The sequence below is a fragment of the Aquila chrysaetos genome, chromosome 3, assembly GCF_900496995.4.
Source record: "Aquila chrysaetos chrysaetos chromosome 3, bAquChr1.4, whole genome shotgun sequence".
Lineage (NCBI taxonomy): Eukaryota > Metazoa > Chordata > Aves > Accipitriformes > Accipitridae > Aquila > Aquila chrysaetos.
In genome coordinates, this window is record NC_044006.1 from 58,928,538 (window position 1) to 59,072,716 (window position 144,179).

Consider the following 144,179-nt stretch of genomic DNA (forward strand, 5'->3'; position numbering starts at 1 on the left):
TGCAGGAGTAAACCACCGCTTCAGAAGTCAGGGCTGGCTTAAAACTTACATGTAGTATACTTACTGGAAAGTTGAATCTGAGCATGTCCAGAAGTCTTAGGATAAAAGAGAGGAAAGCCTAACTAAGTAACACTTCAGCTGTTGAACAGTTTGTTGAAGCAGGAGAACTGGAGCAGGTTTTTATATCTGGCACGTTGTGCTGGTTTTGTGTATTAGAAGCTTTCATTTTAAGCTGTGAGGGAGGTGGCACTGAGAAATTACCTACGAACAACCACGTACATCTGTATTATAAAAGCAGTGCAAGAATTTGGCAGCCTGTTCAGAGGGCTTGGTAGAAGGTTCGCGTGGCATGCACAGAGAACCAGCCAGGGAGCTTGCTGTCTACCGTGGCTAATGTGTCCATGTAACTTGAGCAGCATTCCTTGAGCACCATGTTCATACTAAACCCTAAACAGCTGGAGCAGCTGTGTGAAGTGCACGCTTAGATTAATACTAGAGACATCATTAAGTGAGTAATTAAGAAGCTGAATCTCTCCCCTCCCTATCACTTCACCTACCTGCAATAGAATAGCTCCTCCACCATCTTCCCTGTGGGGAATGTCTACTTTATCATTAATTCTGTCATCTGTATTTTACAGGTAAAAATATTGCTGAAAATATTGTCTTGCTACATCTGTGGAATAAACTGAAAGGAACTGAAAAGTATTGTGTATGTGAAAAACACATGTATTAAGAGAATTAAAAGTTAGTCACAATGAAGACAGAAAGACCCTTTTCTGCCATTTGCCCACGACGTGCGGCACAGGCTGTATCATGTGCTGAAAGCCCTGACAATCAGAGCCTTGAAATTCTAGAAGAAGAAAGCCCTCCTTCCTCCCCATGAATTATTTGGGCTTATTCCCAAGTACTTTTTAAATAACTGGTTTAGCGTAACATATTACACACATTAGCAAACTTCTGCCAATCCTTCTCTCAATTAACTATTGTGGACGATCTTCCTGGTTTTGTAGTGATATTAGGATTTAGTCCATAGAATCGTCAATTACAAACCTCCGTATTTGCTCTCAGAGCACAATCTAAGCCCCAAAACCCAAAGGCTAATGTTTCAAGCCACTTAAAGTAAGCATGGAAGAAGCAGGGTAAATCTAATGAAAAAGTTTTAAGTTTCTTCTTATTTTTTCCTTTGCGATATAGGCTCCATGTTCATTTTAACATCCAAAATTCATCTGTGAGTGATCAAAACCATAGTTGAAACACAAGAACAAAGGATTTACCTAGTGAGTCATCAAAGTGCTTTATTTTATAAAGCCTTGCTCATGTTTGGAGTGTAATCTAAGCACTAAAATATACAATAACGAGTCTTCCTTGCCTTGTCCAAATAAACAGTTTATCAACAGGAATGAGTGACAAAACTGCTACACAGACAAAAAGAACACTCTTCTGTAAATGTCTAAAACTGTCTAAAAATGTACACTCATTGGCCGCAATTAAATATGTACTCCAGATATGTGTACCTCATTTTTACTTCAGGGTCTCCCTGTGGCCTCATACTTTTAAGAAGCCACAGCATGCTTCAGAAAATGAAACTTGGCTGAGAATGCAGACAACTGGGGTATATAGGGAGAGGACAAAAAAAATATCAAGCCACAGTACCAACTTATTTAAATACATACAATACAAAAGTATACACATACATTACAGTGCTGCAGACATCACTAAGTCAAATGTAACAAAAAATCCTGTAGGAAAGGTTGGGGAAAGGAGAAAAAAATTAGTACACAGCAACAGGTATAGTATTGCCTTTGGCCGCTGAAGAGAGTGTAATGGGTTGCTATTGTATAGGCTCCTCTGAAGTAAACCACTACGTACATTATGCGCAGTTGCAGGCTTAACAGCACTGACATTAGTTATGGAGAAGGCATGCTGGCACTCCTGATTTGAGTTATAAATGATGATGGGGAGGGTTTGACTTCTCTTACGTTGCCTACAAAATCTAACAATTTCAATAAAGAAATTTTAAAGGCACAGCTTTAGCACAGTGTATAAGTAGATAAACTTTTAAGCATATGTAAATTTGTCTCTTTCAAGCATGGAGTCTTTCAGGAAAAATACAAGAAGAGAAGAAATACAATGTTGTTGTTTAAAAATTTTAAACAAGTTAAACATGATCAGCACAGTTTTAGGCAATGTACTATACAATCAAACTTGAGTAAACGGTAGGACAGGTCATTTTGATGCTAAAAGACGACCTTGGGAAAAATCCCTCTGAAATATCCTTTCTCATTTTATTGTAAAAGAGTCTATCACGGAGGTGAGCAAGACATTCACTTTAGTACACTACTGCACATTACACCTTGGAAGATGACAAACATTACTTCATTTGTACTGCAAAATAACTTTACATGTAAACTCAAAAGTCATATATTGTACACGGCTCTGAAATTCAGAAATATCCCTGCTTTCCTAATAATGTAAACAGTAAAATTCAGGGTTCATTTTTTGAGGGATAATCTATAATAAAATACCGCTCTTTCAACAGTACAACATAAGCATTTAAACTTCAAATTCCCAGTAAATTACAAGGGAATGGAATTTCTATCAGTGTGCACATCTTTCATGATGGGTGAAAGATGAGCTACTATTGCCCAAAACTATGCGCTTCTTCAGATAAGCTTTTTTTCCACTTGTAACATTATTAGTTCCTATATTGCAAGAATATAAAACAAATGAAAACTTCAGGTAACAAAGTGAAATAAGCAAAGTTTTCCCTTAACATAAGTTTACTGTAGCAAAAATGTACATATAGCATGAATTACGTTAGCTCTTTGTAAGATAAGAGACGCCGGCTCTCAGATGTCTGAGAGATTGAACTTCCTGATGCAATGTGCTGAAAAGAAGACAAAAATGGGAAAAAGAGAATAAAAAGGAAGAAACCCAACTGCTAGGAATGAAATGGGAAAAGCCTCCGGCACCAAGGGCTGTTGCAGCTGCTTTTTTAAGGAGTGCCAGTGTGCAGGGTGTAAGTGTAACATTCGCAGTAAGGTTTTTATTATTATCATCATCATCATGAAGAATACTGTCATGTATCTTTTTAGTTCAAAAAATAAACTGATCCACAGTTTACAATTTGATATCAATATTGTAGATTAACATGCATTTACTCTTCCCCACCCCCACCCCACACCTCTTTGCTCATTTATTCCGTTTCAGCTGGTAGCATCAGAGTATTACTGTCACAGTGCACTCTGAGTAAGCTGTTCTATTTATTTAATTTAACTTTTTTTTTTTTTTTTGCACACACAAAAGAGTCAGAAATAGCTAGAACTATGCTGGGAATATCAGGCAGCTGTTAAAGCGAGTACTCCACCCCACTTCAGTCATCTTTGCCAGCAGATGTAAACAAAGGGGTTGCTTTCTGCAAGATGAGCGCTTCTCTGAGTTCCTTTTTTTCCCTACACTTGTAGCCACTGCTGCTGTCCCCAGGTCTTGTGTCTGTCCTATGTAACATGATAGGTTACGTCAAGATGTTGGCAATAAAGTCCAAGAAGCGCTTTGAATACTGTTCAGGATTAACAGTTGAAATTTCTGCGCCAGCCTATACAGAGAGTTGGGAGGGGAGAGGAAAGAAGGAAGAACCAGTGTTTTATTTGATGCTTTGTCACCAAGAGTGTTACTTACTCAATGAATTTCATGTGCAGTCTCAACCAGACACTAGAAACACAAATTGTAATGGCCCTCAAGCAGAATCTTACTGATGCCTCTTTAGGCTTCACACAAGTACAGTGATACTCAGTACTCACCACCGTAATTGTAGGACACCCATCTTCCATTTCTGAAACACGTTCTCTTTACTTTCTGTACTTCTCTTTACTTTCATTGTACTGCAGTCTCCTATGTAATTTCTACTGCATACTTAACCATGCTACCCACTGATTCATCAACAGATTCTGGTCTGTTGAGCAGCAGTGCCTTCATATAGAGAAGGCTGAATTATCATATTCAGATCTGGCATGTCAACACTTCTGTAAGGTATATTGCTATCTGAATGCTAAATAACCTGGGTTGAAATATATGGTAACAATTAGTAACATTTTTTCAATATATATGCATTTAAATCTGGACTCACTGAATAAGCTGTACAACTGCTATTTCAATGAAGTCACAATTTCATTCATATTTTTATTCGAGGTTTTCAGAGCGTTAGCCACATTTTTCTCTATATTCTTCCTGTTTTACAAAAGGGGAAAATTGCATTCATGCAATTAGTGAACAAACTTCAGTGTCAGGTGGCTCAGGATGGAGACAGCGAAATAAAATGGTTGTACGAAATTAATGTGCTGTAATAAGTTCTAATCACAGTCAGCTTTAATAATCAGTTGTTATTCACAACATATTTTTATCCCTTATTTATGCCAGAAGTGTGAGTTTTTAAAGTGTGCTACATTCAAAGTTCATTAATAATTGCCAGATAATGGCTGCATGTGGTCTGCATCAACTTTCAGCTGCTCTGAGAGCACAGAGAGTAATGACAGCATTGTTTCAGAATGACAAAAAATACCTTCTACAGGCCTGTACAGGGCTTATTGCTAGGCATTCCACATCACTCTCTACTGTAAACTAAAAAGCCCTGAACCCAATGCCCTGATCCTTTAGATACTTAGACAGAGGAGGGATTTTAGCCTCATGAACAATTATGCTCTTTTAAAAATATTTATGAAATTTGAACCTTAAATCACCAGAGGAGTGATAATGGTAGGTATAAATCGTAATTCTGGAAGACTGGGCTGCTTCACCATGGCTCTGGTGTCTGCTGCTAAGCAGCAATTTCAGCCAAAATAAAGAAATTCATGGCAGTCAGACAGAAGCCTTCACTGAATGGTCTCTTGAGTATTTAATATGTACATTTTATGCTTAATTTTGCAAATTGTACTTTTTTTTTTTTTAAGAGGTCTTGTAAAGTGAGCCACATCATGTGCTGAAGAACTAACCTTCAACAGGCTGTACCAAATAACGAAACCATCACTAGGGCCCTGCATCTGAAGAAAGATTCACAACAGCTTTCACAGTGCTGTATACTAATACAAGTGTCTGGTTTGCAAAAGTAAGGTGCATCTCACAAATTTAGGACAAAGTCCTAAAAAGGCATCTCATAGAGTTCTTTATGGGTAAGAAACCTATGCGTACAGCTGAAAAGGGAGTTCCACTCTGAGTATGTAATATGTAGCAGTTACTCTGTACTTTTATATTACATATTAAACTAGAGAAAAAAATGAAAAAAATTCTGATCTATTTCACTTTTCCCTAGATTTCCTGAACTGTACTATATCAGTGCACTAAACAACAAAAATGCAGAAGTATAAATGGAATCAGAGGAAAAAACAACCCAGATACTTACCCCATGCTTTACTGTTTTTGCAGCATGGGCAGCTTTCTTTTTTGCATCATAATGAGTAAGAATGTCAATAATGGCCATAAAGTATACTTCCTTCCTAGGTGCATCTGCAAATGGCAAACACATGGCAGCAAGAATGACTTTTGAGACATCTTAATCACGAGTCCTCCTTCTAACAAAGGAGACTGTATAAGGCTCAATCAGCAGCTAAGACAGGTTAATGTCAGTCAGAGTCACAGATCTGTAAAGACCACAGGCTCAAGCTGTCCTTAATTGAGAGTTTAACTGCACTCATATATAATGCAAACCCCCCTAAATGAGTGTAAAATAAAACTCCAGCATGCAGAAATAGGAATTACTGCTCACTTAAAGTAATGTGGATTCCATCTTCCTTTATGGAAAAATTATGAAGTTTTCTATGGAAGGTAATGCTTCTGTGTCAACAAACAAGATCATATTTTCGTTATGCATAAAAACATGTATTTATCCATGTAAATCTTATGAAAAAAAAGGTAACTTTCCTCTCTTGAACAGCCACAGGTAACTAGTTATACTTAGTTTTACAAACATCAAACCCAGTTTCAGGCTTCTTACACACTCCTTATGACAAATTTTTTAGCTGGAACACAGAAATTGGGTATGAGTGCACAAATTTTCAAAAAGCAACCAAAAAAGTGAAATATAACTTGGAATGCTGCTTTTCTCATTCTTTCTAGACTGTTTTTAACAGTATTATCTTATCTTCCAGGAAAAGAACAATTACAGATAGATTTCCTGAAAGGGATGAAAAAACCCATGAATTAACTGCGAACTGCTGTATCTGAATAGCTAAGCCAGTATACAATTTGATTGTGTAACAGGTGAATTATTTGACTGACACATCGTGACACATCACGACATTTAAGAAATATGCTCATAACAATGCTGAGCATTGTAGGTGTCTTCTGCTTTCTGCTTCATCAAAGAGCAACTCGTTTCTTCTTCTGCAGAGTGAATTTATATTTTGCAGTTTAACTTTGCCTTTATGTGGTTGTGAAGACTTTAGGATTCTGGTGTAAGAATCAAAATATCTTAACACAAAAATATTTATTACTGCTTACTTTCATGGGATTTTATTCCATAAACATCAATAGCTGGATCAAATTCCCCTGGAGCCAAAGGCAGTGAGCTGTTCAGCGTGTTTCCTGGGCTGTCTGGCGGGGTTCCAATGGGGTGGGTCCCATCACTTTCACCTTCCTCTTCTCCATCATTCTCTTCACACTCTACTTCTTCCTGTTCAGCTCTTTCAACATCATGAATTCCAACAAGCAAGCTGTAGTCCATAAGTTTTAACTGAGCGAGGAACTAGAAAGTGATAATAAGCAATTTATCAATATCACTGAAAAATGTAAGCCCCACTAACAAACAGAAGTTACACAAAGATGTCATCAGTTGAGAAAAACAGGCACTTCTAAGAGAGAGCAAAAGGGAGGATTAAGTGATAAAGCTAGCAGAGAGATACTTGAATTTATTAAGATGCAGTAACAGCACACAGGTCACTTGGAACATATTATAAAAAAGCTGTAGCCCGCTCTCCCAAAATCCTCAGGGAAAAATCATTTTTCCTGTAGTGAAGACCAGTGCCTGTGCGAGCCCATGACTGTCACTCCTGTCTCGTGTTTCAATTAGGGCTATCCTGTCACCGCTCAATGTCCAGAGTAGCCTCTGTGCTATCAGGCATGTGGCGTGCTACGATCTGGTGCTAAATCCGTCCCCTCACTCCCTTTTAAGCCTTATTAAAAAATCGTGAAAAAGTGTTTAAATATTCTTGCAGTGGAAAGTAGTGAAGTGTTACACCATGAAGACATGAAATGATGCTATATTCTCTTCACAGTGACAGGCTCACAAATTAAATCACGTAAACAAAACATGAATGTGAATGGAAGGGTGGTTTTGAATAAAGACCGAGGATGGGAGTTTTTAGAAAACTGAAAGATGAATACACTTTATGTATAGACAAAGTGTTATTTTAGTTGAGGAGAACAGGATAAGGCAGAAAACTAAGAGAGGAGGATGGAAATAATGAAGGTATAAAAGCAGGAGGATGGGATAAACAGTTCAAGGGGGTGAGGGGTAGGCAGGGCAGACCTGTGCTGCAGCCTAAAAGCAATACTGTGATTTTGAACTTGTGGAGCCCTTGCTCATTGTATGCAGAGAAAGAGGCTGAAAATACAAATAGCTTCAGTTTTTAGAAACTAAAAATGGTTATAAAAATGAAGTTAGAGCAGACCAGAGAAGAAGGAATTTAAGCCAGACTTTGGAATAGTGATAGTGATGAGAGAGATGAGTATAAAATACCAGGAAATGAGAGACTACAGTTTGTCAAAATCCTGATTCTGAGAAGAGAGAGGAATCAGAGATAACAAACTGACTGTAAATTCAAGTGCTAGAAGAAATATTGTGAGATTGAGAAGAGGTTTTAAGAAGAAAGAAGAAATTGGCTTCTAATAGTTTCAATATAATAAAGCGACAGACTCTTCACAAGACTAGAAGAGATCTAAGTTTGAAGAGATGATGTACAATGATATACAAGAAGAACAGATGAGATTGGCCAAAGGCGATGGAGTGGAAGGACTCCAGGTATATCATTAGGTACTTGATAAATACCAAGACAGACAGGAGAAAAATCTACCAATAATCATATAAAAAAGCATGAAAGAGAACAGACTCTTGGGAGAAACAGTGAACTGTAAATTAGAAGAGAATGGCTCTTGGGAAGAAAGTGTGCTACTGCTGACAGCAGAAAGACTTAGGGAGATCAGCACAAGGAAAAGATCATCTGATTTTAAATGGAAAAAATATCCTTATGTGCTTTTTCTCAAGACATTTTCAATAGAATAAGGAGGCAGGAAAATAGACAAGAGGACACCAAACCAGAAGTAATAGATACTTGTCTGTTTGAACACAGGAAGGGGACATAAGACTTGATTATGAGAGAAATACAGAAATGAAACTTACTCAATGACAAACTAGAACAGGTATAAAGTCATGTAGTTTAGAATACTACTCCATAATATGTTTAACTATAAATACTGTATGATAAGATAATCATATGCTAAGTGTTGCACATTTCTTTAATTGTAGTGAAATGCGAGTGTTTACACATTGGGTATAAAGCACATACTATCAGTTAACTAACAAGGGCAGAAGAACCAATAAAAGAAAAACAAGGTTAAAGAACAGCTTGCTGTTGTTAAAATCAGGTGCCAAATCACTTCACACTAGTAGTTTACATGGATATTTAACAATGCTCTGCATAAATTTCAAAACCATAAAAAATAACCTCTCAAGACATGATCTGGAATCTGCCATTATATTCCCAATCTGGTAAATGATGTAGAAGATCACACACAATCCCCTTTCTGGGGTAAAGTATCTTCCACGTTCCTTGCACATACTTAACATACAGTCTCCAACCCACTGACTGTAAAAGCATTAGTCAGCAACAGCAGTACATGTTATAAGAGCACAAAACTTAAACCCAAATAAAATTATCTCTAGAGCTGTGACATCGGTAGAGCAGTTTTCCAGCACAATATTTTAAATATAAAATAAACACACATTGATATGTCACAACATATTTATGTTTTTATAATTATCATCACCATAAATTTCTCATCGTTACTATGATGAGAAATTAGATTTCTTCAAAAGAAAACCATTGGGTAAATTCTAAAGTTACAGTATTTTGTTTTGTGGAACTAATGAGATACAGATCTGAAGAACTAGACAAGTCAATTCACAGAGCCATTTTGTTATAAATAGCTGAAAGTCTTATTAAGTCACAGACAAATTTTGCTATCAGGTCTCTTCCAACAAGGAAAACAGATTTTAGGCTTTGAGTATAAGGGCTGCAAAATACTGTGTTTAGTGACAATATTTTCAATTATGGAAACTAAAGTCAAGCTGTGTGAACTACTTATGCCAATATTTATTTTCTTTTATTTGCTAAACTAAATCAGTTATAATAAAATATTACATTAAATTCACATATTAACACTTTTCTATTAAGTATTGACTATATTCAGCCAATTACAAATTTATATGAAAGCCTACATTAAGATAATGAGTCCAACTGCTGTATACAAATTACTGAAGCACCCTACTGTTGCAATACAAAGGATGATTTAAAACTGGATTACTAATATGAAACAAATAGAACATGCATGGCTGTGAGTGGGGATGCTACATCCTCTGTTATGGACCACAGTCTGTGTACGGCCTCAGCTCTGGTGTACCTCCACCTGTAAAATACAACTAACAATACTCACCTCTCTCTTGGGGGTATTTGGAAGTACTAGGCTTGTAAAGTGCTTAAGTACTAAGTAGTACCATCATTTTAACATCATCAGGGCAGGGACAATGTATGGCAACCAGCTATGGCAGCAAGCCATTTATCACATCAGCAAAAGCAGTGATCAACTCCTGAAAGTTTAAATTGTGTCTCATTTAAAACAGTCAGTGCTTACAGTCTTATAAACAAGAGTTTTAATTAATGAATTACAGGTACAATTTCCTGGGATATCTGTAATTTGCCACACATCTTATTCCCATATAACTGAACAGGCACATTCTTACCTCAACATCCTTTTTGAGTTTCTCAAGGAACATCTTTTTGTTATTCTCATCAATATGAATCTTTTGGCCATCGTTAATAAAATCATTGTCTTTGAACGTCGGCAGCTCTTTGGCCTAAAATAAACCAAAACTCCTGTAAGAGTGGGATCGCAAAGAGGAATGTGGTGAAGCTGCTGGCCCGGCGCGGCCCCCCTGCCGGCAGCGGCACCTCCGGAGCCCCCCTGTGCCCGAGAGGGCACTGCCGAGCCGCCCCTCCGGGGGAGGCAGAGGCACCTCCATCACATGCAGCTCTCTGTAACTGCACCCATGGAGCCGTTTCCTTAGTTTATCCCTCCTGTAGGTGGCCTAGAAGGTATGCGTTTATTGGGCGTGCGGCAAACGTAGCCGAGACAAAATCTCCGACTCGATATTTGATTTGCATCTAACCTTGATTTGCATCGAGCTTCTTCCAAGATGTCATTTGTCAAAGTGACTGGCAATAAGTGAAATCGAAACACAATCTATATATACTCATAACAGAGTGCTTGCATCAGATCTTACAGATGAAGTCAGATTGGATTGCATTTTACATAGCTACTGAGAATGTTTCTAAGTGCCTAATACCAAATAATTATTTGAAAGCATCAAGTGAACGTGAATCATGAAAAGCTGCTTAGAAGTGGCAAATGCCAGAGAAGACCACTGCCTTTTAAATACATAATTAAATATTCTTGATGTTGGAGCATTAGTTGATCATCTTTAACTCTCCTGTGAAGCGATTTGCAACAGCATTAAGGAAAGCCAGATACAGTAACCACTGGATTCAGTACTAAGACCCCTCAAACGGGCTCTGTTTTCAAAGGGCAGTGACTGGAAGTTCACTTAAAAAACCCCAGCAAGCCAACAAACAAAAGACCAGTTCCTTCAGGGTATTTGGTCAAGCAAACTGGAAGTAATAGTAGCTTCTGCAATCAGAGCCTTTAAAAAATTGGCGCATTAAGAGCAATGAAAAGCCTTTCTCCCCGCCCCCCCACCTTTAATCAACAGTAGGGAAGAACAGATTTTCTTTACAAAGAAAATGTTGCAGAACAACCGAGTACTGCAACCCTCAATGACCATGAACGAATGGGTACTTTGAATAAAATAATTTCCCCTTAATCTGAAAGTCCTTCCACTAGGAATAAAAGGCAGCTAACATCAGCCTACTGGAATGTCCTCCATAAGTTTAACTAGTCAGACATTACTTATAACCTTACTGGAGATGGTATTTTTCATAAAGTTTATTTTCTTCCTACGACACAGTAAGGAAAAGAATCTCAGAGGTTCTTTTCTCTGCTCCAAAATGTACAGATTGGAAAGCACATCATTAAAATGTGAGCATCACAGCAGACCCTGAAATGCCCTTATAGATCTTCACAATGGCCAAAAGTTCTTTTTGCTGTTGGGCTGCGCACAGAAGTGGCTGAAATACTCCATTCCCCAATTGTCCAAATTTATTTTTTGGACCTGGAATGTGTGAATTGCCCATGATCCCACAATGCTGCTTTTGTTTAGAAAAGTGACCCTTTTCTTCCAATAATTGCTTAAAACCACTTAAGCAATTAATAACATTTTATTAGTTTTAATAGCTTATTAACTATTTAATAGTTAATAAAAATTATTAACTTTTAATAGTTATGAATCCACGTTAAACCCATTGCATCCTGACACCTATGAACTCTGGAAACAAATAAGGTCCTAGTCTGGCTGCTCTGAATTATTACTGTATTGTATCTAGAACATTCTGATATATTAAAATAGCCTCTAATAGAGACCGTCTATTTTAATTTAAAATAAAATGAAAAAAACCCCAAGCAGCCGAGATGGAGCTATAACTATTCATCCGTCCCAGACTCCTTCTGTGGAGGAGTCATCCTGCAGTGCTCTGCTGCTTTACTTAAACACAAAGTCAGACAGTTCTTGAAACTCACAATGAATTGTTTACTACAATATGACGGCGCAGCATGCATTGATTTTCCTTCTGGCCTATTCTTAAGTGGTTTAGGATGAAAATGAGTAGGGGAAACATCAGATAAGCATTCCAGACTAACAGCTGTAGAGATTATCATATACAATCTAGCAAACCGTCCCATGGACCAGGGCTAATTCTGCAGAGGCAGGACTGCAGATTCAGGGATGTTGCCAACACTGGAGGATGGAATCCAGTGCGTGGGATGCTTAAGAATGGAGAGGAGATTTGGATGAATTAATTTAAGATGAAACAATAATGAAAAGAATGCAGAAAACCAAGCTCCCTTCATTTCTAGTGCAAAGTCACTAAAAAAAAAAATCCTCAGATTATCTTTCCACCTAGTATATCCGAGTTATTTATTAGACTAGGCAGAGGATAAAGTGAAGTAAACCCCTTAATACTGAAAAAACCACTATTAATGCTGTTTAAAGCTTAGGTGTGAGTAAAGAGGAAGGATGTGCTTGTGGTTAAGATGCTGAGATGCAGGTTCATCTCTAGGCTCTGCCACAGACTGCCTGCACAGCACAGCATCAGCCAGTCAGACCAGGCGGGAGGTGGGAGGACTCTTCTCCACTGAAGATGGTCCTATTTTCAGGAAAAATAAACTTAAATTACAAGCAATGTCTTTTTTGGAAGATGTTAGAGCTGGTAAGTCAGTCATGCAGGTGCCATATTGCACTTTAACCTTGTCTCTAATCTATTTTTAATAAAAGTGAGCTAGCAAAGCTGACAGCCACATTTTTTGCCTGCCATCACAAGACCCAAGGGGTACTCCCAAGGACATCCAGGGCAGTGAATCAGCTCTCCCAAAAAGCCAGACTCTTTACTGCCTTGTGTGCAGACTCCCCCAGTCCTCAGTAATCCTTCTGAGGATTTTTATCTGAGGTCATTTTTCTTCACCCAAATGCCCGTAGCTGTGAAGACTTGGCAAGTGCAGAACTGCATAAATTAAAAAACAGTACTGAGGCATGTGAAGAAAAAGGAAAACGTAAAAGCAGTGGGGCTAAAAAGCTATGTGCCAGTGGTTGCCCTCACCACATTATTTGTATGATGCCTCCCAGCTTATTGTCTTCCCTCTTTCTGGGTGTTATTAGACAAAGCTTTTTTTTGGTGTGCTAGGCAATATCATTCTCCCTATTTATTTAAAGCTGAATAGCCCTAGGATACTGTTGCAGTCACAAATATTACTAATGACAGCCAGCACTAGTAGTGATTCTAGTAGTACTTTAACTGAAATTCATGTCTTAAAATTGATTTGTGAATTTAGGAATTAAAACCTATGAAATATGCAACTAGAAGGGGCTCTCATAGTTATTTAAAATTAATAATATATGTGTTCATGTTGAAAAATCCTAATATGTACATTTTCTTCTTATGCACTGAAATAAATAAATACAAGGAAAACCACATTATGGCAGTTGAAAACATTATCTGAATGAAAAAATTGAGGCTTTGCTTTAATGAAATAATTGATTCAGTTAATTTTTAATGAAGTCTCAAATATTTCCAATGAACCAAAATCCTTGTTGGAAAAAGATTCTCCTAGAATGTAATTCATTATAATGAACATATTACTATCATTAAAGAACTAAATATTTTAAGAGCTGCACAGGAGATGAACATCTAACTACTTCCATTAAATTAATAATAGATTTTCTTTCTGAACCATCTCCATCGTTTTTAATTCCCTACTTATAGATGCAAGAAAGGCACAATAGATTTTACAAATATGAAGTATTTATTTATTAAAAAAGCATGTTATTTGCACACTTCAGGTTTGCATTCCAAAGTTTGCCATGGTCACAGAGAATTTTAATGGCAGGAAGATTTCACTGCCTTTGAAAAGGCTGAAAAGCAATAAAGATTTCTTTGACTAAGATGACAGAATGTGTAAAGCCTGATTCAAAAACTAAAATTATGGTGAAACAGCCCACTGACATTGTTTTTGGGAAAAAAAAAAAAAAAAATTCTTGAAAGGTAAGAACCAGGTGAAGTTTTATTTCTCTATGCATATGGAAATAGATTTTGCAGATTTCTTAACACATCTCAATTCATCATCCTATCCTAATGTGTTGAAATGAATATTAGCAATTTTTTTTTTCCAAAGGGATTTTTGTGCATCATGATCAAAAATCATGGCTAACATTAATGCTGACATTTTGGAAGAAGCTTGCTAAAACAGCTGTAGGACTGTTAAGTTTCAGAATAAGTCTTGGATTGAAAAAGGAAAAAGACTAATTGTCTTCACAATCTCACCTAACAAAGGCAAAGATTCGGTTGTAGGAGAAATGTTGCATAGCAGTCTTATTGTTTGTTTGGAACTAGCCATGAGTCATGTTATTCACACAGCTAACCATGGCAAAATTGGGCTTACAGTTTATAACTTTTGAAAATGGTATAAAACGTCTGCCAAGAGTGAAGTTCCACACCCTAGGCTTCTTTTCACAGTGAATGGCTCACATACACCTTATTTAATTTTTTTTTTTTTTTAAAGTTAGATTAACTTTAGACTGACTGGGCTCAGCAGTATATATAGAAGGCAGTATTTTTAAAAAAAGGATATAATGCTATAATATAGTTTGAAATAATTTTGCACAGGTGGTTTTGAACTGAATCAAAAGTCTTGAGTCACTAATCTACAAGATGGAAAAATAACTAGAGCTTTCTCTAGAAAGCTGAGGGTTGCAGCTTCTTTCCTCCAGTAGTTATGGGAGCTGGGTCCAAACTTCTGTTGTACAATTTGTCTTGTCCTAGACAGGGGTTTCTAACAGAACAAGGGTCTGCAGCTCCACTTGGCATCACAGGACTATAAATGGCAATGGATATAGAGCTGTGACCCCAAAATGGGGTTTGAGAGGGAACACTGGAATGGTTTCAGCCAGTGTAACAGGCATTTTTGTAGGACAAAAAAAAATTGTGCGGAACGTTGTAGATGGATTAGGAATTCGAACGTGTACCAAAATAGTAACTATATGTCTTTTCAATGCTCAGGGAAATGCATCCAGAATTATCCCTAGGGTTAATGTCTTCCTGCTGCAAAATGAACATGCAACATATAAAATGCAACACAAAGTTCCCCTTTTATTTTTTTTAAATTCTTTTAACATATGGAAAACAGACTTTTAAACAAACAAACAAAAAAAAACCCCAAAGGCAAACTAGTGATTTGTTTTGAAAAACAATAATGGGATTGGTGTCATGTGAAAGCTAAATGCTGAAATAGGAGACTGAACTCTGAATGACTGTTCCTATCTTTGTGATGTATTGCAGTGTAATGTTTTGAAAGTTATAATCTCTGTATATGCAACCTTGAGATTCATTTCACAGAGAAATCTAAGACATGCTTCACATATCTGTTGTGTGAGATCGGAATATGAAATCACTAAAAGAAACAAGTAAAAAAATGCCGTTCTGAAATTAGCAATTTTAAAATAGCAGGAAAAAATAGCTCAGATTTTGGGATAATCTAGCTTGAATGAAGTTTTACCTATTGGCATCAAAAGAAAAAAAATAATTCAAGACTGAGTAATCTTGTTGCTATGTTCCTATACTAAAATCCTTCTTCCTTTAGTTACAATTGTCCTCTCAGAAATCAGTTAATTATTATATGTTGTAATATATAATGTAAAAAGTAAAGCTAAGAAGTGATTTGTTGCATCTAGCAGCATCTTCCAATCTAATTATCAGAGCTATGTATTCTGCATACAATTTAACTAAAGATGTAATGAAGCTGTCAACTATGGCAACTTTTTTCCAAAAAGGAACTTGAATAGAAAATCCTTTGTTCAAATGTATTTACTGTAGTTTTTCTGCATTTAGGCTTATTTATGAAACAACACATACCACAAAGGGGGCAAGGCAACCAGTTTTAGATTCATTTAAACACATGTAATAATCTCTGAAATTGCTCAAGAAAGATGCAATATGATGGGCTTCTGTTTAGTTGGGTTTTATTTTTCTTCTTCTAATTTCCTTCTGAGTTGCTCACTCACAAGCAACATGCTATGTTCTTTATAAGAACAAGTAGACTCAGCTGTAACTGCTAATTTGATGTCGTACTGCAAGTATAGCATAATTGTGAGCAGGGGGACCACCAGGGGAGTTCTGCATTATCCTGGTTTCACTTAAGAGGGCAAAACTGTCCAAGGAATGAATAGAAAATGCCCACTATTAAAATAATAAAAATAAAAAAAATAAAGAAAACTAAAGCCTAAAAAAAATAAGGGAGCAGCTGTCAGAATTTGACAACTGTTGAAACATACTGTTCTTTTAAAATTCAAGACATCTGTAGGTGCACGTTATGATACTTGTTGCCAAGAAAGTGATGCCTTTGTTATTAAAAATATCAGTTATAATGCAAATGAGAGGAATTGTGTGTTAAGATGAAATCTAAGGGATGGAGCTTGTCTTCACACCGATTATCACAAAATATTGAAATGACAGTTTCAGAGCTTCTCATCAATATGTTAGGGTATAAAACAGTTGAAGACAGTCAAACAGGAGATAAACTGAAAACAGGACAGAAAAGTAACATTCTTAAAGTCATTCCAGCCAGCTTGTCTTCCTAAAAACTGATTTAAAAACCAAGTTTGAATACTAATACCTATTTTACACTACAAAACTAAAGTAGAAAAATTATTTTCCTGATTTCTTATTCTATAGTCCATTAAATCTTTCTGCATAATTACCTCTTCTTTATAAACTGAGTAAATAACAAATCTTTTTCCTATCAAACTAGTCTTTTAAGAACATAATTTTAGCCAAGTTTGCCATTTCGAAGTAATTTATCTAAAATTTAGAGTCTGCATTAGAATGTGACTGAAAGACTTGCTCTTCTGTTTTCTGGATTCTGCAGCTTTAAAAGAGGCTAACATACTATGCTCAATATTCTGAAAACAATTTGATTACTTTAATATTGGCATTTGAAATTAAATGTGAATTACTTAAAAGCCCATTTAAAAACTACAGCATTGCCAGACATTTTAGCCATACATTTTAGCACCAAAAGCTTCCTGTCTTTTATTACTTTTCTGTTTTTCAGATGTGAATAGCAGTGGATACCTTTACAATAAGTAATTAAATAACGCTGCCATTAATTGAAATTCTATTATTATTATTAATGTCATTTCAGGGCGATATTAATAAACTGATGATTTAACTTGTCTCTGGCTAAAAATTAGCTAATAAGTTACTACATCAGCCAAGTATTTGAGATTGTCTGGTTTTGTTTAATCATTCAGAGAAATTTCTTCTAATATAGGAGATGCCAAAATCTCTTCAGAACATTTGCTAAAATGCTTTTTTTTTTTTTTTTCCCCTCCTTTTCAAGCTAAAATTTTCCAGGCGTTTTAACATCTTTTAGATTGGCTTGAGATTCCCACAGAAGACAACAAACAAAAAGTGACATCTACTTAAGAGAAAGTGGAAGTGAAAAAACATGCTACAGGGCTCTCACTTGCCAGTTATGAATAATGGACCATTTCCATACTTATGTCAACACAGTTCTTAATGTGCTGAAATTAGTGCCACACGTGCAGAGATATATCTCATGATAGCAGGTCTTTAGCACTGCTCAGAGTTTCAAAGACAAACTTTCCTTGTCTATTTGTATAAATACATAACCCCCTTTTTATTTAAGCTTAAAAACTGTGCATTAGAAACACCTAAGTAGTTTAGATGAGTAAACCACTGCAGTTCTAGTGCTTGTTGCAGGAGATTCAGATCACAGTGTCGATGAATGTTCTGAGCATCTACAATACAGACACACAATAGTATATTCCTCTGACCCTTTCAAATCAAACAGCAGACTCCAAATCTTAGACAAAAACCATGTAATAAGCAAAATACTATTCTTCCCTTGCTTGAATCCCTAAAAGTGTTTGTAAAATGTTTTTCCCTCTATGAACTTAGAGGTTTACCCAGTTAACTCCCTTTCTTAGAAATGTTTGTTCCGAGTGCTAGCTTGTGGCTTCCCTGCTGCACTGCATTGGCGTTTGAGGGGAACAATGAGTAACAGAAGGCTGTTCTAACAGCCTTAGACCGTCTGCTTGCAACATCAATAAGCTTAGTGTAGTTCTGTCTCCAAGAAATCAAATTCTTTTGAAAAGAAAATGATGTGTGAGATTTAAAATAGCAGAAGAAGAATTTGGGGGACCAGTTTTTTTTATATTTCTTTCACAGAAGTACTCAGTGTAAAAGGGGAGGTTCTAGATGTGTTGAAGTTGATAGGAATTTTTTATTTGCCTTACTGAATTTATGATTTCACATCAAACATAGAGAACAGTTGCTGTATACAGTTATACAAAACCACACAAATTTGTTTCAACTTAGCTATAATCAAGTTCAATAGTAATTTTGCCATGAACTTACATGGGAACAAAATTAAGGTACTGTTTCTTCGAGGTTCTCACTCAACGTATTAACTGGCGTAGGTATGTACTATTATTAATCTATTTATTATTAGGAGACATATTCCTAAAACTGCTCAAAACCACCACACTAAATACCTGTATAGTATCGGCTCCTGTCTAGCTGAATATACGTAATTATTGTTAAATTTTACATTACTATTCCAAGCATTAATGTTGCAACCTGAAGTAGTCCCATCAAAATAATTTGCTCTCCTCATTTCTGTCAGATTATTTTAGTACTACCAGCAGAGGTTTTCAATGACACTAGGTATTGTTTGTAAGACACTGAAGGGTTAATCCCTCTGCTTCAAAAACACTAGAGTTGTGCTACTAAACAAGAACAAAAATAGACCACAAGAAAAGAATGGAGACCATTCAAGACAACATCTTGAGGGCTTGGTACAGCAAGAGAGAGCTAATGCTCACTAATGTAACTGCAGTTGGCATTTGGGACATGGTAGCTGCCTAATGCTGGAAGAATTCTAAGTGTTCGCTTGTACCTTAGGACCAAGTGGAAAAACTTTGCAGAGTTTTTCATGCAGCGAGAACCGTAGGACTGACAGCTACTGCATGTCCTTAGTGCAGTTGTGCAATCTGTAGAAGACTCAGAGAGGCAGATATGGTACAACTAATGCTTAGGAGAAAAACAAATGATCTGAATGGAATTTGGGGACAACATAAAATGAAGTCTTTTTAGTGAACTGCTGAATGATGTTATGTTAATTCAGAAGGAATGTGCTTGGAAAAATTAAGAAAACAAGGGTCATGGGTTCCTAGACTTCACCCAAATTTGGAAATCTAAGAAGTTTTAGATGATAGAAACTATGTTCCACCTTCAGTTATCTGTAGAATCTCTAGACAAACCTCTCCTGAAGTGCCATCAGGCTATTTCACTGAAACCTCAGAGAAATGTTGATTTTGAGAACATTAAGTTTTCCAAATGAATTGAAGTTGGAGATGGAGAAAACCAAAGTGATCAATTTCCTTTGAGCAAAGTTTCAGCCCAGAATTTGAGGGAGACTGTCTCTCATTATAGCTACATGTACATCTAAGTCTGTTGTTTGCTCTTTTGTATGAGCTTTACATACCCAAAGGTTCTCACAATTCAAGGTTTGGTTCATCTTTGCATTCACTTTAGAAGTGGTGCCACATCACATCATTCCATTAACTGACATGGAGTATCCATAAATCTCAATATTAAAGAGCAAGAGAAAGAAGATGAAGAAGCAGAAGGGAAGAGAAGAAAGTCCTGATGTTTTCCTACCACAGGGCAGGCCCTGAAGAAACTAAGAAGAGAAGAGAAGAGAAAAAAGGAAAAGGAGGAGGTAGAGGATTGGCTCACTTACCTCTGAAATCTCAACACCATTACAAACCAATATTCAGAGGTCTGCAGAAAATAGAGGAAAGATAAAGGAGGGAATAAGGTAGAACTGAAGAGGGGAGAATAATGACAGAAAACAAAGAAAAGGGGCAGAACAGCACTGGTTATGTTTGTCCTGAGACTAGCTAGCAGGTTAGATAACTGAAAAAGAAACAGAAATGCACCATACCTTTTCTTTGTCACTGGCTTCTCGAGCCACAGTAGAGCCCTGAAACAGAAAAAATGGATCTAAAAATGTGCATATGTCAGAAACTAATTTGAAAATGTTACGATAACAGGTCAAAAAGCGGATGAGCTGCATCCTTCTGAACTTGAGAGCTGTTTTAAAGAAAGGTGATACAGTAGGTAGAATGCCCAGGGCCACTGAACTGCTGCAATCACTTGAAGAAGATGTATCATGAGAGAAGAAAGATGGATTAAATCCTCAAATGCTCTACATCTATTGTCCTCCTGACTGCTGGAGCTTCTTCCTCATGTCTCATCCTCATTTTGAGACTATCATCCTGGAAGTTCAGTTTGCTTGGCAGACGTCTCATCTTTTTGTGCCAATTTAGCTGTATGGTTATGGAATAGCCTATTCTATATAACTATTTGGACATATGTAATACACATTTGAAAAGGATGTCACACAATATAAACACATAAAAATATTTAAAAGATCACAAAGTACAAACAAGAACAAAGCACCTCACAGCAACATGAAGTTTAAAGAAGAGATGAGACTGTGGATTCACAAGATTTACAGTGCTTGCTAAAGACATTTTGGATATATTTTTATTTTATTTATTTTTTAGCTGAAAGCTAGTAGGCAATATGGTGCTTTCTGAATAAGCTGTAGGTGACAAAAAAATGGCTGTGTGTATTTCCTCCCAAACTTCTTGGAGCAGGACCACACCTTTAAGTACCCAGCGCTTGTTTATCACATAATAGCACTGCAAGAAATAGTAACTACAAACGTGATAAATGGACATTGAAAGATGGGTAAATTAGCTCTATCGTTTGTTGGAAGGTAGACATCGTGTAAAGAAGTGCTGGAGTGGAATCATGTTAGTTTAAAGATGATGAGGATTCCCAACCACATCTTTTTATACCATGTTTTATTCTGTTTGCAGAGAGAAACTCAGAAAACTTAGAAAGGATGGAGAGAAAAGATAAATGGGACAGTATGTCTCAGTTATTATGTATGGCCCAGCAGGCAGGGATTTCATCGCATTATATCATTAACTGATAATAAAGCCTGGTCAAAGTCTGACATTTTAGTTTACTGATGATATACCTTTTATGTTGTATTCTGTGCTCCAACAGACTGCTCCAATAAGACTGCTGGGCTCAAAAAAAGATGAGCTGAAAACGAAACTGGAGGAAAAAAGTGGATTTACAATAGTAAAAATTAGGGAGATTGCCAAATTTGACACTGAAGTAATTTTAATAAAATGCCTCAGTGGCCAGAAAAATACCTTTGAAATCCTATGCTGATCTGTGGTCTCTTTTTCTTAGTATCTACACAGGTAGAAACTTGTGCTACTAGTGAGCTCTAAGACAGTGTCAAAAATATTCACACATGAAAAAGGACCCTGAACCTACAACCACAGATGCTGTAGCAATGAAAATCGGGAAAAAGTGATTTGTAATATATGCAGTGGCACTAAAAAATCTATTCAGTGAAGGAGTTTGTTTTGAAGAATAATATGATATTGATGTTAAATTTAAATTGCAAGAGAAGTTTATCTTTAAAGCAATTCTGTCCAGCTGGACAAACTGAATAGATTACAGAAGCATGCACAGAGGTAAATAACAGTAAAAGCTGTTGACACCAATGCTAAGAACATAATGTGTATCATTTATGTTTCTTTCTTTGTCCCTTTTTTAATGCATCTGGACATTACGATGCTCTAAAACACATACAGTTCTCAAATTAAAAAAAACATCTGTCTCGGGTAAGCTCTGTAGCCAGTAATACTAAATACCAAAAAGTCAATTGTTGACAATCTGGAAATCAGTTCTTAAAAGTCACATTCAGTCAACTATCTTACCAATTGATAGGTAGATACTTGACAGTAGGAAAGGATGGTGCAGTATGTAGCATTACAAATTTCTTAAGACAGAATGCTAAATAAACATCATAAAACAAGCTTGCAGATGCACTTAGCAGTTCAACACATAGAAATTAAATGTATTATAAAGAAGTAGGTTTCTAAGGGGAGACTTTACAGAGGAAATTAAAATACAATCCCTTAGGTAGAAAGACTAAGACTGCATTCGTTGTAAGCACTGTACATTAACTACTGGCAAAATTACGATGAACAGATAAACTTCCTGAAATAAAACTGAAACACACCTTATCATAAAAGCAACAGAAATTTTGTTTTTTAAGAACCTTCTCTTTTTCACTTGGGTTATTTTTAAAATAGAGTGAAATATGAAGCTTTTGTAGTAGTGATGTACTTTGTTAGTAGCATTTAATTGGTTTAAATGACGATGGTATTTAGTTATTTTATAAAAGTCCTCTGCAGAATCAGCTGTGGCTTTCCATAATGTTGATAAAAGCCTATAGGAAGCAGATGTATTATTGTACTTGTGTGAAGGGTTTTACCTTTAACCATTAGTTACAGTTAATAAACATACCTGGTTAAATTGCTGCATTTAAAAATGCACAATACAAATAAATTTGTACAACTTCTATAAAACCATCCTTCAGTTTTGCTAAACCTGGGTGCAGAAGTAAACCAGTTAATGCTGGCTCTTACATAACACAATCTTAAATTAATTAAAATTCTGAGCAATATTCAAGCATCAGCATAACCTAACATTTATAGTAAAGATTTTCAGCTACTTTGTCAGTTATTTAATCAGCAGTTATTTCTCACCTTTAAATCATATTTTCTATAAACAGATAAACGATGGCTGAACACGTTTCTTGTAACAATCATATATACTTCAACTCCATCAACAGTAAGCCGGTACATGCCCAAAAATTGGGGAAGAAGTGTATTCCCATGACACTCCACAATAAACTGCAGGAGCAACAGAAAAAAAACAGAAATAAGGAACGATACATAGAATATAAATATATATTTATACATTTTTAAAGATAAACCACCCAGAAACAGCACATTTATTTGCTGAATATATATTTGTGTGGAGACAAACCTTCAAAAAAATCATGCCAAACCAAACCCCTTCATCAGGAGATTATCCTGCTTTTAGGCCAGTGTTTAAAAATTAAATTCTTGAACTGCTTAACTTATAACTCTCTACTTCTATAGACAATCTCATAGAAAGAGTGGGCTCCATTTGACAGACCCTTCCACTTTTATGCTCCTAAAAGCACACCTAATGCAGATAACTTATTTGGTACTGACATCAAAAAACAGAAATACTTTTTCAAACATCACACTGCTGTATTTTGTACTCTGTTGTCCCAGATTAATCTGTATGTTTCTCCATTCTCAATATTTGTTTATTATGATGAACATTTATGGTGCTGTCACCAGCAAGGGGTATTATTTATTATCACCAACTTTTTGCTAGTTCCCACGTGATGGTTGCATTTCAGGGTCAATAGAGTTGAGCAGTGAAGTGCAAGATCCCTATACTTTTTATTTACAAATCATTACATTTCCTTAAGGTCACCATATTCCATTACAAACAGGCTATTAACCTTGAAAAGATTTGCCACCTGCACCTGAAACCTGTGGGTTTTTTTTTTTTTTTTTTTTTTTTTTTTTTTTAAATCACTTGCCTTACAACTAATAGTTCAAATTTCTGTTCGAAAGACTACTGGAGGAAGCAGAAAAAGTGCAGACTATATTGATGACAAGAACTATCGAAGAATGAATATTTATTCCCAGAATAAAAATGCCCATACTGTATTAATCCTAAAACCAACTCAAACACATCCACTCATATTTCGTGGAACTAAGGAAAAGTTAAGCCACAATGATGCAAACCAGAAAATGACTCACCGGCTGTCCTCTTTCTGTTATTACCAAGTCTCAACCAGAGGGACTTGGAGAAAGTTTAAAAATTCAAGCCCCAAATAGGAAACATGAAAACTAACCAACAGTCAGCTTTTAAAGCAGATCAGCTTTTAAATATTTGTTGAATACTGAAGCTGCTGTTTCTTTTGTGCCAGAGCAACCTGGTTATTAGAAACACATTATTCTAAAATACAGGATACTTTAGAACAAGTTAACTGAATAAGTCATTTGAATTGTTTAACAAAGGTAGTAAGCGTTTGGTAACAAATAATATAACAAAGCTCTTGGAACCCTGGAGATTTTGCCATTTTGGGCTCCTCTGCTAATTTTAAGGAATTCCTCTCACTAACTTTATACAGGAATCTGCACATACCACATACAGACTTTCCTTTTGTAAATGGCAAAATAAAAATAGAAAGATTTAAGAGTCCTGAAAACAATCATGTCCAGCAAGAAACAAAGGGAATGAACAACAAAGATGGAAATTGTTGACTGTGAATTGAACATAATTTTGACTAACAACTCTGACACACGAGCTCTGTTGAATCTTGCTGGCACAGTTTGGGCTGTAACACTCCTTTCTGTCTGCCGTATAGCTGTACTGGAGGTTACAAGCCCTGAAGCAGAGAACACATAGTCATGATGCAGTTGTGCTACTTCACAGCTAAGCATTTTTAAGCTCAAACTGCCGATGAATGAGCAAAACATCTTAAGCTGCTGCAGAGGCAGGAAATATGATTGTATGCCCCAAAATACAAAGAAGTTTGACAATAAAAGACCACAAAAACAACAGCAGTCCTGAGCAGTGCACAAAGATTGATCAGTTTGCACCTGAGATGACTTCTGTGTTTAACAGATACAGAATTTTTAAGCTGGAGTTCTTGAATTAGAGGACTTTCAATCATAGTGCCGTTATCAACCTCAGAAAGCAGTTATAATGTGTTACAGGATACATAGCTCACTTTGACCATCAGTAGTTTCTCTTAGAGATGCGATCATGAAGTGAAATTAGAACTATTAATGCTGAAGTTACAGAAAACTTGTTTAAAATACTAATTCCTATTAGTCAAACTACATTGATTATTTTGTTATAAACATCAAGTACTTGGCATATATCCTGCAGGTAAACACTTTTCTAATGCTTTACAGAAGGGTGGGAAGGGTTGTTCTTATAAAAACATTTACTGAGTGATTCCTTCTCTAAGATGATTAGGTTCTGCAAGGATGATAAAAATGAATCTAGCTTCCAAGAAGAGTTTAGTGCCACAGAATTTCAGGCCACTCAACTCTTTAATGGATCCAGCCATTCCTAATCTTATGGCTTTTAACTACAGAATTTGAGTTAAAGTAAATACTATTATTCCAATTTTCCATATGGGGATGTGAGACGCAGATATCATCTGAAATCATACAGAGAATTTGTACCATGCGAAAGAACAGCAGCTAGGCATCTTGAGTACCAGACTAATAAGCCCCTGCCCTCCCTCTCAGCTGCTAGGGTCAGTCTTGACAAACCATCTCTTCAACCTTAGATACTGCTAACTCCAATTTTAACCTTTCTGGTCCCGAATGTCCCCATTTGTAAAACAGCATCGTCATTAACATAGAACATGTGCAACATACCCACTGAAATAATATAAAATAAATCCTTTGGTTAGCAGTATACAACCCCCTCCCAAACTGTTCTGTATTACATAACTACAAAAGAAAGGCAATTAATGACAGTTGCTTAAGTCCTATTTGTAAGTTAGAGTTAGCCATTTGCTAAAGCTATTGTTTCATTTTAATATTTTGCAAACAAGCCTTCTGAAAGGGCACTGTTACTAGCACGCAACACAGGACATGAAAAGCTCTGCTAGTACTGCTCTCCACTTGATAAAAAGGGACTTGGCCGTGTTCTTGCAGACTTCTAAGAGACCTTCTCAAAGCAGACCATGTACTGCGACAGTTGTTTCCTACTCACTGCTGAAAGTGGACACTCATGCCATTGCAATTTAAAGAAAAGCCCCTAAAATGATTTCAGTGTTTCCCTTGACAGCATTTCTTATCCTGATGGGGAGACAAAGGAAAGAGGGAGGAATGCCACTTGCTTTCATCATCTACAAGGTCGGTCTAGAACTTCCTACCTTTGAAACTATCAATCCCCCATATCTGCATCACAGAGTAGGCAAAACGTGTCATCTGTTTGGGTGGGAGTCCAGCAGGACTTGCACTGGTGACTGTGGTTGGCAGATTTTCAATTTGTCCATCTTGATATAAATGAAGTAGCAATTTAGTCACCTCAAGGTGCTTTTTAGGAATGATTTCCTGAAGTTTCCCACTCACAGCTGGAATAAAAGTGAGCCTAGAAAATAAGCCAGTACATGCTTAACAGGACTGCTAAATTTCAGTGAAAGAAAAGACCTTCACTCCTTTAGGTTAACTCTTTCTAAAAAGAACATTAAAACAATTCTACCAAGCAGCCTTGCTAAATAAAACTGTAACACTTAGCCAGTACATTTACAAGTCCTTATATGCAGTAACAAGATCCATATCTTTTAAAAAGAGTGTTGTAATAAACACCCCATCATTTTTTGTTAATTCAGACAATTTTCATTTTTCTGCACGGCATGAGGACAGTATTACCATTAATAAAGTATCATCAGCATGTTGACACATTTTATCAGCTGTGCAGCATCGGTTTCAAATACATAAGTTTCTGAGCTCTCTTGAACCCCATGCTTAAAGGTGAAAATTAGTAAGAAATTCTTTATGACCCTATAATCCCATTAATTTTTGTATAAATACAGCTTCAAGTTTCCTTAATAAGAACAGAACTTTCCCTATCTCATTTTACATGAAAAATAAAGATTCTTAGCCTCTTGCTTCCCCATGGTAATGCTAGTAAGATATCAAGATGACTAAAAGATAACATAGTGCATATAATTTATTGGTAAAGAAGTTATACAATTTTTGGCTCTTTTTGGAAAAACACAGGGTAAAATTCCTGTTTCTGCTATTTCTCCTCCTCCCCTTGGAGATAATCTGTGGAATGATTTGACAACAGTGAAGACTAAATCCTGAGTTACATCTATCTTGGTTCTATGTGAAAACTCAACATTCCTATTTTTCCCAGGTAGCCCTATTTTGCAAACATTAATTCAGAAATACGCAACATGCTCATTCTCCATTACACCTTCATATATTATTTTCACGATTTTCTACATCATGATTAAGGCAATCATGCTTGAATTATCAAATGCTTACGTGACAAGCCTATAGATTCATTAGGATACTTTCATTAAAGAAATTGAATGGCAAGTGATACAATTATTTAAAAACATTTTGGACATTGTGAAGGACAAGATGTTGAAACTCCTTTTTTGGGCTCAACTTTCTCTTTCAAATCCTCTTGCCTGCAACCAGAAATACCCTCCACCAATGTGTTGTGTGCACATGCGTTGACATGTGGAATTACTCCCCAAAAAGGAGGTTGAGAAGTTGTCCAGAGTTGTATCAGGTGTCAGAATATTCCAATTATTGCCATTTTCTTGAACCCTAATAATTTCACAGAAAATTATCTATTAGGTACTTATGTGACACATCGAAAGGATTAATTAGTTGAACTACAGCACACAAAGTTATAGATTTTCAAGACATATGAAGCTGTTTTCTTCTAGTAAGTCATATAAGAAAGTAATTTCATTTAAAGAGGTGTTCAATAAATATACAGGTTTTCAGATACAAGCCCTGTGATTGATAGCCTTACATTTAACGTTGTTTCAGACTTGGGCCAGTGTTAATTTTACTTCAAAGTGCAATGTAATCTAAATGTTACTACCAGGTGTGATTATATAGGCTGCAGATCTGCTACCAGGAACATTATACTCGATACTGCTACAATCAAATGAGTCACTGGGCATGCTGATTTCTTCTGAAAGTGCTGTGCACAGCATCAATAACTTATATATATAAAATACAATAAATACATAGAAAATATCTGCTGGTGAAACCCAGGCCTCAACAGAGCCAGTGCTGTCAAGTCCATCTGCCATTTTGTGTAGTTAGATATTTACCTATGAAATTTCACATCTTTCAGTGAAGATTTTCGATATGTTTTTCAGTAACAGTTCTAGCCTGTGGTTGTATGGCCCTTTTGCATATTGCCCTTTTGCAATTCCATCTAATGGCCATGCTAATGAGTTTCCTTTTTTCAGGGTCACCTCTCCTATAGGAAACAGAGGGCCCACGGATGCAGGTGAAATGTAGACTGTTCGGATGAGAACACATATATTCTCATCTCTACTTTTTCTGCTTATCCTGGTTTTTCATATCAAAGCTGCTTTATCGGTTGGTTATCTTAGCACAGGGCAGAGGCCACGTCCTGTGGAGCCTCTTGATTCACATAAGGAACTGGCTGAAGGGCTTTCCTCAACTGTGTTTCTTCGCAAACCTCCCATAAATCTTCACCTCTTACTACATTAGGATGTACAGAGAGTCAAGGTCACTGTTACATGGTACACATCCTTCTTCATGCACATTTGTGTTTAAATAATAGTACATTATATTGCCTTGCTTTGCCTTTTAACCTACCCTTTCCCTTCTTTTTGTGATACATACAGATGCAACTCATGAAGAAAAATGGGAGAGCTGGGAGGAAGCAAGCCATTGATAACCTGGGCAAGTAATGACATGGAGGGAGGACGACACAAACTTCAATGTAACTCTGCTTTAGCAACCTATCGGCTTGATGTCAGCCCATCTCAGTGCAAATTCCTAGACACCTAGCCCCAGTTTCTTTTCTGGGGTATTCTCCAGCCTATGTTGTCACCAATTCTGTGACAAAATTGCTTTTAGTCTACACTAATGTTTTTCTGTCTACTTATGATTTTAATGTTTTCTCCTACCTTCCACTCAATAACCTTGTGCTATTCCTTGATTCCTGCGCAGTCCTGAACCCTGCTCTTGGTGCAATTTCCCCCTTTTTCACCTTATTGCCTACATTTTTTCCCCTTTTGTTTGCCTTCCTGTTTCTTTCATATTTTTTTCCTCTCCAGAAGCTAAGGTCATATTATTTTTTTTTCTGCTTTTGTTTTCTTCTTTATGCTGTTGTCTCCCCTTTTTAGCTCATTCTATTCTTTCCTTCCATTCTTTCTTCCCATTCACTTCCCCATCACTCCACTGTTTGCTGCCTCCGGTAAATGGGCAGTCTCTCTCCTTTGCCACTATTCACTATTTTTGCTGGTTGCCAGGGAGACAAACAGGCAATGCAGTAGGTGTCAGTTCTGCATACAATTACCTCTATAGGGAAGAGAATGTGCTGTCAACAGGGACTGCCACCTATAGAAAACCTAAAGGGTACCTGCACTCCTGAGTAGTTTTATATTGGAAGGCTTGTATGCTAACAATTCCCTCTTGTTCACCTGCTTTGAGATGGCTTCTCAATTTCTCTTCTTTACTGAAGTCACCTCAGTGTCAGCACTGAGGAATAATAAATCCCTTCTGAAGTCCATTTTAATGACAAAAAAAAAAAGGTGTTCAAAAGGTGTTGGTTTTTCTGAGACACTGAAGTTGCTTTCATTTATTTTTAAAAATTTCTACCCTGCCCGTCATCTATTCTCAAAGATCACAGGACTCCACTTTTACACCAATTTAAGATTTAAAGCAAGTTTATCTCACTGGGAAGGGCAGGGTATCTTGATTCAGACATTTCAGAAACTAGAACATCTGCCTACAGAATTTTACTCAACTGTCACTGATTCCTGCCCTTGAAAATCATATCTGTAGTTTAGAAAATATCTACATATATACTAATATCTACAATAGTATATTCTGTATTTTATGTAAATCAATAAACTTTTTGCACAGGACAATACATCCAAGAGAAATATATAAACAGAGCTTGAATATATGCTGAAATGAAAAGTTTTCCTTTAGGAGGAAGCAGTGTATTACCCGTTCCTTAAACAGAGGGTGAAATCCTGGCAACAGATTTATCATCACAGATGGCTTTGCTGAGCTCTCCTTTAGCAATGCCAAAGGGAGTGGTAGGTTTAACTCCATTTTTCTGGTCCATGCTCTTAGGGTCAGGAGCATAGTTTTAAAACAAAACTGCACTAGATTTGGAGGTAATTCAAATGAATATTTGATTTTGCTCTCAAGTACTATTTAAGTATTTAACATGAACATGCTCAATTAACTTACACAGTTTTAAATGGTCAAACTACATCTGTGAGCCCATACAGCAACAGCTTTTCTAATGTTTGAAAGTCTGACCCATTTAGGCATAACAATGGTTCTAGTGCATTTGATAAGTAAACGATGTTCAGCTGAAGTAACACTTGAAGAGTAGCAAGTTCTACCATTAATTAGTATATCAATAATATAAACAGCCCAAACCAACTGCAAATTATCATTAAAATGTGACTAAAAGCAGTGTTTCACACTATGTATCAGAAAATATTACAGTAGTTAGAAACTGGCTAACATGATAGGTTCTTATGCTGTGAATTTCCATGTCATATATATCTGTATGTACTATAACACTTAGAAACCTAGCTGGTTCACACTAGTCCATTTTGTCTTTAAAGGTAGATAGAAGGCTGGTCCACGCATGATGGACTTTATAGTCTAGTCATAAAGTTGCAAAGCATCTTGTTGTTTAAGTATGGAGAAAGACATTATTCCCCCTGTTTGCTAAGAAGTAGTGGGCTTAGTGTTTTGTTTTGTTGTTTTTTTTTTTTTTTTTTTTTTTTTTTTTTTTAACTTTGCAAGAGAAAACAATGATCTCTAGTGTTCCTACTCAGTACTAAAAGCATCAGACTCATCTGATGAGTTGACAGAAAGCTTCAGTGTTTAGACTGAAGTGTTCACCATCTGCCTGAGGTTGTGGGCCTGACTGCCACTAAAAAAAAAAAAAAAGGCATCATATCAGACAGGGTAAACGAATGCATGCAACTCATTATTTTGGATAGCAACTATAATTTTAAATTGTCAGGACTATTATTACAATTCAAGTTTTAATTTGGAATTGCTATATATACTTATATGCTGTTTCTGTAGTAACTTCTCCTGACACTCCTTCAAGCCTGGTTAATTTTTAGTTATTCACACATTTCTAGTATTCAGCCTTAGGTTTGGAATTTGATCTTTTTGGTTTTACTGTTAACAATTTTTTAAATTTTAAGTAGTGGTAATAACACAGTAAATTGTGATGCACCTAACTTGGTTACTTTTGCAAAATGCCATGCGATATTGCAACAGAATTTTACCCAGAAAGGAGAAAGCTACTAACTCAGCCAAACTAACTTATTTTCACTCCTAACAAGTTACTAGCCATTTTGTTTCTGAAAACAACTTGATTTCTCTAAAGTGTACAGTCATGTCCATTATAGCTTTGATTAATTAAAAACCAGCCAATATAGACTTAGTATTTTTAGACTTACAAGTGTTTACAGGCTATGCACAATTCCTGTTCCTTTTGTAAATACCTAAGTATATGGACCGTGTAACTATAACCTCAGTTCCTCACAGCTTCAAAGAACAGACAGGCTATTGCATTTTCAGACGGATGGAGAGAGGAAGGATGGAAAGAGTTGGGTGAGTTTGTGGACTATACATCTCCACGATCTCCAGTTACTGATAAAATAACCTTTATTTCTACTTTCCAGTGGCAGTCTACATGTTTTTTCATAACCTTCTGGTGACTCCACAAAACATCATTGGTAGTTCGAGTTAGATTTTGCAGGTGTTCATGGGAAAACTGCCCTACTACGTTTCTTTGCTGACCACACTAACTCCCAGGTGCCTCATCAGTAGTTTTGTAGTTCAAAAAGGTGCAAGGAGAATGACAGCTATTTTGCAAGTGACAGCAATGAAGACATATCCAGTCCCTCGCACTTCTGACTTGGCATGGTCCCCTCACCAGTATTCTCTGTTTAAAGATAGCTGTCTTTTTGTATTTATTGTTAAGCAGTTCAAGCAGTCTTGGAAAACGTTTGATAAGGCTTGTTTGGTCCCTAAGCAAGGACAGAGGTACTTCCAAGGTCTAGAATGATTCTATCAGCTGGAGCTGTTAGCCTTAATATGGAAACAGTTGTGTAAATATTATGGCTTAAATGAAACTCATTCAGACTTTCAACCTGGGGAAGAAACCTGGAATGAATTTGTAGAGGGGAAAAAAAAAGCCTGACAGAGAGAGAGGAAAGAGATGATGATCTGTCATAAATGGCATGAATTTCACTCATAATCATGTCAGAAGTAACTGGAAGATAATTACTGTCTTCTTGGGCAGGTGAAAGAAGGTACAAGATACCGAGGGTTTACAAGTTACTGTTCATAATGGATAGATGATCTAGCTTCAGGTCCTTTAGGGGTACTTGATCTCTAACAAGGGACAAAGAGTCTTCTAAAATCCACGTGAATCACCTCACTAGTCTTCATGCACCTGAGAAAGGTTATTCCTCCCAGGATGATCCCTGCACTACATAACTGGGTCTGAACATGTCTGCACACTTCCTTCCTTGGAAGGCTGAACCTTTCAAATACAGCTTTGCTCTAAGAGCAGCCTGGCACAGGGTTTGATGTCAGGGCATGCCACTAGAAGTCCCAAACTAGTCCCAAACACAATCACACCTGGGCTGTGAAGCATATTTAGCTGGTCCAGAAATTTTCATATACATGGTAAGTGCTGCTGACGATCAGTGAACTGAAATTGGAGAAAAGCTAACAAGCAGACTTTTCCCTAAAAAAACAATATTTGGCACTTTTGTGTGTAATTACAATTAGCTTCTTTAACTGTAGCAACAGTTACAATTAAGGAGGATACTGGGCAGTAAGGTAAGTATGCAAGTCAGTACAGGGCACTTGACATTTCTTCTGTTGGCAGAAGAGAGTATGCCAAAATAAAATTGAACACAAGAGAACTTGTTTTATTGACAAAGGTTTCCACAGGAGTACCAGTGCAGTATCTGAAAAGTCTTGTACTACTGCAACTATGCCATCTGACAGAACCATAAAGTTACATCTGTACCAGTGAATTAGATGGGTCTTGGACTGTCCTCTGGCATCAGTTCTAATTGGAATGGAATAACTCACATCCAAATTATTAAGTTCTCCTCTAAAACAGAATGCTCATATTCAAACTCCTAAGTAGAAATAGGAACTGGCCTGAGTTAATACCTTGAACCTTGCCCAGAATTACCTGGGAGACAGCTAGCTTGCCCAAAGCAAAACCATTTATGAGCTCAAGTGCCAGTGGATGTTATCTGGCCTTGCATTCTTTACTAGTAGAAAGTTAGTCTAAGGCCAGTCTGTGTGGGATTACTTGGTCAAGTGAATTATTAAAACCTTTCCACCAGGACAAGGGGTTCTCTAGACTTTGTCAAGCAGGCTAAGATAAGCTTCACTTGTCTGAAAAACATCTAGAGAAATGGGAGGACAAGCTGCTGTACCTAATGATTCCAAGCATTCGATTTCCAGCAGCAATACACCAGACACAGTATCAGCTGTCACCAGAGTTAGTGGGATTTAATTTAGATTTTCTTTAATTAATTCAAATGATTTTGTTCAGTACATTGTTGAAGATACTGAAATTAATTTATTTCATTAAAAAGTCCAATTATTAAACAGTCTCTGTACTTGAGTTCCTCTGCATTTACAATGCTTTGTAAAGCGCCCTCAAGTTCTGAGACAAAAAGAAATACAAGTAGTATCTTTATGAATCTTTTGGAGCCACCAATGAGAGCTTTCTTATATAGATATTTATCCAGTATAAAGTGAAATTAGATGCCTGGTACAGATAACTTTCAGATCATTATTCCTTGTAACCTAGCCTATTATGAACCCCAATGTTTGAAAGCACTAATGAAAAACGATTCCAAATTATTAAGTTCATTCATGTTAGCACTGTCTTCATTGACACTCTTAAAAGGAGATGACTGTTTTGAAAAGCAGTATGAATTTTCAGCTGGATAAATTCTCAAAATCTGGATCATTAATACTAGCTTCTAATGCCAAACACTAAACAGTCTAAAACTTTATTTCTGCTGCATTGCTTCACAGATCAAACTCTTTCAAAGCTCAAATTGTAAGTTTGAAAACTCTAATAAAAATAACACCCAAATTACAATTAGGTAATAGTTTATAATTTCTCTTTGGTAAAACTGTAATTAAAAGATGGTCTTATGAACATTTCTGATAGTGACAATATTTATCCACGTTAAAACAAACACATAGTGGTCCTACATGTTATTTAAACAGAAGAACAACATGCAGAGAAAGAAAGGAGTTAATATCTAACTCACTGAAGGCTACCCAAGCTACTCTGGACTTGGAGGGCATTCAGAGATCTCCCTTCAACACAGGAAGAGCAGAGAGGGAGACAGCCAAGCAGCACTACAAAGATAGCTGGCAATACCTTCAATCCCAAGCACCCCAGAAGCATGCTTTTGCCTCCCTTCCATCTCAAAAGATGCCTTTAAAACTGCTTTTACAATAGAATCAGTATTTAAAAAAACCCAACAAACAAAAACAGTGCAAGGCAAAAAAATAAACCACCTAAAACAACAACAAATAAGCCCCAACCCAAAATGTCCTGAAGTCTTTACCTGAAATCCCAACCCATGGAAGTGAGCAGGAAGATGGAAAGAAGGACAAAAAGCCCCTTCTACTGGATGTCATATTTTAGATGATTTTTAGAGGCTTTTCCGGTTTCTGTAGCTTTAAGGCTTATTCAAACAGTTCTGGGGCTAAGAAAGTTAGCACCGATTTTTATTAAGGCTTCTCGTATTTCCCCAGTTCTGCTCCCCCCTGTGTCATCCACACAAATTATACACTAGCACAGTATGACAACTACCAAGGCCGATTTGAAGGATCTCCACTGTTCACTTTTGACTTTACTGTTGTTTATGGAAATTCACACTGACAAAACCTGGTTTTTTATTAGCAGAAATTTTAGATTAATTATAACCAATTTTTCATTTCTCATACAATACCACTTTAATTGTTTGAAATCTGCTGTTAGTGAAACACAGAACATTCAGTGATCAGACCAGGAAGAAAGATCACCTGCACCATTCATCTACATGTACATAGACATCTCCAAGCTAGCCCAGAATAAAGCAGATTCAAGCCTGGGAGTCCACTAGCTGAAAGAAGGGCATCTTCCTAGTAAGGCGAAGGAGCTTATGGCCTCTAAGGTAGTATCTCTGTATTGTGTAGACATATCATTTTACTTAAAGCTAGCTTAGATATTTAGAAAAGTGCAGCCTTGTGAATTGCAGACATACAATAAATTGCTCATGCAAAAGGGAAAAAGTCTGAAGTGACTCTTTTTCCATAATTATTCACTTAAAACTTCTAACACTCTAAAAAAAGATTAGCATTATAATATTTAAGAAGATATCCCACACCCCGGTTATAATTAGCATACTACCTGATGGTATTTCTTCAGTATGTTGTGCATTTCCGCTACATCTTCACTTGTTATAGTTTTGATGATATATCTTTTGTCGTAAGATGTATGAAAGCGGGCACCACTGCGTGCTTGGGAATCATTGGCAAGGGGTGCACTTCTTGTCAATGAATTCTGTTAATTGATTTAAAACAAAAAAAGCATCAAATCAGACAAAAATATGCAACTTTTAATTAGAACAAATATAAACCATTTCCATTTATTTTTAAATCTTCTTCAATACATCTACACCGAGCTCAATTCTGCAAAGCATGTAATCACAGACCACGTAAATCTTGACAAATCACTTCAAAAATACTCTGAGAACAAAAGAATGTTTGGGGGAAGGTGTTGCCCATCAGTGGTTCAAAAGTCATTCTCAACGCTGAATGAGAATTTATTGCACTTTGTTATGTACATGTTATCAGCTTTTGGGGAGAAAACGTACAGTAATTAAAAAAACAAAACGAACACTGTATTACACCGCAATAACTGTAAATAGAGGATTCATCTGTAGTAACAGTATTACTTTAAAACTGAGCAGGATTTGCTCTTGAGCCCATGTGATCTGGTACATAAACAAGATCACAGCTAGATTTCCAAGTTCTAGTACTAGAGCTATTCCAATAATTTCATATCTAGTGTTAAGCAAGTAATATTATTGTACAGTACCTCCTCTTGTAAAATAGACCCACCTTCCTACAGATTCGACAGGGGAAGATTAGTTAATGACTGTATAGTAGTTAGAAGAAAAACTGCTAGAGATTACTGACCATTTTTAGACTGAAGCCTGAGACTACTTGGGCTTCAACAGTAGCAAAAGAAGCCTTCTGCTTTTTTCAGAAAATAAGAAGTATTCAGATTAGATTTCTTCATATTTAAAAACAGTAAATATAAATTAGAAAAAGTATAACAACTTGCTTTTGGCTGGAAACATATTTCTTTACCAGTAAGAGTTTATGCCAATTGTTACATACTTGAATTACACCATTATTTTTTTTTAGAATAAGTAGTAACAGCAGCAGCACAGCCATGAGAAAACATAACAATGTTCTTACACCGCATGTGTAGTTACATAAAAATGGCCCATACTCTGAAAAGGTTAAACAAGTTAATTACAGACTGCTGGAACACTTCCCTGTTTATGAAATAAACTTGCAGTACCCATTTGGTATATCCCTACTAGTAGCAGGAAACTCCAACTCCTGCTATCATTCCTCATTGTACCATACTGCACAAACAGCTGTTGCTAAATTGAAATATACTTTCCCCCTCTTCCATACTGACATAGCATAACATTCTCCCTGCTAGAAGAAAAGCTATTTTCACAGAAAGTTTTAATAAAATTTTGTATATAAGTGCAAATGTTCCAGATTCCTAAATAGCAAAAGTTTAGCTCCAGCAGCTACAGAATACGACATGTTTGTGTAGTTTGATAAGGCACTATGAACTAAGTCACAAAACCGATTTACGCTGGAAGAACGATGATGCTTTCAGAAAATAATTACAAATAGGCTCAGTCTACCACAACTAGGTACCAAACCCACAACATTTTATTTTTATAGGAGCTTGTCTTATTTGGAAGTTTTACCATTGATCAATCTGTTCACAAGCTCTATGGACTTCAGCAGGAGCTGGACACACGGATTCAACCCCAGTGACAGAAGGTCAGTAACGAAGTAATAACCTTGACCAAGAGATAAGGGCAACTAGAGCCCCAATTTAAGAAGGCACGTGAACACATACAATTACGTCTCCATATTTTGGAGACCCATTGACTTCAACAGGCCTTCACAGCATAGGTAAGTGTTATCCCAAATGCGGGATGCTTTCTGAAATCAGTTTAATATGAAATAAAAACATTTTCCCACAAGGTTACTTTGTTCAACTGAAATACGCAGGAGTACTAGAAATAACAGTAAATCACCTAAAAACACACAGCTCTACAAGGTCTTACAAGAATGAAAACCTTAACTATGACATGTAGGAGAAATAAATCTTTGCACACTTCTCCCTCTACATTTCTAGGCTTGTGCCATGAACTAGAGTCATTACTAGTATCTATGATAAAAAGTGATGTCTTTCTCCATTATCCTCTCTATTCACTAAAGAAAGAAAGGATGTGAGTGCTTCCCCAATGTTTATAAATAAACAGTTTTTCTAGACTGATAAAACAGAGCTTTAGGGACAACCAATGCAGATTCAATTCCTTCTCTGCACTGGCTTTTGGACAGCCAATTTTAACAGATGCGAGTCCTGGTACACCATCACCCCACATGGTATTTACGATACTAAAGAAGGGAATTTAAGTATTACTGCAGTTTTCTTTACCTGTTTTCAGATGTTTCCTATTCAAATTAATTTCCCACCACTCCACCACTGAAATGTTTTTATGTACTGATGAAGTCTATTCAAGAGAACAGGTATCATCATAAATGGACTGAATTTTCTTAATGCTACACTTGATGTCAGTACTCCGTAAGTTTTCAAACTGATTCATGAATAGTTAGTTGTAGAAACCATCCTCTGTAGAAACCCTCTCTGTTCTAGAGTCAGGACTTGTTTCCAGGGCATATATTTAATAGTTTAAGATGAAGAACTGATAATCAAAGTTTAAAAAAAGTTGTGCAAATTCAGTTACCTTCATCACAAACTAGAAAATATGATGTAACATAATAATTATTTTTAATTCTGAAAAAAGCTAAAGCATGGGTAATCGTTAGTGTATGTAGTGAATTAAACTACTGCTAAGTTATTAGGCTGTAATTCAGTTAGCAATAATAAAGGTTACTGGGTAATTATTTGTTATTGTTCCCAGCAGAAAAAAGTGCATTATTCTGAGGTTAACTATTGCAATAAAGCAGTAACCACAGTTTTCTGAATTTTTCCCATAGAACCCTAGTCTTCAAACTATAAGCCATGTGGTATAAACCTCGAAAGCAATTAACCTGGGGAGAGACTTAAGTTGTTTTGCTATAAGACAGCTGCAAAAAAGCGTACTTGCTAGTCTGCCACCGAACCTCTGAAGGAGGAGGGAAAGAGAGAAGATGGGAAGGAGGACCTGAACTAGCATGATTCTCCAAAATTTCAAATACTCTTAAGGTATATTTTAACATTTTTCACCAAAAGGCTTGTCAGATTTGAGTGAAATTCAGACCTGGTATGAATGAATTATCTTGCTAGCAATGTCTTGACTGAGATACAACACATGGCAGATACTTTTTCTATGGACTTTTCAGTTGCTGAAGCTCAGTTATTAATTCTGTGGCCAGAAAGGGACAAAAGTAACCACTTTTGACTTCGAACCTTCTGAATGCTATTCATATAACCATCTGCTTTTTTACAGTAAATCTGTCTCTTTTTGTCTTTATAAGCACTATTTGCACAGGAGAGCTCTTCTAAGTTTTAGGCCTTAAAATAACGTTCTTCCTGCTTTCCACGAATCTCCTGCCATCCCATTGTTAACCAGGAATATCTAGTATATCGGAATATTTATGTAGCAACCCATCAAAACAAACACAAATTTATCCAGATTTCCCCCCCCCCAACCCCCCTGATGGAATAGATGTGGGGGGGAAACAGTGACAAAGGATGAGGAAAAGGCTGAGGTACTTAATGCCGCCTTTGCCTCAGTCTTTAATAGTAAGACCAGCTGTTCTCAGGGTACCCAGTCCCCTGAGCTGGAAGACAGGGAGCAGAATGAAGCCCCCATAATCCAAGGGGAAATGGTTAGCGACCTGCTACACCATTTAGACACACATCTATGGGGCCTACATGGGATCCACCAAGGGTACTGAGGCAGCTGACGGAAGTGCTCACCAAGCCACTTTCCATCATTTATCAGAAGTCCTGACTAACTGGGGAGGTGCCAGTTGACTGGAGGTCAGCAAATGTGATGCCCATCTACACGAAGGGTCAGAATGAGGATCTGGCAAACCACAGGCCTGTCAGTCTGACCTCGGTACCGGGAAGGTCATGGAGCAGATCATCCTGAGTGCCATCATGTGGCACGTACAGGACAACCAGGTGATCAGGCCCAGTCAGCATGGGTTTATGAAAGGCAGGTCCTGCTTGACCAACCTGATCTCCTTCTATGACAAGGTGACCTGCTTAGTGGATGAGGGAAAGGCTGTGGATGTTGTCTACCTGGACTTCAGTAAAGCCTTTGACACCATTTCCCACAGCATTCTCCTGGAGAAACTGGCTGCTCATGGCTTGGACGGGTATACTGTTCACTGGGTAAAAAACTGGCTGGATGGCCAGGCCCGAAGAGTGGTGGTGAATGGAGTTAAATCCAGTTGCCGGCCACTCACAAGTGGTGTTCCCCAGGGCTCAGCACTGCGGCCAGTTCTGTTTAATATCTTTATCAATGATCTGGACGAGGGGATGGAGTGCACCCTCAGCAAGTTTGCAGATGACACCAAGGTGGGCAGGAGCGTTGATCTGCTTGAGGGTAGGAAGGCTCTACAGAGGGATCTGGACAGACTGGATCGATGGGCCAAGGTCAATTGTATGAGGTTCAACAAGGCCAAGTGCCGGGTCCTGCACTTCGGTCACAGCAACCCCATGCAGCGCTACAGGCTTGTGGCTGGAAAGCTGCCCGGCAGAGAAAGACCTGGGGGTGCTGGTCGACAGCCGGCTAAATATGAGCCAGCAGAGTGCCCAGGTGGCCAAGAAGGCCAACGGCATCCTGGCCTGTATCAGCAATAGCGTGGCCAGCAGGAGCAGGGAGGTGAGTGTTCCCCTGTACTCGGCACTGGTGAGGCTGCACCTCGAGTCCTGTGTTCAGTTTTGGGCCCCTCACCACAGGAAAGACACTGAGGCAACCAAGTTGGTGAGGGGCCTGGAGCACAAGCCTTATGAGGAGCGGCTGAGGGACCTGGGGTTGTTTAGCCTGGAGAAAAGGAGGCTGAGGGGAGACCTTATCGCTCTCTACACCTACCTGAAAGGAGGTTGCAGTGAGGTGGGGGTTGGTCTCTTCTCCCAAGTAACAAGCGATAGGACGAGAGGAAATGGCCTCAAGTTGTGCCAGGGGAGGTTTAAATTGGATATTAGGAAAAATTTCTTTACTGAAGGGGTTGTCAAGCATTGGAACAGGCTGCCCAGGGAAGTGGTTGAGTCACCATCCCTGGAGGTATTTAAAAGACATGTAGACGTGGTGCTTCGGGACATGGTTTAGTGGTGGACTTGGCAGTGTTAGGTTAATGGTTGGACCCGATGATCTTAAAGGTCCTTTCCAGCCTAAATGATTTTATGATACTTGATGAATTTAAAAATATGGACAGCATAAGTAATAAGAAATTCTGACTTAAAAAGAAAAAACAGCTGTTACACTAAGAATGTATCAACTAGTACTCCTTTTATCATGCTTCTTTCATTACAATTCAGGCTAGACAGAAAAAAATATAGAAACTAGTCAGATTCAAATAGAAATTAATAAATTTAGTCATATTTTAAATCAAGTGGAGAAGAACTTCTAAAGTCACTGACTTTTTACTGATTCTTGTTTTTTCCAGCAATAGCTTTTTTTCTAATGGAAATTAATTCTGCCTGATTGCTAACTACAATGACAAGTTAATTTGCAACTAAAACTATCATATTGAAAACGTTGCTAACAAGAATATAATGCATCCGTAGATGATTATGTAGCACACACTTTACTGTTTCTTAATGCTTTAATGGGTTAGAAATGGTGATGCATTTATTTTTTACTAGATGGCTATTTTATTATTAGTAATCTATATCAAGCTTAATTAAGAATGCATACAGCTATCATTTTACCACATGCATATTAATTTGTTAGAATAAACCAACCAACTTTATGCTAAGCAGCACGTTTCCATACATGCACAGGTAACCCAAATGCCCTCTCTACAATAATGACTGACTCTAGTAATAAATTATAGTTTAAGAACAGATGTTTAAACATTGAACATGTTTAAGATAAAAACAACCTCAAATTAAGCAACCTCTTTGACATTGTATTTTTACTAACTCTCCACTCCTGTGATAACTCTCTCAATATAATGCTCTCTTCAGATACAGAATGTGGTTTCTTTGAACTCTGAAAGAAGGTGGAACATGGAGGATAACGTTGTTAATATTACTATTTACTGTGTTTTCTTTTGATACTTGCATAAGTTAATAAATAAGTATGGTTTAAAAAGGTGAAAAAATAAATCTAATTACATCATATTGTGCTGATTACTAGTAATTGCATTACCACTTTCTTATGCTGATAAATGCATGGCTGAGTTTCGTCTGTGGACAGTTTTATTTGTAATGGTTAACTCTCACTTTTGTGATCAGAGAAAAGTTCAAATTCCTTCTAAAGTAAAGCTTCCAGGTACCATGCAAAATACCTTACCTCTCAACTATACTAGTTGTATTTGTTTACAGTTAGAAATCAGTCTTCAATAAAATACATATACTGTTGCCTGATTATGACAACAATGAATCTTTAAGTAAAGAGATGACAAGAACTGTCCTGCACTGGAAAGTCATCATTAGCAAGTAAGATCAAGGAACAGCTTCACTGAAAGGATAAAACTAGAAGAATTTAAGGGCTTCAAAGAGGAAACAACATGGCTATTTAAAACCACTAATATCCTTCCCTTTTTATGGAGGTGAAGCTAACTTACCTGTTTGACCCAGACTGTTAAGTAGAAACCATAACATTTTGTGCCCCATTCAACCCTGCCAAATACTAATAAATTAATAGTACATATATTAGAAGTGAAGAGATTCTTTGTTGGAAAATGTTTCTCTTGTAAGTTAAGACACAAAATGGTTAAGAAGGTCCTGCACTTAAGCCACTTCGAAGCACAGCCACTAGTAAACCTAACTGATAAGAAATCTCAGACAAAAATATCAGTAACACCACACATGACATCCAATGTGCACTTTACACCACAAAGACTGTGGAAAGTTTGTGGGGTCTTCTCTTTTAAAATTAGACTTTAGACATATCTAGATAAGTAAAAAAGTTTTAACTTATTGTGGGGTTATCTAACCCAAGTTTCTAAGTCAATCATCTTAATCTTAATGCAGACAATAATAAGAAAGTTATGCAGTAGTGCTCATCAGACAGACTGAAAATACACATTTATTTGAATTGTACTGCTCTGTAGTTCAGACTGCTATCGGATGCACTGTATAGACTCGTTTCTTACCCTCAAATGCAGTTTTGTGAGACCGTACATGGTAAAACACTCCTATGATCCAGATGACTTTTGCCAGAACACACAGATACATTTCAGTGATGATTTGTACAAAAAGTGAGTAAAGTTGTACTATAGACATCTGTGCACAAACACCTTGGAAGAAAAGCTGATTGAACCTGTCTAAAGAGAGCAGTGTATGGCTTTTCTTCTGCTTCCTTGTTCAGCTCTAAACTCAGCCAAGGGAGACCCATTGCCGTCCCCAGCAACAGTATCTCCTTCTTAGGTGAGGCGTCTGTAGGGTACTGGGAAGGAAATAAAGAATGAAACTCAAGCATCTCCCTTTTCCAAAAGGAAAATGTAAGCAGGGTTGAGGGAGGGTGAAAGGAGATAGAGAGAGATAGATCATGGCAAATACCAGATTGAATTCCCTCTGGTGCTGCTTCTTAATTAGGGGAAGACTAAGTGGAATATGAACAGATGGGAAACGAGCCACTCCTCACTTAGCACAGATCTATGAGCCACAAAGCCAGAACAGGGATGACATCCTTCAGACACAGACAAAAAAATGCCTGGCTCTTACCCTCCAAAAGATACAGGTTTGATGATCTAACAACCATTTTACCCTCGCTTACTGCTACTACATAGCACTTCCATATTGTGTCAGGAACCAGTGGAGCACGTATCTAGCTGTACAATGTTGGAGCATTAGTCATAATAAGTTAATAAAAATCACCTGCTTATACTACAGCCTTAGTGAAAACAAAACTCAGAGAAAAGAGGGTCACACTGCCCTGTCCCCTTCAGATTTTCCCAGCCTTCTCCAACTCTGCCACGGTGTGCCTCGGTCCTCTGGCACAATTAAAACATCTGTCAGCCACACATACCCTGTTCCACTTAACAGCTTCACTTAGCAACTCACTGCAAGTCTCCCGCTCCGAGTGTGCATGTTCTGCCAATTCCCCATTCACTTCTCATTTGTGAAGTTTTAATCTTGTGCCTGCTGTTTTTTTGGTCTCAGGAGAAAGAAAGGGTTTTGTACTTTTAAAGTGTGAATACTTTTATGAGGTCATTTAAAGACTACACTAAATTACTTGTGTAATTACTTATACAACTGAAGACACATTTAACATGCCAAGCTCAGAGATACCTCTACTAGATAAATTTCTCTTTTGTGGAGAAATTTCTACCTCCTCCTCTCTCCCAAATAGTTTTCTTCTGAGAAATTACTGGCTGGAAGTCTCACTGCCTTTACATAAATCAATATTAAAAATATCACCTATATTGCACTGAGTAGCAGGCAATCAGAAATACTCATCTGGTCTTCGGTGCTGAGAGGCTACGAATCACAAAGAATTTGTCCCATACCACAGAATTAACTTCTGATAAAATAAAAATACAGTTTTAAATATAAATGGGTAAAAGCTACACCACTTACTAGTATTTCATTTCCCAAAGAGTACTTGATACAGAAAGTTAATTGGCACACCTACATTACACGTCATCATTTCACCCAAGAACAGCATACTCTTCAGCAAATTCACTGAAAGGTTATTTAGTTTTACTATATATCCACTCTCTTCCCTCAGCGGCTCCACTCTCAGCAATCTGTGCAGAGTTTTATTTCCTACAATAAATATATATTAGGTAAAGAAAAAGTTTTTTTCCACAGGTGCTCTTCGGATATGATCCACAATTCTTTGAAGTGAACAAGAGCTTTTCTGGAGCCTTCAACAGAATTTCATAAACTAGAATCCAACACAACAGCTACCCATCAGAAGCCGTTTCATTTCATGCAGCCATTCCTAAACTGAATTCCAGTCTCTGGTTTTGGTCAAGGTACAACTTCCAGAAAGGTAGTCTTGATTTTTCCAACCTCAAAAGACCAAGATTTGCCACTGTATTTTTTCTAGTGTCTAATAATTTGTGTTGCTGAAAAGGTGAGTCTAACTTTGAATTTGAATTATTTCCTTTCCTGGTCATTCCTATTTATTCTTTCCTGAAGTATCTAGTATTGTTTTTCTGCAAGGATACTCACATACTACTTACTTCTCAACTCTAAATTTTGCAAGTGCAGCGGGTCAAACTGTCACTCCCCCACAAGGCATCCTCTATGTCCTTAAATTCCTTTGACGCCATTTTTCTGTATTTTTTCTATATCCAAACTTTCAACATCCTTTTTTAAGATGACTAGCACCAAAACCATATATAGTATTAGCTTCAGGTATAAACTAAACAGATGTTAAAAAAAGTTAGAGCTCTTTCTGGTCTTATTTTATACCTTCCAATTTATCCACCCAAGGGTGCAGTCACTCCTTCTAGTCAGGCGCTCACACTAGTACTAAATTCTTGTCCTCTTTGACCTCTTGTTCCTTCTCAGAGCTACTACCTCCCTGAACACATCCTTCACCTCTGTAGTTCTGCACTCCTTTTTATCCATATAGCTATTCATTTGACTGTATTAAAAGGCATCTCATCTGGACAGGCTCAGAATGCCAGGCAACCAAAGTGGTTTTTGTACAAAATCCTTGTCCTTATCCCACTTTGCCATTTGGACAGATTTTGCATCTTTTGCAAGTTTTCACTATGTGAAATGTCAATTGCTCATTGACAACTACATTTTGATTGTTGTCATTTAATCATCTATTATTTACATAATTTTTATTTTTTATTATAAAACCCCACAATAATTGGCATTTTAAAAAGCAAAGTCACAAAATATCAAGGCAAATACTTTGTAAGAGGCATCATCAAGAGTCCTTAGAAGCCAGCTAAAACACCACCTAATGCTCTATCCTTTGGAAGTCTATTTTTACCTTGCACATTGGTCAATAAAAATAGCAGCCTAATGTTTTAAAGTAACACGAATGATATTATTTGATAATGTTATTTACACCAACACCAAATATCAAAAAGAGTAAACTGATTTCCAGAGAGACTTTGCTTTTCTAAGAGCAACAAGTTAAGCTGTTTGGAGCTATTTTTTCCAACAGAAACCATTTTTGTGAGGAAAACACATGGAGCAGAGCCACTAAAGAACAGGAAAAGCTTGTCCCCCTGCTCCCTCCATAATTGCAAGCTATATTTACAACTGGCAAAGCACTGCCCTCCTCTTCAAAGATGAACTGCTGGTGAGGCTCTTCCTCCTCTGCCCACTTTGCTTAAAATGTTCACAGCACGGATATTTATCTCCACAGTGGGAGGCCAAGGATTAGCCACAGCCTCCAAGAGGGTGGAGAGATTTAAAGGTCAATTTAATTAGCTCATTCTAATCTCTTACACGTCCAGTGTAAATGTCATTGTTTTCTAACTGCTACTTTAGCAGACAAGATTATATTTTAGAAACTTTGAACACGTGAACTATGTGCTGGATGTAATACAAATACTTCATGTAACTAATCTAAAAAGGGAGCCTAATAAAAATTGTCATTGAGTCAGAGCTTTTCCTAAAAAAGAGAAAAAGGGCAATAGGAAAATTCTGGTGATAAAGCACGGAGAGCTTCAGAAGAACAGTAATCTTTCAAACTGACTGGCTTAACAGCTTCTCATTGATTTAAATCTTTCCCATTTCACGATATCTGGACAAAGGCAAACAACGGTTTCTGGTACTGTGATCTCATCCGAAAGTCGTGGAATGCGAAAACGAGCTTCACAAGCCCAACGTACCCTAAAGACAAATCAGATCACATCCCAGGCTATTTAAGAGTGCCTCTGGGCAAGCTCTGCATGAACGAATAGGCAAAAACAAGTGCACAGATGATGCTCTGTGATGACTGAAATCATAGGTCAGTGTAAAAGCCTGGCAGTGGTTCATCACTGTTGGAGAATTACATACACACAGTCTGGCTGTTCTTCTGTGACAGCAGTTACAGTGGTGCTGCCTGGCCCATGCACAGCTTCCCATGAAGACAAGCCTGCAGCTCCCCCCAACCTTTTTTTCTTTTTACAAGACCTCAGCAATCATGGTTATGGATGAATTAGACCTGGATTACTGATTAAGAAGCATATCAGAGAGACACAGTGTCATACAACTGGACATAGATGCTCCAAGTTTTTTTGCTGGAATTTGAAACAAGCAGCCCACTTCTGGGATGGTTCAGGACAGCGTTTTGCCAGTGATTTCTAGAGAGAAGAGAAGTAAAGCGCTAGTGTTTTAATGTAACAACGGAAGCACCAAACCCAGAGATGTCTGGTTTTGTCATATGGCGACAGGTAGGGAAGACTTTTGGGTTTACTTCGTATGCTGGCACTGTGCACTCTACCGTTGCCATTGAGCAGGTTCACGTCTGGAAACACTGATGAGGAAATGTGATAAGGAAACACTGATCTTTGACAGTGACACGTGCTTAAGAAGTCTGGCATGTAGCAAAGCATACCTGTACGGTATTACAGGTACATATGTTACATATGGTAACATGTTACAAGCACATTCAGTGGTATGACCTCCTCTCACCTTTGGCAGCTGTATGGACAATACTGCATGACAATTTCTTGAGAGCCCTGCTTTTGAGCTGACAAGAGACCTACAGCGAATGTGATGGGACCTCCAAAAGATGAAAACAGGACAGCACTGGTCCTGTGGTGCACCCGTCAGAAATATCGAGTCCCTTCTATGATCTTGTTAAGATGTGGATGTACACACTCTCACTTTGAACATCTATGAACGTTTATAAGCAAATTGCATTCAGGGAGCGATTACTGTGGTGAAAGACATGAAAAACTTTGACAGAAGAAGGTGAAACACCAACTTTTTCTTTTTTGCACTGAGCTATCCTTCCAGGAGAAAGGTTATGGGTTCCTTGTCTTGGTTGGATGAGAGTTTAATGAAGAAAACATGTGATTCTCTCCTTAATCAAGTTATCCTATTGAGCCTGTAGGTCTGTATTTGGAGCTGTCAGCTTAAGGCATGCACTTGCTTTGGAAAGAGTTAGGGCTCTTTTTATGGAAGCCTGTCCTCTTCAGCCCTGCAAAGCTTGGCTTGATGCTTCACTTTCAACGGCTATCATCATATGAGCTCAGGGAGTGCCTATCAGCTGATTTTTCTGATGTTGCCAGCACATGCTAAACTACTTTTTTCCTAGTTTGAATACCCAATTGTGAATGATACTTAGTTTAGGCAAGGAACTGCTGAAAGCAAAGCAAATTAAATGCTTTTTCTAGGGAAAACTAAGAGAAACTGGAGGTTAAAATTTCTGTTGCCATACATACTAAGGTTAAGTCCCACAGTCACTAAATTCTTATCTGGGCTCACACTTAAAGCACCAAATCCTAGAACATAACATTCAGACTGAAAACTTCACTTTTTACATGCTGGAAAGACCACAAATGCCACAGTTTTCGTTAGTACAGCTGTCTCAACACCTTAATATCACTACTGTCTATGTCCACATCAAATAAGATGTCAGCAGTTCTGAACATCTTGGTGCTAATGTCCATTTGGGATCCGCACACTGTATACTCCGCTACAGGAACCTCATCTGACAGATGAGCTCAAGAACTTTTCATGCACTAACAGACCTACCATGCTAAAATGACCAGCACAGGAATTTTCTTTTCAAGACAGTTCTTGCTTCCAGGATTTTTTAATGCATTTTAATTAAACATTCAATGAAAGGATCATGTCTTAGGAAGAAGATCCAACTCCTAATATAGTTGTTGCTGACATATTTATTGCTGACCTTGTTGTCTGTAGTTTGATGCTAGAGGTGGCTCATTCCTTCCCAGACCAAGGGCCAATAAATGGAGGCATGAATTTCAGTGCAGAAGCACCAGCAGAGAGCTCTGATTAATATTTGTCTGAAGAAACGTATAATCTTAGATTGTAAAATAGTTTTTAAGCTCTTAATATGATATCTTAGGATTGGATAAGTCACACAAAATGAGCAAAAATATTAATAGGTTGACAAGAATTTAGGTGATCTGAAGTTTAGATACTTAAAATTATATTAAAGGCTGACCTCTGAAAAATGGACCTAGAATTTGCATTATTTTCCTGATGTCGTATTAGAGTCTGGACTATAAATCTGTCTGTATAGAAAGCTGTGAGAGATAACGAAACATAAGGAGACACCCATGTCAGGAGAAATGAAAGATACTGAGTTCATATGGTTTTTTATTAGGGAAATTGCTTAAAAGCAGGAATTCTCAATTTTCATTTTAGATTTTAATCTTTTATAAGGAAAAATGCACACAGAGAAATAATAAGCATCTCTAAATTAAAAAGAACTTATAGACCATCTGCTAAAAGTTCTTTATGAATTCTTTGTCCTGTACAGAGAACCTCTACAAACTGCTCCAGCAGACAGGCAAAGTCAGATCTGAGCATGTCTCCTATTACACTAAGTACTAAAACTTTAAGGGAAATCAGTTGTGCTCACCCCCATCCCCCAGTAGAAGTCTCATTAGGTACACGGGGACATTGGTGCCCTCTGGTATGAGCAATTGTATTTTATTGGGCAAGAACCCAGTCTCCCTCTTTTGCCTAGCAGAATCCAGATGTAGGATTCAGCAATAACTTTAAGCAAGAACAGATGTGTTGGAGCATAGTAAAGTTAAGTTTCCTTTTCCAGAGCAACAGCAGCAGAAGCATTTGTAACAGTAGTAGAGCCTATTTTTCTAGAGTTTGTTGGGGGGCGTTAAGCTAGCTGCTTGCCTGTTAATCTCTCATAATTTTGCAGTTTACAGAAGCTAGTTCTATAATTCTTCTGACAGAATTGTACTCTTGGATTTTGTACTATAACAAATTATGTCAACCGAGTTGAAAAGAAACTCCGAAGTTACAACAGCTACTCCATATATTTTGGAAAAAAAGAGGTCTTTCTGTAGAATAACCTTTGCAAAACCAATGTCTAAAGCTGAGGGGGAACACAGAAATTAAAAATGAATTTAGATCTACAGTGAGGAATTTAATTTGACATCTGTTTTCTAATCCATTTTTTTCTTTTCTGCTAGGAACAGTTAATGCTCTCAAGTATTTTCCTGTCAATGTTACATGGATCTCAAGAGTTAAGGAGTCTTTTTCAATGAAATAAGAAGACACCAACAAAAATACAAGACCAAGATAATTTACCATATCAAGGCAAAATCTGTCATTATTTAATGCTCTGGCTTGTGGAATTACTTTGACACTTTGAAAATCATCTTCAGTCTGAGATCCATATGTACTTACTTGTAACATCCAACAGCACAAAGCAGAACAATAATCTCTTTGCCTTTGACAATTTATAGTCTGTGTAAGTGGTTAAAATTGTTTTAAAGTTTCTCCATTATTCAAATGCAATTTTGATTCATACTAACTAATAATCACTTGTGTTCCCCTTTCTAAGCAAAACCAGCCAGACCATTTTTTAATTTGATGCAATAAGTATCTTAGTAATATGTGATCACCAAGAAGGAAGATCAGGATCTAATAAAAGATTTTTTTGACATAAGAACAAAGTTTCTTAATCTAGATTGAAGACTTAATTTGTCATAACAAGTTTCTATAGGCGACCTTTGAATAAAGCTCAAGGTTTAACTAACTTCATACTGTGTTTTCCACATTGCTGTCCATAATAAAGAATGAATCACCAAAAAACCCCACTCAGTATTAGCAACCACACATGTATGTCCATGAAACTTTAATCCTAGTTCAGTACTAATCAAAATGTCTCTGAGATGCCCAGCTAGCTATGAAAGACAGACAGATGTAGTACAGATTACCAAAACTGCCTCAAAAAAGGAGTTGGTTGGCTATGTGAAGGGAGGGAGTCCGTTATAGGAATTGTAATTGCCATTACTAGAAATGGCTTCCTGTAAGGCATGAACCATATACAATTTAAGGAATTCCCCTGACTCTGAAGTCAGACTACTTGTAGGAAAAAAACTGTATGAGATTTAAATCTCTCTTCAGGGATAAGAGGAGACCTCTGTAAGACAAGATCCCTATACTAACCATTCCGTATGTGAACTAAGCCTATGTGTTAAGCAGTCCACAAAACTACTGTACAAAGTGAATAATACAGTGTCAAGAATTAAAATGAGTGTAGCTTAGCAATTAGAGCATACACTACCAAATTCTTTTCATGAGGTAGGGTTTTTTTTTAGTCTTTCCTTATGAGTAAGCACTATCTGCCCTCTGAAACAACTCATCAAGGATATCTGCAGAACATTCTGAAAACAAAAACATTCTAAATGAATGTTCCTCCTGATTTAAACTGATGTGTCTGACTAATGAACATGGTAACTGGATTTATTTATTGAAACCAATCCTATCTTGCTCAATAATGGGAATGACATTGTTCACAACTGAAAATCGTTCCCTTCCTGAAAATCATTATATAAGAAAAACTATCCAGAGAAAGTTATTTGCTATCTCTTCCATAAGCCTTCCCTCAGCTCAATACTGCACAGGCTTTTTCCAATTCATGTTTGGCTCTGAGTATAAGGCAATCATTTTAACCAACATTCATTGGAATAACTTCCTTGAAGACAAAGATTATCTGGAAAAAAGTATACACAGTGAATCTCCCTTTGTCAAACTAGATTCCCTTTTTAAATCACAGAGAATGTAACATTAACATGAAAGCAACTTCTACTTTTTTAACTAATGACAGTCTTCTAATATATATTTACTAAAAGATAGCAAGCATGAGCCAACACCATAATTTTAAGTTTAGGAGCAACCACATGTCCTTCCTCTCTGACACACTGATCCTTTTCTTTTGTCAATAAAAAGGAAATCTTCATATTAAGGGATCAAATAACTTTCCAAACAACAAGATCCTCTTTGGTCCATCAGGAAAATCAAATCAGGAATGCAATTTGATATAACTGTTTCAACTGTTGGCCTGAGTCTTGGAGTATTTCCTCTTAAACAGTTTGTCAGTAAACAGGATAATGAAAAATCATGTGATAGGATCACGACAGCTCTACCAAAAAAACCCAACCCAACCCTTTTCTCCACCTACTGGCAAAATTCCTTACCAATGTTACAGTGGCCATGTACCGAGATCCATAACCTGATCTCCATCTACACTCCTGCAAGCATGTTTTAACCCATCTATGCATTCTAACACATCGCTTCATATTGAAAAGGGGAAAACTGGTAAAAAGGATAGTTGAAGGACTTAGGTGTAGATTTTGGCTGCAGTATTCAGTCTGCTCTATGTAGCAAGAATGGGAGTGTTAACTGTACAAGTGCATTTTGTACAATTTGTTTAGCTACTTGAAACCATTTATTAAGTATCTTCTCTTAATATATCTTAGTGACAGACTACAAATACAACTGCAGCCCAAATACAATTGCAGCCCACATCAAAATAGTTTGAAAGAGCAAAGGAGCGTGAGAGGAAGCAGCACTGGGTTACACAGCAAGAGCTCTTTAGGACAGGACATCTTGCAGCGTGACTGCAGAAGGAATTACCCCTGTGACTGAAACAGTATACATTAGGAACAGTTAATGGAAAAGGGAATTGTCAGTGAGTATTGGCAAATCAGACTGAAGCAGACATTGAGAACTTTCTTTTGCAAAGACAGAAAGAAGTTTTGACTGCAAAGAACAACCCTGCCAAGTCTAGAGCAATTTCTTGTTTTGCTATATCTGCTTTATGCAAGCGATTTGTCTCCAGATCCTCATAACAAGGGGAAAAGGAGACACGATGAAGCAGCATGAAGTTAGCAGGCCACAGGTCACTCTTTTCTAAACAAAAAGAGTATGAATTAAAAAAAAGCTGTGGTCGTTTCAGAAACCACATCTCACACAGACAACACTATCGAAGCAACTGTTATCTAAGGGACCCAGCTGAATATAGCATCTCTTGTCAGTAGTGTCCAGACATTGTTTTTTCTTCCTATTGCAAGAAGTATCACCCTGCAGTTTTAATAACATGGCTTATGACTGGGAGGTACTCTAATGGGAAACACGGAGGACTAAAGATAGCCGAGGGTAGGAACCAGAAGACAGCTGGGGCAGGCAAAGAGGAAAACAGAAATGTTCTGCTTGTAGGTGGGGAAGGAGTAGAAAGAATGCCTTCTTTTTCTCTTAGTTTTCCTCCAACTTATAAAAAAATAAAAGAACTTTATTTCAGCACATTGGCCTGCTTGTTCACAACTGCAGCATTACTAATCTTTAAAATCTGTATAACCACTGGTTTAGGCGTTTTGAAAGAGAACTTACCTGAAAGTCTTGATCATCAATTCCAAACCTCTCTCTTAGATTACGGAAAACCATTGGACAATATTCCTTAAATTTGAAATGACTTGGCATGTTTTCTCTGAAAGAATATAAAACCAAATCAGCTTCATTCACCTGCATTTGTAATAAGTAACTCTAGAGTATTCTGTCTCAATTCTGTTCAGTTCATACAAAACAGAGGACAAGGAGATTTACAATCTCTCTTCTAATGCTTTCTTTTTTTCAGTGAGATTTGGTCTCACTGTGTTCTTTTCTTTTTCTTTACAATATTGAATGGATTTATACATATTTGTCTCTAACAAGCTACAACATAACTGGATGAAATAAACACAAACTATATTTTGGTAACTTTGGAACCTGAGCTCAAAGGCAGAAAAGAATGCTTTCCCATTGCCCTAAAACTACTTCAAAGGTGAAATCTTAGATTGAATTATACAAGAATTACTATACTGTCTGTGACACCAGAAAGTATTGACAGTACCAAAGCTTAAAAAAAGATTTGACTCTTTCAGTACAGGACTAATTTTAATATCCTAGTATTAATTTCAGACTTAGATGTGCGAAAAGTTATTTTGACCTTTGCCACAGAACAGAAGACCCAAAGTAGCATAATACTTCCTTTTCCGAAATATATTCTTGAATAAAATTCAGGTTATACACAAAACAGTATTAACAGTTTTGTTTATCTGTACATACTGTTCATGAAGCATTTTATTTTTGAGAGACGTAGATATTACATGAAACAATCTTAATTTTGGAGCTTCTATATGATTGGTATGATTTTGTATTATGGATCATAAAAAGCTGAACATTATTCAGCTTTGACATATGCTTTAAATTCTCATTCTTGTTCAAATATTTCATTTAATAAAAAGTACATGCATGTGAATTTATGTTTTTAAAAATACCCAAATAAATGCTTATATCAGCCATAAATAATCACACCAAGAAAGGATCGCCTTCGATATGTAAGATACTAATAAGGCAATAATAAATCATACGGAGGAAAAATACTACCCAGCAGCCCTTGCTGTTGCTTTTCAGAACAGCACAGATGGTTATGTTTATCGCAGGATTAACTTAATCACCAAAACTTCATTCCCATGAACTGAAAAATAACAGAGTTCATAGTACTTCATAAAAATATCACTGCCACTATCCACTTCTACAAAGAATTGTTACTTGTACTTACTTGTTGAAAAGGTGATTGTCCACCTTTATCTTTGAGTATGCTTTGAAATCATCTGGCATCAACATAACAGGGATTTGAACATGGCTCAGTTCATTGATCTAGAGAAAACAGAATATATTTAGTTGCTGATGTCTTTGCAAAGATGCTGCATGTGTCTTAATTACGAAAATGTTATTCAGTCTATTATTTCTTGTGTATAGGTCCTGGGAGTTAGTGTAAGCAAAAGAAGAATGCAAAAGCAGTTTTATTCTTTCCATATTAAATTCAATCACAAGATTGACACTTTGGAAAAGAAGAAACAGCATTCCATATTTATACTACTTTCAGGAAAAAAAGTGCTTCAAAGCACACCTGGAGTGTACTTTTTATGGAAGGTCAGTGAGGATGCCAGCAAAATTGTCTTTAATCCCAATGTTCTTGTTGCGTCAATTAAGTTACGCTTTCAGAAGATAATTCAAATTCTATATTTCAAATTACTATTTACCTTTGCAGCTTACGAAGTAGTCTTACATGCCTGTGTCTTGAACTATTCACAGAAAACAGAGTGAAATTTTGCTTACACGTGAACGCACACACTTCGGGCTAAATAAGCAGAGGTTTGTTTCTTACACTAGTGCAGAACTCAGCCGAGTTTTTGCAAGTCACAGCATTGAGGCATTTTTTTGATTGTTCAAGTCAGACAAACTATTTAAATAGCTAAATTTTTGCTTAGAAATAGATGGAGAAGTAAGTTCTAATGTTTTACTTATTTTGTTATATTTATGGGGACCATCTATTCTTTCTAGCATTGAAATAAATATTTTCAGTCTTCTCAAGAACAGGGTTTTTCATACCTATTTGAAATCCACTTCTGACCACATCTTTATGATAAAATGTAAGACAACTTTACCATTACCTAGGTGGTAGGCATGTTTTTATTACTGCATGTATTAATCTACCCTTATTTTAGTAAATTTTAACTGAAACATGATAAACATAAGGCAGAGAATTGTTAGCTTGCAATGGTGCTTTCAAATCACGAATGAGATACCCATTACAACAGTCACCAAACAGCCATGACATACATTTTACCTATGTTCTTACGGTGCTCTACACCCTGGTAACGCGTCTCAATTTACCTGGTCAAATCTTTTTGCTCATGCAGAGCATGTTTTGTTTCAGCAGTTTTCTACAGGGTTTAGAGGAAAACCCACTCTATATGAATACAAATGCACACTAGGGGTGGATATAGCAACACAGGGGTGCTCCTCTGCTCTTGGCACTGCTTATCAAACACTGTTTTCCAACTAGGAAGCTGTTAGTTGCCTTTAAATGCTATCCTGCTTAAGAGAGGCTTTTGGAGAAACCTTCACTGAAGCAGCTATAGGTTATAAACATTGGAGGAAAAAACTGCATTCACTGCAAGTATGACCTTTTGAGGAACTGAAGTTAAACAAAATAAGAACACAGTGAGGAGCCTTTTAGCTCTTAAACAGAGGAAAGCAACCAATGGAAGCACGCAGGTCAGGCAGCCTCATCACTTTTCAGTACTTTCCAGTCCCAGTAACATTCCCTTGCATGTCTCATTTTTATTATTCAGATCCCTGCAGCCCACAAGAAAACTGATAAAATCTGTTGAATTTACTTTACAGAATGCTTCTTTGGAAAGCCTGAAAAGCTCTAGATAGAGGCACGGCAGTTACATAGCAGAGCAGAGAAAAGAAATAAAAAGATGTCTGGGATGGGCTGAATGTGCTCTGCTCCTTGGAATTATAGGGAGAATGCTCTTTCCTCCTTCCAAAGGGAGAGAAAGAAGAAACTCCAGTAAATTTTTGAAAACACAGCTGTACAAACCTAATAAATCATGCTGACACCTCATTAAATACGACATAAAATAACAAAACATTGATCGAAAATCACTACATCTAACACACATGCTCTTTACTACAGTTGATATCGCTGTACATCAATCTCACTCTGAAACCATAGGGCAGGTTCATGAGTCTGCAGAACTAGTCTAGCTGTTGTACAAATAAAACTAGGCACAAGTAGATATATTGCGCAGAGATATGAAACTTTAGATTTGCTTATACAGAATTACCTACTCTTTTAGAATGCCAGATCATACAACAAATTCCATGCCTGAACGAGGGATAAGATACATTCATGTACGTTCTAACCAAAAGCGATCCCAAGAACATCTTCCGTTGAATACTGTCAATAATGCTGAATTCATACATCTTCAATCATCTACAGTAACAACAGGTTTGCTTGCAAATTTGAATTTTAGATTATTAAAATGGCATTGATCAAATTTTTACATGCATTTGCTTTCTCAATTTGTTGATGTAAAGTTTCTCTGGATACATCTATAGATTTGCTTTCATGCTGTGAATATTTAAATTTGTGCTATAATGGCACAGTTTTAATTGTACCTGTAGGCCCTACAAATGCCATCTACATAACAGAGTAACATAGCCAAATGTGCTCATATTTGCATACTTTAGAGATTCTTTTATTCTAAGCAAAATTTCCAAAATACTTCTCCTAAGAAGTTCCTTACAAGATGTGAATGTACACTCCTCCCACCTCCCCACCCCCCAAATCAGGCAAAAAAATGCAGACTAAGAGCAGGTTTGGGCTATTTTGGTTTGGGGTTTTTTTGAGGGGTGTTGGTTTCTTTGGGTTTTTGGGGGTTTTTTTTTGTTTGTTTTTTTTGTATTCTTTTTTCTTTTTTTTTTCCCAAGATTCATCCAACTCTGAGGTATGTAAAAGTAATTTCTCTAATATTTTAGGGAATTCCTCTCTAGCAGAAGAGGAAAATAAAAAAGCATGTGATGAACACACAGTAGAAATGACCTTTGGTATAGCACACCAGCTGAGTAATGGCATGTCCCAGCGGCACAGGCCATTAATTAATTTAAACCCTTCAAGTGTAAGATCTGGTTCTTTGTGCAATAGTACATTTTTTGGATAGATTTGATAAGGCCAGATTGGAAAGTGCACACAAGACAGAAAGGAATATCCATGTCATTAGATCTTGCTGGAAGCTGGAACCACATTGGGGGTGGGGGGTTACGGTGTGGTGTGGGGCGGAGAGAAGAAACAAAATCCAAACTCCCCCCCAAACAGCTCTTGAAAAGGAAAAGGTCAGAGGGATCAATTCTCCACTTTGCCATCACCATGTAAAGAAACAGTCACATCTGAAAGACACTAAATATGAAACACAAAGAAGACATTTTGAGCCTTCCAACTCATTTCAGATGAAAATTTTGTTTGTTTTTCTGTGCTTGCAAGTCAAGCGTGACAGAATATTTTAAGTAAGATGCATGTGATACCTTTGCCAAGTATTATGTGCATCTCTTCACGTTACCCATTAAATACAGCCAGCTCCCTTAGCAATAGCAAATGAAATGTGACTGCGAGGATTTAAGTTCAGTATTCCCAATTACAACAGAAACTGTGTTACAATAGCTGTAATAATTACATAAGAAATAAGAAATACCCATTTTCCTCTAAGGAGTGCTTCTGAATGTAACAAAATCATAAGCAAGAAATAATTTCCCTCAAGAGAGAATCACAACGCCTAAATGAAGCAGAAAGAGCTCACTGGACAGAGGACTGACTTGTTGCTGAGGTCTCAGGATCAAACATTCATTTAATTACAACTACTTCTAAGAGAACCCACATTTACAGCATTTCTACAATAAATGCATGTGCATCATACTGAGAAAGTTCTTCTAGTCGTGCAACCTACATCCTTTAACTGCCCTGATTTGTTGTTGCCAATGCAAAGTTTTGCTGCAGTTTGTCTTGTTATTTGAAACAGACAATGCTTACTATATCTTTGAGGAATTTAAATCCCATATAATAGCCCTAGAGAATGGATTATTTTAAATATAAATGACTAAGATTTTAGTTGCACAGTAACCATGCATATTATGTATAATGCCTCATGCCTATTAATAACATTTGTAAACTCATGCACACAAGATATTAATAAGTGACCCAGAAACCTCCCTTTAAGTAATTTGTTCAAATATCTTCTGTGATATTGGTGGTTATGTGAGATGGAGACATCCCCCACAACTTACGAGCTTTAAGGAAGAACAATTTAAAAAGCCTTAGACTGGCATCGCCCCTTTAAACACTTTGTACAAAAAATTGTGGCTGTAGAGATTTGCTCAGAGCTGTGGCTCGGTCATGGCAGGTGGGAGGGGGCCGAAGCGAAAGGAGGCTTTCAGGCAAAAACTGGCTGATTGCAACTCATTTTGCTCCTGCAGGTTTAGGATTGAATTCACACTGTCAGGAAAACAGAGGTTGTAATTAAACTGCAAATAAGGGAATAATAAAAGCCTACTGGACATTGAATAAATAGTAAGACTCAGCTGGTAATGATTCTGAAATTAGCACACAGAGAAGTGTTCCCACAAAGCCATCTTATATTTGTGACATTTCAAATAAGCTTCTCTAATTTATATGATTTGAAATCACGCAATGAATATATCATAAATTGTTAGGCATTATTAATGGCCCTTATTTAATTCAGATACATTCACCCTAAACACCACATTACTAGGGCAATGCATAATTAAACATTAGTTTTCATTCTGTCAGAACATAAGCAGCAATAAATTGCTTGTATGCAAAGCAGACAATGAGATATTTAAGCAGCATATAATAAAGGCAATTTACAGCATATATTGCATATTTAGCTAGAGGAGCCAGAACAATGATCCTGTTCTCCAACAGATACAAGCTGATGCCTATCACTATGATGCTGCAGCAAGAAACCTGTGTAACACATTTCAGCTGGTATTATTAATTAAAAAAACAAACCCCAAACCCAAATAACCATTCAAAATCAAAGAAGCAACGTACATCAATGTCCAAAATTTCATCCCAAGCACATCCGAAATCACATGCAGACTACTTAGCAATGCCTAGTGGTTCCTTTTGAAACTCTCTTCCTATTTAAAGCCTTCATTCTGTACATGGTTTCCTGTATTCAGTATCTCAGCTTTAATATACAGCATAGATACTGTTTCTTATTAATTTAACATATCATCCAGCCAAACTCGCTGGCTGAACCTATGGAGGGGGATGAGGTGTTTTCACACAGAACAGCTTGATAAAACATCTCAATTGCAGTTATGGGTCTTGGCAGTTTCACACACACGAAAATCTGCTCCTCCGGATGCTGGATGTGGCTAAAGTTGTGGAAGTGCTACTTTCTTTTCAGCTCTGTTTATCTCCCAGCTCTCTGAACTGAAAGCCAATTCACAGCAGTCTAACTGCTGAGACAAACAAGCTACAATTGGCTTGTTACTCAGAGAAAGTCAAGTGCATTTTTCACAAATTTGTGATTTAAACAAAGATTTTGGAAGAAGTGGGAGTAGAAGAGACTTTGGAAGAAATAAATTATTTAGGTCTAAAAATAGAATTGAACTTTCAACACCACCAGCAGTTCTGAGATTTTTATGTTCATGGTTTGCTTTCTGCATCTCAGTTTCTTCTTTGGCAAGGAAACTTACACAGAGCTCTGAAGAGAAAAAAATATCAGACTACTTTTTGTTCAGACAAGGAGTCACCATTTTGACAGGGCCACAGACTTCTTCAAAGGCACAGTTAATTCACGTACCGGTGGGTCAATGCTTGCAAAAGCAAGCCTATCGGCTTCTAATGGATTGCTCTTACAAAACAAGGCTGCAGAACAAGAACGCAACAGAGGAAAACTGTTTGGGGTATAAAATTTCACATTTAGGATACTGTTATCCTTCATTCTTCCGGCACCTTCTTGATAACTGAACACCCTGCAGGTCTTACCAAACAGCATTTTCCTGATTACTAGAGCACTATCATCTAGAAGATAAAGTTTCTTAATCTTATTCATTCTATTATCCTATAAAAAGCCATTTCCAAAGCTGTTCCTATTTTGCAAGGCGTAAGGGTTTCGGTTAAAGCACAACGGGCCGGGTGGTGACAGGCAGAGCTACGGGCAGGCATTTACATCCTCCTCTCCCCAGATGTGGAACATGCAGTATCGCTACCAGGACAGTAAACGCCTTGTGTTGAAGTATAAACTGAAAGTGAAGTGATTATTTTACAACTCTTTGAAATCTACCTTGAAGGGTCTGAAAAGGGTGGATGAGGTCAGCAGCTAATCGATTTTGTGGAAGACATTTGCCTGTTACAGGGCAAAGCCATCATTTGATAAATGTCATTTGACAGTTTAAATTACACTCAAAGCCATTCTTGCACGAGAAATAAAAGGTTAAGCTAAGTTCTGCTGTAGAAAAATAAATCAGTTCAGCAAAATACTCCTTAATTTGTTTTAAATGAGGTTTTCATCATTTCAATCACACAAAAATTAATCTCCCCCCCCCCCCCCCCCGCCAAAAGCACAAGGTAAAAAATATCTACCCAGACTGTTTTTTTATAAGCTACACAATGTGCTAGGAGTTTAAATGGCATAGGAGACTTCTCCTATACAAGTAATTTCTGGTTACCTATACAGAAACAAGTCCTCAAATTTAAGCAATTATATGACTAAGAAAAACACAAGGTAAAGCATTTAATGTTCTCTGAGTCTTTAGGATCATTTTAATTTAAGGTATATGGAGAGAAAAAAAACAAACCAAACCAACATAAAAGCCCACCTACCTGCCAGAGTAATAGGTGTTGAAGTTTTACATGTCTCAAAACATCTACCAGTAATGACTAGAGCACCTTCATGTTTTTACAGTTCAGGTGATACCTGTCATTAGATTGTTGGCTTTCAATGAAATTCAATAATCTAATGCTAGAAAAGTAGGCCAAATTGAACCAAATGTTTTTCAAATTGCCTTAATGCAGAAGTACATACTTTTCCCAAAGTACTAAACACAGAATATCCAAAATACGTTACAAAAATATTAAATACACTTCATGGATTTAGAAATTCTGAGAAATGAACACATCAATTACAGCTTATTTACTTTTTATCAAAAAAGTAGCAGGACTTTTCTGAAGTCTTATGGTCTGTCTGCCTTTGAATTAAAAAAAACAAAACAAAAAATTTCACAGCATACCCCAAATGTTTTCATGAGACTTTTTAGTTGCTGTTTTCAACAGTGCAAGGATATCTTTGGGGAGAGAAGGTCTGTACTACATGCATCCATGTGGAAAACAGGATATTGTGACATACCCGAGAAAGCTCCGAACAGGATATTGTGACATACCAAATACAGTCCCAAAACAGAGGAAAAAAATGGTTTTGAAGAGCATTCATTTCTTGGTGTTTAAATTTGGAATATCAGGGCCCAAAATCCAAATGAATGATTTTATAGCTTGGTTATCACTGCTGTTCAGAGAGTTTGGAGTGACAATGTTTAAAGAACCTGCAACAAAAGCACTAAAATCACATTGCCTTTACAAACGTTTTGATGCAAGTTTTTAAGTCTTTTGGACGTTTGCACATTCTAGAAAAGCCAGAACATCTGCTGTATACTGTCAGACAAACGTAAAGCCACATTTCTACAGATTTGGTTAAACTTCCTGTAAATCTGCTTACACCTTTCAGTGAGTGCAAAAATTAACACTTCATAATGTGCCAAATAATCAAAGACAAAAAAAAATAAAAATTAAGCAGCTCAGATATAATGCCTGTCATGATAATGCCCCTTTCTCCTAAAAACCTAAGACAAATGCAATAGTATGTACAAAGATACTAGTGCACATTAATGAAGTGGAAAACAGAGTAATAGAAATGTGACAACTTTGTGGTGGAGATTTTTGACATGCAACGCAGTTTGAGTAGCAAATGGCACAAAAAAATAAAGTGCGGTCTCAGTCCAAAAGAAAATTGTAAAGCAGTGAAAGTCCTTCAGATTTGGATGAGTTGTGATGCACACAATACAGATGAGCTCATCCTTGTTTGCTAATGTCATAGTTAAGAAGAAAACAAGACAAGGCATACCGCTCAGACAATTTAGCAATTTGCAAGCTATTAGCTAGTGGGCTTGCCACAAAATTGATAAAAGAACATTTTATTTTTTGAGCAGAAGTATCTCAAGTCATCTTTTTTAAACTTCAATTTGTGTGCTGGGAAGTTGATGCACTTTAATACAACCTTTCATAGCAATAGGTATCTTCAGTTATTGTTTGAAATACTGATTTAAAATACACATACCTGTCACAAGGTCTGACAGCAATCTGGTCTATATTATTCTAATTAAAGAACAAAACGCTTATCTGGCAACAGATAAACTTTAAGTCCACTTGGCTTTGTCCTGAAAGCTTCACAAGAGAATACCTAAAAAGAAGAGGATGCTAGGAGGCACCAAGCATTTATTTATGATATAGGGAAAGGTTTAATGAAAATAAGTTAAATTCTATATACAGAGTAATATACAACTCACAGATAAATGTTCTGCTGATTTTCTAAAGGATGTATTGTGGATTCTGGAAGAAGAGGTCAACAGGCAGGAACAAAATGAACTAAAATTACACTTATATTCCATGAATCATGTTGCTCAGATCTGGAAAACAACCAAACTGACCAACCAACCAAACAGAAAACACACTTAAAGGATTCTATTAAATAATGCTCACCTCTCATAACAGCTTTTAAGATCATGTTTTTCAAGTATAACTTTTCTGAACAGAAAAAATGAATCCATGCAGTGAAACATAAAATTCCCCTAAGCAGCTGAACAAATACAGAGATGCTGTAGCCTTACCTGAATGCTATAACTGCAAAACAGAATTCAATAGAAAAAAAAATTCTCTTCAACAAAGGCAGGCAAAATATAATGGGAAAAGAAACCTAAGGAACCATTTCACATATAACACATGCAAATCAGCTGCTTAATAAAGAGGAAGGCTTTAAGAGCATCCTGTCTGAGAACAACAAACAGGGATGGCCGCAGAATAAATGCCATATAGCAACAATTTAAGGGATCAGATGGGCTTCATTATTGTTCAGAAGCAATAACAAATGTAGAAAAGCCAAATGTTTTGGTTACTTTTACACTGGCATAATAATGGCAATGTACTTCACATTATTATTATTACCATCATTAATAATAATTATTACGGAGAAGGAAAACCCAACTTGTGAATAGGCTTTTTGGTAACACACTTTAATGTGCTGTCATACATTCTAACCTCACAAATATGTCATTATTTAGGAAACTGTTGACATGTGAAAAGATGACATTAAAACATGATTCCTTCTGGCCATTTCTGACTATGCATTAGGTGAAGGCTGAAGCCGTGAGGCAAATTTTCTGAAAACACAAGCAATACCGTGTGCATTATACAAATCTAATTTATGAAGTTAATTAACTGAACACGAGTGACACCAGAAGCAAGTACACGAAGGTCATACTACAAGTATTTAACTGTTCTGTAAAGCGGCACAGCAGCTGTTCTTGGTGACATGGACCTTCCAGAGTAATCAGAGAGCACAACGTACAGAACTTGCTCTGCCAGCACACGTTAGCCTTCAGCTAAAACAACATTTTTTAGCTCTCAACCTATATCCTCCAGGAGAAGTAAGAATTTTCAATGCAGCACCATGCAAAATATTGTACTAGAAGTCCAAATGGGTAAGTATTGCGTTTCCCTGGTTTAGAGAAATCCCTTCATTTATCTCCCTGATGCATCTTGGTTGCACTGTATTCCTCTTCCATTTACCATGTAATTTTTTACTTCAAAGTAGTGTAATGCCTGAGATCAGGCTAATAGGTTTGTAGTCACCTGGGAGGGTTACCAGTATTCCAGATTTTATCAGGATGCCATCCAGACATTTTTTGCTGCATGAAGCCACTGTATGGGCTCTGTTTATGAAAATGCTGTCAGAGCAAAAGCAAAAGTTGTTGCTAGTCAGGACAGCGTGACAGCTCCTAGTAGGACATAGGAAAGACCTTAAGTCCCAAGGAAACCAAAAAGAGCCCGAGCTGTGTAGCAACCTCAGAACAGACATTTGGGATTGTTTAAGTGTTGTTTTAGCACTTTCCTGTCCACCTCTTCTGTGGTCATTGAGGCAGGAATCCTTACTTTTTCTCCCATATACAGTTTCTAAACATGCATTACTCTTCCCTACTCACAGACGTTAAAATACACATTCATTCACATACATACTCTGTAGCTTCTGGCTACTGAAGCAGTGAGTTTATGTGCCAGTTGTTCAGTGTTTGGGAAAGAACAATATCCTGGTGTGTTTACAGTGAGCCAGGTTTTGCTTCTGCTCTGGATATGCTTTTTCCACACAGAATCCCAATTTATTTTGGCAGTAATGCTATATACAAAATTTCATGGATTTATTATCATTACTTATTGGATATTAACTGCCCAGATATAACAACTGCAACGTTCATTTTGCTGCAGGCCGAGTATTTCAATTACTGCCTTTCATTTCGTAGCCCCAGAAAGCCTTCCTGGCCTTGCAGAAGAAGAGGGGTGTGAGGGAAGGGTGCAGCAGAGCTGCCAGGGGGTCATCGACTCTCGAGTACCGTCACCCTCCTAGTCCGATTAAATTGGGTGTTGAAATGATTATACAACTCAAGGTAAACATCTTTTTTATCCCTTGATGCAAAATAAAATATAATTTGGTAAAAGCAACATACTATAATTGCATGACCTTTTTTCCTCAGTTTACAGGTCACTTTTGTTACGGGAGGATTTCATGAGCTTAGGGAGACAATAGCACACATTCAATAGGCAAGAGAACATAAATCCGCTTTCTATTTATATTTGTCATAGCCCATAAATAAAAAGCAACTCTGGTGGTTTCAGTGCCGTTAATCTGAACATACACCAGTGTCACGGTGCCTCTGAAGGGAGATCAAACAGAAATTACCAAACTTTGTCATTCAGTAAGCATGGCAACAACAAAACATCACTTTTACTGTAAAGATGAAGACAAAAACAAACTGTAAAGATAAGAAATTTTCTGTAGTATTTTCTACTACGCTATCCATGGTAACATTGTTCTGAATCCAGTCAAAAAGCATTTCCCATGATTAGGTGGTTGATGCCAGTATTTGATCAGCTGCCAGTCATTTCCTCTCCTGGACTCCAGAATCACATTTGCAAGACTCAGAGAGCAGAACCAGCCCACAGAAACTCTCTCTCACATCTGAGTCAGGTTATGTATTGCTGATGAACAGTATGCGAAAGAAAACCTAGCTTTTTGATTATTTTCATACTTGAAAACCCAAATTAAAAAACATTTAACAGATTTAATTTGCCCCTTAAGCAAGAATTTCATATACATATATACATTTTTTACACACACATACACATATAAATAAATTAATAAAGAAAAGCCCTGAGCTACCAACATGCATTTTCAACCATTAATGCTAATCTTAATATAGGAAATACTCCAATGCAAATTAAAAAAAAAAAAAAAAAATAAAAGCTCTGAATAATGCACCCACAGTGAGCACAACATTGCATTTTTGAAGAGTTGAAGCCACGTAGTATCAAACCAAACAATATTTTTGGGACCAGAGGCATGAGCAGACTGCCTGCACAGTACAAGGGCCAGTTAACTCGACTCACAGCTGCTTTGCATCACCGCAACAGCACAGGCGATCTGGAATGTGCACCCTTATGCCCTCCACATTCCTCTGTGCACACATACTCATTTTTCCATTTCCAGCCTTACTAAGAAGTATTTTTTGAAAAACAATGTTAAAAAGAAAACACTGCCCTTAGTTTTAATTTGAATATAAACCTAAAGAACTGAAAAAAAGGTTTGGGTTTGGTTTTTTTTGAAAGAGAAACTCACAGTAAAAGCAATTGCAATTTTTCTCAAGGAGACTGCCTTTCTTAAGCTGCCATACCTTGTAAAATGCATCATAAAATGAGAAATAACAATAACCTGCACTAATGACTGGACTTCCTGCACACAAGACAGCCATTAATTTCTACTGTTAATTAATTTCTACAGTGGCAGAAAGGTGGATTGGCTGAAGGGTAAGGTGGTGGCCCTCCAAGCCACGAGGACTCAGAGGGAAGCACACATACAGCAAGTTAAGGAATGTGCTTGTCATTTTTCCACCATCAGGAAAAATAGAAAAACTACGATGGATTAAAAGTATCTACTTCAAGCTCATAAGATCAGGCTTTTCTTCTTGCATTTGATTACCTGTCGTGTCCGTCCCCCCCCCGCAATTTATGGAAGCATTTATGATTTTATACAACTTTTGACTGAAAATGCACAGTTAATGCTGGAGTATTTTTCAGGAAATGTAGAAGATACACTTCTGCCTAGTTACAAGGAAGGAATCAAGAGGAAAATAGGTGCAGTGAGCCACAGGTGTTTTCAGAAAAACATATAAAAGCCCATGCTTCAAACAAGTCAGTGTTGCCAACATCACCCCCAGAAGCAGCACTTCTGATCTTCCCCATTTTTCCCTGCTTTTGCACCATCAGTTTCCTCTTCTGACCTACACGGGTGTGTGGCCAGTTGTGTGATGAACCAAAGCTAAAACCCAAACCAAGCCTGCCGAAAAGGATTTTTGCTCATTTAGATCATTTGCCAATCCTGCTCACTGTGAGGTCGCAGGACGGCAGAGGCAGCAGAGAAATGCTTCCTTCTGCAATTCCTTAGCTTAACAGGTTTGGACTATGAGCTAAACCCCCTCAAGTTGGAAGGGGCTGCCTGCAGTCTTAGCTGTGATTACTACAAGGTGAATAAAGGTTCACCCAAAAATGTATTTTTTAAATTTAAATGAAGTTTTAAATTCAATACCTTGTAAAAAGTATCATAAAATGAGAAACAACAGTAACCTGCACTAACAACTGAACTACCTGCAAAGAAAACAATTCTGACAAATGTTGGCAGCAAAAACAAATAAGTACTTAAAAAAAAAAAATCAGTTTGCTGAACTGTAAAACCAGCTTTGGGTAACTAACTTGTTTTTCAGGTGCAGGCAGAAAATTTTCTTCATTTCTGCTAACAGAGTTGAACAGATAGGTCATTCAGAGTTGAGAAACCAATTGGGAGTCAAAAAAGCAAAAAGACTTGTTTTTCTTTTCTGGTCCCCTAATTAAAAAATGTTATGGAAGATGAGATCTAGTTTTGAAATTGTAAGATACGTTTGCGAGTTGAACTGATTATAGTCTTCAGATAATACTTCCTTTGTTTAAAAAAAATATTACGATGTCAAGTATAAAACTTGGTTTGATTAACTTATTTTCCACTTTGTGTATCCAGGATATTTAAGGTTGTTTTATTAACTTAGGAAAAAGAATGCTGGTTTATTGCATTGCTTTGCAATTTCTCAGATGGAGCTTGACAAAGGGGATTTACAAAAGGATATCTCTGTTAAAAAACAAGCTCTTGCCTGCCAGCCAACTGTCAAGAATCTTCAGAGGAGATAGGCATAGTGTGGACCTTCCTACTTAGAGAGACAGTACTCACTTCATTAAATAGTAATGCAAAACAGAATTAAAATCAGTTATATATTAACAAAAATCAGTTGCTTATCCATTTAAGCTTCATTTAAATTTAAACTTCTGCTTTAAAATTCACTATAGTCTTCTGCCTCAGCTCTACAGGTTCCTTAAGGAGAGCCTTGTTTGACATGGTTTTGCCTCATGCTACCTTTTGGAATCTTAACGGATGAGATTTCTCTAATTCCCAAGTAAACAGAATTTTATCTGTTCACAGCAAGAATATGTACAACTGCTGGGAAGTAGCAAAGAAAACTAAATAATCCTGAATGCTTGGCTAAGAACTGCCATGCCTAAGCCTCAAAAAGATGGAAAAAAGTATACATCCTTGAAAAGAACAGCAATTAGATTTCTTTTTCAGTCTTAAAATACTGTCATTCTCTAATTCAAGTCTGTACGACAAGTTTTCAATATTTACATATTTTTCCCAGGTAAATATAGTGTCTCAATATAAAAGAAAACTCCTACCAAGTTTTGCATCACTTATCAAACGCAAAACAGAGGTACCCTATCTTGGATACCCAGATATAAGAAAAAAAATACATTTACTCCAGTGACTCTAAGTATAAAAAGAAAAACTTAAGACCACGTTTATTGAACTTCAAAGTTTGAAGCAGTTAATAAATTCTGAAGCGCACTCTATCTCTGCCTAGGCTTACAGTTGCAGTTACATATGACCTTCAGATCATCAATAAGCTTTTTATCAGCCAGCAAACTTTGTATCACAAACTCCGAAATTTGAATTCAAACAGCAGTGAAACTAAAAGCTCTGCTGAACTTTTGGTTAGGAAGATTATCTTTACAATGCTCCTCTCTCTTTTTCTTCCTTAGACTGAAGACTTTTTTGCAGGCTTCAAACACAGGAAGGCTGCCAGCAGCGTAATAATGTCTTCTTGTCTTCAGGCTTTCCGTACTGTCTCCCTCCCACTTCTACTGTCTAATAGTAGATAAGCCCAGAAGGCAAGACAGATCAACCAGAGCCAATTTTCAGGAGAGCTGCACTTGGCACAACATGAGGAATATGTTGTTTTTCCAGGGTCATACTCCAGGGGAAGAAAAAAAAAAAAAAAAAAAAAAAAAAAAAAAAAGAAAGAAAGAAAGAGAAATAAAGGAGGTAAAAAGAAATGTTTTGGACCACAATGTGTAAACTCAATGGGATAAAGATGATTCATATAGCCCTGGCGGGTTCAAGTGACCTCAAATACTAACACAGATACCATCAAAGAAAACACTAAATAAATACACATTCTAAAATAACATACCATCTATCTGTCAGTGCTAAAAATAGCCTCGTATTAATCTCTGTTAAAATACTCAATGATGGATAAACAGATGCTGTTGTACTGTGATCACTCTAACCGTAGCAGCGAATGTGCTTATCAGACCCAGAACTGAAGACCTAGAAGCAAGAATTAGCATTTTGTTCCATGTTTGTACACTGCCTAAGAGGAAAGGTCCTCCAGTTCCTCCAACACAAGGGCCCCTGAGCATGACCTGCAGTGCAAATAGACTGTCATGGCATAAGCTCTAGAGGGACAAATACATAGGTAATCGCAAAGAATTGAGATAACTTATCCTTCTCTGTAGAAGTGGAGGTTTTGTTTCTCAGTGACTCATTAATGAAATAAAACATGTCAAGGAGAACTGAATATGACTAGCTCAGATAAACCCGATAAGGAAAGCAGCCAAGTTTCCTCAACAGTAAGGTGGAATTAAGGACTAGTACCACCTAGAAAGACATCTGAGTTACTTCTTTTGAGGTTTTAGTACACATGAAAATCATATATACAGAATGCTGTATTCTCATATTATTCCACTCTGGTTTACAATCTGGAAATTATTAGTTTTATCCAGGTTGTAATGAAGTTAGAGCTAGCTCTGCACTTGAAAAGTGTCACCAGTAAACCACAGTGTAGGTCTAATTTATGCCAGCAAAAAATTTGCACTTTTGCCATTGTAGCTTACTTCATCTCATGTGAGCTGGAAACATTTGGTACAAGCTGTTTCAGAAGGAGTATGGTTTCACAAGCAAAATGAAAACACATAGCAGCTCCTGTCTATCAGTTATGCTTGTCAGAAACCAGTTCCCACTAGAAGTGTGGCTGGTGCACCTGTGTCTTCAGCACCCAATCTTCCACGGGGTTTTGGGTGGCCACTTTAGAGTACTTCTGGTCTAGTTTTCGGAAGTGCCCAGTGGAAAGAGCTCCCACTGACTTTTGTTCAATTTGGGGAAGTCTATACTCCCAAGAACTAGCAAGACGATGTGTTTCAGATTGAGGTTTGAATACGAAGGCAAACCTTACCAGTGGAGATTTATTTAGGTTAAAGTTTTCAAACTGAAGTAGCATTAATTGATGTTGAGATCTCTTTCCCATGAAAACTCCATCAGTTACAGTCAAAATAAAAATCCACAACACATACTAGGCAAATACTTATTTACACAAGTTAGCATTAAGTGATGAGTTTACTGTTGACTAGTGGTACCATGGAAACCACAGTTTCCCTGTAAAATATACAGGTCTTACAGCCTAAGGAAAGTATTAAAAAGCCAGTGACATAAACCCGCAACAACTTTAACTTTAGAAAGTATGAATTTTGATATTTAAAGAATCTCCTGATAGAGCAAATGCTGGAAAGAGTGTTATATTAAAACCACTGTCGTCCAATTTCCCCTTCAGAACTTCTAACCCATAAACTGTCACCAGCTGAGAGGTTGGTTTGGTTTGTTTCTTTTTTTTTTTTTTTTTTTTTTTTATTTTACTCTTTTCAAAAAAAGGAACAATTTGCTACAACTAACATCAATGCAATAATCTCTCTTTCAGCTCCTGAGACCATCTCAGCACACCAGACATTTGAACTCTGGTTTAGTAAGTGCTCTGGAGTAAGTAAAAAGTCCAGACCATGAGAAGGACTTAATGCTCCACTCAGGGAGAGAGAAGAAATGCATTTGCAGTAAAATTATTCAAATGCTTATGTGGCTCTTCAACAGCATCTATCCCATCTTTATACAGTTGGTCATTCTAATATTTTTTGTAGTAGATTCTTTGAAAGGAGAGTGCTTAAAGAAAAAATGTTTCCACGTTCACAAATGACTGTATTTGTTGTTTTATAGAACCTAGGGAAAATTACAAGTGTAATTTATCTTTAAAAGATCCACTTCGTTGTTAGCACTTTAAAAGCACATTGAAAGCATTTGGTGCAATAAAGAGGAAAATAACATCCAAAACATTAAGTGAATTGTTTCAACAAAGAAATTTATGTAACTTGTTTTTTACCTTACTAGGAGTTACAGATTATATTCTTTCTTTATCCCACTAAGGTATCTGAATAGCAGGCTGAATTTGGCAACAATGTGCTCTTTTCTCTGCCTTAATTCCAGGTGGAGCTGGGGTGACTAGTTTGGCTCTAGACATCTGCTACTGTAGAGGCAGGGTAGATTTCACTTACCATTCCTTCGCTACTCTGCTAATCAAATATTTGCAAAGCACATACTTAATAGGAACTAGTATGTAGTATGATCAATTTTTGGAGACCGAGGATAAAGACTGTTGACTCTTATGCAAAATACAGTCTACCTCACAGAGAATATAAATACAGATAGTCACATGAGCAAGTAGCAAAGACCACATAGAAATGTGCTAGGAGAAAAAACCCAAACCATCAATGCTAGAAAGACACACAACAAGCAGGAGGCCTGTGAGCAGCTGCTCTTTTTGCGAAACTAAACCTGTGCAAGCACTTTGAACTAGTAGCACTGCTCGCTGCAGGTTGAGCAGGGGGAAGAGAAGGAAGGAAGAGGAGAAAAAAAATACCATGCCTCAGTTTTGGTTTCTTAAACTTAATTTGATGTGACTTTTATACATAAACACGTGTCTTGTCAACACACTTCAACGTGAAATATGCAGTGTTACTGACAGAGATATTTTCTTGGCCCTAAGTCTACATCTGAATTATCAGTCATTTACACTGTAACTAGCTTGAGATTTGTTCTCTTTCTATATCAGCATATTATGTTTCCTGTACATTTTCCTGATGTTTTAAAATTGTATTTTACAACCAGCCACAGATTGTTATCCATTTTTTAATAAAAGGACAGGTAGGGAAAAGGAAAACAAAAGTCATTAGCCAAAATAATCCTAGACTGGAAAGAGCAACTAGCAAACAAATTTATACCGGCAAAACCTATTTATTCATTTCTGAAATCTTAACCATCCCAGAAGACTTTCCACCTCATGTGGAGTGACTCTAGTTCTTTGATTAGTATATAATTATTACCATACATCATTTCCATGTGAAAACTTTTATATTTCATGCACTAATCCACCCTACTTTCACTGTAATTTTAGAAGGGCTCCCCAATATTTTAAATATAAAATCCTGGGTGCACTATTTAACCTATAATCACATCAACTTTGATTTAGTGACATTTTTATGTTCATTAGTTAGGAAACCTGAGTTATTAAAAAAATGAAGAGTGCTGCCATTCAAGGAGAAGCCATGCTTTTCTTATCTGTCACTGTCTGAATGAAAATATTTATTTGTAGCAGGAGCATTACCCCTGAGAAATGGTTAATGAACTGAAGGAGCTTAAACATACCTTCAGGAAGATTTGACAGGACTTAGATCAACTCTTAAAAAAGCAACACACATATCCTAAGAGCACTGAGGCAAAAACCTGCTGCCACATTTGTGAGGAGCCATTTAGCAACATGGTGATGAACAGCAACCTGGAAAGCAGGCTTGTGCTAAAAATAACCAGTTCTCTTTTTCTGGAAAAAATCAAAACATGCTCAGCCTCCAGAAGCAGAAATCTATATTAACAGAAAAGGAAGTATGCAACAATGATAAAGTCCTAAAGACAGTTTCTATGTGCAATGTAAATAATTAACTGATTACAGGCTGGATTTGCTCTTTGAGAAGAAAAGAGCAATCCCATGAGTAAGGTCTGTTCACAACGCACGGTCACTCACCTCCCAGTGTTACAGCTCCAGTAAAGATCTCTGCCTTTGAGCAAAGCAGGATTTAAGTCCAAACACCTTGATTTCCATCTCCCCCTCCCTCCCAGACTGTACTCTGCAGGAAGCCTTGGTCCGGGTGTGACATATAAATACGTGGTTGTGGTCATAATCAAGATGAGCGAGCAATTACTATGAAAAGCATGCAAAAGTTTACAGTCAGAAGAAAGATTCCTCGCAAACACTTTTTGGCATTCAAGAGTGGGGACTCATCTTGATGGTGTCTTTTTAAAATGCATGTTAGGGTCTCTTCCAAAATAGTCTCTTGGTTTTCTGCTGAATCACCAGTAACCAAGGAAAGCAGAACACACTAAACTAGTGTCATAGCAGGTTTTTGTAGGTAGCCTTCCCCCTCTCTCTGAAATGCCACACCAAGACATTGGATTCAAGATAAAACAAGCCAAAGCCTTTAAAACAGAAAGAAAAGAAAAAAACAATGGTTTTATCTAGTAGGGAAAAAAGTCACTGTTTTTTTGCGCAACAGAATTAATGCTGATGTCAATATTCAGTTTCAAGACAAACTAATACTGTATGAAACGTACAACGTAGGACACATTTTAAAGACAAGATGTTCGAAGTAAAGGTGCCTTTGACTGGGGTCTGAAGTTAGGTGCTTGGGCACTCAGCAGTGCTGAAGACACTGTTCATGTTTCTGAGTTTGACGTAACTATACCCATGAGTGTCTCAACCAAAACGTAGCAGGCTGGTGTCTCCTGATACCAGACAGGATGCACAGTCACCATGTTATCAGCTCCTGCCAAGGTTCACAGGCTTGACTGTCCTTTCATCCCTAGGGCTGTGGATCAAAAATACCTGCAATGATGCCTATGGAGTTGCCTCATAAACCCACTGAAATAAAAAGGTGAATCAGACTCTCAGTGTCTGTCTTCCCTATATCCAAGAGAATATGGCCTAGGCTGCAGTATTTTAACTACCGTAACTTAATGGAAATTCCCACTGACATTGACAGGTTAACAGGAAGAAAAGCCAATAACTGTAGAAAGAAACTAAATGAAGGAGAGAGAAACTCAGCGGTAGGAAGGAGGCAAGCAAAAATTATCCAGACAAAACCCAAGGTATCAGTGTGACGCTTAACCTAAAACATCTATTTTTGGAGTTAGAAGTTGTTCTGGGCACATCATCTGCCCAACTATCTTTGTAGTTGTGCATGTTTCTAAATAAATAAACCAACAGAAGAAGGCTACCTGGCCATTCACACACAGTCAGTTGGAAAGGAAACAAAAGGAGACTGACCAATAACACAGGCAAAATGGCAATTCTGCACTGTAAGTAAAGCACCACAAATTCACCAGAAAAGAGTGTTACTCTTGTTCCAATCTTTTCTGACCCAAATCTTTTTATTGTAAGGAAGAGCCAAGTCAGCTGCTTTCTGAATTAAATTTAACTGCTTTTCTATAAGCTGAACAACAAAAATCGTAAAGCCTTAGTAAGAAGAAATGGCAACGGGCCCTCAAAATGGCTTTTCACTGCTTCCTGAACACCACTTCCCACACAAGTCATTCGTTGTACCTAATATCAAGGCAATTTTTTAGTCCTGTGTTGACTAAGGTGGGGAGCTGCAAAGAGCCCAAGCCGATCTGGTACATCCCTCACCTGTGCCTCCCCCCCCTTCCTCCCCGCCTCACCCCCAGCTAGTCCCCAGCAGGTGCTTTGCTCCTCCTAAGCCACAGGAACAACTACTTTGGTTTCTCCTTCCGCTTTCGGTGACTTAACAGGCTGAAATGGGTCACCACTGTGTCACGTCAGTGCCGAAGCCAGCACGAGAGAGCGGGATGGGGTGATACACGGCATGACAGCAAGCAGTGAATTAAGCAGAATATTATACTGTTGTACAGTATTTCATCCCGAGCAGTCCATAGCATAACCCTGTGGTAATCCTTCTGCCCATATCAAGGCTTTTCATTCATTTATGTCTGGGGTCAAGTCATCAACTGAATCTAAACAACTAGTGTCTTGCCTCAAATTGAAGGGGACTTTCTCAGGAGACTGATCGGACACAACTGTGATAGTCTAATTTGTCAGACCACAGTTATAAATAAGCAAATGACATGGCACACACCGCATAACTTTCTGAAGCTCCAGAAGCTTGCCGAGATCTACTTATAGGTTTCAAACACTGAATTCATAAAACTAATTCTTCTCATACTATCCTGACAATTTTAGTTGGAACAGAATGCTAGCAATAGGTTCTAGTATTTGATTATTCTGGGATATCTCTGGTTAACCAGGAAACACAGGGATGCTTTTCCTCTACATTAAAAAAACCCCACAACTCCAAACAAAACCAAATGTTTGCACCAAATCACTCTATAACCTGCTTGAATGGGTATTTAGTGCTCTGCATGGGGTATATTCAATTTTTTGCTTTACCTCTTTACGTAAGTTATGTTTATTTGAAAAGATGTAAAATAAAATCTTTATGAACCACCACATTTACTGGTTGGTACTAAACTCGTATAGTAACTCCCATTATACTACCTACAGTGTAACCATAATGCATGACAAACAAAATGTGATTTTCCTAGTACTAAACAGTTATGTCTCACTGCCTGATAGGGAGTTTGGTGTTTTAAGACAGCATAACAACAAACAATATGGAACTGCAGACTCTCGAGTAGAAAGCTACCCCTGTTTCCCTGAAAAATACAATGAAATCAGGGAGTGTCATGAAAAATCCTACATTTAATCGTAGCAGTAATCTTTCTGAAAATTTAAAGATGGGTTTAAAAGTACCCCCCCAACTTGAAAATATAAAATGCATTAAAAGCCCCACAGCTGGCTCAGATACCATAAATTAATCCAAAGCGTGTCTTCAACAAGATACAGAAACACAAAGCAAGTTTTTCAGGTTTACTCCAGCAGCACTTGGGAAGCAAGTCGCAAGGCTCAGAACATACACGCAAGTAATTTCAACCTTATCAGACCTGAAATTTTACTTAGGTCTAGACAGATTCAATAGGAGCTCACACAAGCATGTATTTAATTAGCCCACACATGCACAGCAGTGAAACTCTGCCCACTTAGAGCCCCACCCAGGCTACAAAACCCACCCCAGCAGCAATAAAGCTTGCACTTCTAGTAAGCACAAAAGTATGCGTTGCTCCAGCAGTTACACTACTAGCAGTAGCAACAGATCAGTCCAAATTACTAACATACTATCAACCAGAATGCAGATGTACCGGTGTCCATAACTGTATTAGAAATCCCTAACCAAGCAAGGAGAAGTCTTTGGGCTGGATGCTATCTTCCACTGATGGGGTAATCTCAAAGCAAAAAGAATTAGTACAAAAATAGAATGGTAGAGTCTACCTTCAGCTATTGATACTTCATTATTTTAGCACATTAAAAAAACAACAACCCCCAACAACTCAAGAACTTGAAACTACACAACAGTTTTGTTCTTACAATTTATCGCTGCAAACAGATATAAGCAACTTGCAGTGGACTTTTCTAACAAGTAATTTTATTCTCACTTAATTCAGTCTTGTTTTGTCTTTTCAATAGGAGTTTCTCTTATATACAAATGGTATTAAATTTTTTTTGAGATCAGTGAAAAACCTACCATGAATTCAAGACCGGCATTTTTTTTTTTTTCCAGAATTACTAGAGAAGATAATAAGCTCATTTATACAAGCCTACCAGAGCATATTGGCACACACTCTGCCAACTCCTGACTTTTATGCATCCCTACTGTGGGTTTCGAGAACTATGGGGTGCTACAGCAAAAAGTCTGCAATGACTGAATTAAAGGTTTAAAGACTTTTTCTTAAAAATGAACAAATCACAAGCTTTACTAATTATCCCAAAGATTTCAAAGTAACAAAGATATATCTAAAAACATGAATAGTAACATCACACCAGAAAATATTCTTCCTGTGTCCTTGCCTGCAGATGGGGACTAGATTAGATGTAGTGCAGGACTGTTGAGGTTGATTATATTTCACTCAATATACTCTTTCAAAACCAGTGCCTGATAAACAGGAAACAGATGATCTAGAAAACCTGTATTTTACAGGTTTTAATACATTCATATTGAAGTGCAGTTTATGAAATTCAGAGTAGGGAATATAACAAGATATTGCAGACCTGTTTTTTGTCCTGTCTTACCAAGTACTTGTTAAATAAAATTAATATAGCTTCTGAAACTCCTTCACACAATTTCTGTTTGACAAGCAAAACTAGGCACATCAAATGTAAGAGGCTGACTTTTCATTACACAAGTCATTCCTTCCACATGGAGGAAATTCCTTTATTCCTTCCTGAAGCCCCAGCACCACTGCAGTTGGGTATCCCGGGCTTTGCAGAGCTCAGCCCAGTCCCACCACCCTTTCAGTGAGTCACCAGCGAGCACAATACAACACGGCTGCAGGTAGCCACCGGTCTCACCATCAGGGGAAGTTATGGGCTATTTAGAGTTCGATTGATCTTTTTTTCTTTTAGGGGAGAAAGCACCATTTTCCAAACCTCTAAGACTGCTGGGGATGAGATTGCTATTCCTTCTACAGTATTGATGACAAGGAAAACGCAGCGGCTTGTGCAGCTCGTGCAAGGCTGCTGGATGAGGGCAGCTTCGGGAGATTAACTCTCACGCCATTAGGCACTGTGAGCAGCCAGGACCACTGCCACCTGCCTTTCCACTCTCTTGCAGCTGGTCCTGGTACAGCAAGAAAGTGAATCATGACAAGGACAAGGACAATATTCAGAAATTACCTTAGAAAGATGCAGTGACTTTTCTTTTTTTTAAAGCACCAGAGATGAGTGCAGGCTAACAGAAGCAGACTATGATGCTCTCGTCAGCTACTGCACAATGCCAGAATGATAAGGAGCATTTTTCTTCCCCTCTGCACAATCCTGAGCTGTAGAGATCACACAATACCACAAGAATCCCTGTTCTGTTTCACACCAACTATCATCAGCTGACAGCACGGTAGAAATCAAAGGATCCATTCAATTGCTAATCGCTTGTTGTCAGATCAGCTGTAGATGCTTCTCTGACAAGGATGCACATAATTTAAAAGAGAGAGATACCACAACAGGAATGACTCGATATTTTTTAGGAAGATGACTGTGCTTGTGTAGGATTTTTCATTGACACTACTGAATTTGCTATTTTTGTCACATCCTTCAACCCATAAAAACAGAGGTGTATTTTGTGTGCTCTGGTGCTTGATCAAACGATCACATTTTGCAAACACTTCTATGGAAAAAATGCAGAACACTACCATTTTAAGGAGCCTTGCCTGTTTTTATTTAAAACTTTACAGCTCACTAGCAGCTAACAGCAGCATTCATATGCTCCAGTGCTCCACCTTTTGTCCTCGGAGGCTCTGCTTATGCTTTGCAACCAGATGACTAAAGAAATCTCTACCGGTTATTTGTATCATATAAAGAAACCAACTTTTACAGACTGTGATACGAGTGTATGGAAGAGTAGCAATAGGTGACAAGAAACTATATCTCCATGTTATCTCAAATGTTTCATAGAATATAAAGAAGGGAAAACCTTGTGGAGGATTAATCAGTGAAGGTACAAAGATTCAACTCTCAAGCCATGGAACACCTCCTGATACAACGCAAACTACCACTACTGAGCAAGGTACTTCTCAGGAAAGCAAATTCACTCCTAAAACGTCTACTGCTAGTAATGGGTACGAAATCCTTTTCCATTTACATCTTCTTTCTCAACACGCATTATTTTCTGGCAGAATGTGGACTAAATGGATCTTTGGGAGGTGGCAGTTTTCATGTTGAAGCTCTGAACTGCCTTTATTCCTTCAACACAGTTACGGCATTGCTGATAAAACCCAACTCATTTGGGCTTACAGAACTCCAAGGTTAATAAGTAACTTTTCAATATTTAAAGACAACATAAAAACCCATATATATACACAGAAGAAAACCAACCAAAAAGCCCATTGTGTTAAGAAAATGATAGGGGGGACTGAGGCCACACAAGTGCATAAATAATGCAGAGAATTGCATCCCATATTTTATTATCTAGCAGGAGACATGGTGAGGAGGAAAAGGAAGACAGGAAAGGTATTTACAGAAGGAACAAAACCCATCAGTCACACTTTTTCTGGTACAAACTATTATATTAATATAGCAGCAAACTTCAGGCAAACAGATTAACAGAATGTTTTTTTTTTTTTTCTCACTTCACACAAAAAAAGAATTTTTAAACCCTTCACTGATAAAGCTTCAGGAGGAAGGAGAAAGCAGCACAGATAACATTATTACTGTGATATACCATTTGGTTAATTAGCACTTTTAACCCCTTAAGGAAACAGTAAAAATGGGAATTGCATGTTGTTTCAAGCACAAAGAGAGAGCTATGCAGTAAGTTTTTCTCAGGTGTTTGTTGCTAAGCAATCTCTATCTCCAAGATGCTTAAAAAAGGATGAGAAAACCTTATCATACACATAATTCAGAAGTAGTCACAACCAGGTATCAGAACAATTATTAACATCCTTTTTTGATTATAACAGATATTTAGGATAGAGAGCATAAATTCAATCCATTACTAGGATTGCAAACTGACCTACTTACTTGGGTATGTCATGTGAGTAAAGACTATTTGATTAAGGAAAGCCTGGACAGCAACTTTCTCATCTGGCAACAGCTCGTTCTTTTCTTTCTGGAGGTGCTTGAAGGGGCGGGTGTGTGTGTGGTAGTGATGCCATCGCCCATTGCACAAATCTGAAATTTTCAACTGCATTCCCATGCCTTCTGTCATAGCAGCATCAATTCCTGCTGCAGGAACCCATCCTATTTACTACAGAAACAGATTCTCTTGAAGGACAGCATCCATTCTCTGAGCAAGCAATAACTGATGTTCCATTCCACTTCCATTAGACTTCAAGTCTCTACAAGCTATTTAACTCTGAATTTCGTATTCCCTACGTTTTTAAGTTTCCACAGAAACTTGTGAACAAATCGCCATATTCTAAAAAACAACTAACTTACTGACTGCAGGTTATGCTACAGCTGGCTCACTATTGTTTCCTCTGTGGCCTCAATATTTAGGGTTTAAAATGAGATTTCAATGGAAATTATTGTCAGTTTGAATTCTTTCATGAAATCTTCAATTGCCTCCTTAAACAAGGATGTTTTTTCATTGTAGCTGGATCTGTACTAGCCATTCCCATCTCGGGAGGAACATAGTGTCATTAACTGTCACACACAGCGCTCTGAGGCTGCATAAACACAGTCAGGCTTGTCCGGTTTCTGCTCTTTTTCCATCACTACAGAAGCAACTGTAGGATCTAGACTAATCTACGTGTTAAAATATTTAAGTGCTGTTCTGTAAGCTAGACATCCTTCCTCTTCTCCCCTGCAAATTAAAGCATATCTTTTTTTTGGAGGTTGAAGGTTTTGGAAGTTCCTGTATCCACTTTAGTTATTTTACAGTTTAATGTAGCAGCTTCACATGCCAGTACATCTGGCACATCTTTATTATGCGACTTGGTGTTCATCATTGCTTTTTCGCAGGCTCATGTAATGCAGCAACCACAAGGGCAGAAGTGTACCACTTAGAGAAGACAGACGCAAGAGCCCTCAAATGCTTTACTGCAAATTGTTCTCCAGAGATCTTTCAGAACTAACATACTCAGCAACAACTTAGATGCTCTTAACCTCAGCTCATCATCATAAGTGCTGCTAAGACAAATTTTGAAAGTTCAACAAGATTCACCAGAAGCATTAGAACAGCCCATCCCTAGATGAGGATGGCAGAGAAGACGCAACATGAAGGATGAGGTTCATGAATACTTACAATGTGTTATCAGTAGGACTATCTCAACAAGTCCCAGAGGAAATCTTAGCCTCTCCCACAGGACACATACTTCCCTGCAGTAAGTACTATCAACATGACAAAGAATCAAAAATGTAAGATAATTTCCTTTTTTGTGTAATAAAGCCCACAGAGTTCTTGGATATCCTCCTGTATACCTACCTCCCTGCTTGCAGAAAGTTGCATTTCCCAAGTAAAGATACTCGATACTATTTTTCCCTTCACAAGGGTGAGGGTCTCTTAACCCATTTTTAACAAATTTCCCTGACAACTTCAGCTGTTGACAATAATAGAATAGAAGCAAGTTATATATTCAACATCTTCTAGAAAGCTTCTGTAGGGAAATTAGCACCATACAGCCCAGTACAAGATTTTACAGGAAGGATAAGATTAAAAGGAAAAAAAAGAGGAAAAAAAAAAGCAAGTTGATTTTACATGTTAATAGTCTCAGATTTCACTCGCTCACTCCCACATAATCCCAAGTACCAAGATGTTGTGCCCACCACATGGCTTTGCCACAGAAGGAAACTGACTTGTTTTGGTCTCCTGACATTTTTGGGGTCCCCAACCAGTGCTAAAACCTGAATTTTAGGCTGATTTTTTTATATCCTTTTTGTGGTTTAACCCCAGCCAGGAACTAAGCACCATGCAGCCACTCGCTCACTCCCCCACCCAGTGGATGGGGGAGAGAATCAGGAAAAAAAAAGTAAAACTTGTGGGTTGAGAAAAAGACAGTTTAATAGGTCAGAAAGGAAGGAAATGATAAAAATGATTATGATGGTGATGATAATAATAATAATAGAATTGAAATATAAAAAACAAATGATGCACAATGCAATGGCTCACCACTCACCAACTGATGCCCAGTTAGTTCCTGAGCAGCGATCCCTCCCAGGCAACTCCCCCCAGTTTATATACTGGACATGACATCACATGGTATGGAATATCCCCTTGGCCAGTTTGGGTCAGCTGCCCTGGCTGTGTCCTCTCCCAACTTCTTGTGCTCCTCCAGCCTTCTTGCTGGTTGGGCATGAGAAGCTGAAAAATCCTTGACTTAGTCCAAACACTACTTGGCAACAACTGAGAATGTCAGTGTGTTATCAACATTCTTCTCATACTGAACCCAAAACATAACACTATACCAGCTACTAGAAAGAAAATTAACTCTATCCCAGCCAAAACCAGGACAATTCTTTAGGAGTCACTGATTGACATTGGATGGTCCTTTGTCTCAAAATCACTTTAACTTCAGTTTCCATAGGCGTTAGGTCAGGCTGCATACCCATTACCTGGTTTTCCTCCCCAGCTAAGAGGAACAGGGAGAGCACACGGGGTGCGCTGCAGCTTCATTACCATTCTCCTGGTGCTAGGATGCAGCATCTTCTGGCAGCCAGTTGTAGGGCCTTCCTTTCAGCCTTTTGGTCTGGACATAAACAACACATTCCTCACATTTTACAGCTAGGAATGGTGTCCTTGGTTATCAACACAGGCCATTTTTAACCCTTTATTCTGCAGTTTTGTATGATCCCTACCATGCACATTTCTATTCGTACTGCATTTGTATCGATCTTAATGTTTCTGTTACAAAACTCTACAATTTCACAGCTTTTTCAAATGACCACAGAGTTCATGCCTAGATGAGCTTAAAGGATTAAGTCTCTAAGATAACTTCAAGCTTTTCTATGGTCTAGTTTTGCTACAGGAAGGAGACAGAAAACGCAACACATCTTGTTTTTTCTCCTTTTGCCTCTGCATCTAAATCCCTGATAGTATATATATATACTATTTCAATCTGAAAAACGTATTTGGGATTTCACAACTAACCATCTGAAGTTTTGAAGCTTGTTATTCAGTAATAAAACATTAACAGATCAGAGGAAGAGCCTGTTTTAGAACAAAAGACTTCTGTTGGGTAAAACAAAATTAAAAAAAAAAAAAGAAAAGGACCACAGGTATAACATGAAGGGATGCATCACCCACATCAAAATCCCCTTGATTTATATAATACATATTAATCTTAATGCTTGAGCTTTAACTATTATTTTCATTTACCAGTGACTAAATATACTCTTTACTAAATTAAATAATTTTATTTTTTATTTTTTGCTGTGTAATAGGGTGCATGCAGGCACACAGATAAACCTGTGAAGCACAGAGAAATTAAAAACTTCCTTGGCTTCTTAGAATGTTAGAAAATGACGGTTGACAATTATTTACAAAAAAGCAGCTTTTTAATTCAGAATTTGTATAACATACTGAAAAACAAATAGTTTAAAAATGGATACCAGCTAAAGATAACTGCTTAAACAGTCTTGACTATAGTTTAAGGACTTCAGCAAAGCTGCTTTTTTTGAGTTATCTGTGCTTTGCTATCCAATCTGGCTACTTTTAATCACCATCTTTCAAGATTTTTGAGGTAGCATATTTCACCCTCTCATACATCAGTTTTGTTCATGTGTGGAGCGAGAAAGAAAAACTCTCGCAACTTTAAATTACCTAGCTAAATAAGTTTACATTAAAAAAAAAAAGTCCTCTCAACACCTACAAAATAGGCCTCTGCCAGGCATAGCTAATTTTAAGTCTAAAGTTTGGATCACGGTACTTATTGTAAATGAGCTCTTATTCCAGTTTAGTACTCTGATCTTTAAAATCTGAAGAAATAAGCATACAATACTTTCAAATTTCAACTACTGTAGCTATTGGCACTAACGCTTTCAACTTTAGAAAAAGACTGTGCCTGTGTTGCCTGTTAAGAAAATTAATCACTAAAAAACCCATTTTAAAATGGTTTTTTAAGCATATTGTATAAGAGATGACTGCTTACTTAACTGACTGGGGTGAAGGCATTAGGTGACGCCTTCATTGGCACCTCCTTCTAAAGAGGCATCTGTCTTCTCCAAAAGTTGTTATTTTTTTAAACTTTAGGCAAAATCTGTTCTTTTCTTTTTTTTCCTCTTCTTCAACCATATACTTCACCTCCTGAAGTACTAGAAATAATCCCCATGCCTAGGTGGGGAGATCTGGTGAGCACTAGGTCTAAAGAGGCTGGAGTGGAGCACCCACCTCCAAAAGGCAGGTGGCAGGCAACGGGATGCGCAGCAGGGAAGTACCTTCACATCTCTGCTTTAAGTAAAGCAAATGCACATCCAAGCCACACTTTGCTTTTGCAGTCCAAATTCTGGGTCTAGACAAAGCTGCTAATTGTCTGCTTGGCAGCAGAGTCGAATCTGGGACGAGAAGGCAATGCCAGAAATCATTTTTACATTGAGACAGGAGGAAAATCGAGTCCCTTGTGTTCCCAAACCCATCAGCAAATGGGCAGAGTGAGAATCAAAACTCCATTAGGATCAGTTAGTCTTATTGATTTAACTGGAAACTAGATAAAGCCTTAGACATCTGATTCTATAACAATGCTTTCTACCATGCTTCCATCAAACCATGGCTTGTTCTATATGGAAGCCTTGGTACACCTTCTCATAGGAATCACTCTTTTGCTATCATTTCACTTCTCACTGTATTTATATCCAATACTGTTGGACATGTGTCAAGTATAAATTTATTAGAGAAAATAAGCCATATTTATGCTCTTACCATGCTCTTCATTCTCCTACTCCAAAATGAAGTTACATGACCATTTATGCGTTCAAGAATGTTTCTTTAATATTAAAAACTCAGACTCTACTGCTACACTTTTAAGCTGATGGCAACCATCGCTAGAAAGACATAGGCAGCATGGGCAATGAGGTGAACGCCAAAACAAATCCTAGGCAAATCCATGACAAACTGACAACCATTGCTTGCTGCATTTTATTTCCCTGTTGTTTTACCATGAGCACTTACCCCCACCACCTGTGTTTTGTGCAATCATCTCCTGATAGGTATCTAAAATGGTATAGTTGCAACAGGTTAAAAGAGTTGCTATCTTCAAAATTAAGAGTATGTCTTTTTTTTTTCTAAGACAACAAAATTGTTTCCACTATTACAAAGATCTAAAGAAAGAACCCACAATAGGTACACGTACTACGTAAAATCCTTACTTGCTCCAACAACATATGAAAATCCGTTACTATTGAATTTTAAAGTGCAGCAACCTTGGTTTGAAGTTACTAACTCCTGCTAATTTATAAAAGGTCTTATCGTATAGGAAAATTCCAGTTTCTAGGATCACTGTTGGCATCTGTTTTTATATAAGAGCAAAGTTAAAATGTCTAGCCCACACACTTGCAGAAAGAAGCCCAAGTGTATAACCCATAGAGGTTTGAAGCTAAAAATAACCTCTCAATGAGTTTTAATTTTTTCCCCAGGTCTTATTTTCACGTACGTGGGAACTGACAGTGTTGCTTTTACTGATGTCTAGTCTTCACATTTTCCAGATGGAACTAGCCAGTTGATGCTGCTTTGTAGGTAGTAGGAACCTGAAGTAAATTTAAACAGGATGATGATTTTCCTCCAGGTTTTAAAGAAGCACTTTTTAAAAAACTGGTCTGTTTTATCTTTCAGTCCCTTTTAGCTTTTGTAACCCAGTCCCTCCACTAGGAAAAGGCCTAAGCTTCTGGCCACGTCTGCCTTGTGCATTCAATAATTAGCTGGATACAGCAGGATTAATTTAGATCCTCAAAACACAAGTAGGTACTAATGCTTACTATTTTTTAGAGAAAAGGATGTCTACAAGAGGAAAAGTGTCCCAACCTGCCCCCCCCACCCAGAAAGCTTCATATGAAATCACTCAGATTTCTTCAAATCACCCCTTAGGATCTCAGATATTGGGGGGGGGGGGGGGGGGGGGAAGAAGATATTTTTTGTAAGAGGAGGGAGGAAGTGAAGAGCAGGAGAAAGAAGGCAGTGGATGGTTTGTTGCTTGATCTGTTTTTAAATCAGCAGCCAAACAGTTCTGCTGGGCAGCTGCTGGTGCAGCCACAAGTAGGATGGAATAGGTGAGACCTTTTAATGTATTTTCTCATTGCATATATTTAAAGCCCCTATGCTATGAACAGCACTGTTACCTAGATGTTTCATAAATATATTTCATATAACCTCCAAAAACTGAAAGAAACCACCTGAATGCTTCATCCCTCTGGAGAACTGGATAGGCACATTCTGTTGAGGTAGGAGGCACAGAGGGCAGAGCATGCTCTCTGAGACCAGAGGCTCACCTTTACATCAGCTCCCCAGGGAACCAATGCTCACCTGGTTCTTACATCTGCCTCTCAGCTCCAGAAGTAGCATTTTAAGAATTAAAGTTCCAAGGCATTACAAAGCTCTTAAATTTTCTTTTATTTTTTGTAGGTTGTGTGGTTTGTTTTTCCCTCTAAACAAGGCATAGGTATTTTTCATTTGGGGGGTGCTTACAGCTGTTACTGCTGTACTTGGGCTGCAATACATTAAGGGGAAAATTCCTAACCCAACCAAATCTCAAAGTGAAAATATCTGTAGGCATAACATCAGACTTAAACCTTATAATTGCACATGTGTTTGTACATGTGTCAAGGGGGAACAGAGGATAGTAACTTAACTTGCTTTATTATCAGGAAATTAATTTTGAAGTTTTTTCTAAAGATTTGTTGGTATCATTAAATTTAGGACTAACTTGACATTTCTCATTCAATTCAACAGATGTTTTCAACACACAGCATTTTGAAACCGAGGCATATTTCTCCACATGCCCTCCTGCCCCAGCACATTGTAATCAATAACCAATACGTGAGGACACACTCTGATTAATTTTGCACATGAAGTCTTGAAGAATGCAAGCACAGCTTTCTCTTTACTTAAACACATTTATACTTCTTTTAAGCTTCTCAAAATGCTTCTGAAGTTCAAAAAGACTTGCTGCTTATTGAGGTCAGTTTTGCTGGGGAATCAGTCTTGCAATATCTCCTCCCTTGTCCTTTAGCCATCACCCAGTGAATGTATTCTACTCAATCCAGTACTGTTAAATAAAATTAAGCTTGTGTTCCTTCTAGAGAAGCCACCAGATAAGACCGTACATATAAGTTATTTCCTTTCACCTCTTCTTGATTATGATAAATATATCTGCACTAGAATGTTTTCCCTTCAAATTAAGTTGAACACAGGAGATCAATGCAGAGTTTTCAGGGCTGACAGTTACTGAATGACTGGATCAACTTTGCCCAGATAGGATTCTCTAACCAGAGAAACAGAGCCGGTAGTCCTTCTACCACACCATGTCACAACAAGGCTTTATTTTACTCTCCATTTGCCTCTTCAATCTCTTGCATTTATGCACGGAAAAAGAACAAGTAGAGACTTCTTTACTTTAAAGATAGGTGTCTGGTTTCAAATTTTAGCAACAGTTTAAGTTCAGACTTCAGAAGGTGCTAAATTCTTGAAAATCCGTAAGGATTTTAAGAGTACGGCTCATTGCATTTTATGGAGCCCATATAACAGCTCAAGCAGTGCCAAGAAGGGAAGTTCCTGCTGCCTCCTCCCACCTGCTTCCAGCCACAAGCTCCTGCATCCCTGCCTTCTGCCCACTCCTCAGGAGTTGCCTAAACTTGCAAATGGGGAGGAGGAACAGGATACTTTTCTGCTATTCTAAGGAGTTAAAACAGCTTATGAGAGAGACCCTATCTCCTTTTAAGCACTATCAGGTTGGTTAGCAATGCAGCTTGATGTCACTCGTGCACTCCCATGCAGCAAATAGCATAGATGTATTCTGCCCAACTAGTTTGCAGATTACTTCCATGACACGCACATCAAATATTTTTTTGTTTCCAATATTTGCCTATCTAGGAAGCCCTGACAGATTCTTCTCAGCTCCACAAAAGATGGATCTTAAGAGAAGCCCAAGAAAAACCCTAAGACATTTTATTAAACTCCCCTTACATCTGAGGTATTTTACAATTTGTTAAAATGTTAAGTATTACAAAATAATTTTGAGTACAAAATTCAGGACAGAAAAACAAAGCTCTATGCATTCACATTTATTGGGATCGCTACAGGCATGGACAAAGAATGAACAGACACAAACAGTTAAAGCAAAGAAAAGAGTAAGAGGTAATGCATACTAGACTAAAAGACTTATTTATAAGGGTAGGAAAGAAGGTCAAGGTATTAGGGCTTAGCAGTTTCAGTCTCCCCTCCCACATGTGCTGGCACTTAAGGGTGAAGAAAATCTAGCTTCCTTTCCTGCTGCTCCTGTACAGCTACCTTGAGACAGCCATTTGTTTCACAGTGCATACTTAAAAGAAGACAAGATTAACTATCCCATCTCCTGGGAAAGATTTTCCTCCTGCAGACTTAGTGATACATAGCTATCAGTAATTTTTTTGAAACTGACAGTTACAGTCTTAATTCAGGAATAACTGAGTTAATTTGTGCAACAAAAGATATCAAAGAGTCTCTTAAAAAATGTTACATGTCTTTAACAATATCTTAAAAATGGAACAAGGTCACTTAGCATTCATTTCCCTGATTGCAAGTCAATACAGCTGTCTTCTGACCTTCTTCCAATGACCCTGGTCAACAAATAGTGCTCTTATTGATTCCCCCTAAAACTTTTTTTTTTTTTTCAACTTAGTGTGGAAACCTATACTTAAATGATTACAAACATTTAATGTTATTAGACCTAACAAGATACTTCAGCATATGAGTAAACTACAGGTGTTAGAACTGTAGCCCAGGTTCTTTTCTGCACTTTGAAGCCTTAAAGCAATTTACAGCAGTAGAAACACAATCAGCTATCTGACAACAGAACACAGCAGCCCTCTGTGAGGCAAAGGTGATGTACAACCATGAAATAACTGCCTTAGAGTAGGAAGCATGCGTTAAGGGGCAAGAGAAAGGGATGAACCTCTTATGACCCTAAACCACACCTTAAATATCCTCAAATAAAACCACAGATTAAAAATCTGCTGATGCAGATAGTATTTTTTTCAGGACCACTAAATGAAACAGTTTTTCACATTTCAGTAATATGCTGTGACACCACCTCATCAAGGAACAGAACCCATGATGTCCACAACAAGCGAAGCCTGATGGTGACGAGCTCAAAGAAGCAACTGATGCCTTTGATCACCCTGATGTGCCGCGAACAACTCCCTTCACTTACAGGTAGTCAAGGAAGATACAAAGGCCTATTTTCCTTTTGTACATTTAGATGATTCAAGCTGATTAAAGAAAAAGTAAAAGCACCATGTCTCAATTTCAGTTTATAGACCTTTTAACACAGAATGCTTGCTCACAGAAACAGACCCTAAAAAGCAAAATTACAGGGCAAACCACAGATGACAAAATATGATAGAATTATAGTGCCTCAGTGTGTAGGCAACGTTTGAATTTCAAATAAAATAATAACTAAGAAACACAGAAAAATGGAGAAGTGACCACACAAAGGAAAATGAAGTACATTTTCATCCTCTCTCAGGCATAGCAACTAGAGTGACAGACTGCACATGAATACATGGAAGTTTATTTGTAACTGAGACCACATAAGATAGTATCAGTGAGGTTTAAGAGGTTTTGTATTGAAAAACATGTCTTTAACTTCCAGCAATATAAATTATTAGTTTTTCAAGTCATCTTTTCCTATCAACTCAATATAACTGAGCAGCTTTAATGATAGTCTTACAGAGCAGATTAGCTGTGCTTTATGAGGGCAACAGAATCTGATCACAAACTATCCAGAAACTTCAAGTCTACCATGAACATAAACGTAAGGCATGTAAACTTCATGCTATCATATGAAAACCTCTTTTGTTTATTAAAATATTCATATAAATAAAAAAACCTTTCACATAAATAACAGGAAGAGTACACTGAACAGAAAGCCTTTTAACTACACGTCACACATTATAGATAAGTAGGTAAGTAATCATTAATTACTTCCCTTCAATATTTTGATGTTATGTCATAAAAGTCAGGTTAGTAACACTGCTCAGATCCTGTTAAAGCCTAAGTAAAAACATCAAAGCAGTTTTACTGTTTTTGTCAGATACTGTAAGAGATTACATAGTGTCCACCTCTGACCACTCATTGCAATTCCTTTATTTCACTTCAGCCTTACATTTTTTCATTAAGACTCAAATGGAACAAGTGGCAGCTTTGGACTTGGATAAAAGGTCACTTCTCACAATTTTGTACTTCATTCATCTCCTCAGCTAAAAGCTGTAGGAAAAAATTAAAATTGCAACTCATTCTTACACATCTACACAAAGTAAATTATGATATCACTCCATGCAAGACCAGATTTTAGTTACATTTTCAAAAGGAGAATGAGACGAAGCTAACACAGCAGCAGAAATATATATATATATGCCGAAGGAAGCCAGTGGTCCACGTAAGCAAGCACCCCCACTGCTGGATGATGCAGCACTTGAGGTAAAGGTTTGAAACTCATCGACTGTAAAAATTCTGTGTTTGAAAAAAGCTATTAACCTAGCTGCTGATTACATTACTTGAATCAAGGAAACAATCTTTAATTTTAGCTGAGGTGCTGTGTTGAGGACAAGGGCAAGATTTACTTCTTTCAATGAACTCTTCAGCAGAGCTTTACCTCCATCTGTCCTTTTACAAGGGAAAGTAAGGTTCATCATTTCGATTATCCAGGTGGAGAACTGAAAGCACCAAGATTAGATGGCAAAGCAAAGCCTAAACACAGGTCTTGATTATCAGTTGCCTCCCTCACAGTGATGAGCCTTTTGTACAGTGTCTAACATAAAATTGATTGAACTCTCACAGGTTAAATTGATGAAGGGAACATTAAGCTCTATCAGAGTAGCATCCCCTGCATGAACTCGTACAAGTAACTACATATTGCAACATTCCTCATCAGTAGTATTTTTATTTAGACTATTTTAATAACAAACATGACATACATAACCAAATTGCAAAGAACTAGCTGGGAAAGCCTTTAAGTCAAACAAAAGAAAAACATTAAAAACAAAGGTAGCACTATATTTGGATTGGTTTCAAATTCACTACAGCAAGATCATTAGAATGCAATTAAGTTTTTACCATACTGTAAGTTGTTTAAGAGTACATAAAATATACATTAGTTTTGAACTGGAGTAGCAATAGTTGTCATTGACAAAGCAAATGTCTAACACCTTGATAGTTTAAAATTCAGTGCTCTTCTTGCAATGTAGACAGCAAGTCTATAGCATGTCACAATGATTTGTGATTGAAGATTAAATAAAGATTTTTAGCTTATATCCTCTAAAAACTCAAATTTGCTGCATGAAGAACCACTTGGTTGTTTTTAACCTGGTTTCTACATTTTTCATAGAAAAAGGCAAAAATCACTTCCTACTCAGTCCTCAGTTTAACTCATGACTTTTGAGACTTCACATCTCCTTCAATCATCTTTTTCCAGCCTGAGAATCCTTGACTTTTAGTCAAGTCTTCACATCAAAGCTGTTCCATATCTTTATCATCCTCATTGCCCTCAACTAAGCTTTAATCTTCTACACCTCTTAGCAAGAGGGGACAGCACATAGGATTCAAAATGTGGGTGCAAACTGGATTTACACAGTAGCACAGCAGCCTTTTCTGGCTTACTCTTTATTCCTCTTCTAGTAACTCACAATTGCTTGTTTGACTCCTACTGAATGGTGACATTATACTAAGCCCTCACTCCTGAATGGTTATGGCTAGTTTAGCATCCATCATTTTATATGCAAAGCTAGGGCTGTCCTCCTCAGTGCATCGCTTTCAGGTAGCTACCCTGACAAATGACAACATTGGAAATTCAGTCACCTGAGTTCTTCTGTGGCTCTTTGCAGTTGTATCTCACCCTTACTATCCCAAATAAAGCTTGCTGATGATATTAATTTCTTCCCCACTGGTAACCAGGGCTCTTCCAGGTACTTTAGGAAAATATTAGATTCCCCACAGTAATCTGTCCTGCCTAGAAGTAACTTTCTCTAATGATAGAGCCAAGCATTTACTTCTACACTATGTTCTTTATTCTTTTAGGGAATTAATTATTTATCAACACAAAGGCCTTCCCTTCTTGTGCTATGGCTAACTAGCTCCCTTTAAAGCTAGTGAGGGACTCTCTCAAAATCCACTTGGAAATTAGAGACACCTAAATTACTCTTATTCACATGGTTATTGGCCCTTCAACAGCCTCCACAAGGTTGCGAGACAGGTTTCCTTACAAAAGTCACATTGATTTTTCCCAGGCAGTGACTATAATAAAGAAGTGGTGGATATTTGCATAAATAACACTACTACTTTGACCATTTCAGAGATTAGGATTACAGCCTTGCAAGTCCTATGGTCTCCTTTACTGAAATTTTGGCATCACACCTGCCATTCTCTATACCCCTGGTACCATGGTAGACTTAGAGAAGAATTTACATACCACCATCAACAATTCTGCTATTTCATCTGAGTTTTTAGAACCAGAGCAAATACCACCCCTGTCCTGGTACTTTGCTGCTGACCATGTTGTCAGCCACTTTCACAAACTCTTCTCCTGTCTGTACTGTGTTGGACCCACCAGCTGAGCAGTCTGTTGCAAAGACGACTTCAGAAACTGGAACATCCCCAGTTTCCTCCCCGCTGAACAAAGACACAAATAATTTAAATTTCTCTGCAAAGGCTGTATCTACTACATGTGCTCTGTTAATAGCCTGATCATCAGCAATTCCTACAGGCAGCCTGGAAACCTCCTGATCTGCAGGAAGAAAGCATTATTATCAGTTTTGATGCTTTTTGTTAACCACAAACTTTTCAGTGTGTTTCTACATCTAGACTATTAGACTTGTGATTTTTACTTAACTCAGTTGAACATTCCTTCTGCTCTTTTTTTTTGTTTGTTTTGAAGGCAGTTGTCTTGCTTCCAGTTGTCTCCTCCATACTACCCAGCTTTCTTCTGCCCTTTTCCAATTTTCTTGCTAGATGGCACACACTGGTGCTCTGCTTCAGATATGATCTCCATGTCCTATATCTCTGTCTCATTCACTACGCTCCATGTCACCTTGAGAGATTTAGGTCTTAGGAGCTGTCTGGTTACTTTCTTTTTAAGAAGGTTGGTGTGTTTTTTGTTTTTTTCCCCCCTTTCTTTTTTTATAGCATCTCTTTGAATGAGATAGACTTTGATACACGTATTTGATGATGCACTAAAGATTGGAAAGGCTTAAATCTTCTTTTAAAGAATACAAGCCAGTCTACTCTCACCTACCATCTCTTTGAGCTATGCTGTGTGATGAGAAGTGTGTAATAAGCACAGCCAGCCCACACCACAGTATTCACGTTATACAAGCAGACGTTTCTATTGACACTTACAATAGGTTTCAATCCCCTAAAAAAAAAAAAAAAAAAAAAAACACTGGGAGGAACACAACAAAAAAATCTGAAGACACAGAAGCATGGATTTAATAAAGTTAGATTTACACCTCTCCTAAATGTCTCCCAGATTGGTTTATTTGTTGGGGTTTTTGTTTTGGTTTTATATATAAAATGGTAGCCGAACTTTATTTGTTCACCAACTCCTTCTCTCACTGCAAGATATTAGCAGTGGAATAAATCCAGTTTCCACATGAGTAATTTATATGTGAATTTAAAAAAACCATGCTGATCAAAACCCCCCAAAACCCCACAACGATATCATCCAGACTGTGGAGTAGTTAATGAAAGTCAATAAATTCAAACCACTTTACATACCCTTGTAGACAGGGTGCATGTGGATTGTTGACAAACTACACAAAACCATTCACAAACAAGAACACTTTATTTTGTTTACAAACCCTAACTATTACAGGAAACAAGAACATGGCAATAGTTTGTTACTTGTCAACCACTCTGAACAGAGAGACAGTGCCCTTACATCGATCATACATGGCACACATGCTAAATCAAGGTTAGGTTTAAAAGGCTTCAAAAGGGTTTATACAGAAACAAGATTGATCTGGGAAACACATGTTTTCAAAGAAAAGATGACAGGAAGAAACAGTGCATTTGTGCTCCAAGATATGATTAGTTACAAGCATTAGCATTATCTCAATGCCATCACATTTATTTTAAAAAGTTTTTGCAGATAGGCTAAATACATGTCTGCTTTCAAATACTGATGAATTTACAGTTGTGAGATAAGACACAGGAGCACTAGCATGGATTTTCATTTCAAGTATGTGATGACTAAAATCTGGAGCATACAGGAGTTTAGGGAGGAGGGGAAGATGAAATCCCTTTGTAGGGGAATGGGAAGGATTCCTCTGGAAGAGAATATAGGTAAGTCAGCAGTTCATAAACACACGTGGTGTTGCACTAACTGAAAATCCGACCTGCTCCTCTCTTAATCACATATGTTACTCCCTAGGGAAGTGATCAAGCTACCTATTTTCCTCTCTGTTAAAAAAAGCCAAAGTCAGGCTCCCCAGTAGAAGCAGAGTAAGAGCAGAGCCTAGAGAGGGACAAACGTATTGAGAAATTATCCTTGTGTGCCACGTTTCGTGTACGGAAAGTGTGTAGGAAGGGTGGGGGGCAGCCGAGATCTTGCTTTCTGCCTTTTGGAGAAGTTGCTTCATAATCAGAAAAGCTTTAAAATACAGACTTAAAGATTTCTGAGTGTACCAGTCAAAAGCAGATGAACAAAACCATTCTTTTCAACCTTCTGAAATGAAGGCATGAAAAACACCTCCATCATCCTTCTTGGTAATTTGTATGTCTGAGCACTAATGTAAAAAACCAAAACAACCCACACACACCACAGAAAACAAACAAAAAAGACCCAGAGGCTGCAACACAGCAGGAAGATACCAGAGCTAGTGCTAAACTAATAGTTTGCACTAGAAGCAGTCAGTGCACAACAACTCAAGCTGAGGTGAACTGCTTACATTAATTACTGGCTGATAATCAAGTGCTGCTGTCAAACCATTTGTGCCCAACACTCTGCAGCTCCTGAGACCCAGATCATCTCTGCCAATATAAGCATCTCATTTGCCTTTCAACATAAGTCTATCTTCTAATAGCATTCCTACTATTGACCAGGGTGCCACAGACCCTAAAAGGGCAGCACTGCTCCTTGTTTTGCAGCCATGCATTCATTAGCCAAGCCTCAAGCAGAGAAGACTCAGTCTCAGCATTGTAGAACAGCAGACAACTGGTCTAATTGGGGGGGGGGGGGGGGGGGGGGAGTAAATCAAGCAACTCAGGGTCTTGGTTTAAATAAATGAGGAGTCCATTTTCAGCAGACATTTGCCATATTTAAGTCTGCAGATCAGATTTATACAGATTGCGAGCTGAAGCATTTCCTAAAGGAATTAGTAACTGCTTATCTTTAACCTGATCCTTTCATATGTATTGTCCCATATACACAATTTTGCAATTGGAGTTCCCACATGCCTCAGGAGTTTTTGCTAACACCACTTAAAATGGATTACTCTAACTGCCTTAAATTTATCTGTGGATGTATTGCATAAATCAGTAATTTAGGTAAACAATATGAAGCTGTTTTGTGACTAAAACTGATGATACACAAGTTACTTAATGTTTTTGTTTTGGTCAGATACATGCACTCAGTAACTGGATGTGAGCAACAGGCAGTAAATGTGGATATAGGTGCTACTGCCATATACTAGCTGGGACAATTCATACAATGCATAAAGCTTTACAGCTATACTGGGGAGAAGAATATAGCTCAATATTTCATTTTCCAGTGTAGTCATTGTAAAAAGTTCTTTATTTATAAAAAGTCTTATTTAAGATGCCTTATAAAGCAAATATTACTTTTGACTGCATGTTCCACACACATCACAGCAAGGAGAAATGCATTTTCAGTAAGTCTCTTGGGGTCATAGTGGCTGTTTCAACTCAACAAGCAGAAGCCTGACACGCATAGTAGAGTGTTTATTTCAATGCAACTGTATATGCTGGCATTCTCACAAGTCAAATGTCTGCAAGACCTACAGATCTCAGCACAGAGGAAAAACTCCAACCCTTATGGAACAGTCATAGAGCCAATAATTACTTAGTGCATCAGGAAACCAACTGCAACAGCTAAGAGAAAGTTGCAGTTTATGGCTAAAGCTTTTTTGTTGTTGTTCACTTTTTAAATGGTCCTTTCCTATCTTCCCTCTCCCCACCTAACAGAAGGAAGCCACATACCCCAAACTTAATTTTTAACTAGAGTATTCTGATAAAACATGTCTCTTCCAATAGTTGCTAAAAGGTGGGATGGGGGAAGAGAATGGATTTTCTGAAATTTTTACTAAAAAAAGTCTTAAGAACTCACTTCTAAGTATAGTAAAACATACTTACACATTCTGATTATTTACAGACACTTATTTGTTACATTTATGCTTAAGTTGATACAATTTGGAGTAAGAGTAGCCAGATCCACATGAGCACACTACAGACGTTAAGCCACTTGCTGCAGAGTATCATCTTCCTTTCACTTATTTTTCTGTGCTCAACCTCACTTTGCTTTCATTTTGCATCAGTAAGGAATAGTTGCAGTAAGTGTCCTTTAATACATGAATGCTCTGATCAGACAAAAGGCAACTTAAGCCTTTTGAAATTATAAAGCATATTATATAAAGAAAGCTGGAAATACCCACACATTAGAGGTACTTCTCTATCAAGCTTGCTTCCTCCAACTACCACTGTAAATAAGTTGGTATTTTCCCATCCCCACTCCCCCCACAGTGATTTACATAGTAAGGAAAAGCAGAAGCCAGAATGGGAGCTGGGTACGATGCTGTTCTTTTTGGTGCGTTTTGAGAGAGGAAGGAGTGGAACCAGCCACATGTCCTGCTTCACGCAAGCCAATGTCTTCCAAAAGGTAACAGACAGACGATACACATGTTGGAGACTATCTCTTTGCAGGTATTCTGAAGGCAAAACACATAGGAACAGAAGATGCTCCACACAAGCTGAAGCAATCGCCATCTCACAGAAAGATCAAACTATTTTTTTTTTGTTAGTGCTCTAATGAGGGGAGGGGGGAAGACTCCCCAAGTTATGTTTGCAAAATCCAGGAGTTAAATCCAGGATTTAAAAAACAAAGAAGAAAAAGCCATCTTAAACAATTATCAGATTCACATTAAGAAACTGTATTTAGTTAAGAAGCACTAAATGATCTTAAATACACACTGGCTGCTCCTTCACAATGCTCGCTCGACACAGGAATGCTTTGTGTTATCTACTCAGGGACCTGTTAGATTTACCTGACACATCATGACAGCTTTAAAAGGGTCAGTTCTGATTTGACAGCTAAGTGAAACTCTCCTCGAAAAAAATCAATACAGCAACTACCTACAAGAACAACTGTTCTTTCACCCTGTTTCAGGTGTTAGTTCAGGTATATCATGCACACACATTGTAGTGAGAAGTAACTATCGTCTTTTGTATAGAAGGCCTATACATAAAAAAACTTGAAAGTTACATTCAAATTATAGAACAAAACTTGTGCTGAACAACAACAGTTAAAGTCTGCAAGAACTAGAAAGACCTGAACAGTGTTATGCAGTCCTCATTTTGTTCATTTTCCTACCCACAGGCTGCAGACTGTGCATCCCTTCTTATACAAAAGACATATGAATATCTATAATTTACACCACAACATTAAATTTGCATTAGCTATAGAATTAGTTTTCTCATCAGTTTCTAGAATAATGGTGCTTAGAATGAGGCTAATGCATTTCAAAACAGTTTACCTTGTAGTTCCAGAGTGTGAAGGCAGGACCTTGATTTACCCACAAGGCACAATGGAGGTTCAGAAATATTAAAAATAAATTTGATTTTTCTTTCTTTGGTCTTCCCCCAAAACCTCAGTGTTTAAAATAAGATTTTAGTACTTGGCATATTTAACATCCAACTGACATTCACACTTGACTTCCAAGTATTCAGTATTCCTTCAGACTAGAAGTAGAACATTTGCTTTAAAACACACTGAAATAAATGTATCCATAATGCTCACCACGTCATGATAACTAACAAGTCATTTAACCTTATGTTTTTTCAGTGAGGGACAGAATATAGCTCCCTAGTTTTACCTCCCTTAGCTTTAGCCTTAGTTTTAATTGCCTTAGTCTCAAGATGATTTCATTTTTCTAGCTCCTCTGCACAATACACATTCCCATTTCCATAAGAGTCAAGGTACTACTCTGCACACAATAGCCTCCCCTCACTATACAGTCTTGGTTCACCTCTTCAGCATTAAAAAAATGTATAGCAAAGGCGCAGAAGTCTTGCTTAAAGGTATAATGTGGTAAGTATTGCTGGAGTCTGATCAGAAACATCATGAAGTTTTGCAGGAACCTAGAAGCCTCGCTACACAGACTTCTGCCTGTTCACTTTCAACAATTTGCAAGCTAACTGGAAACTGCTGCAAGGACCAAAAGTAAGACTGGAGAGAGAAACGCAGTAATGAATCAGACCCATCATTTTTTCATAAATAAAAAGTCGTCATTTAAAATTCACAGACCTCTGTAACAACACAGCATATGTAACAGCGCACTAAAACATTGCAAATCTTATTGCAGAATTTAAGAATACTGAAGGAATGACAAGGGTAGTTCAAAGACACTAAAAGCTATCTATATGACATCATTGTAGTTACACTACTATTGTAAAATGATATATTAATATTTGGAAACAAAAGACACCTAAGCAAGAACCAAGAACCTAAAGAGTTTCTCAAATCATTCAGATAGGTGACATCTATTTCTCTTACAGATACATACTTATTTGAAGGCTTCTCATCAACAATTCTTTACAGGAAGTTTACTGAGGCATAGCCATTTATTTTTGCAGACACTTATGCAGTTATATTTTTGCATCAATTGTCAAAGATATTTTCCATAGAAACTACTACCTCACCTTTTATTGCTCCTGAATTCAATTAGATTGAATCCTTGACCTGACAAACCTGTAACGCAAAGAAAAAATCCTAACGTACGTCTACATAGAGAGCTGAACTAATGCAATATATAGCCACGTACTCCATACGATCTTACTAGCACTCGTACAAATGCTACGGTAATCTACCTTCCTCTTCTCCCAAACTAACTGTGGTATCAAAGTAAAAAGCATTTGTAAGTATTTTAACAGGAATGCACTTGTAGAATGAGGCTTGTCTGACATTAGCCTAGCAATTCTTATGTATTTATTCTTTGGGGTCTGAAGTTTGACAAATTCCCCATTTCTTCCAAATTAAATTAAAAGAATAAACTCATCCTACCACCTTGCTTTAATATGTTCTTACCTACACTGACATATCTTGAAGTATGAGGAATCGCCCTACCATTCCATTTCCTTGCAACCATTTCAGCTGTGGTAAAATGGATGAGCAGGCAACTGATCCAGCAGGCTTGTGACCAAACTACATGTCTGAAGTCTTGTCAAAGGCCCCACCTACCACGCCACAATACTGCTATATTAGATTTTATTTTTTTTAACCAGTTAATTATGTCAAGAATAGAACAGACTTCACAAAACTAATGCAGCAGTGATTCTTGGGAAGATTTGAGGCTGCCAACACAAAAACATTTTAAAGCTTTTAGAACAGCTAGATTTTATAAGAGACCCCTAGAAAAAGTGAGGTAGTGGACTGTATCCTCTCACATAATGCTAGTGTTTCAATCTTTACTGTGCTTAACATATAGGACAGATCCATGTCAGCTGTACAGCTGCCGTTAAGTATTAAAATAGATTTTTAAATGAAATCTTAATAGTTAGAAAAAACCCACATTTTAACACATACAGAAACATGCAGATCAAGACTCAGTGGCCACAGTTAAATTTAATCATAATCCACACTCCATTAGTGGCTGGAAGAGCTCCAGAAGCCTCCTGTGCCCTTGGCCATCTGCCAAGACCACTGATTGTATTTTAAGTCCCCTGAAATTACAAGGATATATTCGAATACGCCATTCTCCACTTTTGGTATGGTATTTACAATTTTCTTCTGTTGCACATATAAAAAGTAGCTGTCTATCTCACCACAAATACATTTGCATTTTACAGACATACAGTCAGACATCCTTAATGTCACCTAAACTTCAAATATGTTTGGTACCTTTTGCAAAGATGCTACTAACCCTTATATTTCCAGGCTTCTTGAACCATAGGAAAGCAAGGCATTAGTGACACGAATTCAAATTTTGGATACTAGCTATAGCTTTTGTTACAAGTATGAAATTTAATCTATGGAGATAAAATGAAAGTTCACAAGCATTTACTAGTGCTATCTACAAGTATGCTAGAGCCAAGCATCAAAATTCTTGTCCAAAAACCTCATTCAAGTCTACTGCTCATTGGAGTCATGACATGCACTAATACGTAGCTCTTACAACAGCATTGTGCAGAAAATGCTGAAGGGAAGAGGAAGCGTTAAAACCAATCACAATAACTAAAAGCCTTTGTGATACAACATCAAAATGAGATAAACTAGTTCAGCCACATACCAAGAAAGCTGGGGAATGTAACACCTCCCAAGAACATCTGCACTTGCATGCAGTCACAATTCTCTCCGAAGACCTTCATATGATAGTATTTTGTTGATCTAAGCTATCAAAGAATATCCAGGTTATGGGGGGGGGGGGGAATCAAGGTAGATAGCCATGACTGAAACAACACAACTCTTGCAGAAACAATGGTGTAGAAGGGGAAACAGGAGAAAAAAAACAAAACAAAACAAAACAAAACCCCCAAAAAAACAAACAAACAAACCACACCAAACCCAAACCACAACACTCTGGTTCAGTAGCAGGTCCAGAATACTCTGGAAGTATTTCATGCATATGTCCTATGTGAAGTCAGCTCAACTCTGAAGACTCCTTAAGTCCACACTGAGACCTGCCATCATTAAAGAAAAGGAAGAGCTAGAATATTTGCACAAAGTGGATGCATCATAACTCACGCATAGCCTAGAATCTGGTTTTGAAAGCACAGTAGTACATTAAGTACTGCCAGGTATCAGGTTTGATGTATGGAAGCTTAACAGCATAAGAAAGTGAAAATACTTGTCAGAGTAACTGCTTCAAACTCAAAAGACTACTGTACAACACAATGCAGCACTACAGTGTTAATTTTACTCATCATCTTCTCTGACTGTAGCTCTGTGACTGTCTAAACTAGCTTGTTGGCCAGATCCAGCCTCCTACCCCTCCAGCATTTGACAGGTCTTTTGTTGAGCTTAGCTGGTGGAGACCGACCCAACCAGTAGCCAGCAGTTAGATCAGCTCAGGCTGTGGGTTTACAGCCTTTTGCTTCACCTCTGAGCTGAATTACATAGTTTGCAGCTTGGCAAGTGGGAACAGTCTCACCTCCTTTTTCCCCTCTCTACCAACCCCTTCGATCAGAAAGTGAGTCAGTTCAGCCTATGAACCCAGCAAAAATGAGAATGAAACAAAAGCCCAAAACACAGACTTTTTACCAGATTAGTCTCTGGTCTTTCAGCAAGCTGGATTGATTTACTGGATGATCAGACAAATACTAGAGCCAGCATAAACTAAGCAGTAGGAACTCAGCCTCCTTTTATTAAAGCCACAGACACAGTTGAGAACTTGATGAGAGCTATTTATCCCTTTACCTTATGCCACAGGTAGTGCTGCTGATTTGCTGCAATTTATACTGATAGGTCACAGTCTAGTAGAAAGACTGCATAAGAAAAGACTAGCTACAAATAGGTCACTCGGGAGAAACCACTTGAATTTGAAGCATGTCTTTTATTGGAGTGGCAGAGGGACGATACTTATGTCAGTCTCTGAACAAAGACACAAATTAAAACAGCATGTTGGACAGCAGTAGATGCAGAAGAGGTTTTTTTAGTAAGCCAGTTAACTACTAGATGTACCATAAAACACACAGAAGTGCACTGTGGCTGCACAGAAATATGTATGTCATGTCAAGTGGAGTCCTCTTACATTTTTTGCCCATGTAAATATTATACCTGCTTGCTCAAGACAGCTATAGAGCAGTACTGCTGCGAGAGTTTGCAGGTGTACCCAATATGAGTGAAGTTAAAACTGAAAAGAATGAGGCCAAAGGAATGCAAGACACTAAACCCAACAGCTTGCTCCCCTTGCAAGGGGGACAGACTCATTGCCCAGCTACTCCCACCCAGCACCCTGCCAGGCAGTTCTGCCTATCCCTTTTGCACTGGCTCTGGTACTTGTCAGATCCCATCAGAAACTAATTACTTAATTTCCTAAAAATATCTCCTCCTCCCTAAAAAGATATTTCTCCTGCCTAATTGGTAAGTTTAACAGCTTGGCCAAGGCTACAATACTGAGGACGGTGAAAAAAGGAAGGAAAGAATAGGACCAAGACCAACAACTCCTGCTGCTGAAAGGAGGTAAAAGTGAAATAACATATAAAACTGAACCACAAGTTAAAGTTATCCCTTCCAAGACTCCTACTGGGAGCATATATTCAGATTTCCTAAAGACATGTAGATACAAACAAGCTAATATAGCATTGCCTATCTGGCAAATTGTTTTTCAGAGTAAGCATAAATTGTCCCTCAGGGGAAAGACTTACTAAGACACAACCCTAGACTAGAAAGGGACACAGCCACAGAAGTGTAAGTGATGCACATTCAAAAATAGAAGAGAAGAGACTCTAAGCATGCAAAAAAAGGATAACATTTCTTTTCTGTAAGATGACCTTCCATAGCTTTACATAATGCCAGGAAGGAGTCTCATCTAATTGAAAAAAAAAGTAGATTAATTTTCTAATTTCTTGACAAAAATGCAGAACAGTTTGCTGAGGTTTCTTTACCACTTACTGCAAAACCCACACCATTAAAGACAGAATACTAAGATGGATTAAGTCTCATACATTCATTTTTAGGTTCAGCAATAGACTTAGACTTGGTATCAGTGTATCCCATTGGGACAAATGGAAGCATTTCAAAGATCCCCAAAGTTACCATGGATATGGACTATCTGTCTTCCAAAATGTTTTTTACAAAATCCCAAACAGAGATTACACCTTCATTTCCTTTACACTTTAGCTCACTAGCATTTGCTGCAAAGAAGTCTGAAAAGCATTTCCACTAAAAGACTGGTATTTAAACTGGCAATATCAGTCATCCGATTTTACTGCTTCTTTTCATGACACAGAAAATGCAATATTGATTAAGCATTAAGAAGGGTGAAGCTAATTAGAAGAGTCCTGATCAGACAGAATTTGGTTTCTGTTGCTAGAGGACAACAAGCTCAAGAATAAACCAATTTATTAGGATAAGTCTGTTGGTAAAGCCTATACCAGCACAAACTTCAAGCAGCAGCAGTTCAAGAGATTTCACTTTTTCTTCTGTTGCTCCTCCCCTCCATCATCACCAGAATTAACACTTTCCAAGTTTCGAAGTCACTAGCCTCTGGTGCAGGGATAGAAACCACTACAGCCCAGACCATCTGGTTCACAGCTGGCTTAGACTGAGACTCAGCCTTTCCTCTGCAACAAGAAATCACACAGCCCAACTCCCAACATGCTCTCTTGCCCACTAACTGCTCCTACCGGTGCTTAAAAAGGCCACGAAGAGAACCAAGTCATTTTGCTCATTATTTTACACGAAAGCAACTCACATCCCACCCCTGTCCTCTCTTTGCTCTTCCCTTCTTGCCTCCAGACAGGATTAGTTTTTGGCAGGACATGCAACTGACCTGGCTGACCACACGGCCACACTTGCACTGCTGGCAGAGGGGCTCTCCATCACATTTGCTCACTCTGATGATGAAGCCATGCCTTTACTTAACAAATCAGCCAGAAATCAGAGAACCATGGCTCTGTCCCAGAAACACATAAACCTCCAAACAAAATTCCCCTCTGTCCTAGGATACACCCTCTTCCCCTTCCAGATGGAGAGAGGGAAGGTGCTTTAGATCTCTGGAAATCTTTAGGAGCAAAGCCATTACACTGCAGCTTTACTGGCTTCAGGTTAGTTATTTCATGCTTCTTAACCTTAAGCACCCCTGGGGGGGGGGGGGGCAGGGGAAGAGCTAATAAATAATTTAAATAGTTCATTAGTAGATCACTGTGGAAACTTAACAAGATTTAATTAATGTCTTTAGTTTCAGTGTTGGAGCTGAGTGACAAGGAAAATGTCACTTATGTAGAAGATGTTTATATTCACACAGGAAATATTTTATATTTCCAATAAGCAATGCAACTATTATGCAGTCATAGCCTGGATAGTTAAAAGATGATTAATGATGTTGTGGAAAGTTTCCATTGGTTGTTACCTTAACTCAGCTTTGAGGCTATCTTGCACTATTTTTTGTTTCATTCAAATTTTGGTGGCAATTATCTTTCCAAAACTTTAGACATCCACACAACAAGCACCTCTATCCGATCAGTCACCTTGTGTGCTTTTAAGAGAGGATTTCACTGCCCGTTACCTGGGCCAGAATGAGGCCTAGGCTGGATTTGTTTGACTGCATTTCTATCACTATTTAATATGCCTTTTCAAGGTAGCTGCAAAGCTTTCTGCTCACAGAGGGAGCTGTGAAACAGGTAGCTAGTGCAACAGCAAATCCAGCCAACTCCACCAGAAGCCCCAGTCAGATTCTCCAGAGCACTTTCCTCCTTGCATTACTTATGCAAATATATGTAAATGCACAGGAACTCAAGGCTCTAGAAAACACTTCAGAAAGCCATAGGTTAATTAGGCAGGAAATCAGCTGTTCTGTCCTGGAAGATACAGTAAAATTCAACAATACCAATCTTTTGACTAGTCTATTTCTAAAAAAAAAATAAGATATTAAAAAAATTGCAAGCTCCCCTCAGTTATGCAGTGGTAGAGCTGTGACTCACTGCACACTGTTTATTTTATGTTCAAGGAGTCTAAAAGCTGAGCTTTTTCATTCCTAGTTTGTCAGGCTTGTTGAAAAAAATGGTCTCTGAAGCCTCAGTTTGGAAGAGCTGTTATAGCAAAATGATCCCCAACAACATCAAATGCAGAAGGTGGGACTTTTGTTCACCCTACCTCAAGATCTAAGCCGTTACATATATCTGAAAACTTGGCTAAAACTAACTGGAAGCTAGTTTGTCAGATATACACATGTTTTTCAAAGAGGGATTAAGAAGTTTGGCACAAATTGTAGAGAGATTGTTGTTGATGCAGTTGTGCCATACAGTAATGCTCTAACAAGGTTTAGCATTCCTGGACTAAACACATTTCAAGAACCAAGAGATCATTTTCATAAACTAAGTACCCTATATGGTTACATCCACAGAATTATATTTAAAACATTTGGCACATCAAGCACATGAGGAGAGGGGGAAAAACATGACTATGCAGACAACTACTATTAGTCCATATTGCAATCTGGTATGGAAAAAGTGGGGTGCATCAGAATCATAGAGCAAGCTTCAGATATACTCCGCAGTATCTGAAAGCTGAGTATTTGCATCCCTCAGTGGAGCTGCGTGGTAGGAGAGGTGACACACAACAGCAACTTCTGTAAAAAACTTAGAGGGTTCAATTCCTTAGTCTACCAAATAAGGGGAAAACAGCACAAAACATAGCTAGCATGAATGTGACAAACCAATTCTGAGCTCAAGTTTGTCAGCTAGGAAAGCAATGGTAAGCAATGGTAAGTAGTGGAGAACATGTAGCTCAAGGATCATGCTTTACTATCTCAGCCCTCTGTTGTTCCTTCCACCTACTTGAAGACATAGTATTAAATTTCATCATCCAAGTGATCCGTGCCAGCTTGCACCACTATTTGAGTCAGTTTTCAGTGAAGCAGGTGAAGTAGGGAAGCTTTTGCAGTAAAAATACTTGTCTTGATGAGTAGCTATACATACAACTTCCATCTTGAGAACTCTACACAACTAAATCTATGTTCTCCTTTTAATGAAGAGTCTAGTTTTTTTATTTTTTAAATATAAACAGTGCTTGCCATGTCAGAAATGAGTTAGTCTCCCAAATTAACTCTTTTCAAAGCCTTTGACCTGTAAGTCCAATGTTCACATGAACATTTCAAACACACACACTTTTTTTTTTGAGGTACAGGCTATATATATGTCAAGAGTCTATCAGCAAGACAGATGATCCAGGTTCCTTTCATTTTTGCTTATCAAGAGGCTAATATTGGTCAGAATATGAGTTTGACTGAAGAACGAGCAACCCTGAAATATTAGTTATGTGTTTATATGTGACACATCTCCTGGATGATGTCTTCAGTTCAGAAAGTGGTCCCACAGCACCACAAATAAAAGCAAGCAGATTACTTCAGCTTCAGGTGTTACTTCCCACCAGCTGAGTACAAGAATGTCCATGCCCTTGGCCAACTCTACTGCAGAAAGTAACACACATTGATTTAAACCATTACATTTTAATTCCACTTTGTTTACAAGTAACACAGGCTCCCTTAAACTATGAATGCAGTTTTTAAATTACTTTTAGCCTTGCTATTGAAGTAAACATACACACATAGCAACAGCTGCTTGAGTGACTGAGTTACTGTCTGCCAGCTAGCTGTATTTCTATATGCCTCAGCACCCTCTGTTCTTACTTAAACTTAATTTCTGAACTTTTGTTCAGCATTGTGCTACCACAAGAGTAGTTTGGTATCCTGTGACAAAGCCAAAGAAGAATGTTTTCCTGCCCCCAGTAACTCGTAAGACATGTAGATAAGCAAGCATTTGTACATGCCAAGTAAGGTAAGGATGGCTTAGCCACTTCAGCAACACAGCCTCCAAACTACCTGTCATTACATACATTTTACTGAAATTGTTAGAAACACAGTTTTTCAGGAAAGAAGTCTCTGCATTTTGAAGGGCATTTATAATGGTGTGAACAAGACCTCCGGCAGATCACTCCAGATTAGTTAGCAAGAATTAGCCCATTGTAGAAGTCACCACTGTTCACATCCCAATGGACCTTCATCTTTCAGGTGATCAACACATCATGCAGGAGGAGCCACTACTTTCAGGCTCTTCCAGTAAATTCTTAGGTGCTCAGCGTTTAATTGTGAAGGAAGTCATGTTCAACCAGAAAACCTTAGGAAGTAATTCACAGGAAAATTAAAAAGTTGATGACTTAAATATGAAAAGCCCAGGAGATTTCCTCAACAAGATAGGAATACTAAAAAATATCCTAGCAAATGACACCTTCCAAGGAGAAGCTTGCAATATACCTTCTCTGAAACATTCAGTAATTACAAAAATAATGTCTGCAGAGTAATTAGCTTGAAAAGTGAACTAAACCCACTACTACCAACCACCAATAATTGCTCTACGTGGGGGAAAAAAAGCCCTGAGAAGTGGTGTTGAGAGATGTGGTGGAAAAGGGAAAAAAATCCACCCCACTCCCACCAAGAAAAAGGCATAGAGCACTAGCAAGATTCAAGATGCTCAAGATTTCAATACTGCTTTGCTTTGATGCACTGCAACAGAATGAGCTGAGGAGGGATGAGGAGTGCAGGATTCTGCCAGCCCAGAGACATCTGAACCCTATTAACATCCCTGAGCCAACATAGCCCGAAGGACATTGCTCATTCAAATGAAATAACCAGCTACAACCGCCTGCAGCTGTAGGTAGGAAAGAGAAAGCAGCATTGTTGAATCAGCTGAAGCCCAAAATAACAGCTGGAGAAACTGCTCTATCAGGAACCCCCTGCATCCATAGAAATGGACAAGAGGTTCTGAAAACAGTGGTTGCAGTGCTTTTTGCCTGCAAGCAGGTACATGTGTTTGTTAACAAGTACTAAGATTTTGTTTCTGTAAATTACTTTTACCACTTGTCTTCTGTGGGCCTGGGGAATATCCAGAAAGCTTTTCTTGTTTGTTTGGTCCTGTCCACTGTGCAAGCACAGGGGAAGGCTGGTTTACATATCACTGATTGCAAGTGAATCATGAGTCAGACTGAAAACTCACTAATCTGACTGACAATTCTGCTTAAGACCTGAAAGAATAATTATACCAGAAAATTTATCTTCAATCCTCCTCTGCTAACCTTATTATCACCAGAGGGGGGAAAAACATTGAGAGCAGCAGGGAAGCCCTAGTTTGCATCAGCCCCAAGCTGCTGCACAAGAGGGTGGTGCTGAGCTGCAGCACCTCACCGAGCATCTGTCACTGCACTTCAGCTCGAGTGAGTCATTTCTGAGTCCTCCAACTGCAAGTTTGTGGTGACTGAGGAGGAGGAGAAGGAGGTTGGGTATGGGCTTTCCAGTGAAGTCAGCTTGTTTGAGACTGCTATCTTTCCCAGAAAGACAACCAGCTCTTTTGAATAGCCAACTGAGACACAATGTGTTGATAAGTATTTCCTCTTCAAGGACTTACTGTAAAAATAATTTTATTTCAAGTATAAGCCTTTAAATATTATCACTACTTGGACCAAGCAGTCTCAGATATGTACTTTATGAATCAAGAATTTACTTGCATACCATAGTTAAAGCTAATGGTGTATATCCTTATATAGGCTGTTTGAGTGACTCTGGAAGTTACCACATTATTTTTCTTTCAGGATGGGAAAAGGTACAGAAAACCCCTAGGAACAGAATAGTACATAAGTACAAATCTACTTTCATTATTTGCAAAAGAAAATCATGCAAAACTTCATGAAAAAGGGATACTCAATTAAAGAGGTACAAATTTTAGAACCACTACCCTGAATGCAAGTGTTTGTGCCACTGTTCCCAGAATCACATAGAAGCCAAAAGTAACCTTGTCTACCGTTAGGCCTTTATTAAAAAAAGAAAAAAGCAAAAAGCAGTATTAGGATCATAACTTCAAAATCTAAAATAAAAATAAAAGATATCCCATTCCTTACTCAATTGCTTTCTCAATTTTTGGTATTTTGCAATTTGGTCTCCCAAAACTAGCTCTAGATTCAGATCAAAATACAAGTTAGAAAGACTGAAGCAGGAAGCTCAGAGATTAGCAACCTTGCTTTTGTTATGTCAGTCTTCCGATTTTTGCTCAGCTCCAGGCAACAATAATACATCAGATTTACATGCTGTAAAGGCCCTCACAATTACATACTTAGGATTTCTGAGCTCCTCTACAAAGTTTTCTGTTATAATCATCCACAACCCAACCCACGATGAGGGCCACACCACACCGTAACACCAATAAATACCAATAACTAGAGACAACTTATATGGCTGAGAGAGAAAACAAGGACACTGAACAAACAGAAACACAACCAGCAACACTGTGACATCAGAACCTGCTGTACCAAAAGTGGTTTTGGTACCTAAATGATCTAGCAAGGGTCTGCAAAACACTGGGCAACATGATTAAAGCAGAACTAAACTCTGCAAAACAGCTTTAAGTCTACTTTGCAACAGGACATGCCACAGATGAAGGGCGTTATATCAGCACTATTAGTTTAATAACAGAATTATTGAGGCTTGGCACCACAGGCTAATCAGATACTGCTCAGTTTTAATTCAGTATAATAAAATTGTTACTAAGCTGCTTTCTTTTGACTGGTCTTAGGCTAACCAAGTTCAGTATTTTCCTCTCTTCCTCCTCCAAAAAAACCCCCAAAAGTCATTGATTGCTACAGCCACATGCTTGATATCCTACAAGAGAACATTTAAGGTAGGATTCTCAAGAATTACTATTTTTTTTTAGAAAGTCTTCCAAATGTTGGTATTTATCTCTGAAAGCAATTTCAAAAATTTCAGCCCCTACAAAGCCATTACAACTTTTCTGAGGACATTTACTCTCTACCTGGATAGGCAAATTATGAGGTTAGATGGTTCAGCATGTTCCAAAGACCAAGACCGAAGAGATGACCAGAAACTGACAGGTACAATATAGACAGTTCTGTCTCTTACAAAATACATGACTATTTCAAAAGGTTAAAATAGTTGAGAAAGGTCTCCATGTTGAAAGTGCAGAATCCACAGAGTTCTCTCCTCAAGTGTTGTTTTGTTTTGGGGTTTTTTTTTATACTATGGACAACAGCATAACTCCAGGCTACCAAATATGAAATTGAGCTGTAGATAGGATATCACTGGTCAGTCAAAGAGTACACACCAGAGCTATCCGAGTCCCTCCAACTGTCCTAAGAAACTATAAAAACTCACCTTAATGTACACATACATTAGTCTCTTCCCTCCACTCCCCCTGCAGTGTGTTTGCAGCTCCCCTTTTTAAGCTAGGACTGACACTTGTGGATATGGCCTGTTGCAGTATGAAAACCCTACCCTATTCACTCTTCTGCATTAGTTTTTCCTCTAGCCTATCTCCCCAAATGAACTTACCACAGGATCAGATCAGCGCCAGACAAGAGTGGAAACAAGTCCAGCAGCCCCAGCTTTAGCTGCCTTCAGTATTATGGAGGCTGTGGTTTGACTAACCTTATGCTAGCTTAAACTGGCACTTCCTTACAAAGAAGTTGTTTTGCCCCATCTTTTCTGCTTTTGCACCAACTCCACATTCTTTGTGCTGGCACAGCTGTTTGCACGGCTGGACAACGAACTTCAGTGAATTATGGCCCATCCAAAAACTCCTCAAAATGTATTTTTTTTGCTGGATTATTACTTTGGAGCTGGGTAATTACTGATAAGGAAAACAGATATGGCTGAACTTGTTAACCAGGAAGACTGGAATGGCAGAGACTTGACTGATAAAATGCAAACACAGGAATAGCAGAGTTGTGAGATGTGAGACAGCATATGACTGAGACATCAAGAGGGAGACTGGGAAAAGTGAAAGATTAAACCAGTTAGCTCAAGCAGCTGCAAGGTGGTTCCGTAAGTCTCAGACTCACCAAGGAGCTCCACAGGCTTTCTAATAATGCCACATAAGGGAATGTGGGGTTTTTTTCAGTTTTGTCTTACAATCTAAAAGGATCATGCATATACTCACAGCTGTGTTAATAATATTAAGGTTGCCTTGGGAACTTACAATGCACACAAAAGAGCTGGATTAGACTAATTACCTTGCCTCAGTACACAAGGTAGTTGTTCACCAAGTCTGATGAAAAATAAGTACTCTAAAAGGTGTATGGCCATTAAGTATTTCTACTGCAAACTATTCAAACCCACTCTTTGAAGATAAAGCTAATGTTTTCTTTTCAGTTTGTGACATCCATCACTACAGCATTCAGCTACTTCAAACAATTTTCACAACACCCTTATTAAGCAATCTCTCAACACAAAACTAATTAACTTATTATAGAACAGCCCAGGCTCTATAGGAAGATCATAAGACAGATGTTCACATAGCAAACCACATGCAAGAAGTTACCATCTCAACAATTCAAAGCTAACCCATTTCACTACTAACTGGGATGCAGACCATGAAAACCAGCAAGGTTTGTCATTACCATCCCATAGCCAAGGCAGCCATTTCTTAGACTGCTTCAGCTATTTTGCCAAGCACAAACATGTGCTTTACGAACAGTGAAAATGAGGAAGAGAAATCAGGACTTTTGTTAGACATCTAACTAGTAAGCATCAAGTATAAAAAGTGGAAAAACATGGAAATAGGCCTTGGGAGTAAACAAAATAATGAATTCATACTGGAGTATATTATCCACAGAGGCAGTCATAATCACTTAAAAGTCAGGAGAAAAGGAAGATGAATGTGTACTTTCAAGCCTTTAAAACCTCACAGTTCAACAACAAAGATAACTAAGCTTTCAACAAGTTAAGATATCTGTAAGCCAACATGACTACAACTCTGAGTGCTGGCAAGACTATACCGAGGACCTGTAAATAATAGGTAGTTTCACCACTCTAAAGTTGTCATGAAGTTGCATAATGTACAGCTAGCCTATGGAACCCTATGGTACAAGATGGTTTCAAGGAAGAACAGAAAACAACTGTACAGCAGGAACTGCATAATGGGGTGAGTCAGTTATATTAAACAAAGTTTGTCGCCCTGAAACTACAGGAGGAAAATAAACATCTACCAGGCTCTGGCCCATGGGCATAATGCAAGTGTCTGCTTTAATGAGCAAGGAATTTGAAAATAATCCCCTAGAGACTCTTTCTTAAGGCATCTGGTGCAGGATACTCAAGACAACTAAGTTGAGTCAGCAAAACAAATTTGTGCCACCTGTTTGCTTCACTGAACCTTGTCCAGCCCTCTCTGCTGTGGTTAATGAAATTCTGTTTCAAAACCTATAGGCAAACCCCTCCCTAGCCTTTGCAGCACCTTATCTTGTAGAACGGAAGAAACTACAGAAAGTAGCTTTGAAACTGCTGGGAAGAGCTATGAAAAGAGCTCTGACATCTCATCCCTAATAGAAGCTGTTGTATGTGACCCTTTCAATAGTTCAGAGAAGAACATGAAATATCACCCCCATTTGTATTTCATGCAGGAATGTTTACTACCTTTAACCTAAGCATAATAAATATTTACAATTTGTATTTTTACTAGTCCATCCACTCAGTTGCAAAAGCAGTATCAAACTAATTTCTGCAGTACACAGAGCTTGACACCCAAAAAAGAACCAAGTTTTCCATAAATAGCTTTTCCTGTTCTACTTCCTTCTATATACAAACATCTGGGCTGAGTGCCCATCTGACTTTATTTTAAAATAGTTTTAATTGCCTTATTATCTGCTCTGCTGTAATCAGTGCTTTTTAATACATTGTTTCTTCCTGCTTCTTCGAAAGAGCCTTCTCCCATGTAGCCTACCACCACCTCCATTAAACAATTAATAAGGTTTGTTGGTTTTGTTTCCAAGCTCACTGTTACAAATCTTGAGTTAACTCTAAGATCAGTAACTTTAGTTTTACTTTGTCTCAGTCATTTTGAAAAGCCACTTAGAGCACAATTGCAGTAGTGACATTCTGCATTAAATACTAGTAACACAGTTGACAACACAACTGATGAGTATCCTTCCCAGTCTCAAGACAGTTTCTAACCAACCTGTTGTGCTGACAGCAAATGCCATGAGTCAACATTACAGTTCCATATCCTCAGGGTGTCACTAGTCTCATCATCATTTAAGAGTATATTAAAAATACGGACCCAGAAGTTATCAATTCCCCTAACTTATAAAGATATGTTGCCAGTAGTAAGTGCTGTGGGTTTGTTTTTGTGGATTCCCCCCCCCCCCCCCCCCGCCCCTTTAAAGGAAACTGATCATAAACCTAAGTCAGCAGTTTTTATTCTGGAGGGCGTAACCTAGCTTTTAATTATTTTAGGCTTCATCTTCCTAATGATCTGCTCAATAAGCTCTTTTCAGCGTCATTTTCCTAAATGTACAATGTTTCAGGATAGGAAGTTCTTAGGACAGAGGGTAGGTAAGTCAATACTAAGAAACTTGATTTATGCCACAAACTGAGAGGGTACACATTTACCTAACAAGCTCTCCAGTGCCACATTAAAACATAAGGACAGGCATGAATAAGTGAGCTATTTGTGTATTTGTCTGGATAAAAGTTTGTAACAGGAAAGACAAGTATGTTAGCTAAGAAAAAAAACCCAAACTGAAAACTGACAAGAACACAGACATTTTACAGCTTTCTGTAGATACAGAAGATACCATGATCAAATATATCCTAGTATGTATGAGGGGGAAAGATGCATTTACTTGTCACGCTTTTTTTCCTCCCCACTTCTAACTGTAACAGTGAATGAACCCAGGAGTTACGCTGGCAGATAGAGAAGTCCCACAGCTCTCGCTCCTTTTATTATTCTGTCCTGGTGTTGTTCCACTTTTGTTAAAAGATAAAGCCAGATTACTACAGCTGAGAGTGCAACAGTAGCATCAGGCTCACTGTGCCTTATGTGAGCAATTGAAGGAGGCCGTGGACTTTATTATCAGTTGAATTCTTCACCCATGGAAAGTACACTCTTTCTGATGTACCCTGCAATATGCTGGGGGGAAAAAAAGTCATTTGATCCATGTATTCTTATTGTTCCCCTTCCTTATTAGGCAGCAAGTGCCACTGAGAAGTCAGGCACTGCTAAATTTTTAGATCAGCTTGTAATCATCCAAGAAACAGATGGCGATTACAGATTCCATGGGCTGGGGCGGGCGGGGCGGGCGTTGTTTGGTTTTGGTTGTGTGGGTTTTTTTTAAAAAAAACCAACTTGTACAGTATGCGCAATAACTTCATTAGACATTCATTTGCCTCTCCTAAATAATGTTTCATTTAATTGTTGACACAGTAGGTGAGATCTCTAGCAATCCATTCTTTACCTCAAAATTAGCTACAAAAAAACCCCCACTTCTAGTAATTTTCTTCTGTCTTTGGGGGTGATATGTTTTGAAGGACCTAAGCCTAGCTCCCTACAAATTCCCAGCTTTCCTAACAAGCTTCTAACAGAAGCAGGCAAGCAACATGAGTGAGACTAGACTCACCATCATTGTGCCTGGGACGATCATCATAGGCTGCAGAAAACGCAGAATCCCTGGCTTTCATTTTTGGCACAGAAAACAAGGGAGGGAAAAATTACTTCCAAAAGCATTAGGCAAAAAGTTACATGCCACCTTCCTTCCCTCTCCTCCTTCCCACAGTTATTGGAAATCCAACAGCAGTGACAATACAGAAGTAAGAATAAGGATGTTATTTACCGTATCAGTTGTAAATGAAGTATTATTACAATTATGTTAACTAGCTAAAAATATAGCTTTAAGTCACACTAACCACTGAATTTAAGTGTTTCAGTAGCACAGCCAGATTATCTTTGACACAGGGTAAAAGACCGAGATAAGATCAACTCTTAATGATGCAGATGCCTGCAAGATCCAAGCACACAACAATTAGTCTTTGCTGCTACAAGTCATCATCAGTATTATGATCTCATCTACAACATGGGACACAGTTGTTTTCCCTTTCACTTAGCAGAAAGTTTCATTCAACAGCATATTTCAGCATACTAAGAAATTAATTTACAGCTCTGAATGTGAGCATGTATTTTCTCACTTCTTAAGATACTTGGGTAAGATACTTGGGTAATGTTTACATGTTTTCCGTTCACATGCCCTTCTAAGTTATTGCTGAATTAGACTGCATTACCAAGCAGAATTTTTCATTAGGTCTCTACTTCTACCTAAACAACAACTGAGACCACCAAAGCAATTTGCTTAGTTTCGGGGGGGGGGGGGGGGGGGGAGTGTAATTTATAAGAACCTTGGGTAACAGACACATCCCTGCAAATTTTTTCCCCATTAAGAATTCACACCTTTGCTGTAAGCCCTCTGCTTTCTGACACCATTGCTCAAGATCTCCCTTTATATAGTCATGTTTCCTCCTAGGACGGAAGAGTTAAGAGAACAGTTCTTGTAACTTTTTCCTTAGATGGAGCTTCTTCACACGTTCATTTTAAAATCTGAAAATCGTCCAAAACTCAAGTATAGCGGTATTTTGGCCCCAAGATCAAAAAGTTTAAAAGCCTGCAGAAAAATCTGCTTTTCCCTTTTTATCTTCACAAAGTGCTTCCTTCCAATATATGCCGCATCCTGTCAGAAATGTGGGAACTGCATCTCAGCTTCACCATTTCAATACATACTTATTCCCCAAGACAGTTAGTAAGACTCAGAGACTGCTATTGTCTCATTAATTGATATGCACCACACTGGAAGCAGTCTTAAATATGATTTTTCAGATGACTACTATGTTCGAGTTTACTTAAATACTATCACCATGAACTATGATCTATGCTCATTTCCTAGTCTAACCTTTAGCTTAAGGATTTCTGTTTATTCTGCTAAGAAACCTAAGGATCCTTAATTCCTGTTCTTAATGAATCCACACACATAATTTGTATTTCTCCCATGAGAAATTCTTATTTGTGATAACAGAGTCCAACCATCCTGAACACTTACTTTCATTTGCTGAACAGTGCCACATCAAGCATTACAAACTGATATGGTAAGCATCTGACAGAGGAGCCTGCAACACTTCAGTGCTGCATTCTTGGCTAAGAAGAGATGTTTAGATTTGGACACATCAAATTAACTTTTTTTTTTTCCATGCTCTCTCATTCAGAGGGATTTTGTTTCCATGGGGCCCAAAGCATTATTCATGATTACACCTTGCAGCAGGGTAAACAAATGGAATAATATCTGCAGAACACTCAGCAGATACTCACTCCTCCAACCATCATCTTCATATGAACATGAAGCTGCATTTATCTGAGCACACTGTATTGCTGAGCTTGCTCTTTGAGCCCCCCCAACGGAAGGATTTTTGTTTACAATTTTTAAATTTACGTGCATGAACCAGTATGCTTCTTTACTACATTTTCTAATAGGAACGGCTATGCGCGCCACAGTACACTATTGCAGGAGTCATGTACAGTGTTGCATTTGTCACTATTTACTTTGTTATTATTTGTACTGGAGAGGTCTTTCCTCCGAAAGTAGCGGTAGTTCCAGTACAAACGAACACACGTAGCAACGAGCTGTCGCAACAGGAAGATCTCTGTTCTCGTCAGAGATCTTCTCCCTCTTTCTCCCCAGGGAGACCGCCGATAGCTAACACACTGCCTGCCATTCAGCAGAAGTCTCTCACCCTGTAATTACCAGCTTGCTGTCTTTCATTAAAGAGGCCTGTTTGGGAATTTTTCTATGAATAATGCTAGCCACTAAAGGAGCAAAAGAAACTTGCATATTTAAGCCCAATTCTGGCAAACTGCATGTCGTGCACTTCCACAATTGGGAGATCTTTTTGCTTTGTAGATAAATAGCTAGTTTCTTATCAGTTCATGACATAGGATGTCACTGCTCACCGCTGACCCACAGAAAACTTGAAATCCTTTGTCACCATTTCCTACCAACTCGCAGGGCTATCTCACACAGACTATTTAACCTCACTCGAGCTTCTCTTCTGTCATCCATATCATATCGGTACATACAGCTAAAGGGTTTCCCCCAGATCATCACTTCAGGCACCGTGCTGTTTAACACAGATCTAACAGTGCTTAGCCTTGATGCTCAGCCTCCAGGCTTTGGGCAAAAACTATCAAAATGTACACAAAGGAAAAAAACCTCACAGGATTTGGATGTGTAGGAAACAAAAGGAACGCGGAGTTAACACAGACTGCTTTGCCTGTTTCATGAAGCTGTTACAGAATTTGTAGTCTAGTCTCAGATAGCACATTGACAGTTATTCTTACAAGCTCTTACAAGCAGCAACCCATATAAACCCAACACTTGGACGTACAGACTTTGCACCAGCAAGAGAAGAGAGTAAGTTTTTGGCTTAACCGCCCTGAAACCTGATTTTTGGTGATCTTTGGGCTCTACACTTTTAACCTGCCATGGTAGCTATTTAAAGATGTAAAGCTGTGACTTGAGCCTCATAATGCCCAAACCATGTGACATCTTTACCAGGCTCCTAAATTTAACGCCGAACAGCAGCAGTCCAACGTTACTGCACCCGGCACAGGGACTCTTTTGAAGACAGAGCAGCCCATCATCCGCAGGGTGATATAGCACTCCGCAAACGTTGCAATTCTGCTGCTTTACCACATCAAAACCCGGCCCTCCTCCCCTCCCCCAAGCGCACAAAATCGTCAAGAGACACTTGCTTAAGCAAACTGCACCGAAGACGGCAAAAACTTCGCCAGTTAAACGCCAATAACTGGGTTTTGGGGGGGTTGTTTTGTGTTTTGTTTTGGTTTTTTTTTTTTTTTTTTTTTTTAACCGCAGTACCTTTATGCAACGCCCGCTCGCGGGTGGCGGCAGGAGCGGAGCGGCTCCGGCTCCGCTCGCAGCCCCGTCCCCTCACGGGCACCACCCGTACGCTGTTTAACGAGCGGGACCGCGGATCGATAGGACACGGGCTACCGCAGGCGCCCCGCCACGACGCGGCCGGCGGCAGCTCCGCGCCTCCCGGGCAGCCGGGCGCGCATCGCCCCCGCCCCGGCAGGACACCGCAGCCTCCCCCGGCGCCCCCCCCCCCCCCCCCCGCCGGGGCGGAGGGCGACGATCGGCGGGCAGCTCCCCGCGGCACGTGCCTGCCCCGGTCCCGTCCGCCCCGCACCAGCCCCGCATCGCCCCCCCCCCCGCAGCCCCGGGGGGGGGGGGGGGCGATGCCCCGGCGGGGCGGGCGGCGGGTCGAGCCGCGGCGCTTACCGAGTGGTTGACCCCCCACATGAGGACGCTGAGCAGCGGGTCGCTAGCCCGGAACAACTTCACTTTTTGCGCCACGAAGTGCTTTTTCTTGGTCTTGGTTTTACTCGCCATGACGGGCACGATGCTGCTGGGGGCCGCCATGGCGCTGCCGGCGGCGGAGGCGGCGGGAGGGAGAGAGGGAGGAAGGGCGGACGAGCAGGAGAGAAAGGAAGGGGCGAGTCAGCGCCCCAGCCCCGCGGGCAGGAGGCCGGCGGCGGGCTGGCAGCCGCGGGATGCCGCGCGCATCCCGGCCTGGCCGCCGGTGCCGCGCGCTGAAATGGCCCCGCTCGCGCCCCGCGGCCCCGCCCCCCCCCCCCCGCGCGCGCGTGGGGGAGCCGCCGCCCGCCACGCACCGCGCCCCGCCCCCGCAGGCGGCGCGGGAACGCCGGCGGAGTTTCGGTTCCTGCCGCCCCACTGCGCATGCCCGCCCACCCCCCCTTCCCTCCCTCCCTCCCTCCCTCCCTCCCTCCCCGGGCTCGCGCCTGCGCGGCCGCTGTGGGGAAGCCGTCGCCCTGCCGGCGGCCCCTCGAGGGGGGCGAGCGGCGGGGAGGGCGGGAGGCAGGGGGTGGGCGCGGGGCCCGCCCTCGCTGCCCACACTGAGGGGAGAGGGGCCTCTGGAGACGAAACCGAGCTCAGCGCCCGCCCGGGGAGGAAAGCGGTTCTCGTCCGCTGCCCACCGCCCCGCTTCCCGCCCTCACGCTCGTCTCCAAGTCCTCCGGGAAACAAAACCTACCATCGTCCTAATCTTTGTCTAGCTAACCGTACGCACCGTTACTCTGCGCGGTTTTTGTAGTATTTACCCAAGTTTCCAGTTCCCCTCCCTGTAAAGAGACCTCTGGGACTGAGAAGGGCCCTCCGAGGTAGGACTTCGCCAACTGCCCCTGACTAGCTCTGATCCGCGAGTAGAGCGATTCGTTTCAGCCGGCATACGGCAAATCCTGAAAACTCAGTCTCTTGCAGAAGTATGGCACCCCTATAAACTATATGCCTCTATTCATACCCACAGCAGAAAAAATTTAAACTGTTTCTTAACTGCCTCTGTGGCCACAGAGGATGTGGTCAGCGATAGACGACATCCTGCAAGGGCACGTCTGCCCAGCCCAGGAGCGTGGTACACAACATACGCTTTCCTCCACTGCACGATGAGGAGCCTTCATGACAACTGCAGTCACTGTTCAGGGTCAATACACGCAGCTAACGCAGAGCGTACATCTTCTGTGCATTTACAATAAGTCATCCATCAACTTCTGAATCATGCAAACTGACCTGCCTGCTGTAGATCTTGCTTTGTTCATCGGCCGATCGTTCAGCAAGGTGACCAGATCCTTAGGGAAAAGCAAGAGCAGGGCTGCTCCATAAGGGTGGACGAACCGGCAGGCGAGGGTCATCCCAGTCCAAGCAGTGCCCTCGGCGATGGGGCCCAGTCCCACAGGGTCAACGCACAGTGGGCAGGGCCAGGTGCTGGCAACAGCACCCATCAGCAGCCCCAGAGAAGCTGAGGTGATGAGCCAGGTCCATCCAGGAAGGCACAGCATAGGCACAGGGTCCATCCAGGAGCCCAGAATGGATGGGACGGGTCCAGAAACAGGACTGCAGGCAAGCTGCCTGCAATATAGGCCCAAGGTATAGCCAGAATACAGTGCCAGAGACAGGTATACCTACAACAAAGCTCAGGCAAAGACCTACACTGAGCCCTCCCTGAGCTTAAATGGAGGTCCTGGGCAGAGAGTGCTCCCAGGTGAAGCTGTTCAGGGCAACCAAGGTCAATAGGTGAGCTCAGGGCCCTGACACAGACTTACACAGCTGCTCATAAATTCAAAAACTTGTTGCACCAAACACAGTTGTTCAAGTGTCTCATCCTCCCCATTTCTCTTTTGCCCTTGTGATCTCAATAACAAAGTTATCTATAACGCTGGAATCCAAACCAGTAGTGTTTAATCTCCCTCCTGCATAGAAGCAGTTACTGGGATTTATTATATGGTCCATTTTGTGCATCTTGTGGAGAGTAGGAGAGAACAGAGATGCTATATTTCGTCTTCTGTCTTTTTTTTTTTTTTGAGCAAGGAGTTACTTAGGAGTTACAGAGAGACTAAACTGTAATTTTTGTCTTGAAAATAGATTCAACAATGACAAAAAAATCTCTTAGATTTCTACTGTATCCAATGGAAGCAGCTGAACAGTCAGCACCTTTGAATAAAAGCAGGTCACTTAGATGCCTAAATATAGATTTGAAGTCAGACTTTCAGAAGAGTTCAGTACCCATTTTATTCCTTACATTGTGCTTAGAATGTGACATCTGAGTATTGTACAATGCCGCACACATCAACCTGACTAACACCCGTCACATACGTGTCTTTCCTCTTCTTTACAAAGTAAATCCATATAGTGAAGCATTTTGGTTTATAAATGTGTCATAAACAACAAACATTATGGTAGGTTTCTTATAGGGAAGGCAAAGCTGAGGAAGTAAGTAGTTGCTCTTTTTTTCCAGGAGACTTTCTTGTCATCTTGGCCTAGATTCTAAAGAGCTCTTCCCTGCAAATATGAATCCTTACCCAGGAAGGTTATTTTTTCAGAGGAAGAACAGATGTTGACCATAATCTTTACAGCAGAATTAAAATAAATCAAGGGCCTGGTCTATCTTCATGACAAGGTCTGGGGCAAAGATTTGTCCTCTCCAGTTTTAAGCACCAAGAACAGGATGGTCGCCTGTATGCGTCTATCCTGTAGGGACCACTGTGGGCACAGGTTTTCCACTGAATCCATGATATACGTGGACACAGGGGTCACTTGAAGAGACAAAACTTGATTACACTTGCAGCCTACACTCCCCTTGGGAAGCCTCTTTCTGGCTGTGCTTTAACTGGAGCTCCAGGCTTTTTCTTTGCCTCAACTGTAACCCTACCCCTTGAAATAAAACTAACCAGAGGCTGAGTCTGGGACCAGGCCCCTCAGCCAGTGCCCACAGCAAAAATTTCCCCAGCCAAGTTCTTGCAGCCTAGACTTCCCTTTCAAACCCCTTTCTAGCTCCCCTCCAGCTGGAGCTCTAGGGCTCTCTCCCAGTTCTAACACTAACCCTGAGAGCAAACCTAATCTTATGCTAAGCCACAGCCCAGGGTCCCCAGCCAACGCCCACACCAAAACATTCTCATGGCCACTTCTCTTCACAGTCCACCTTTTCCTTTGGCACATTCCCTTTTAAGCTCCCCTCCAGGTGCACCTCTAGGCTGTCTCTGCCCAAATGCCCACCTTAACACTAACACAGATCCTTAGACCAGGACCCCCTGCCAGTGCCCTCAACAAAATGCTCTCTGCCATGTTTTCTCTACCCCACGCCCTTACGTTTCAAAGCTCCTTTCTAGCTCCACTCCAGCTGCAGCTCCAGGCCCTCTCTTTCTCTCTACCCTAACCTTAACCCTCACACAAACCATATGCTGGGCTTTGGACATGGCCTCCAGCCAGTGCCCACACCAGGAAGTTCTTGCAGCCAAGTTCTCCTTGCAGCCTACACTCCCCTGGGACAGTCACTTTCTAGCCCCAAGCCAGCTGCAGCTCTTGTCTCTTTCTTTCTGTCGATCATAACCTCAAAGATCACCCTAACCTGGCAGTGATGTTGAGCCTTAGACCAGGCCCCTCAGCCAGTGCCTCCACCTGAAAGTTTTTGCAGCCAAGTTATCTCTGTGGCTCAGCCTTTTCACTAGCAGCTGCTTTCAAGCCTCCCTCCAACTGGAGCTCTAGGCTCTCTTTTTCTTCCAACACTAACCCTAACTCTCATACTAGCTGTACGCTGAGCCTCAGACCAGGACTGCCAAGCAGCATCCACAACAAAAAGTTCTTGCAACCAAGTTCTTCCTGCACCCCACACTTTCTAGGCCCATTCTAATCGCAGCACTAGGCTCTCTCTTGTTATCAAATTTAACCCCAGCTGTAACTCCAACCATAATGGTAGGCTGAACCTCAGACCGGGCAGCCCTGCCAAGTTCTCCTTGAGCTTAGACTTCCTCTTCAAACCCCCTTCTAACTTCCCTCCAGCTGGAATGCCAGGCTCTCTTTTTCTCCCAGCCCCAACGCTAACCCTGACGTAAACCTAACTGTATGCTGGGGCCCTCCTTTTAATGCCCACACCAAAACATTCTCCCAGCCAGCCAAGTTCTTGCAGCCCACCTCCCTTCTAACCCCACTCTCACTGCAGCTCTAGGCTCTCTCTTTCTCTCAACCCTAATCCTAACCCTAGCCTGTACTGGGTTTGCGTGGCAAGGTTTTGGTAGTGGGGGAGCTACAGCAGTGGCTTGTATGAGAATCTGCGAGAAGCTTCCCCTGTGTCCAATAAAGCCAAAGCCAGCTGTCTTCAAGATGGACCTGCCGCTGGCCAAGCCTGAGCCCATCAGCAATAGTGGTAGCACCTCTGGGTTAACACATTTAAGAAGGGAAAAAAAGTTGTAGCAAGCACAGAAACTGCAGCTGGAGAGAGGAGTGAGAACATGTAAGAGAAACAACCCTGCAGACACCAAGGTCAGTGAAGAAGGAGGGGGAGGAGGTGCTCCAGGCACCAGAGCAGAGATTCCCCTGCAGCCCGTGGTGAGGAAGACCATGGCGAGGCAGGCTGTCCCCCTGTGCCCATGGAGGTCCATGGTGGAGCAGATATCCACCTGCATCCTGGAGAGGACCCCATGCCGGAGCAGGTGGATGCCCGAAGGAGGCTGTAACTCTGTGGGAAGCCCACGCTGGAGCAGGCTCCTGGCAGGACCTGTGGACCCATGGAGAGAGGAGCCCATGCTGGAGCAGGTTTGCTGGCAGGACTTGAGACCCCAGGGGAGACCCACGCTGGAGCAGGTTTGCTGGCAGGACTTGAGACCCCAGGGGAGACCCACACTGGATCAGTTTGTGAAGAACTGCAGCCTGTGGGAAGAACTCAGGTTGGAGAAGTTCGTGGAGGACTGTCTCCCGTGGGAGGGACCCCACACTGGAGCAGGGAAAGAGTGTGAGGAGGAAAGAGCGGCAGAGACAATGTGTGATTAACTGACTGTAACCCCCATTCCCCGTCCCCCTGTGCCATGCGGGGGGAGGAGGCAGAGAAGCCGGGAGTGAAGCTGCGCCCGGGAAGAAGGGAGGGGTGGGGGGAAGGTGTTTTTAGATTTGTTCTTATACCTTATTATCCTGCTCTGATTTGATTGGCAATAAATTAAATCAATTTCCCTGAGCTGAGTCTGTTCTGCCCATGATGGTAATTGTCAAATGATCTCCCTGTCTTTATCTTGACCCACAAGCCTTTCATCGTATTTTTCTCCCCAACCGGTTGAGGAGGGGGAGAAATAGTGTGACTTGATGGGCACCTGGTGACCAACCAAGGTCAACCCACCACACAGCCATATCAATAAACCAAATCAAAGGTCGAGCCTTGGATTAGAGCTCACCAGGCCAAATCAAAAACTTCTGGCAACCAAATTCTCCTTGCAGCCTACACTTCCAGTTATCCATTCCTTTTCAGTCCCACTGCAGCTGAAGCTCTTGGCTCTCTCTCTCAAGCCTAACCCTGACTTTAAGCCCATCCAGAGGCTGAGCCTCGGCCATGGCCCTCAGCCAGTGCCCACAGCAAAAAGTTTGTGAAGCCAATTTCTCTTGGCAGCCCACCCTTCACTTTGATGGCCCTCTTCTAGCCCCTTCCAACTGCAGCTCTAGCCCTTCTCTTGGCTTTCTCTTTTTCTCAGTCCTAACCATGACCACAGGGTGAGCCTTAGACCAGGACACCCCACCAGTGCCCCTGCCAAAACATTTCCCCTTCCAAGTTCTCTCTGCACCCCACTGTTTTTTTCTCTGAAGGTCCTTTGTAACCCCATTCCAGCTGCAGCAGCATGCTGTCCTTCCCTCAACCCTAATCCTTACTGGGGACTGAGCCTTGGACACAGGCTCTCTTCAGAGAGAGAGCTCACAGCCCAGGTCTTCTCTTTGTTTCTTTACACCTTATGGACATTTCTGTGCATGTGTGAGGGAGGTTTTTGATCATACAGCCTGGCATAATATGAAAGTTGTATTTCAGTCCATTAACAGTCTTTTATAGCATGACACCGTGAGTATACGTTGCAGTCAGCATTCATGGTGCATATACAGTATTAGAACATAAAAGACCTTCTGGGACAGTATTAAAAAACTTAAGAGCTAAGACCAAACCTGGTATAGTGTTGCCTGTAATGCCTATGGAGAGACATCTCTTGGGCAATGTACCTCCACAACTGCATTCACGCTGCATTGCAGGTGAAGCTGCTTGTTTCACTTGACAGATAACCTGTGAGCAAACCAACTCAGATGCTGTGATGATGGTCCAGGCACTGACAGGAGACTGACGGGCCAAATTATGACCGTACAACCTCTTCTGATGTTGCAGTGGGTCCTTAGCTGGCTCTTGGAAGTCTGCTTAGGATCTGTAGGTTCCAGTGTTGGTAAGAACACTTATAAAAATAGAAGAGGAGATTAATTCTCTGAGTTACTGGGCATTTCAAATCCTGACTGGCACTTCCTAGTCAACTTTAAAGAAATCCACCCCTCGCAGATACAGAACCATTTGAGACTCCTTCAGTGTGTCCAGAGTTTTTGATAACTGAACGTAAAGCTTTTGCACTCCACAAGGACTGAATAGGGGAGCAAAGTCAGGGTCAATTCACAGTGCTTGGAAACTTTATTAAATAGGTGTGATATCACCAGTGGACTAAGCTAATCTTTTTGCAAGCACGGAACATGCTCTGCCTCTGATGAAGTAGTTTACTATTCTTAATAGAACAGAGTGTATTCGGAAGCGTCAGTGGAGACCAAAGGGAAGACCCTCTGAGCTTGTAACAAGTTGCGAGATAGGCTTGGGGAAAACTATCTATTTTGTTTTGTCCTGTCTGCTTCAGTTTTTTTTCTGCAATTCAGAAAATTTCTGCTTCATCCCACTTCTGGTGCAAGATGCTCTCAGCTGGAAGCTGGTGGACAGGGGAGAGAGAAGAAGAGAGAATGATGTAGCAAGACTGTGCTAATGAATGGCTGTCCTTGACTGACTTCAAGAGTTAGAATAAATTAAAACAAGGGTGTGAGCTCTCACCTTGAATTTTAAGAAAAGCCTGGGATTAACCATGACTAGCAAGCTCACTTCTACAATCTGTTTGCTCTTTTTGATGCTTGCTGCAAAGTTTTGCTTAGCATTACTGTTTGAACATAACATTTTCTAATTTGTTACTTTATTCCAGTATGAAAAAAGTATATGAATCACTTGCTTTTTGTTTCAGTGGTCATCAAGAGCAATTCTACTGGTGATTTAGGGTCTCTAATTTTAAGGAAAGGCATATCACATAGTTTGTAAGTAAGGCTTTGCCTAGCTACTGGAAGGTAATATTTCCCTTTACAATTATTTTCTGCAGCTGCAAAGAACAGAAGGCCCACAGAGTTTCCCTGGGCCAACTGCCATAGAAACTAATTTCAGCTAAGGCAGACTCATAAATTGTTCCATTACTCTATAAATTGGTCTGGGCACATGTCACTTCAAGCCAAGCTGGGTTACTTTAAATCTAGCCTGTAGTTCTAAAATACTGCCACTTTTTTAAAGAACACGTCTTAAAGACATGATGAATATAAATAATATCTGAAGTGACTTAATCTTCTACAAGAGCATGAAACCTACAAGGATATCAAATTATTAACCATTTTACTGGACATACATAAAGACCAGACTAAATATTTTGAAGACAAAGCCTTTCCTCCATTTGTAAAAACAGAAAAGGAGAAATAGAAAACCAATATCTATAAACTATTTAAAATGCAGACTCCTTAATTGCTCTGTATTCAGAAGAACAAATACAATCTGTATGTGGGAATGATTACTGGCTACATATGTTTACAGGCAGAAAGCATCGCCTGCCAGTTTTCAGATGTGCCATCAAGAGCTACAGGATTCACAGAATTTCACATCATTACAGTCTATGAAACAAAATTCAAAATACAAAATCAAAATTACTAAAATTAATTTACAAAGATCAATGTAATAATTTCTTAAGCAGAAAGGATTCTGACATTTCATTTTAAGCACTACCAATTTCCTTTTGTTCCTCGACAGGAAGCACAGTACATAACCGAAGGCCTGCAAAGAGACTATCAGCCCCAGTTAGAGATCAGGAATCTAACCTAAGCGATGCTTCCTTTTTTTGTTTGTCTGTGTTATTTAAAGGTGAAAAAATAGGCAGCCCACTCCAGTCTAGGCTTGGGAAATTAGTACGGCCAGGCATAGCTACTTTAGTCACAATCCTAAAAGCAGTAGAAGCCAGGACAGCTTCTTTTCACCTTGCTCAGCTCTCCATAAACAAGCCACCTAAAAGCCTCCCTGCGATCAGCATCCAGCAGTAGCAGTGTCCACTTTAGTTCAAACAAAGTAAATTCTCCCTAAGCAGAGAAATGCTAAAGCCCAACTATCCCACTCCCGCTGGGGCCCTCAGCTTCCCTTTTATGACTTCCCCCACTTAGGCTGCACAGCTGTCAGTTCCACCTCCCAGCAGTTTAACAAGCCACAACTGCCAGGTTTTGCAGCTTATATAGTCTTTAAGGGCTAACCTCTTCCTTTTTCTTTAGTGAAGGCTTTTAACCCTTTCCAGGTTCGTTGTGACTACAGCTCAAACTTCTGAGCTGTTTGTGTGCAGCTTAATAACTGGGATTTTCTAGTGTCTCTCTCTTGATCCAAATTCCTGTTTTATCAGATGTAGTCAGCTAGGAAACTGCAGAACTGTTCCCGTATGCTGTTGCTCCAGCTGGGGGGTTAGAGGGCAGTATATAAACCAGTATATAAATCTTCTTTTTTCCCAGCAAATAGATAAAAATTAATAGATTTCACTATTAAAACTGTGATAATTTATGAATGGTATCAAATACGTGTAAGCTTAATAAGGACATTCTGTATATACATCTTCTTGTTTATTCTTCAACTTGAAAGGTATTTTGCTCAGCATCAAATAACAAATGTCACTTTGAATAATCTATTAATTGCACTTGTGCCTCTCTAAAAGCTGATCTTTTTTCAAAATATGCTCTTTTTCTTATTGAAAAGATTTTAAGCTTCCTGTGTCTGATTTTAATAACCTTTAAAACATAAAAGGACACACATTTTAATAATAGATTAAGAAATAAAATGTAGGTTTAATTTCTGTAATTGCACATCCTTTAATAAAAAATGCTTGGTGCAGAGCTTATCTTATTTGGTAAAATACACTGCAAGATCCATTTTCCTCTAGCTATTATTTTTATTACCTGTAAAATTTCAGAAGAATTTTACTTTCTGCTACAGCACTTCAGCAGCCTTTTCAATTTGTAGCCCAGAAATACAGCTTCCTTAGCGTATGCAGTTTTAGCATTTCTTGCTTATTGTGGTTAATCACAGGAACTACAGTAGCTAAAGAACTGTTAGAGAACTACAGTCATTCCCGCATGTTCTAATTTAGACAGTTGCCATTGTTACTGAGGCTTTTGTTTTAAGAGAAGGTTATGTTTGTGCACTCTTTCAATGTTGCTATTGGACTTTCTAGCATTTTTCTCCTGGAGACATTGAAAAACTACGCTAATGACAATTAGGTTAGCCCTGGAAAAGTCCCGTGAAAATCATGGAAAAGTAAGACACAGAGTTTTCAAAGCTCAATTTACAAAACCATCCTTTTATTTTGGATGCGTCCATTTTGGACAGAAAACACCAGATACCAAGACCCTGAGCACTGACAACAACTGTATCTTGAAGCTCTAGTGGCACAGTCCTTGTGAAAACCAGGTCTCACATGTATCCATATGGTATCTAAGCGAAGTAACATTTAAAACATCTGTCCCTAGGTACATTTAAAGAATTCACACGGTCAGCATTTCACCACACATCAGTTTGCTCCTGACTTCATCCATTCCTGTTCTGAAATCTCCAGAGAAGGAAATCCTGCAACCTTCCTCTTTTTGGGGTTGCTTAGTCCGGAGAAGAGAAGGCTCCAGGGAGACCTTAAAGCAGCCTTCCAGTACCTGAAGGGGGCTTATAAGAAAAATGGAGCAGACTTTTTAGCAGGGCCTGTTGCAATAGGACAAGGGCTAATGGTTTTAAACTAAAAGAGGGTAGATTTAGACTAGATATAAGGAAGAAATTTTTTACGATGAGGGTGGTGAAACACTGGGTTGCCCAGAGAGGTGGTAGATGCCCCATCCCTGGGAACATTCAAGGTCAGGTTGGACGGGGCTCTGAGCAACCTGATCTAGTTGAAGATGTCCCTGCTCATTGCAGGGGAGTTGGACTAGATGACCTTTAAAGGTCCCTTCCAACCCAAAGCATTCTATGATTCCAGTATTTGGGCACCTGCACAGGGGAAACATTTTTCCATCTATCTAATAAGAATTCCCCATGCTCTGACTTGTGTCTGTTGCTGCTTGTCCTGTCACTGGGCACCTCTGAGAAGAGCCTGGTTCTGTCTTCTCTATGCTCCTCTCCCATTAGGTATTTGGAGGAAGCAATAAGACCTTCCATTTGCCTTTATTTCTCACTGCTGAACAAACCCAGATCTCTCAGCCTGTTCTCACATGGCATGTCATGCAGCCCCATAACCATCCTGGTGGCCCTCTACTGGGCTTGCTCCAGTGTGTCAATGCCTTTCTTGTCCCAGGTACCCCCAAACTGGACACAGCACTCTAGATACAGCCTCACAAGTGCTGAACAGAAGGGAATAAACACTTTCCCCAAACAGGTGGCTACACTTTTGCTGATACAACCCATTTATTCTGTCCCATATGCAAGATCCCAGATCCCATTTGCCCTTGTTGAACTTTATGAGTTTCTGTCGGATCATTCTCCAGTCTGTCCAGATCCCTTTGAACAGCAGCCCTGTCCTCCCAGCATAACAGCTGCTCCCTCCAATGTCATATTCCCTACAAACTTGCGGAGAGTGCACTCCATCCCACCACCGAGGTCATGAATAAAGATATCAAACAGTATTATCCCCACTACAAATCCTTGAGGGATGCCACTTGTACAACCAGTCGCCAGTTCTGCTTCATATTGTTGATTACAACTCTTTGAGCACAGTGGTCCAGGTGATTTTCTGCCCATGTTATCACCCACTTACAGAGTCCATACCTCACTAATTTGGCTGCAAGGAGATAATGGGAGACAGTATCAAAGGCCGGGCTAGAATCAAAGTAAACAACGTTCAGTGCTCCTCCCTTCACCCCAGAACAAGTCATCTCATCACAGAAGGCAATCAGGTTGTTCAGGCATAATTTGCCCTTGATAATTCTGTGCTGGCTGTTCCCAATCACCACCTTATCTTTCCTGCACTTGGAAACGGCTTGTAGGAGAATTTAGTCTGTGACATTCCCAGGGAGTGCAGTTCAGCTGAGTGGCCTGTACTTCCTCAGATTCTCCTTCTAGTTCTTCTCCAAGATGGATGTGATTTTGCATTCTTTCTTCTTTATGGCTTGTTTGTAATATATTATTAATTCAATCAATAAAAAAAATGACAATAGGACCCTAATATGCTTTTAGAGGCTTAGAATCTATCAGGTCTCTCCTTTTAAGGAAATTTTATATTCTAATGTAAAAAACTTGCAATGCTTAGGTTTCAGTAAATTGTGATACGTTTCTGCTAGAGAAATTTTTACCCTAGGTAACGATCTTGTCTCAAATTCTTTTGATTTGTGTAACAAATACACATTTTCCAAGAAATTAGGCAGTCCCTTCCTTAAATCTATTTTCATTACTAAAAAATTTTCCTGATGCCAATAGACATTTAAAATACCATTTTATATAAAATAAATACAAATAATCAGCTTGATAAACAGAAGAATAAGAAAGGGGAAAAAACAAATGATATGAAGAAAAACTTGTCCATCTTAACTACTTTGTAATTACTACATAAAACTCAGAGGACTTCAGGGAAAATGAACCTCATTTCTCATGAGAGCAGAGGGAAGAATGGCGTAAGAGCTGCTTAGGCACAAGACTGAAAGAGATTCTAGTGACATGTCCAAGAAACTGCATTAAAATGCTGTAGACCTGAATAAAAAAAATGTTTTTGAGTGTATGTTAATGTGTCGCAAACCTGTGATTGGACTCATCTTTAATATGATTAAGCAGCTGCAAGCCACAAGACCACCACTGTTTTATGTGAGGCAGTGGTAATGGTCGAGTTCAGTTTACTAAAACTCTTCTGTCTTGTACATGTTTGAAAATGCATGTCTATGAGGCCTGACTTACACAATTCTTTTTTGTTAATGTTTTGTAATTAAATGAGCAGTGTAACTTTTAATGTAAATGGTTATACAAGTGCAGAGGTGACTGCAGCTGCTTATACTAAATAATTTTACTAGCAAAGGTAGGTTATTTCCTGTTCTTAGGAGAATTTGCTACACCATAAGAGCACCACTTTACACGTATGACATCCTCTACCCTAAGCGATTGTAGTGCTTTGCCTATTCTGGTTTTAAAAAGTAGGTTAAAGAAAATAATTGCAGCTGTTCTAGAGCTGAGGAAGTGTCTCTTTGCCCAAGGGTTCTTCCTTGGTAAGCTTTAGCACTGGAGGTGGCACTTCCTGGCGATCACGGGGATAAGATACTTCTCAGTCTGTACATGTGGCGTGGTGTCAGTAACCAGAGTCCTGGTATGAGATTAATTAGTAGGGATTATTAGCGTTGTTAAAACAATGTGACCTGTGTGCAGACAAAGCTTTGATCATTATACGAAGTCCTAGAATTCTTCGTAGAAGTCTTCAGCAGCACATCTCCCACGTTTGTTATCAGAGCTAACAGGTTTTAGGTTCTCTCAGTTTCACTAGGGAAGCATGATAATTTCTAGGAATTCAGCTTTGGAGAAAGCCAGTGGTCCCATAGTGAAAAAAAGAGCCGTTCTAGGCAGAAGCCTGATCAGTTTGTTTGCTCCAAACTGATTACGTCATATCACTATCAAAAATACTCTATATGTAGTGGAGGACTTGGGAAGGCAGATATGGCCAGGGCTAGGGCCAGCACCATTTACATTGCAGATATTGTTTTGACAAGTAAATGAAGGTAGACTTCCCCCATTTTTTGTTGGTGGTAAAAATATGGTCAAATAATATGAGCTATGCTTTATTTTAAACTTAAAGTGACACAATATAGGTATGTGATTTATAATAGCTTATAATTGGCTATTAGTGTATTCTACTTTGGTTTTAACTACTTTTCTTTCCTGTTTTCTTTTTTTTTTTCAAATGTTCAAGAATCCAGTTTGTATTTATTTTGCATGAGAGCAAAATCCAGCAGAGAGTAGATGTACAATTGACATAACACAGATGAAGGCAGGGTATAGAATTATCCATGTGAGTTACTATAAGCCAAAAGAAATGCCTTTTCTAAGTACAGAACACATCTTAACCCCAGCTAGTTCCTTTTCTTACATCAAAAGGCATAGTTCTTTTAAAATCAAAGACGTTACAATGATTAATACCAGGAAAGCATCTTGTCTGTGATTACATGTAAAGTAGGCTTGGTGATTAATTCATTAGCGGGGGGAAAAAGGACTGAAATCACAGGTGAACAACTGATACATGCCCAAAGCCGTCTCTAAAGTATACAGTTTTACATGTGCAAGGTGGGTAGGATCAGAGTGGCAGAAAATGGCAGCAAAAGAAGACATACCACAAACCACAGCTAATTTGGCCCTCAACTTTCTTACGCTGTCACTGTTTCTACAGTTGCAGATGAAGTTGCAGCCACATTTCCTCTGCAAGGCAGGCAGAAAGGGCAGCTGAGAAGCTTGCAAACTGCAGAGTAAGTGCAGCACTGCAGGAGTTTTCATATTAGTATAAATCGCAGCTCTTTGATATTAGGTACTGCACAGTCCTGCAGAAATTAAGGCAGAGTTCCCATCCTATGTTGAAGAACACAACAAGGAAGCCAAGAGGCTTTGTTTTGCTTTGAAGCAAGGATGAATAAAGACTGTCTACGAATGAAATATTCATGTGTTCCACTGTGTTTTTTCAGTTCCTTGAACAACTACATTTTGATTTGAGCTCAAGCTTAAGAAATGTCTTAAACTACTGCCCCATGGTAGGGAAGGGCTCCAAGGCCTAAAGGCTGTGCTGAATACAAGAAGCAGACTATTGGTGGCACTGGACCAACACCACACTTACTGTTGCAGACCCTACTTTTCAGTTTAAAACAATATTTACTGACAGAAAATTGTCAAAACAAAAATAGAAGTCAGACATGCTTTAATATTTGTGATGGGGAAGGAAACCATTTCTATGTTGCTCACAGTTTGCAGACCACATGGTTCCTGTTCAGGTTCCTGAGGGAAAATGGGGGAGGAAAGAAAACCTGTGGCAGATTGTGGGGTCTCTTCTATTTCCAAAGCAGAGAAAACTCCAGTAAACATAACCATATAACCTGATATTTGTGTGTCCTTTTCCCTATTATTTTGGCTGCTGAATATTGCAAAGGAGAGGCTTTAGCCATTCTTACACATGGCAAACAGGTCAGCTCTTTACACTAATTGGCAAGCAGAATCTATTTTTCAGGATCGTTTTAGAATCATAGAATGGTTTGGGTTGGAAGGGACCTTAAAGATCATCTAGTTCCAACCCCCCTGCCATGGGCAGGGGCACCTTCCACTAGACCAGGTTGCTCAAAGCCCCATCTAACCTGGCCTTGAACACTTCCAGGGATGGGGCATCCACAACTTCTCTGGGCAACCTGTTCCAGTGCCTCACTACCCTCATGGTGAAGAACTTCTTCCTTATATCTAATCTAAATCCACTCTCTTTCAGTTTAAAGCCATTACCACTGGTCCTATCATTACATGCCCTTGTAAAAAGTCCCTCTCGCTTTCTTGGGCTGGAGCACTTGCCAGTGAAGACTGAGGCAAAAAAGTCATTGAGTACCTCAGCCTTCTTCATGTCCCAGGTAACCAGGTCCCCTGTTTCCTTTTGGAGAGGGCCCACATTTTCCCTAGTCTTCCTTTTATCACTGACATACCTATAGAAGCTTTTCTTGTTGCCCTTGATGTCCCTGGCCAGATTTAATTCTATCAGGGCTTTAGCGTTCCTAACCTGATCCCTGGCTGCTCGGACAATTTCTCTGTTTTCCTCCCAGGCTACCTGTCCTTGCTTCCACTCTCTGTAGGCTTCCTTTTTGTGTTTGAGTTTGTCCAGGAGCAACTTGTTCATCCATGCAGGCCTCCTGGCGTTTTTGCCTCACTTCCTCATTCAGGTGATTCCTGAATTTTAACCAGCTTTCTTGGGCCCGTCTTCCCTCCAAGGCTTTATCCCATGGTACTCTACCAAGCAGATCCCTGAAGAGGCCAGACTCTGCTCTCCTGAAGTCCAGGGGAGTGGGTTTGCTGTGTGTCCTCCTTGCTGCCCTGAGGATCTTGAACTCCACCATTTCATGGTCAGTGCAGCCAAGGCTGCCCTTGAGCTTCACATTCCCCATCAGCCCCTCCTTGTTGGTGAGAACAAGGTCCAGCATAGCACCTCTCCTTGTTGGCTCCTCCATCACTTGGAGAAGGAAGTCATCATCAACGTGTTCCAGGAACCTCCTGGATTGCTTATGTCCTGCTGTGTTGTCCCTCCAACAGATATCGGGGTGGTTGAAGTCCCCCCATGAGGACCAGGGCTCGTTGTTATCTGACTACCAAAGAATAGTGTGAAGACACCATTAAAAAAAAATTACAAGAAAATATTATTCCTTGTCATTTATTGCTTGCACAACTATGCAGACACATACACAAATACACCAGCCAGAAAGAAGAAGGACTGTTGCAGGAAAGAGCTGACAAAAAGGGAAATGAAGGAGAGGCAAGTAAATAATACAATGAAAAGGGAGGGAGAGAGGAAGCAGCATTCTTTTCTGCACACTCTTTGTGACAAGAAAATTACTTTGGAGGTTTAGGCATTAGATTAGATATTTGAAAAGGAATAGCAGAGAAAGCATGAATGAGACTGATCTTTTGAAACAAGCATTACCTTATAAATGAAATCAAATAACTTCTGCTGGGACAGCAGGTCTCATGAAGTATGCCATCAAAGTGACCAACTCTGTCAGATAGCAAGTCATGTTTCCCCTTTTGCTCAGAGCAAAGAAAAAATTTGTATGACTTATCACAGCAGTATTTTATTTATTTGCTTTCTCATCCATTACTGGGATATTTTCTATCAGTTACCAGGTTCCTCTTGGCTCTGTCCTTCGTCATGTTCACTGGCAGAAAGTAGTATTTGCTTGAAACAAATCTCTCAAGGAGAAAGATGTATTTCTCCAGGCATTTCGGTAAGTCTGAAATATTGTTTCTTCTAACAGTCTCTAAGGAAAAGTAGGAAAAAAGCCAAGTATGAGTATCTTTTGCATGAGGATCTATTTAAAAATACATGTAATCTTTTGTATATTAATTTGGTTTCTGTGAAGAAAATAGTATTTGCACATCAGAGAGCATAGGGTATGGTAAAGGAATGGTCCGTGCTGTGGTTAGGCCTTAACAAGCTGGAGAGGGAAATGCAATCCCCTCTCTACCATACACAGAGAGTTACACTGGCAAGCTTTTCACTGCATTTTAGGAGTATCACAGACACCATCCCCAAGGCACCATTCCCTGACAGTACCTGCTGTCTAGCTTTAGATTATCCCAGCTGGTACTCAAGGAAATTATATACTAAATTCTTAATGTTCTTCCAACTACCACACCAATTGTTAGTTAATAATAGTAGTAATATTTAAATAGTAATTACTAATATAGTAATAATAAAAATTGAAAAGGGAAAAAATCATTACAAAAGCAATTAGCAATTTATAGGAGAAAGTAAGTCATTTCTCTGTATGCAGCTCTGAGGTTATTCCCACATTTAAGTGTGTTAAGAACTATGCTTTAACCATTTTAGGCAACAGTCTAACAAAGTGGATAGATACGTTAAATGTAAGATGAATATAGGATAAAGGTGAAAATGTACAGCCATGTAAATAACACAAACATAAGAGGATTAAGGTTGATAGCTGAACCAGTTAAAACTCCAGTTTCTAAAAACTCCACCACTGTCCTGGAGAGTTTCATAACTGATTTCCACAGGAGTGGAAAATTTTGTTTTTTAAAATCTCATCCTGAAAATTGTCCATAAATATGCAGACTTATTTTCTGTGATTTCCAGGTGAAATTTGTCAAGTTTACAAGTAATGATCAGTCTCAGAACTCAGCCTCCAGTTTGAGGATTTGGTTTTTTGTTTGTTTTTTTTTTTAAGTTGTCATCTCTGGTACTAAAAGTTAAGCAGCATAAATGATACCCTCATTGACTTCACCTGGTCAACTGACTGGGTTGGACCTCAGTAAAGAGTTCTGGTCACACAAAAAGTCCTTTCAGAAAGATTAGCTCTGCGCTGCAGGTGGTAGTGAAGCACTGTAACAATATTTTAACCACTTCAGTAAAGAGTCATCATGCCAGATGTACACAAAGGAGGGAACTGAGGACAAGGAAAGTGTCACTGATGATATATCACCAAAGTAGAAGTGCACTTGAAAAATATTCAGATAAAAAGAACTACCTGAAAAATAGCTATTCTATGGTTAAAATACTTCAAGCTGGTACCTAGAGAGAAGAAAATGTGAATAATAACACCTGAGGACTGGTTCTTTTGATTTTCGCTCAGGAGAACAACTCTGATTGAGGAGAATTTTGCCCAAAGAAGCATGAGACTGCTTGGTTGACTTGGGATCTACTTACACTGGCCTTGGTAAAAACATATCTGCCTTGGAAATGAAAATGAATGGTTTAAAGGAAAGGCCATAGCTCAAAAGGAAGGGAGCACTGGAACCAGTATGGAGTCAGGCACAGCTGGACCTCAGTGCACAGCAACCACACCATGGGAAACTGCTGCAGTGGGAAGAGGGAAAAGAGGGAGCAAGCTGTAGGCAGCCTTAACGTCTGAAATGAAACGAAAACATGCACCTCCCACCTCTAAGGCAAGAAACAACTGGTTTGGGCATTCTTAGCTTCCTGATAGGGAGACATTTCCAATATTTTGGCCCTTTCCAAAATGCACATTTTGCCTCCTGGGCCTTGTTCTGCCAAGAGAAACCTGAAGTTTTCGCTGACAGGACACATTTGTCCTTTGCTAGGCAGAACCTGTTGTTATTTTAGGAAAAGTTTTATAAAGTATCCCAAAGGAAGTTACTAGTATTATCTGACATTTATATATCTATTAGCTTTTTAAAGCATGGAACGAATTATAGTTTACTTGTTAATTAACTGATTTTCAGCAGATGGAGAAAACAGACATTGAGAGGTTACAATAAATTGGCCGTACAAGTTAATGGCACTCAGGAACATGAATCAGTATCTTCTGGCAAACAGGGCACAAGTCTTTGCCAACTGTGCCACTGTGACAATATGGGCTTATCTGGTATCATGTGCTCGCTCTCTCCATGTTTGCCTCCTGCCAAGAGGTGCTGCATTATACCTGCCAGGAGGGCCCTCATCCTGGCACGTGGTATGGTCTGGCCATAGTCACTGCCCTACCGCAGCCCTCTTTACTCGGTGAAGGACTCTATTTTTCACATACAAAAAAGCCTTAACTGTTGACTTTTCAAGGCTTAAGTTCAAGCTTCTTTCTTCACATGATTGTCAAAAGCCTTGCAGACCTGATCCACAGCAATTAGGTTTACTAATGCATTTTAATCCTCAAGCCTTTTAGTCACTTTCTAAAAAGTCATCTAGTTTAAGGGATGATTTACGTGATTCAAATTATTAATTTTTTGAGATCTCTGAATTTCAGCCAAGGCATTTCAGGTATGGTGGACGACTGTTCAATACAACCATCTTAAACAGTTTATATTCTATGACTTGGTCTGCCATCACTTTGTTAAAAACTGCCAAGTCTTCCCCTTTCTGGCTGGAATCAGACAATCCATTTCGCATGTCTCTCTGGATGACACACAACCTTTAAAGGCAGTTTAAAAAAAACCTTCCCTGATGCACTCCCATTCTCTGTAGAGGAGGCTCACTTCATCGACATCTGTGGATGCCAACACAACACTGACCCTACCTACTAGGAGGGATGTCGTTTTGCAAGGTCAGCCCCTTGGGCTTGATTTCTGCTCAGCCAGCAGCAGGGCTAATTGTACCTACAGGGACAATTGCTGGTGGTACAGAAGGACTTGATTTAGGGTTCCTGAGCATCGATGTTGGATTAAAATCTAGATCCTTGGAAACAGTTTTCCTGAACTGAAATTGGAGTACTCAGTTGTCAGTACTTTTCCATGTGAAGGGAAACCAAACTTCTGTGAGTCCCTAATCTGCACTGTTTTTGCAGGCATTCAAAGCATTTCTCTTAAGACCATTTGGTCATACTCATTCCTTTCAGGGAAGCATCATACCATCTATCTGTCAGCTTCACATAAGTTCACTTTACCCCTAGAAAGATTAATATGAAAATAACAATTTTATTCTTGACTTAATTACAGAAGAAAAGCTTCCTTGGAAATATTTAGATGCCTTCTGGACATGTTCTTGGGCAACTGGCTGTAGGTGTCCCTGTCTGAGCAGAGGGGTTGGACCAGATGACCTCCAGAGGTCCCTTCCAACCTCAATCATTCTGTGATTCTGTAATTGCAAGTATAAAATATGTCACTACCAATCTTTTGTCTTTCACTTATGCTGCAGTTTCATCACAATTTAGCAACTCTTCACCCTTCACCCCTACCTGCCTGTTCCTCTTTCCCTCCCTTGCGCTACCACTGGTGCATGTTTCAACCTGGGGTGATCCAGTTCAAGAAAACATTTTTTCTGCTTGTTAAAGTCCATGAACTGGTACGCTGTGGATCAGATGAGCACCAACACCAACATAAGAGAGAGGAGAGGAGGCAAGCAGGGTGAATTTATCTGGGAATCACAGCCTTAGGCGTGCTCTGAGGTGTGTTTTGGCCACAGTAGCCAGGAGCTAACTCACCAGCACTATGCCATCTTTAGGAGTGGGTTCCATTTCAGTAAACCTATATTCAGCTTGGAGGTTTTCCAGTTGCCACTGAGAGCATCAACAAATGTTATAAGAACCCTCTGTTTCTCAAGGAACACTGTATTTCTCTATCTCCTGATCTCTATTATGATTAAAGGTATGGATTAATTGCTCAGTATCTGTGAGAATGAAATGGAATAATATGAAATTTGCTTGAGACTGCCCCTCCTGTGAAGTGCAGAGTTCTGTTTCTTCCCCTCTTTTGTCTTAGGAATTGAAATTTAAACATATTTTACTGTAATTTCACTGATTTTGAGAATCATATATCATAAAAATGTTCTTACTGTGTGGAAATTTCAGCTGCCTTTTGGGATTACTGGCACCTTACATACATCGTGCATGCCATGATAATACCAGAGTTTTAGTTTCAGAGGCCAGTGTGTCATGCTGCCTCCATGTCCCATTTGTACTCTGAAACACTGCTGCTTTTTTGCACTTTCAGAGGCTTGAATACATATCTCCCTTGCAAAGAGCCAACCTGGGACACCTCATTCTCCAAATACTGCTATTAAATTCAAAAAGTGCTAATGGCTAAATAAGGTACAACTCAATATTACTAAATGAATGAGAATATAACCTCCATCTCTTGCAATATAGGAACATGCTACAGTGCTGGCTACAAAGATGTCAAAAGAAAAGATGCTCAAAAAAACTGAGAACCATACTGGTGCATAACTAATCAGAATCCCCCTTAGCCACAACAAAACAAAGTAGGTTTTTCATGTCTTATTTTAAAGAAATGGTAAAAAGAACCACAAAGCCTCCCTCCCCCACCACATTATGCTTTATGCTTTCTGAAGGTTTTGCTAAAATAGGGAATGATTCAGTATTACTTGTGTCCTGGTTTCAGCTGGGATAGAGTTAACTGTCTTCCTCGTAGCTGGTACAGTGCTATGTTTTGAGTTCAGTATGTGAAGAATGTTGATAACACTGATGTTTTCAGTTGTTGCTAAGTAGTGTTTAGACTAATGTCAAGGATTTTTCAGCTTCTCAAGCCCAGCCAGCGAGAAAGCTGGAGGGGCACAAGAAGTTGGCACAGGACACAGCCAGGGCAGCTGACCCAAACTGGCCAACAGGGTATTCCATACCATGGGACGTCCCATCCAGTATAGGAACTGGGGAGTGGGGGCGGGGAATCGCCGCTGGGGGACTAGCGGGGTGCTGGTCGGCGGGTGGTGAGCAATTGCACTGCGCATCATTTGTACATTCCAATCCTTTCATTATTGCTGTTGTCATTTTATTAGTGTTATCATTATCATTATTAGTTTCTTCTTTTCTGTTCTATTAAACCGTTCTTATCTCAACCCGTGGGTTTTGCTTCTTTTCCCGATTTTCTCCCCCATCCCACTGCGGGGGCGGGGGGCCAGTGAGTGAGCGGCTGCATGGTGCTTAGTTGCTGGCTGGGGTTAAACCACGACAACCTGCCATACCCTCAATGTATATAATGCTATTGAAACGGCAGCTTACGGAGCAGATATTCAGACACACAATGGCACCAAGGAGTTACTCATAGGCTAACTGTGTTTTTCACTTCATATTATCCTGTACACCAGCCTCTAGCACTTAAATCACACTTCATTCTTTTGGCCTGTTCAAGTCTGACCCCAGTTTTTAAATAGAAAAATATATTAAGAGAGTCATAATCATAATGCTCCCTCTGCTTCCATTAGCTTTGGAAGAATTGCATTTCATACATTATACGTGACCAAATTAAAAGGCCCAAGTTTTTTGTTTGCAATTCCTGGCTTACAGAGGCTGGGTATAATTATTTCTTCTAGGGTATGGTATTATACTATAATTTGCACAATGGTCCAAAAGCCTTCCAATGTGCCAGCAGAATCAAAAACTCCACCACTTTACAGTCAAGTGCAGTGCTGCTGCTCTGCTTGTTTCAGCATGGGTAGACAATTAGGTAATTAGGGTGGAATTAACCCCCTCATCCCCAAATTAGGGGTTGTACTAATATATAAGAAAAAACACTGAGTTTGGAGCATAAATATATTGATCTCGTTCCATCAAAAGTCACGAACATAATATTAAGTTACATATGAAGTAAATAAGTGTGCAACTTGAAATGTTGAAGAGGTTCTACGTAAGATCTTCATATTGAGAATCATAAAAGTGTTTCTTCTGCAGCCTTTGAAAGCAGAAGCCATCCTTCCTGTTCTTCTGTACATGTAAAATTAGGTACCATTGAGTCACAGCCATCTCAGTGGACAGAAAACATTTTTATTGTGACAAAAAGTACCCTCATATAAAGCATTTTAGTAATGTCACCATTTCATCTGTCAGCTGACATTCAGCTTGACATTTATAAGGTGACTTCAGTGACATTTCTGTAATTTGACTAACTAATGAACCTGAATAATCAACTGATGATAGCAGAGATCAAACCCAAACTTCTAAAGCACATCTTCAACTTAAATTTATGACACAAGCTGCTATGAAAGTTTGATGGTTCTAAATAGTTTTGTGGTCTATTTAAATCTTGGCTGGATAATGGATATCACAAAAGCAAAAATTATAAAGGAAAATTCATATCAAATCATTGTAGAATCTGTGCACCTGGGCTCACCATTCACTTCTTACAGAATGAGGGTATCTTGTTCTTCACACCATGGGCATTTTTTAATAGCTTATAATAAAGCTCAATAGTTTTTCTGCTCCCAGTTTAAATTGTGCTTTCTTGAGATTGGATTAGTTCATTGAATTGCCATTTTCAAGAGATTGGTTGAAATGGAAAAGATAACTACTATGAAATAGTACCAAAGAAAAATACCAAAAAAGAAAGTTTAACTTTTTTCTTTGACTTGTCAAACCAATTACTTAAGCTCTCATTTCAGGAATTTTTGATGCAATTTCAGAGTTTCCCATTATATTCAGAAAATGATTCCAATTATTCTGCATTATTACCTTTTGTTGGATATAGAAAATAAATGCTCAGGGAAGCATATCCTACTTCATATTTCATATGCTGAAATACATAATTTCATTGATATTTTCTATTAATGTTCTGAGTTCATATAGTACTTACTCTGCAAGTATCACTTTAAGGATGTCCTGATCTACAAAATTAAAACATGTCACTGCAATGAGTTGCTGTCACTCATTCTTTCTCTTGTTATAGCATGGCTAACATTGACATTACAAGACATTACATCTATGCTCTTCAATATGTTTATTCAGATATGCCTATTTGCTTTCTTCCTTTGGAAGTGTTGGAAGCTGTATATATCATTTACTATTACAATCTTCCAAAGAAATGCAGTTGCTTTTAATAATTCAAGAATCTTGATCTCTCTTCAGCAGTTCCCTCAAGCTCTTTTCCTTTTTCTTTCTTCTTTCCTTCTTTTCAATTTGGGACATTGTAATTCTCTAACAGCTTCACTTTTGTGCTCAGAAGTGCATTGATTCTAAAAATCTGTAGAATAGCAAAGAACAGGGAGATTTTAATCTCAGAAGATATTTTTTTCAACTCAGAAGAGTTGTCGTCTTCATCTGAACTAGTCATCTGGACTCCTTTCTAAGCTCTGAAGATCCAGTCATCATGTCCTAGAGCAGGACAGGTGGACCATGCCCTGAAAGTGTCTGTTTCCTCTCAGCTGAATATAAAAGAAGGTTAGGATGACCTGGGCTGGCAGAGACCTCCTGCTGTTACCATCCAAAGTTAGGGGAGATGAAGCCCTCCCAAAGTCCCTATCTGTATATCAGCTACAATAGAGCCACTAGAAACTGTCAGCTCTGGCTATGAGGAAAGATCAGCCTGCTTAAAAAAAACACATGGGGAAAGATTTGTTTCTGATGAGGCAACCTAGAAACAGTAACGCTATCGGGCATCTGGCATTTGGTTCCTATTACAGGGAACAGTAAGGACAGGTCAATGCTACAACCACAAGAAATTAATTTCCTTACAGGAAGCGTGCTGGCTGTCTTTTTAATTACTTCTGTTTCAAATGCTTTCATTTTATGACTTCGAAAATATGCACTTTGTTTTTATACTTCAGTGGATGTTCATGCGCCTATCTAGACTGGCAGCTAGAGTGTTATCTAGAGTGGTTTTTCCAAGGGGGGAAAAAACCCCAAACCATACAGTATTTTGGTAAACTTAAAGTTTAGTTGCTATTTTGGTTCAAATTGTCATTCTATAGAATAGGCTATATTGGGACAGAATTTTTAGGGGATCACCCCCAATCCAATTTGTATGATTATACTGGAATGCAGCTGCTTTTATGTAGCCACCTTCATTCTTCTTGTACCTGAGTTTGTCCCAAAGGTGCAGTAGCTGCCTCAGCCAACCAGATATACCCAGAGAGAAAGAAGCCCTGGAGTAAAGAGAAGACGCTCAGAAGTCCTCATGACTTGGAATGTTATTTATAGGGCTGAGTGGGGATTTTCTGAATACACTGTTTTGCCATGAAATATTTATTATTCAAGAAAAGGAATTTTTTTTTTCCAGGAATATTTGTACCACTTTGCACAAGAATGAAATGTCTGACCAAAACCACCCGGCCTTCTCCCAAGAAGCTGATAGCCTTGTAGTCACAGCTCTCTGGTGTGATGTAGGAAACTAAAGCCCAAATCTTCACTCTGCCCACTGCTGACCAACACCTGTGTAGGAGTCACACCTCTCTTGGGATTGCCCTGTCATCTGGTCTAACGGCTATTGAGGAAAGGGTCTCATTCTTTCTTGCTGTAGTCATTCCATTTTATATAAATAGTTAATTAGTCATTGAAATAGAGACTTGAGACTTGACTCCCACATCTCAGGTAAACACTGTAGCAATCAGGGCATAGAGCCAGTCTCTAACCCAATGAATATTTCACTTACACTGCTCCAACAGAAGAATAGAACAAAAGAACAAGAAAGGCTGCTCATTAGTTGAATACTATCCAGCCTGGGACCAGAAAAATAAAGTCTTTTTATGAAAAATATAATATGTAATAAGGAAATTAAAGACTGACTGCAAGGTATATACACAGAGGAGGAAGAGGTCAGGGTAAATTCAGTTTAATCCTAGCTTTGAAAGATTGGCAATGTAAACTACAGAGAATTTTGATTGTAAATTTTTAATGACATGTGTTTAGAAAAGTAATCTGAAAAAATAGAAAACTCACCAGTTTCTCACTGAGACCCAGAACAGACCAGTAGAGGGTGATTAAATTTAGATCTACTCCAAAGACACCTGCTATTTAAGTTAGTGGAGTAATTTGCAGTCGTAAGTGGTTTGTCTCTGCATCGACTGACAGCAGAGTGGAATAGGATGGGGGACACACGTTTGTATGGATATTGTTGATTTTTCTTGGCAGTGACTAAAGAAGACTTAAAAATTTTACATTCTTTTCCAGTCTCTGAAAAGGAAGTGTCATGTAATTGGAACGGCTTCTTCTTCCTATTGCTCCCAGGCCTGAGCTCTTTTCTGCTGTCCCTTCAGTCTGTTCTTACCCAGCCCTCTTCTCCACTTCTCATTGCTCATCACCATCTCATTCTCCTCTACAAGTCACTGCTCTACAGGCTTCTGAGACTCTTGCCCCAGTAAATCCCCATGTCATTGGTTTAGACCGCCAGTCTCCCATTTGCCTCTTGGGGTTTTTTTTTGTCCATGCTTTCCTATTCCACTGTGCTTTTCTGGTTCATTATCTTTGTCTACTGATGGGTTAGATGCCTGGGAAACCACATAAGCACAAGGCAAGCTTGCAGTCAACCAACAAGTTTCCCAGTAAAATACTCTCAGCTGTCAGTACTTCTCAGCCTAGAATTCCATGTCTTGTTATTTATTTGGTATCAATGGATTTCACATAGGACAGGATCAGCTTCAAGCTCAGCCTCACCTCTTCCAAAGTGTAGATCATCATAAAGTTCATTCAGCTTTGTCCCTGTGTCCTCGGGTTGGAAAGATGTTCACTTATTTTGTGGAGGTAACTCTTGTGAACTCTTGGCAATCCTGGGAGCTGTCAGACACTTGAGCATGCTAGAGAAAGTAGAATCTTCACATTTTTTAGTTTCAAAATGAAAATTTCTCTACTGATCATGAGCAATCTGTGATTTTATGAGAATTTACAAGTCTTACAAGAAGGAAAAATTGACTGGCTGAATCTTTTTTCCGTGCAAGATCGACAATTTCAGCCCAAATTGCTGGAGATGTGCAAAGCTACAAGTAACTGGGGAAAAAAAAATCTATAATGGAAAGTATCAGTTGACCCTGATAACTGTGCTGCTCTCTGCCTTGCCCCACAATCATCTGCTGACCTATAGGGCACAAAACTTGTAGCACAAAGAATTAGGTATCTCAATGTTCTCATCAAACTAGGTATTTGAAATGTTGTATACCTGTTTGCTATAGACAAACCCAACATTGTACCACTGTACTAGGAATGCAGATTACTCTACTTCCTTCTCTTGACACTGTAAGTTTTGGATTCATGCAACAGCTTGACTTTCTCCTGCCAGCCCCTGTGGTCACTCTTCTTTCTGCTCTAGTCACTCAAAGCTCAGGAATGATGCAAGTCCCTTTCACTGGGGACTTAAGGCTCTTGCACCAATCCCCAAACCTCAGCTTGTAATGTAGGAGGCACACTCGAGTCTTAGATCTAGTCATAGCAGTTTTGCATCCTGGCCCCTTCAGTTGATGTTTCATGGATGGGAGGCTACACCTAACCCTGTGTTCCTACAAAGCATCATCTGCTGAGGCTGGGACTAATATGGAATCAGCCTTGAAACCAAAGAGCTTCAGCAGATCCAGGAACCCTCATCATTGTTATCCCACTCTTCATCAGGAGACACTTCATGTACTGACAGTCTAGACCATTAGGGCCTTCTAGATCATTTATGAGAAATGTAGACACAGACAGGGTATGCTGGTGTTTATGCTGATGTCATGAAGCAGCATAATATAATCCTCCTGAAAAAAATATCACAGCTAATAACTGGTTTATTTTCGGGGAGGGGAAAGTTTCAATAATTATTTTCATCACAAATTTTGCAAGTCTATTCTCCCAGCTTTCTGAAGAGTTTTTTCTAAGGTGTTCACATCCCTCCCATCCCTGCAATATCTCAATTAATCTTTTTGTAAAGCCTTATAATTTCAAGCAAAGTCTGTTTTCACGAGTGTACCCTGTATTACTGTTTATTGCAACCTCCATATCAAAGCCATGCAGCTAATAGAATACTGTACTTGCTTTTAGCCCTCCTCCCATACACACAATTGCATGTGGAGAAGCAGTAATTTAA

General features: G+C 38.9%; 1 protein-coding gene across 3 annotated transcripts; it reads right to left on the reverse strand.

The window, feature by feature from the left end:
* Positions 1 to 1,278: 1,278 nt before the first annotated feature.
* Positions 1,279 to 117,230, reverse strand: PIP4K2A (phosphatidylinositol-5-phosphate 4-kinase type 2 alpha). Of its 3 annotated transcripts, none has more exons than XM_030009200.2 (10): positions 116,903 to 117,230; positions 53,728 to 53,825; positions 52,518 to 52,614; positions 35,184 to 35,336; positions 22,658 to 22,804; positions 19,960 to 19,998; positions 10,010 to 10,123; positions 6,493 to 6,736; positions 5,396 to 5,499; positions 1,279 to 3,595 (listed from the first exon to the last, which is right to left on the reverse strand). In XM_030009200.2, exons 1-10 carry the CDS (start codon positions 117,041 to 117,043, stop codon positions 3,515 to 3,517), a joined length of 1,218 nt encoding a protein of 405 aa, XP_029865060.1. In that variant the 5' UTR covers positions 117,044 to 117,230; the 3' UTR covers positions 1,279 to 3,514. The 3 variants fall into 3 exon arrangements, with proteins under 3 accessions (XP_029865060.1, XP_040978099.1, XP_029865061.1); XM_041122165.1 differs by lacking the exon at positions 116,903 to 117,230 and adding an exon at positions 72,126 to 72,219; XM_030009201.2 differs by lacking the exon at positions 10,010 to 10,123.
* Between the last annotated feature and the right edge of the window lie 26,949 nt (positions 117,231 to 144,179).

Coding starts and splice junctions, on each gene's coding strand:
- PIP4K2A (XM_030009200.2), bottom strand. CDS start 117,043: ATGGCGGCCCCCAGCAGCATCGTGCCCGTCATGGCGAGTAAAACCAAG. Junction 52,615..53,727: donor GACAATCACCTTTTCAACAA/GTAAGTACAAGT, acceptor ATATTCTTTCAG/AGAAAACATGCCAAGTCATT. Junction 10,124..19,959: donor AAGCCAGTGACAAAGAAAAG/GTATGGTGCATT, acceptor GGTTTATTTTAG/GCCAAAGAGCTGCCGACGTT.